This window comes from Eleutherodactylus coqui, chromosome 3 (assembly GCF_035609145.1).
Source record: "Eleutherodactylus coqui strain aEleCoq1 chromosome 3, aEleCoq1.hap1, whole genome shotgun sequence".
Classification (NCBI taxonomy): Eukaryota; Metazoa; Chordata; class Amphibia; order Anura; family Eleutherodactylidae; genus Eleutherodactylus; species Eleutherodactylus coqui.
Window position 1 is genome coordinate 82,024,056 of NC_089839.1, and position 144,179 is coordinate 82,168,234.

The 144,179-nt window shown below is 50.5% G+C and overlaps 1 protein-coding gene, 2 long non-coding RNA genes and 1 pseudogene across 3 annotated transcripts; 2 read left to right on the forward strand and 2 right to left on the reverse strand.

Moving 5' to 3' along the window:
* The first annotated feature begins 12,885 nt into the window (after window positions 1-12,885).
* ENTPD6 (ectonucleoside triphosphate diphosphohydrolase 6) lies at window positions 12,886-44,477 on the forward strand. Its single transcript, XM_066595795.1, has 14 exons — window positions 12,886-12,965; window positions 16,263-16,510; window positions 17,654-17,730; window positions 18,484-18,627; window positions 22,979-23,054; window positions 23,180-23,215; window positions 24,443-24,531; window positions 24,837-24,916; window positions 29,602-29,666; window positions 31,278-31,379; window positions 34,342-34,482; window positions 34,589-34,645; window positions 39,278-39,390; window positions 41,037-44,477. Exons 1-14 carry the CDS (start codon window positions 12,958-12,960, stop codon window positions 41,121-41,123), a joined length of 1,323 nt encoding a protein of 440 aa, XP_066451892.1. The 5' UTR covers window positions 12,886-12,957; the 3' UTR covers window positions 41,124-44,477.
* Window positions 44,478-49,025: 4,548 nt separating this feature from the next.
* Window positions 49,026-74,736, reverse strand: LOC136620137 (regulator of microtubule dynamics protein 2-like; annotated as a pseudogene).
* Window positions 74,737-74,773: 37 nt separating this feature from the next.
* On the reverse strand, window positions 74,774-102,408 carry LOC136619776 (uncharacterized). The gene is made up of 4 exons (XR_010791025.1): window positions 102,299-102,408; window positions 101,957-102,155; window positions 98,322-98,424; window positions 74,774-74,980 (listed from the first exon to the last, which is right to left on the reverse strand). It is a non-coding gene; the product is annotated as an uncharacterized lncRNA (long non-coding RNA).
* A 2,537-nt stretch (window positions 102,409-104,945) lies between these two features.
* On the forward strand, window positions 104,946-105,562 carry LOC136619777 (uncharacterized). The gene is made up of 3 exons (XR_010791026.1): window positions 104,946-105,091; window positions 105,276-105,338; window positions 105,492-105,562. It is a non-coding gene; the product is annotated as an uncharacterized lncRNA (long non-coding RNA).
* The last annotated feature ends 38,617 nt before the right edge of the window (window positions 105,563-144,179 follow it).

A 144,179-nucleotide genomic window follows, 5' to 3' on the forward strand; every position in this document is an offset into this window, starting at 1 on the left:
ACATGGTCAAGCGTGCAAAAGAAGTACGCGTTTCAGCTTTACAAGGCTGTAAAGCTGAAACGCGTACTTCTTTTGCGCACCTGACCATGTAAAGCATGAATTTGTAATAAAGCAAGGAATATACTACAAAAATCCACGCTTCCCTGTATCTACTATTGTTTATCAAGCCCAAAATACCATGAAGACTTCCAGCAATGATTTGTCTCTACAGCTACCTATCCTGCCACTACCGCCAATGAACCTCTCAGTGCGTCACCATAACAATAATGCCTACCTTTGCACCCCACAGAGTAATAGTGCCTTCATATAGTAATAATTCCCCCTTCTTGCTGAGTACTTGCTGCATGCCGCCAATCGCCATGCATTTAACGGTGTATGCGTGCAGAATTTACGGCGAAATAGAACATGCTGTGATCTTTAATTCATGTGTATTTTGTTCAATATGTCTGACCAGAAATATGGAAGCCTATGGCAGATACAGTGCATCGTGCGTACAAAACATGCATGCATAATACGCTGTCACCACACATTCTGGTAAATGAGCCCTTAGTTGCTTGCACTCAGGGTTCTTTAACACGGCTGTATGCATTTTTACGTTTTCTCTTCGGCACCGTAAAATTGCATGAAAGGACTTTTTTCCCGCCAGGTTAATTAACGCTTTTTCATCCATTCACATGACCGTGAGCGTGATGTTTTGCTAAAAAAATACGTTGCACCGCAGAAAGCCCTTGTTTTGTTATATAGGCACCTGTAAGCTTTTCGCAGCGTTGGACATTGCTAAAATGCCTTCCCCTCCGTTTTGTTTCCCAGCTCCCATAGGAGACTATGGGAGCCGCCTCTGTATATCTGCCAAAAGATAGTTCCAGAACTAACTTTTTGGCTACCGTATATGCATCGGCCGCATATGTTCCATTTTTCATGGTGGGACATTTTTACGTGCCGTATATGCACTTGTGTGAATGAAGCTTCAGAGAGAGGTGAAAGTCGAGCTATGTGGTGTCATCAGGCAGGAGCATCAGTAAAAAGGATGCTTTTCTCAGCCCGGTATCTCGGAAACTGTGGCGTGAGGGCCTATGGGCCTAATAGCTGACTTTGCAAGGGAAAGCCATGACCAGGTAGACACTTCTGCTACAGCTGCTGTAAGGGAGTTTTAGTACATGGTGGTCATTCATAGGAATGACTATCCTTGTAGGACATCCTGAGTCCGTTAGAAGGGAAGCTGCTCATATAGCGCAGCTCTCAATTCTAGCTCATAGAGGAGGGTCTTATGCAGGGGAAAACCCTCTACCATATGCCGAGAGTTGAAAGAATCCCTTTAAAGGGATTGTACCCAATTTCAATTTTATCACGTATTCATAGGATCGATGAGGGTCTCACTATTGATCCCAAGAACAGGGGTCCTATTTCCCCATCCTCCTTTCTGCGGGCTTGCTGCATCCCCTGCAGTGAGGAGGACACTGCATGTGGGAGAAGCATCCCCGCAATAATGAGAAGAGGGGAGCATGGGTCCCCCATTCTCAGAATCGTTTGGGTCTCATGGGGAATAGGTGATGAAACTTCATTATGGTGCAACCTCTTTAACTACTATGTTAAATCACTGTGCACAGTGTCTTCTTTTCGATGACTTACAAGCAAAAATTACAAACTTTTAATCATTACTCTACTTTTCCATACTTTAACAAACCGCAAACAGCACTTACTAGAATGATTTGCTGTGAAACAATATTTATTTCATAGAAATGGTTGTTTTGTACAACATAAAATAAATGGTCAAACATCGCCCTCTGCTGGACAGAGAAGCTAATTGTTCACAGTTGAATTATTTCTGTGCTGTTCTTTCCAACTACCGGTAGTATTGTCACCAGAGCTGAATGTGACAGTCATCATTGGGTGCATTTAGGCCCCCTTCACGCGAGCGTATGTATATTTGCATGCGCCTAAATGTTGCTTATTTGTGAAAGGAAATATGCTTTTTTTGTGTGCACACCAACATATTTTACTGTGCTTTTTGCGTTCCCAAGGCATGTTCATTTGCACGCGGCAAACAAAGACACACCAATTGAAATGGCTAATTAGTCTGAGTTCCAGGTGTGTCTCTACATCTACCCATCCTGCCACTACCGCCAATGAACCTCCCAGTGCGTCACCATAACAATAATGCCCACCTTTGCACCCCACAAAGTAATAGTGCCTTCATACAGTAATAATTTCCCCATAGTGCCTAATACAGTGCTAGTGCCCCTTTTATGTTCCACATAGTAATAATTCCCACTCTAAAGGGTAATAATGCCAGCTTTGTGCTACTCTAAAGTAACAGTGCCCTAGAGCAGATGATCTGCTTGTGAACATGGAGGTACCAAGCTCTGACAAACATGCTCGTTGTCGGTCTGGAATCATTGCATGGGTAGATAAGGTTTGCTTTACACGAGCGTATGGGTATCTATACACGTGTGAGCGTAGTATTTTTGCGTAACCAACCATGCTTCTTTGTGTGTGTATCGGCGCATTTTACTGTAATTTTTGAGCCCGCAAGACATGTTCATTTGAGCAAAGCAAACAAAGATGCATCAATTGAAATAGCTAATAAGTCTTAATGAGTTCCAGATGTGTTCTGATTCCAGCAGAATTATGGAGTGTGTCATGCATCTCCTTGCACGCGCATTTCTTCCCCCCCACATTGACTTCTATGGGGACCTTTGGTGCGCAAAAGACAGAACATACTCAATTTGTTTACAGAGATGTGAACAAACCCATTGGAAGCAATGGGTTTTATTCTCTCCGCATTGCACATGCAAACACGCTTGCAAATACACCTGTTTGAAGCCAGTCTAAGTCTTATATTCTATACACACACATGGTATCTCTGTCAACCTCCAGATTCTTCCCTAGACACCGTACTTCAGGGGGTAATATTCTGTGATACAGAATGGCGTGGAGCAAGGAGGTATAGTTCTAGCCCATAGCCCTAATAAAATAAATAACATATGCATTAATTTTTACTAAATTTCAATCTATTTGTAGGTCATTCATGTTTTTCAAAATCAAGATCAACATGGGATCTATAATAATTTATACAGTGCTCACTAGCAATTACAATCTTTTTTGCTTTTTCCCCCCAAGACATTTAGTTGACTTTTAATATTTTTTCCATTAAAAATAAAATCCATATATATGCTGTGGGAAGTTATTCTAAGGGGACAATTAAGTAGCTTAGCCTCTAGAACCAAAAAAAGTATAACAATAACATTGCTTCACTGAAATCCTACCTGGAGATGGCAGAGGACTGGAAAAAATGTCCTACAACTGCCCTCAAATTTAAAGTAGATGCACTGAAAGTTGAGCTCAACCTCTTACTTCATGCCGACACCGAAAAATGCCTTAATTGGACTAAACAAAGCTTCTACTCTAAGGCTGGATTCACACGAACGTATATCGGCTCGGTTTTCACGCCGAGCCGATATACGTCGTCCTCATCTGCAGGGGGGGGATGATGGAAGAGCCAGGAGCAGGGACTGAGCTCCCGCACCCTCTCCGCCCCCCTGCACTATTTGCAATGAAAGGAGGCGGCACGGGGGCAGGGCTAAATTCCGAGAATTAGCCCTGCCCTCGTCCCGCCTCTCCCCATTGCAAATAGTGCAGAGGGACGGAGAGGAGGCAGAGAGGAGCTCAGTTCCTGCTCCTGGCTTTTCCATCCTCCCCCCCTGCAGATGAGGAAAACGTATATCGGCTCGGCGTGAAAACCGAGCCGATATACGTTTGTGTGAATCCAGCCTAACAGCAACAAACCAGGCCTCCTGTTAGCCAAACAAATCAAACTTGGCCTCAAGCTTTTTTCTCCCTCCATCAAACTCTGGCAACCTAGTGGCTCTCTTACAGCCAATCCTTCTAAGGCTCCTTTCACATCTGCACTTAGCCTCCATTACTTTCCATTGCACTTTCCATTACTTTCTGTTTTTAGTACAGAGGAAATTATGTAAAACTGAATTTAAATTGATGTTTTTTACTATTGAAATCAATAAGTCAATTTATAGCTCAATGGGGTCTGTTCAGTGCTGTTTGGTTCCGTCATAAGACAGATCCGTTTGACCAGGGGATTCCACTTTCCTGCTCCCCAGAGCAGAAAAATGGAACCCCTGCGGCAGATGTGAAAGCAGCCTCACTTTGCTTCTATTTCCAGCCTCAGTATGAATCCAGACAAGTTGATCACTATGAATATATTTCCACCTCATCAAGAAGTTGCTCTCTTGAAATCTAACTTTACCTTTCATTGGGCAGATTCGACTTTATCCTATCTTGGTATTAATCTAACCTCTCGCTGCTCAGATCTATCAACTACCCCACTTCTATGGGGACCTTTGGTGTGCAAAAGATAGAACATGCTTTTTGGAGGGCTTTTAGGGCTTTTTTGGCTCTGATAGACAGCTGGAGATTCCTCCTCATATATTGAATTGGACACATCTACGCAATTAAGCTGACTTGGCTTCCTAAACTACGATACCATTTTCAGGTTCTCCCGGTGTATGTCCTGCCTTTATTCTTTGGACCCTTCAAAGGAAATTACTTTCCTTCATTTGAGGATCCTCTAGACAAAGAATTTCTAATTTCATGATGCATGCTCATAAACTAAAGCAGGGGTGCACAACTCCAGTCCTCAAGAGAGCCCAACGAGTTATGTTTTCTGGATTTTCTCAGTATTGCACAGGTGATGCAATTACGAGGGCGTGCTGATAAGTATTGAGCCTTAACCAGAAAAATTGAGCTAAGAAGCTGTAAATTGCAAAGTGTAGTTGTCTATATTCAATGATGCAAAAACCAACTACCTATGATTTTAACTTATATTTTTTTTCTGGCCCAAATTGAACATGGCAGCATCTCCAAAGATGTTCAGTGCGGAAGAGCATAGGACCATAATCAAGTTCCTGTTTCTCCAAGGGAAGGGGGCAAAGCAAATCCATGACGAAATGTTACAACTTTGGATGACAGCGGCCCTTTATATGCAACAGTTAAACATTGGGTTGTGAATTTTAAAATGGACCATTTTGGTGTTATAAGTGAGAAACCCAGTGCAAAGCCTGTCTCTGTCTGCAAATGTGAAAGCCATCGATGACATGATCATGGAGGACCGCCAAATATCAGTCAAAAGTATTGCTACATATCTGGGGATATCATGTGAGAGAGTTGGTGCTATTATCCATAACGACTTAGGAATGAGAAAGCTTACAGCCAAGTGGATCCCGAAACTTTTGACAACTAAACAGAAGAGGAGACGTGTGGAGACATCAGTGGCTGTTTTGGAGCATTCGGCAAAAAATGAGTCATATTTGCTGGACAAACTGGTGACTGGTGATGAGAAATGGATCCACTATTATGATCCAAAGACAAAGGAATAGTCTACGTTTGAGGCACAGTGGTTCCCCCAAGCCAAAGAAGTTCTGTGTGCAAAGGTCAGCACACAAGAAAATGACAACCGTTTTTGGGATAAGAAGGGAGTTCTGCTTGTGGACTACCTCCCAAAGGGTTCAACCATCAATGCAACATATTACTGTTCATTATTGACATGGCTCCATCTGACTACCATCCGTTCCCCAATCTCAAAAAACACCTAAAAGGGACAATTGTTTGGGAGAGTTTTGGAGCCAACTAATGCTGCAAATGAGTGGTTCGACCGGCAGTTGGAAGAATTCTATTTGCAGGGACTTAAAAAGCTGCAGGAGAGACATCACAAGGGCATGGACATCCTAGGGGAATATGTAGAATAGTGGGGCAATTTCAGCTTCCTAGTTAAATTTTTTCTAAGGCTCAAAATTTATCAGAAACCCCACGTATTGTCAATGCCCCAGACGTTGCCACTGGTGATCTTACTATGGGATATCCTGAAAATATCTGTTGGGGCCCTTGAAGACTGAAGTTGTGCACCCATGAACTAGAAAGAGGTTTGAGAGTACCTGTACTTTCGAAGTACTACCAAGCAGCAGTAATTGCCAAGTACTATGACCCGGAGTACTTCTGCTGCCCTCTGGGTTTAACTGAAGCCCCTGAATGTTGATCCAATCCCTATTAGTTTACTTCTCTAGATACCACCACCATCCAGACCTCCCCTCCTTAGCCCTCGTATGTGTCATTCCCTCTCTGTCCTTCTCACTCAAATCTGGAATAACCTCAGTTTCTACCCGGAGGTGCACTGCCCATCCTAATTCAGCAGGTGGTGTGCCAATGGCTTTTCAAAATTACACCATCTATTAACAAGTAAGATGGATCATGTCCTTTTAATCTTTTCAGTCCTCTCATGATATTCCCTGCTCAGAAATTTCCCACTACCTACAGCTTAAACATTTGGTGTCCACCTTTGCGTAAGGTGGGGAAGACTTTCAGAAATGTACCTTTTATGCGCATATTTGCATTCACTGTCCACATTCTTCGGGCCTGATCTCAAATCTATAATATTCCCTGGATAAGTCTACACGTCACTCTCAACATACCGATGTCCAGAAATGTGAGCAAGACCTGGCTCAAAATAAAGAGTCAGCTGCCTGGAATAAAATATGGCTCATGGTTTCTAAATGCCCTATTAATATCACTTCCTTAGATTCCACATATAAAGTGCTCATGAGGCTCATGTTTCAGAGGTTGTGCTGACCCAGGCACAATGTTCCATATTTGGTGGCCATGCCCTCAGGTGATTTGCTTCTGGTCTAAAACTTCTGCTCTAACTAATACCCTCTTTAATGCTATTCTTCATAGTGATGGCCCTGCTACATCATAATACACAGGCTCTATCTTGTTCCTAGTTCCATCATTTTGCTTTCCTCCTTTTGGCAGCAAAGCAATCTATAGTTCATTCTTGGGAAAAAGAAAATAAGTATCCTCCTGCAAGAGGTTAAATCTAGGATGAATTAAGAGTTCTTCCTAAGCAAGAAACCATCTAATATTCTTTTAGATTAATATAGCCAATTAATTAAGATCTGGCAACCTTGGATTGATTGTGCCCATCCGTACCTCTCCTGCCTTACGGTCCTTTTAGATGAGCCGATTTATAGTTTGAACGAGTGATGTCACCGTTAGCTCGTTGGCTCTCGTGGAGCCTGTTCATACAGGCAGAGGCATTGTTGACTCGTTCAAAGGAGAACCGTTCAGTCTTTCACATTCGCTGTATAAGGGAATGAGAAGGACTGTACGATTGCTGTTTAAACTGAATGATAAGTGAATGAGCCAACAATGGTCTTTATGCCTGCAGAAAATGAACGATGAGTGAAAAGCTTTCTACGTTCGTTGTTTAGATTTATCAGTTATGCTGATGATCTTAAAGCAATTCCTCGTTACTCTCTATTAGGCAAGTTCTGTCGATCATTGGCATGGTCTCTCAAAATGTTTCCACTCATGCCTATTCCTGGAGTCTTGAGAAACGCTTTCTGTTCCTCCAGGCCTGTTTCCCTGATAAAGTTTCATTGAATCACACTTCTAGTTACCTTTTTAGATTGCTAACAAGGCAAGACAGGAGTATTATTATCAGCAACCAGATCTATGGCCCATGGAGGCCTGCTCAGGTTCCATTTAGATTGAAGCATCTTAAAATACCCTTTTAATGATGAACTAACCACTTAATTACCCAATATTCCCCCACAAGCCCATAGGAGAACAAGTAGAATTGTAACCTAACTCTATGAGTCTTAAAGAATAGGTAAAACCTCACAACCAATAGAGTAGCTAAAGCTCATTGGCCTTAGTGCAGAAGTTCAACTTGGGGGCCTTTGAGACAACTACTCTTCCTGACTGCCAGCTGTAGTCCCTGAGAAATTGCCCCGTTTGCCCCCCCTAACACTGGCCCTGCACTTTCTCCCTACATCCTCCTTCAAGCAGTGATAAAGAAAAATGTTTGTACTGTGTTGAGGCTAATGTGACTGCTTTTGAATCTGTGCTACAACTTACAGAATACATCCTTACCCACAACTAGTTCTCTTTTGGCAAAGAAATATATCTTCAACTCACTGGAACTTGCATGGGCAGTAAAATGGCACAATACACAAACCTTTTTATGGCAAAACTGGAACTTGACTTCCTGGCATCCAACTCCATCAAACATTGGCGTACTTCCTACAAGCGGTGATATACTAATCATCAAGAGGATGGGGCCTATTCTTCACTCATTTCCGGACGATGGAGTGACAGCACCAATCATATTCTAATAGATTAGATATTAGAAAATACTTTCTGACAGTGAGGGTGATCAATGAGTGGAACAGGTCACCATGGGATGTGGTGAATTCTCCTTCATTGGAAGTGTTCAAACAGAGGCTGGACAAATATCTGTCTGGGATGATTTAGTGATCCTGTACTGAGCAGGGGGTTGGACCAGATGACCATGGAGGTCCCTTCCAACTCTACCAGTCTATGATATTTTTCAACAGAAGGGAACAGTGTTGGAACAGCAATACAACTCGCAAGATTTACAGAGGGAGGTGAGTCGCCTGACTCCATTATACCTTAATGTAAAACCCACACACTCCATCTGCATCAGCCCCCCAATACACTGTGCTAACATCCAGGGCAGAATTTACAGCTCATGCTGACCCAGCCATTGCAGCTGAATATACATTCTCTAATTGTCCATTGACACAGCATAACTATATGCAGGTTACTTATATTTCAGCAGTATATGCGCCAATACCCCATGACTGGGCATTGCTTGACAATTATACCATTTTTTCAGATGAATTGAAAGAATCTCTTATTTCTGTCACTCCTTTTTTCGACAGAATAATTTTTTCATGTTTGATCGGGATTTTTACCTCCATTCATGCTTTTGTCGTATGGGCTCTTCTATCTCGCCCTCCCTGGCCACTCTGTATGTTGCGGTGTGAGAGGAGTTCTGTATATATTTGGATGCTGCTGTCCATGTGGGGGACGTTGTCTGGTACGGCAGATATATAGACGACCTCTTATTTATTTGTAGGGATCACCGGTCTACCATGTTGGACTTCGTCTCACACATACAGCAATCATCTCCATTTCACATATAATATGTCTGCAGAAGATATCCCTTTTCTTGATATGTTGCTTACGGGAAAGTTCAATCAGTTACAATTTTAAACAAGTTAGGCCGCCTGCAGACGGCCGAGTCGGATCCCGCTGAGAGAATTCTCGCAGCGGGACCCGACCCGAGCCCCTGCAGGGACCAGTGCGGCACTCACCTGCTCCCACGGCTCCGGATCTGTGATGTGCCGGCTGCTGCCCAGCCGGTGCATGCGCAGAGCAGAGCCAGTTACTGGGGAGTGAAATTTTAGTGCGGGGCTCTGTGTGCCCCACATGAAATAGAGCATGCCGCGATTTGCTTTCCGCGTGAGATATCACGCGGACAGATCGCAGTCGTCTGCATAGGATTGCATTTTCTAACGCAATCCTATGACAGCTTCCACGGGCAGAAATTCTGCGGGAAATCCCGCCGCAGAATTTCCGCCTGTGTGCAGGGGGCCTTATACAGAAAACCAGTAACCAGCAATTCTTTGTTACATATGGAAAGTAGTCATCATTGTCATATTGTAAAGAACCTGACACGTGCCAGGTGTTTGTGTAGCGATGACAAGGACTATATACAGGAAAGTCATTGCATTGCTAGGCGATTGCAGAAGAGAGGATATTCGGATCTTTTATTCAACAGCATATTGCAGTAAGGGTCAATTATAGTCATCTGGAGGGAAGAACAGGTTACATGGGTGAGGTATCTCCACGTTTACAACACAATACTCCACAGATTACAACAGAGTAGTCTCTATAATTAAGGAATATTTACCTATGAGAAGCTCAGGAGGAATGTGTAGAAGTGGCTTGTTTGTAACCAGAGGCATGAGGTTGGGAATGACATTATGAGGAACAGTCCGGTTTGTAAGGCTTGAAATATGTAAAAATTGTTCCTTTTTTCTGTCTGCTTCTATTGTGAGCTTTTTAAGGATGCTATAATAAAAGTTTTGTTTTTAATCTCATATGAGTGCTGGAAGAAATCTTATGTTGTAGAACAAGCCACATGCAGCAACATGCACTGGCACTGTATCATTACGGCATTTCAAATATGTCAATGAAGGTATCTACATACTAGAGGTGTAATATGCACATTAATGCTTTCAAACCTTAGTATTAAGTGCCTAGATGCATAATATGGGAATTAATGTGTCACCCTGGCCAATCAAATGTGAAGAGTCAGCCAAACTGATGGAAAAAATAAAAACCCACATGCCATGGAATGCAGTGACACGAACAAATCATCAAAAAAGCGTACTTATGCAAAGGTTAGCAAAAGCTAAAAAAGGTAAAACTGTCATAATGGTAAGTAATAAAGTTAATATATTATTGTGGTGAATCAGCAGCAATCACACAGTCTTCATGCTGTTATAAGGCTTCACAGTGTACATGCCATTAACACAAAACCTAGTCGGCTAGCTACTAACTAAACATAAGTCTTGAACCTAACACACAGGACTAATGCCTTGGCATAACACAAATTCCATCAACTCATACCCATCCAGGGTGTCAGTCTAAGGGCCGTCCAGCCCTGTCAGACTCGTGACTCTCCAAGTAGCAGCAGGTGCTCCATGGTAGACCATCACTGGTCTCTAATGGACCCCTCAGGGACACAGCACTCAGGCCTCTTTCACGCGGCCATAGGCGTGAACAGGCACACAAATCTAACGTGTGTGCGCCCGTTCAGACGGCACAGGCCATTGCCTCCCCTTCCCGCCCCCTCACCTCCTTTCACCTTCCCTCCGGCTGTTTGCAATGGGAGTGGGCAGGATGGGGGCGGAGCTAAGCACCCCCTACCTGCAGTCACACTGCTAAACTCCCTCCCACCTCCGGCCGCTGTCATTGGTTCCCATAGGAGCCCATGCAGCATCCGACGTATTCCGTCTGGAAAGATAGTTCCAGGACTATCTTTTCTGCCCAGTATGAGAGTGCCCAGCCAGGCGCTTTTACGCCATGGAAATACGGCCATGTGATCTGATACACTGGATTCCAGTGCATCAGATCGTAACGTATATCGTCCGGCCGTGAAAACAGCGGCCGATATACGCTTTTGTGAAAGAGCCCTCAGCGACAGAGGAGAATTTCTCTTCCATAGACATGTCAGCCCATGTTTGCTGATTACCAGAAGAAATCCCTTCTCTTACGGACATTTCCTCACTTAACCTGCATAAAGACCCGTTACCGCCCATGTTGGGTACTGCCTTGCTCCAGTATGTATCAGCCCGGACCAGACAGCCCTTTGGTTTGATTTAAGTCTGAATTAGGCCGCCTGCAGATGGCCGGGTCGGATCCGGCTCCGAGAATTCTCTCAGCGGGACCCGACCTGAGCGCCTGCAGAGCAGCGCAGAACTCGCCCGCTCCCGCAGCTCAGGCTCTTTCATGTGCCAGCTGCCGGGCAGGCGGTGCATGCACAGAGCGGAGCCGGCGGCCAGTGAGTGACGTTTCTGTGCGGGGCCTCGCACAGAATTAGAGCATGCCGCCATTTGTTTTCTGCGCTGGATTTCGCGCAAACTGCGGCCGTCTGCATAGGATTGCGTGTTGTAATGCAATCCTATGCAGGCAGGTAGGGGTGGAAATTCTGCAGGGAATCCCGCTGCGGAATTTCCGCCTGTCTGCAGGCGGCCTAAAGGCGACTTTTAGTTGACTTTAGCTTATGCTATTTCTTGCGTTATAAGCACACAGCTCCAGCCGGAGGATCCATCGCAGATCCCACTCAAAATATCGCAAGAAAATGTGCGGCATGCCGCGCTTTTTCTTCCGTCTAAAAGCAGATCAGCTGAGCAGAAACTGAGTCGTTCAGTCGCTCCTCAATCAGAGCAGAAAACCAAAATCCCCAACCCACATGTCTGAGGGCTTGTTTTTTGTGGGACAAGTTGTTTTTTTTCCATGGAACCATATAACGTACTGAAAAACAAAAAAAAAAAATCTTAGTGGAGTGAAACTGAAAAAAAAATGAAGAAATTCCACCATCTTTGGGAGCGTCGTGTTTCTACGGCCTACACACTGCAACAAAAATGACCTGTAACTTTATTCTATGGGGCAGTACAATTACTGTGATACCAAATTTATATATATATTTATTTTATTTTTTTTGCTGTACTTTAATTTTTTTCATAAATATTTAATGTAAAAGTTATTTTCTGCCTCCATTTTCTGACAGCCATAACTTTTTTTATTTTTTGGCGCCATAGCTGTGCGAGGGCTCACTATGTGCGGGTCGTCCTGCAGTTTCTGTTGGTACCATTCTGGAGTAGATACGACTTTTTGATTGCTTTTTATTACATTTTTTCTTCGAGAGGGGTGACCAAAAACCACAATTCTGGGGTTCTTTACTTTTTCTCGATGTTCACCATGCGAGGTAAATAATGCGTTACCCTGATAGAGCGCACTTTTACGGATGCGGTGATACCAAGTACAGTAAAATACACCACAAAACCACTGTTTCGTGCACGCGCAAATATGCCTGTGCTCGTGTGAACATGGCCTTAGCTATTATTGCTCATAGGGGGTGACAAGTTCCCTTTTAAAAAAAAACAAAAAAAAAAACTCTTGATTGTGAGCTCCTCAGCCTACTAACAATCCCGTTAACCCTTCCCTATCCAGAGAATAACTTAGAGGGAGCCGTGCACGTGGCTTCTTTCTTACAAAGTAACCCCCATACCGAGGACCCCCTAACAAGACCTCCCTTCCCTGCATCACCCCCCGTGCACCAAGCCACGTAAGGCTGGCAGTACACGGCACGACACTACCGCCGAAGAGCAGGCCGCTTACACTTCCTGACTGATCATGTGACCTCCCCTCCAGCAGTCCTTTCTACCTTCTAACCTATCAGAGCAGACGCTTTGGTCACGTTACCTCATCCGGACGTGATGACGTAGACGTAAGGAGCCGGGCAGTGATGTGGAGCTGACTAGCAGTGACAGGAGCCGGCAGTGGCTGGTGACTATGTACAGGTGAGTGCGGGCAGCCGGTGCTCTCTAGTCAGCTCGTCCTGAGCGTAGAGCTGCCGAGGAGAGACAGACGTTATGTTCCGTGACACTTCCGTCAGTTGTCGGGGTATACCATGTACACATCATGGGGGGGATTTACTAGTACTGCTCCACACGCCCCCTACTGGTTGTGCCTGGAATTGTTCCCTTTACTTTTCTGAACGATGCGAAAAAAGTTTTTCTTCTGTTGTCATGTATTTTTGTGTGAAAGTTAACCCCTTAGTGACATGGCCTATTTTGGGCTTAAGGACGCAAGGATTTTTGGCGGTTTTTAATCTCCATTTTTCAAAAGCCATAACTTTTTTATTTTTCAGTCGACACGGCCGTGTAAGGGCTTGTTTTTTTGCGTGGCGAACTGTAGTTTTATCGGTGCCACTTTTGGGTACATAGGCTATATTGTAAAACTTTTATAATTGTTGTTATTTTTTTTATGATCCCAGGGAGAGAACGCATCAATTCTGCCATAGATTTTTTTTTTTTTTAAGCGTTAATCGTGCAGCATAAATGACACGATACATTTTTTTTCTGCGGGTCGGTACGATTACAACGATACCAAAGTTCTTATTTAATTATTTTTTTTAGGTTTTTCCACTTTTCTGCAATAAAAGCCCTTTTTGGAATTTTTTTTTTCTAAATCACTGCATTCAGAGTCCTATAACTTTTTTATTTTTTCATGGACGGAGCTCTGTGGGGGCTTATTTTTGCCAGACGAGCTGTAGCTTTTATTGCTACCATTTTGGGGTACATATGGCTTTTTTGATCACTTTTATTGCATTTTTTGGGAGGCAAAATGCTAAAAATTAGCATTTTTGCCTCAGTTTTTTAGCATTCTTTTTTACGCTTTTTGCCGTGCTGGATGAAAAGAGTGTTCAACTTATTGTACATGTCGTTCCGGACACGACAATACCAAATATGTGTTTGTGGGTTTTTGTTTTTTTTCTAATATGAGAAACTGCCCCAAAAAAGGGTGTTTTTTGTTTTTTACTTTACATTTTTATTTTTTGTCCATTTTTTATTTTCATTTTTTTACACCATTTGTGTTCCTCTGGGGGACTTACACCAAACTGCTGATGATCGCTATGATAAGGCATTGCAGGACTTTTCTCCTGTAATGCCTTACCGCCTATTATAGCGATCACGGGCAATGGTAATACAGGACGCCTGTAGGTGGCATCCTGTTACCATGGCAACCTGCCGGACTCTATGCGTTATCGCGAGAGCCCGATAACATCACAAAGGGAACGCGCTCTCTCTGGGAATCCTTCCCATGCCGTGATCCACATAGATCGCGGCAGGGAATGGGTTAACAGCGAGAGGCACTTCTCTGATACACCCCCGCTGTTGCAGCAGGAGACCGCTGCCAAATAGCGTGAGATCTTTTCTGATCTCGCACTATCCCTATGGCGCAAGGGTACGTCCAGTTGCGGGAAATACCCCGCCTTCAGGACGTACCCTTACGTCATATGGAGGGAAGGGGTTAAAGGGATTTTATGTCACACTTATTGCTTCAGGCTTTCAGTTTCTCGCCTGTTTTAAGATCTCTGCTTGCTTGCAATGAATGGAAAGATTAGTGGCCAAAAAGAAAAAAAAAACGCAATACAAAAACTTGTCTTCAGTACAAGAATGTTATAGGTCGTAGAATACGGCAATGGAAAAATGTTTTTTTGTTTTTTTTGGGGGGTGGAAAAGTGCTAAAACCTAAAGTAAACTATATACATTTTGTATCCTCATAATCCTATTGATCTGCAGGGTAAAGCGGGTGTTTTATTCATACTATATGATTTGTCCCCCTCTTTTTTTTTTTTTTAAAAGATGGATTTTTTTCCCCCCATCCTTCCCCTCTAAAAATTAATAAAAGTTAACTAGCGCGCTGTACAAATCCCCAAATCGGTTTATTGTGCGGCTTCTTTCAGTTCCATCATTTGCATGTTGGTCTCGTCTTTGATAGCACGTTCTTTGGCGGCCGGGTCTTCTTTTGCCGTTGACCACTCCAGCACTATCGATGCTTCTAGTGAATTAGCTCGCATTATGTGGCTGAAGTATGAGGGTCTCTGTTTCGTAGTTTTGCCCTCCAATGGTTTGATCTGGTCTCGGGCTGTTTTTTCGTGATCTTTGTGGTCCAAGGACTTCATAGGAGTTTCCTCCAGCACCAAACTTCGAAGACATCAATCTTCCTCCGTCCGTTATCTTCAGTGTCCAGCTTTCGCAGCCTTACATGGTGATTGGGAAGATAACTGCTTTGACTATCCGGCATTTCGGATCTTCATACTTAAAGGGGTTTTTCATGGAAATACTATTGATGACCCATCATTAGGATAGGTCATCAATAGTTGATTGGTCGGGGTCTGTTGATGCGGCGCTGACAGCATGCGCCTGCACAGATGACCCCAGCCGATCGACTATTGATGACCTATCCTGATGATGGGTCATCAATAGTATTTCCATGAAAAACCCCTTTAACATCGCGCTGCGACCTAGCACGATTTGTCATCTTATTTCGCTTCCTGATTTTCCATTGCCTTTGACTTTCGATCCAACGAAGATTTCTTCATCGTTGCTTTTCATTTTTTTCCTCTACTGTTACCGGCTGTTGTCATGATCTTGGTTTCTTTTCTTCATTCTTTAACTTTAAGTATCAGTTGTTCAAGATCTTTCTGCCAGTGAGGTTGTATCTTCTACATATCTGAGATTTGCTGAATTGGTACCATTTAAGAAAAAAAGACTCGTCGCACAAAAAGCAAGACCTTATATGGCCATGGTGACGACATAACAACAGCCGTTGGGTTCTTGGAGTGTGACAATGTAGAAATGGAAGAAAAATAAATTGCCTGTCCGTTAAGGGGCAAAAAAAAGGCTGGTCACTAAAGGGTTAAGCTGGAAAGTCATGGGCTGCGTGTCGAGACCCCCACCCATCCTCCGGATAGGTGATTGAAGAGGTTGTACCAAAAAAAATGGCTGACTTGTGATAAAATCGGGAAACGGCTGCATCGGGTCAATTGTCCTATTACTTGTGAAAATGGCGCGACGATGTGAAGGCTGCTGGGAAACCCCATAAATTACAGCAGAAAGTTTCACTGCAACCACATATTGGTGGCTTTGTTTCTTGTGGTGTTCTACAGACTCGACCTTATGAAAATGGTGTCACTATCGAAGTATTTACGCGCCCAAGGGTGTAATTATCAGTCGGACCCGTTATTGTGCCGTTAGATCAGTAGACAGTCATTTTATTGATTATTACTAAACTTTTCCCTCTTTTTCTAGTTTTGAAATGCCAACCATGAAAATCCCGAAGCTTCCGTCCCTCCTGTTTGTTGCGTTCTGTATCACGCTCTACGTCAGCTACCTCAGATGGAGTCCGAGCACACAGATCGAGAAATCCGCGACCGACCTGAAGAACGCAGGAAGCGGGATGATAAGTGTCCCAGATGATGTCTTCTACGGGATAATGTTTGACGCCGGCAGCACGGGCACGCGGGTGCACGTTTACAAGTTCAGTCAAACCTCCTCTGGTAAGTGATCCTGCGAATAAGCTGGAAAGCCAACGAGAAGCCAACGGTGATTTTGATGTCAGGTGAAAGTGAACAGCGAAAGAGAAGCGCGCGATTCTCGTTCGTCGTTGGCAACATTTAAACTGAATGATTATCATTGACTTTTGTTCCTTTGAACAATTTTTGGAACAGTATTGTTTTGTCTAAGCGCACCCTAAGGGAGCCTAACTGGGTTTCGGAGTATCTGCATGATGAACATGAAATGTACCCATAGGCCCCTGTTCATCTGACGGAGGCCAGAAGAGTGAGGATTCAATATGGAAGCTGCTAGTGACTGCGCAGGAATACGCTCTTCTTGATACAAGTTATAGCAGATGGTACAAGGTTGTCATGTACAATATTTAGGGCGATTTCAAAATCTGTGCGTGCAATGCACAGCGAATACAACCCATTGGCTTCAATGGGTTCATTCTCATTTTCACACGCAAAAAAGCCCCCTAAAAAACACGTCCTGCTCTATCTTAGTGAGCATTTGTGCACCAAAGGCCCCATAGGAGTCTACGGGGATTGTGCAAATGCACACCCGAGACCCGGAAATTTAGCGGGAAATCAAACACATCAGGTACTAATTAGGGTGCAGAGCCCTTTAAATCGCGTGGCAGGACACCTTCACACCAATGTGAATAGTCCCCGACATTGCAAAAGTATAGTGAAGTGCGCAGATATGCACAGGATATCGTGACGTTCATAGCGCAGTTTTTATGGGACTTTTATGGGAGACTGTTCTAGGCATACTATTTAACATGTACAGAGTTCCTTGTGCAGGGAGGGGAGGAGGTGAGCTGTGATCATCACCTATTGTCAATGATGGATCCTATGTGATCTATGTATAGGTGTCACCTTTCAGTGTAATCCTGCCTGTGATGGTAATGAAATGACTGAAGAGTTTTTCTCTACAGAACAGGACGTGTCAGTCGTTAGGCCTGGTGGATGGTGTGAAAATTGCAGGATTTTAGGACTTTTTGTTTATTTTTTTTTTATTAAAGGGTGACATCAAAATTCTTAAATGTGTTTTACATAAAAACTTGGCTTGTACAATATGATATTTTCTGGTAATACATTCCCTTTAAATTGTTTGTGATATTTGTCTTCATGTGATGATAGGGACGCCTCATCTGGAGCATGAACTCTTTAAGGCCATCAAGCCAGGACTGTCTACATATGCTGATGAGCCGGACAAGGCAAGTATTCTGCTTCTTGTTCTTCACCAAAGGCTCAAAGATACCTTCATCTTATAGTGATTCTTCATACAAATGTTAGTTAATTCGTAGCCACTCGTTTGAAAGTTTTCAAGTAGAATAGAAGTGGAATTCTGTGCAGAATACAGGTGGAGCGCTGTCTTCTGAATACTCCTGCTGTGTTCATGGAGCGCACAGCTGGTATACAGCTGAGCACTCTGAGCGGGGTATGCAGAATACTGGTGGATCACTGTCTTCATACTACAGCTGTGTTCTCTGAGCAGGATACCAGCTAAAACAATAGTATCAGTGGTATCCCGCTGAGAACTCAGTGCACGGTCCAGATAAGGCTGATCGTTCACTTTCAGTTTGCTGAAAGAGAACGTGAAGTTTTCGTTAACGAGCTGTTAATCGATGTCCGTGCAGTTAAACCCAACGATTGTCGCTCAAAAGACGGCTTTGAGCGATTTTTGAACCAGAATCATTGTGTCTAAATGGGCCTTTAGAGTGTGAAGGAGCCAGCAATGTATCTGCCTGTATAAACAGGCTGCACGACTGAACTCTGACTTCATCTGCTTGTGAGAGCGATAAATCGTTAGGTGTAAATGTACCTTAAGACTCTCCAGGCTAAGGACCTGTATTGACTTTGGTCAGCACAAGGGTGAAGGTGATACATGACAGCCGTGGAGCCAACTAACAGTGTACTAGGGGCCACACAATATTTTTGACATCTGTTACTTTATCCTCTGCCCTCAGTGTGCTGCCGGAATAAAAGAGCTGCTAAGTATCGCTATTCAAGAAATACCGGAACGCCTCAGGAGCTCCACTCCACTTGTCCTCAAAGCTACAGCGGGATTACGCCTCCTACCAGAAGAGAAAGCACAGAAACTGCTGGACACGGTAATATCTTCACAATAAGCATTTAAATGTTTCTATAAATGACCATTAAAAGGGGTCGTCTGGTTTAGAAAATGCGTTTTTCATTTACCCTCCAAGCGCTCTGAGAGACGAGTTCTTCATTCCCCACCTCCATAGCTGGAGCTGAGAGCAGCTACAACAGTGTCCCTCTGTGTCCCTTCTATAGAATGAATTGTCCCAGCACAAGCCACACTGGTGAACAAATAACAATGACGTGACAAATCACTTATTGTAGTCGCTGACTATGACAATGGGCTACAACAGTATTAAGAGAATGTAATTCAGACATTGCATCAGTCAGTTTTAACATGTAAATATCAATTTATGTCCTGAAAGGGTTTTTCTGGTCCTTACAAAAAGAAAAAAATATATATATCTCACTCTATCAAATAAAAGCAAGCCCCTAAAAGAAGTCCTCGTTTGCTGCGAAACTCGGCATGCAGTTCCATCTCAGGCAGATATGCAAATGATTAGGGTTGTGGTGTGATTAGATGAACAGTCTTGCCACCTGAGGCCCTAAAAGTGGTTCCCCCTTGGCCTATAAAAGGCTCTCAGAGGCTCCTTGTGTGTAGTGACTTCTTTCTCCACTTGTGTAGAGCTTGTTGACCACAAGACGCCTCTACAACGCAGAGAGGATATTTCACCCCCTTACCAGAGTCTGAGAGGGGCGCATTATTGGGGTGTGAGAAGCTAGATGGTCGTATAAATGAATTGCCGCCACCGGGCCGTTCTGACCAGACTGTTAGGAGATGTTAGGCCCAGTGGATGTGGGCACACAAGATGACGGGGCTCAGGATGCCCTTAACAGACCACCAGTAGACAACTGTTTTGTTTGCCTTCCAAAAACAGGTGCCTTCATCGTTACACCCCTGTGCCTATCGGAACCATTTCCAGACACTTGGCTAAAGGACATTTGGACCATTATGTGTATGGTCTTTGACACCTACGGTCTTCTCCGTTTGCAGTGGTGTCCTGAATGACGAAACTGGACTACTACGGAGTGGAACTGGGTTGTCGTCTGTGACAAATCCAGGTTTTAGTTTGGGCTCCAATGACCGCCACGTTCGTCTCTGGAGACCTAGGGTGACTGCCTCAATCCTGCCATTGCTGTGGAGTGACACACTGCCCCCTGCTGGTGTGGAAGGGCATCACCCCTTGTAGTGGTAAAAGAGACAATGACAGCTCAACGATATGTTCAGGACATCCTGCAGCCACACGTGTTCCTCTCATGGCATGAGGCTTCCAAGAGGCAGCAGGCTAATACTCAGCCATACACACAAGGGGGTCACGGGAATGTCTACACAACATTGTCACGCTTCTGTAGCTGCCCGGTCACCAAATTTGTCACCAATTGAACATGTATTGGACTATTTCAGACGCCAACTTTGACAGCCTACTAGTTTGCTCTATCTAGAGGCACAGTTACAGCAAGTGTGGACAGATATGCTGCAGGATACCATATGGAACCTTTACGCTTCCATGCCCACCCATATCACATCTTTTATCCAAGCTAGAGGCGGTACAACAGAGTACTAGACCCTCCATACCTGTCTGTATTGCATCTTGTATCCAAGCTAGAGGTGGTAGAACAGGGTACTAGAGCCTCCATGCCCACCTGCATCACATCTAGCATCTGAGCTAGCGGCGGTATAAGAGGGTACTAGAGCCTCCATACCCGCCCATATCACATCTTGTATGCAAGCTAGAGGCGGTACAACAGGCTACTAGAGCCTCCATGCCCGCCTGTATCAGATCTTGTATGCAAGCTAGAGGTGGTACAACAGGGTACTAGAGCCTCCCTTCAAGTGGTCAATTTTCCCCAATAAATTAGCCTTCTGCTTTGATATTGTAGATTTTGACAATTCTTTTCAGGTGCTTGATTTATTTTTTTTCTTGGACAATGAGTGTGTATGTATATCATTATGCCAGTTTGAAAACAACGATTATCGCTCAAAAAATCTTTTGAGCGATAATCGCTGTGGTTTTTTTTTTTTTGGTTTTTTTTCAGCGCAAGGTAATCGCTCAAATGTTGAGTGATCACCTTGCACTCCGAGCGGGGGATGCAGAAGACAAGTGGGGCTGCTTGTCTTCTGCATCCACCTGTTTCCTGCTCGGAGCGCCCGCCTGTTATACTTCCGAGCAGGGGATGCAGAAGACAAGTGGGGCTGCTTGTCTTCTGCATCCAGCGGTTCTTTGCTCGGAGTACCCGGCTGTTGTACAGCTGAGCGCTCCGAACGGGGGATGAAGAACGCAACTGCACCGCTCTGTTCTTCATACCCCGCCTGTCTTCAGTGAGCGGGATACAGCTGAAACAATAGTATCAGCATATCTTCGTGTCATCTTGCAAACAGCTGCATAAAATCAAGCACACTGACGTGTAATCTCCATAGACTAACATTGGCGGTAGTATGAGTCATACTGAATAGCTCAATGACGTTAAACGTGGCATTGCTGTAGAACGCCACAAGTAAGCTCGTGAAATTTCTAATCTGATCTTGCTAACTATGCTACTACTGTGAAGTGGAAGTTCTAGAAGTCAGGGTCCTCGCACAGGAGCGATGATCTCTCAGTGAATGGAGGCCTAGCAAGCCGGAGATCGCCTCCATTCACAGTAATTGGGCAGTCGTTCGTGGATGAACGACTGCCTGTTTGCTTATAGTTTATTGTTCAGTTTAGATTGTCATTCAGTTTTTATGCCTATCGACCTGCTTAAATGAATTCTCTTTCATCATTCAGTTGCCAGCAGCATTTACACTGGACAATTATCATTCACCTTCCCATCATCCAGAAGCTGAATGATTATCGGTCCATGTAAAAGAGCCCTAAGGATTTAACCATAAAGCCGTATACCAGACGGACTCGGAGCAGGGCCACCAAGTGCTGACATGTGGCAAGGAAAAAAGGCTTAACTAATTTGCATGACTTGCTACAAAGTTTCAAACGGCTTCTTGAAGTGACCTCAGCAGGTGAACTTGGTTTATGAAATTGGTTTCCGCTGTTGCATACAAGCATAAGGTCACCATACATAATCCGAATTGGCTAGAATGGTGTTAAAGCCCTCTGGCACTGGACCCTGGAGCTATGGAAGCATGCTGAGTGGTGGGATGAATCTGGCAGCTTCATGGAGAAATCTCTGGTAGTTTGCAGAGAGCCAGATGCAATATGAGCGGGCTAAATGTTCAGTGCAGACTAACATGCAGCCACCCAGCTCAACCTAGCAAGTTGCTATAGATGCTGGGCGAGCCCAGGATGTCATGCCAACATGGCACGCTGTGATGATGCAGGGCAATCCACTGCTTTTCCAATAGGTATTGCATTCCTGTCTGGTGTGGCGCACCTGTCTATGGCAGTCATCCTTCCCCCTCCCCCAGTCTGGGCTGGGTGGCTGTATATTAGTCTGCACTAAACATTTAGCTTGCCCATATTGCAATCTGGCTCTCTGCATGCTACTAGGGTCCAATGGTGGTTGACCTGCCCTGCAGTTTATCAGATGGTGCATTTTTGGCTTCCTTTTTTGTGAGCTATGTCATTGTACATTTTTTTTCTCTCGTCTCTGTGATTTGAATTTGGTTAATAGTGAGATAGTGTAGCGGCCCATCAGCATTTACATGTTTTGGCCAAAATGCAGATTAACACCCGAATTTACCACTGTTTTTTTTTTTGCATGCAGTGTGCTATAGATGTTGGGGGAGCCCAGGATGTCATGCCAGTGTGGCACACTGTGGCGATACAGGGCAATCCACTGCTTTGCCAATAGGGGTTGCATTCCTGTATGGTGTGGTGCATTTATCGATAGCTGACATCCTTGGTATCAGTTCATATGTGCTGACTATGTTTGTTAGCAGTCACTCCTTCCCCAATCTTGGGTTGAGCTGGGTGGCTGCATATTAACATGAACATTTAGCTTGCTCATATTGCAGTCTGGCTCTCTGCATTCTACCAGGGTCTATGGTGATTGAGCCTGCCTGCAGTTTATCAGATGGTGCATTTTTGGCTCCCTTTTCTGTGAGTTATGTCTTTGTACATTGTTTTTCTCTCACCTCTTTGATTTTAATGGAGAAATCTTGGTTTGTAAAATCTTGTGAAAAGTCTCCCTAGAAGAATGAAGGCAGCAAAAGGGGCGCCAACTCCATATTAATAATATTGGAATGGGATATCTCACCCGCTGTTAAAGGTGTGATGGTCAGGTGTCCACATGCGTCTGGCCATATATGCTATGTCCAGTCTAGCGTTCAGTTCCTATTAACCGACTATAAACTTTTTAGTGTATCTAGTTATGTCCTATAAATTGTGTGAATTAAAATCTTGCTTGACTTCTTTCCACGTATCTTAGGTGAAGAATATTTTTCAGTCTTCTCCGTTTCTTGTTGGAAAGGAAAGTGTCTCCATTATGGACGGTACAGATGAAGGTGAGCAGGTCACATATTCAAGTTATTGCAAACATTGACTTCTAAAAATCAGGTTGTATACTTGAACTGATCTCCCCATAATCTACAATATCCTGTTAATTAACTGATACGTTCTTATTTTCCAGGAATATTTGCTTGGATAACTGTTAACTTCCTAACAGGTAATTAGTGCAAGAATTATTTATTTATTTTATATGCATGTGCCCATATAGACCTCCGTATTAAAAGGGGTATTCTGAGGAACTTGAATCAGCAAAAGATTGCACTTTTTCTAATGTCCGTCTTGTCCCAAGTCTTTATCTCTACATGTACTTTAGCACTTACTATTATCACAGTATATGCTTACCGGTATGTCCTGAACATCATGTGAAGAGTCCACTTTTGTCTGTGGGATCACCTGTTCTGTAACTTGGATACATCTTCACATGAGACAGTTTTCTGAATTAGATGTTCAGAATTTGTTCTTTAAGTGTACAACCTATTAAAGGGGATCCACACTTTGAAGTTCTCTACTCGTTAGAAGGGTCCCTCAGCAATAAGCCGATCTGTAATTGTCCTCCTGCTGGAACCCAGTGATCATCTGTAGTCTGTGGGGAAACGTGGCAGTAAGTGTTCATTTTCCCTACAGTGCCACCACAGGGGAAATTTAAGCATTACACCGTTCTCATTTAAATCAATGTGATGTCTGTGTAAGGCAGGATAAGAGATGTAGATCCTCAACAGAGGACCCTCTTTATGAACTCAAAATAGTGTAATGGGGTGTATGAAAATCTGTTTTCTAAACTAGACATCCCCTTTAATGTTTTCCTACTTATGCACCATGCTACTTATGCTTCAATATTTTTTCTAATACTTTTACACTACAATATCGAGCTAGAAGTTTATGTCCTGGCTGGGAAGGTGTTCCCACAGGTGGACACAAACTTACTTCCCATGGATGGCTCAGAAGCTGAGCCTGTGCCATCCACAGCAGGAACCGGCTGTAACAGACAGCCGGCATACAACTACAAAAGTGGGGATCGGTGAGAACACCAATCCCGCTGTTTACCCCCTTACATGCCATGATCAATGTTGTGTCGCGGCATGTAAAAGGTTCACAGAGGGAGGGCGCTCCCTCTGATGTCCTTGGCCCGCCACAATGTAATCAGATAATGGTGTCTGGGTGTGCCTTGGCCTATGATCGCTAATAATGGTGATAATACATTGCAGTACAGACATACTTCAGTGTATTATCATAGCAATCATAGCTTCACAGGTTCAAGTCCCCTACAGGGAGGCAATGTAAAAAATAAAAATGAAGTTCTACTGTAACTTATGTTAGTGTGTTATTTGATGATTAGTATATGACTTTCTGCCTCTTACATGTCCTGTTTCTCTTATGCTAACAGGGAGTTTAACAGATCCTTCTGCAAAGTCTGCTGGAATGCTGGATCTTGGTGGTGGATCAACACAAATTACCTTCTATCCCTATGAAGAGGTATACTTGGACATGATCACATCTTGCAGAAATTGTATCTCCTAGAAAACACCGTAGTGTTCATCTGCCATAGTATCAGAAGTCAAAATGCATCATATGATTTCACAACTTTGCACAGTAACAAAGAATTTGACCACTAGGTGGCGGTCATAAAACGTTGCATTATTTTGTCTCTCCCTGTTATTGAATTCTGCCATGTACTTTCAGCACTAGACCATCTTTGCCAGGTTTGGGGCTCTAGAAAGCCTTGTGCATTTCTGTAATAGAAATACTTGCAGTAAAGTTGTATTGTTTTTTTTATATAGGCCACATTTACTGGTGTACCTCCTGGATATATTACCAACTTCCAGCTGTTTAACCGCACATTCCACCTCTATTCACACAGGTGAGTTCTAATCTGATATGTTGTAGTCTTTTCTACAGGCGGCTTTACAGGTAGAGATTTATTGTGTAGTTCAGCCATTCCCAGTCGCCTCTTCCAAAAGTTCTAATGTGCAAATGTGTGTCCTCCATTGTCCTTGCTTCTTAAACTGATTTTGTCATTCAGTTGTCTTAAGGTGGGCTTGAATGGAAATATATAGAGGGTAGACAAAAGTATGGAAACCCTGTACGAAATGCATCCCTTTAACCCCTTCCCGCTCCAAGACGTACATTCACAACCTGGAGCGTCGGGGTATGTATGAAGAGAGGTCGCAGGGCAATTCTGACAGCGGCATTTAAATCCTCCGAACGATGTTCGTGTGTCCCGTACCCCCCCCCTCCCCGCGGTGAGATCGGGGGAGCTGTGCAGGTGTCAATGCTACTGGGGGCCTTCTGAATGGCCCCAGGGCTGCCTTGAGAGACTGTCTATCAAACCATCCCCGTGGGGTGGCTTGATAGGCTGCCTGTCAGAATGCAGTATGACGTAATGCTGTAGCATTACGTCATACTGCAGGAGCGATCAAAGTATCGCATGTTGTAGCCCCCCAGGGGGATATAATAAAACTTTATTGATGATTTTTTTAACTTTTATTTTAATTGTAAAAAAAAAAAGTAATACAAGTTTAAATCCTCCCCCTTTTGCCATATCTGTAATATCAAAATCATAAAAGAAAAATACATATTTGGTATTGCCGCGTCTGTAAAAGTCCGATCTATCAGAGTAGCACATTATTTACCTCGCACGGTGAACGTCATCCGAAAAAAAAAATTAGAAACGCCAGAACAGCTACTCTGTCTCCCAGAAAAAAATGCAATAAAAAGCGATCAGAAAGTCATATGTATTCTGAATTGGTACTAACGGAAGCTACAGAACATCCCACAAAAATGAGCCCTCGCTCAACCACGTCGACGTAAAAATAAAAAAGTTATTGCACGCAGAAGATGGTGGCAGAAAATAATTGAAAAAAATTAAATCTCTTTGAAAAAAAAAAAAAACAGCAGTTCAGTAAAAAAGAAAAATTAACAAGTTTGGTATCATAGCAATTGTACTGACCCATAGAATAAAGTTATCATGGTGTTTTTGTTAGTCTGTGCGCTGTAGAGACAAGACGCACTGAAAGATAGCGAAATATAGTTGTTTTTTTTGTTTGTTTTTTTTTCATTTTACTCCACTTAGAATTTTTAAAAAGTTTTTTAGTAAATTATATGGTACATTAAATAGCACCATTAAAAAATATAACTCGTCCCGCAAAAAACAAGCCCTCATACAGGGATGTCGATGAATAAATAAAGGAGTTGCATTTTTTTTTGTTTTTGTTTTTTTTAAACAAAAATGGGGGGAAAAAGGGGGCCACGTCATTAAGGGGTTAAAATCTGTCTCTACTTGTCTTATTGAAATATGATTTATAATTCCATGTAACTTAAAGGGGTTGTCCCGCGCCGAAACGGGTTTTTTTTTTTTTTTTCAACCCCCCCCCCCCGTTCGGCGTGAGACAACCCCGATGCAGGGACTTAAAAAAAAAACCGCACAGCGCTTACCTGAATCCCCGCGCTCCGGTGACTTCTTACTTACCGGTTGAAGATGGCCGCCGGGATCTTCTCCCTCGGTGGACCGCAGGGCTTCTGTGCGGTCCATTGCCGATTCCAGCCTCCTGATTGGCTGGAATCGGCACGTGACGGGTCGGAACTACACGGAGCCAGCATCCTGCACGAGCGGCCCCATTGAGAAAAGAAGAAGACCCGGACTGCGCAAGCGCGGCTAATTTGGCCATTAGACGCCGAAAATTAGTCGGCTCCATGGAAACGAGGACGCTAGCAACGGAGCAGGTAAGTGAAAAACTTCTTATAACTTCTGTATGGCTCATAATTAATGCACAATGTACATTACAAAGTGCATTAATATGGCCATACAGAAGTGTATAGACCCACTTGCTGCCGCGGGACAACCCCTTTAACTGGAGGTAATATGACACAGATGCTGCTGGGCAGAAATGAACATCTGCCTGAGCAACAAGGTTCCATTGGTCAGGGGTTTGGAGCCACTCAGCTGCTGTTACCAGCTGGCTCCCAAAACCACCCAGAGCAGGGAAAGAGGTGAAGTAAACACACATTTGGTGGGAAAGATGTTAGTCAAGCAGGGGTCAAAAGGGCAGCTCAGAGTTAATGATTAAAATCGCATGCATTTCGTATGGTGTTCCCATATATTTTGTCCATCCCTTGTAATTGGCAACTACAATTAGGGATGCATGTAGACTACTGTATTAGAGCTGAATGTGGGAGTCATATGTTTAGTCCTGTCAAGACTAAGCACAGAAACCTCTTCTCTGACCGAATCTGATCTTGCCCTTAGCACTAAAGATATGGCTTGTTTATAAGACTTCTCAGTGCAGCCTTAGTGGCCTTTTACACGGGCCGATAATTGTTCAGATTCCTGCGATCTAGCAAGAATCTCAACTATTTTTTCACAGTGTAAATGCATGCCCCGACTAAGGGTGGATTCACATGAGCATGTTTATGTGCATACAAAAACATGCTCCTATTAGCAACATTGGTTCCCTATGGTGTGTTCACATGTGTGTCCATGCCTATTGCCTCCAATGGGGCCGCGGCTGCTGCCTACGGCCCCATTGAAAGCAATGGGCTGCCGGCAACCCCTGCAGTGATTTTCGGGGATGAGCTTTAAATATAAGTCCTTCCCTGAAACTTATCCCTAGAATATGTTAAAAATAAAAAATATATATATATATATACTCCCCTTTCCTCAGCTGCCTGGGGCTCAGGCGCTTCAATGAATAGCCAGGTGCTGCCTGTGATTGGTCACAGAACATAATAGAGCAATCACTCCATCCGTTAGAGATTCCCTTTATATTGACATCTGTTATACATATGAGGTTATACTGACTATCTCTATTGCAGAAGTGTAAGGGTTTTTCAGTTTCAGGTGAAAAAAAAAATTTAAAGGGGATTTCCAGTCTTTAAAAAAAAAAAATGATGGTCTGTCCTCAGGATAGGTCATCGATATCGGCTTGAGGGTCTACCACTTGGGATCTCTGCCTATCAGTTGATTGCTTGTTCAAGCACCGCAGCCTCTTCAATTTATATATCTGGATACTGGTCAGTGATCAGAACATTTGTCTCTAGTGGCAGCTTTGAGTACTACAGGCTTGTCTTATTAACTTAAAGGGGTTGTCCCGCGCCGAAACGGTTTTTTTTTTTTTTCAACCCCCCCCCCCCGTTCGGCGCGAGACAACCCCGATGCAGGGACGTACAGAAAGCTTACCGGAGCGCTTACCTTAATCCCTGCACTCCGGTGACTTCTATACTTACCTGTGAAGATGGCCGCCGGAATCCTCTTCCTCCGTGGACCGCAGCTCTTCTGTGCGGTCCATTGCCGATTCCAGCCTCCTGATTGGCTGGAATCGGCACGTGACGGGGCGGAGCTACACGGAGCCTGCATTCTGCACGAGCGGCTCCATTGAAGAGAGCAGAAGACCCGGACTGCGCAAGCGCGGCTAATTTGGCCATCGGAGGGCGAAAATTAGTCGGCACCATGGAGACGAGGACGCTAGCAACGGAGCAGGTAAGTAAAAAACTTTTTATAACTTCTGTATGGCTCATAATTAATGCACAATGTACATTACAAAGTGCATTAATATGGCCATACAGAAGTGTATACCCCCACTTGCTGCCGCGGGACAACCCCTTTAAATGAGACAAGCATTCAGAATGGCAGCTTTAGAAGAGAAAAAAATAATACGAAGTTATGAGCATTGACAGGATTGTACTCGGATGTAAACATTGCAGAGGCTGCATTGTGTGCTCCTGCCCCTTCAGAGCTAATCAGGTAGGGTCCCAAGCTGCAGACTCCCACCGATCAGATCCTGAGGATAGGCCATCAGCTTTTAGTCTGGTTAAAGGGATTTTGATTTCCTGCTCTGTTCTGGGAGCAGGAAAGAGGAATCCCTGTGCCAAACGGACCCCATTAACCATAATGAGGTCTGTCCGCTTTTGGCTCAGCTGCCCAGCCTTTAGGGGGGTTCACACAGGGCGGATTTGCCGTGGAAATTCCGGACGTGGCCGCTAATCTCGGGATTAGCCAGCCATGTGGACGAGATTTCTCAGAAATCTCGTCCACACGGGACGGCCAATCCGCTGCGGTTAATCCGGCCGAAGCCGCGGCGCGGCTTTGCCGACCGCAGCATTTCCATTCTTTTTTCTTTTCGCTGCGGCTGCACTCTCCTCTATGGGAGCGCCGGCCGCAGCGGAAGAGCGAGCGGCCGGGCTGCTTCAAAGCCGCCGCGGGTTTTTCCGCTGCACTTCTCCCGGCGGAAATCTTGCGGTTTTTGCTGAGGCCAAACCGCGAGATTTCCGGCGGGAATCCGCCCAGTGTGACCCCAGCCTTAGACTTAACATGAAGCACTGTATCAGCGGTTTTCCTTTCGGTAATTTGAGCCAGATCTGTGACTGAATCTCCAACCGGACGTTCTGACAGAGATGTGAAACCGGCCTTACCCCTCTAATTTATTATCTTTGTAGATATGTGTCTGTTAATATATTTTGTGTTGTGCATTATTCTTGATTTTTCACTTACTTCAGCAAGTTTTAACTATTTTTTTGTTGTTTTTTTTTTCTTCAACTTTTTGTCTGCAGTTACCTTGGCCTTGGATTAATGTCAGCAAGACTCCAAATTATGGGAGGTACTGAAGGAGAACCATGTAAGTTTTTTTTCTTTTTCCCCTTCACAAGAAGGGAGACGTTGCGGGTGGGATATGCGTATGATGAAGTATGAGCTCTAATATATTGATAAGTACAAGAATGATAGGCTTACATTTGAAGAAGTTACACTATTAGCGCAATTGCATAAAAATTAATTCTCTACAATACCGATAATCTGGTGTTTCGTGAACTGCTAAAGTGCCAGATTATGGCACAAATTCCAGAACATTAAAATTTATACTATTTTGCTGTTCAACCATTTTTATCTACTTTTGGGCTTATTAACATGGACATATATCGGTTAGGTTTTCACACCCGGCCGATATACGCTCCCCCTCTCTGCAAGGGAGGAGGGGAGATGGGGTGAGAGCTAGTGTGCTGAGCTTATGCCCCCTGCCACTGTTTGCAATGGGGGTGGCGGGGGGCTCAGCACACTAGCTCCCGCCTCCTCCCCTTACAGAGAGAGGAAGCGTATATCAGCTGGGCGTGAAAACCCAGCCAATATACTTCCATGTGACTAAGCCCTTAGGGTGGTTTCACATCTGCACTCAGGTTTCCACTTTCAAGGTTCGGGCAGCAGGAAAGGGGAAGCTTCTGTGGCTAAACGGCCCCATCTCTGGATGGAATTGAACATTCCCCGAAAGGACCCCATTGACTAAATTGGGGTCCACCCGCTTTCCATCCAGCTGCCCAGCTTTTGGATAGACAAAAGTTCAGCGTGCAATGGATTTTCTTCTGGGAATTTGAGCCGGATGTATGACTGAACATCCAGTGAAGGTTCCGACACACATGTGAAATCGGCCTACATCAGTGTAGGGGTACCATCAGGCTATTTTCACGCAAACGTATGTTTCATAAGTACTTTCTGTAATAAGGAGACCATGTTAGGTCGGTCTTGCACGACCGGATGCCTATTGCGCAATCCGTGATCGTCACCCACGTGGATGATCCGCGGTGTTCCGCACACATTAAAAGAGTAGAACGTTCTCATATCCTCTCAGGTGAGTGTCTAGAGATTGCGACTTCTGTGAGCGGATTTTAAATCACAGCATGTTCTATTTTTCTGCGGGATTTGCACAGGCGGCTTCTATTGAAGTCAATGGAAGCTGTCCGACCGTGGGCCATCCACAATTGACATCCATTTTACGGATGAAAAACCTCTTCAGACTATGCAGGCTCTGTGTATGTCTGACAGCTGGATGTAGGGTCTCCATCTCTCTCCTGGCATCTCCTGCCGGTACTGGTGCCCCAAATGTCTTGGTCTTGATGGTCCGTGTGCTTTCTCATTACGCACAGCTACTATTGATAGTAAAAATGACAATTACTGGCACTAGTCTCCCAGTATAAACTCCAGCTGGGCTGGTGGTTTACCGGACTGGTGACATCCCACCGGAGCTGCAGAGAGAAGTGAGTTGACACTCCGAATTTCATTGCCAACAGACAATAATGTGCCGCCAATGTTGGCAGGCCACACGACTACTAATGACTGAAGATACAGCTTTTTAATTACACTGGATCTTACCTGCGAGGCCAAAAGTTCTCTATTACATGGGCTTTTGCTGAAAAAGTACATTTTAGCTGGAAATCTCTACTATATTTCTTTTCTTTAGTGCAGCCGGATGAAAAGTTAGTAACCCCTTGTATAACACCGGGACTTGTCACAGAGTTCAACCATGCAGGAATAACTTACAAGGTTGAGGGACAGGACAATGGTACGTATGTTCCTTTTGTGACGTTATTTTATTTTCATTTTAGAAGTGTGATTTACGTTTTCATTGTTTTTTGTTAGTTTTTTTTATGGGATTGTATTCTGTATTTCACTTGTTTCATTAATTAACTGGCTGTCTGTAGATTATATATTTTTTTATTTTTAAAATCTCCCTGGATGCTGCCAACATTTCACATACTTCCTTCCTTTGTTGCCTGACGACAATGCAGAAGGAAGTGTGCTTTATGGCTGCTGCAATGAATAGAAATCAATATCAAATGTCAGTAGAGTAAGGGTGCTTTTATAAAGGATGCCCGGCAGGTCGTCCCAGTAATGGTTGCTCCTGTCCTTTTACACAGCCTTATATGTGTGTCGTGTGTACTGTCACTATTCTGCTATAAGCAGGCCTACAGCAATAATAGAGGGGTCATTACAGAACTTGTCCCATCATAAAATAACATGTTCTCTAGGAGATAATGATAAACGTAACCTTATTCCAATTTCAGTAATTTAAAAAGATGTTCCTTTTGTGTAGCTATTACGCCCCCCCCCCCCCCCCTTTGGTGTTCTTTTGAGTCCACTCATAAAAGATCCACCTAATGCACCCAGTGTTGGTGGACACACATGCTCAGTAGCGCGGTCCCACCACCACCTCTTGTACACAAACATTGGATAGAGGAGTATGTAACAGACACAGGGACGTTTATTTTAGAATGATTCTAATCGCAAATCAGCAATCACACCCATTCAATGATGTCATTGAATACTGTGATTGGCTGAAGCCACGTGTGTTTTAGCCAATCACAGCCATTCAATGATGTCATTGAATGGCTGTAACTGGCTGACGGCGTGTGTGTTAGCTTTCTGGAGGCGGAGATTTCAAGCCCCGCATTCAGAAAGCAATGCTGCGCCGGGGACGAGGAGCGAGCGACATCCTGCCGGAGCGCGACAGAACGCCGGGGGAGGTGAGTACTGATTTTTTTTTTTTTCTCCACTGTATTACCAGCGTATAAGGTGAAAGTTGGGGGGTCGCCTTATACGCCCCGTCGCCTTATATGCCGGTATATACGGTATATAAACTTTTTGTATTGCCACAACCATGCTAACCCATAGCCTAACATAAACATGTCATTCTAACACACCATGGATGCCTTAAAAACAAAACCTCTCCAGAAATGGCTATTGCGTTTTTTGTTCTTTTTTCAGAATGTTTCAATATATTCTACACTAAATGGTGCCATTATAAAATACAACTTGTCTCACAAAAAATGAGCCCTCATGTAGGGCTGGCGACTAATCAAATTCATTAGATTAATTTGCGTACTAAGTGGCCCTCGATTCGACATTTTTCATTAACTGTGTGAAATTGGATTTTATGTATTAAAATTCAGGGCGCAGTTCCACACTCCTTGAAATTGAATGGAGAGCGCACAACTCTCCACAATGTTGACTCCGCCCCCAGCAGCGTCAGGATGATGGGTCTGCAGTGCCATCAGTTGGGCGCTTCTTCTTACTTCCTGCCCCCCCCCCCCTTCCCCGATCTCAGAGAAGGCAGTGTGTTCACATTGACCCAGGCCTTACCAGAAAGGTTCAGGAGTGTGGAGCTGGTACACTGCAATATAGAACTGGTGAATAATTCTAAGCAGGTTAAGAAGTCCTGGAAAGGCCCATAACCTGCGTATGAGTTCACTCCTTCTGCAGTGCAGACCGGAATCAGCCTGTCTTCTAGAGCTAGGTAATTGTGCCAGGCAGGTGTCACATCAGTTGATATCTTACATTAACTGAGCGCCTTTGTCAGTGTAAGAAATCAACTGATGCGATAGCCAACTGCCTCATTTACTAATCACCGATATGTCATTAGTTTAGGCAATGGAATAAAAAAAAATCAACGCATTTTCCCCTATAAAACACCATTAGTATGTAAATAAAATAAAAACCTTTAGGTACTGCCATGCTCGTAATGACCCAAACTGTAAACCTATTGGGGAAATTTATCAAGACCGGCATTTCCGATGCCAGGCATAGGATAAGTATCTCCAGTGCACGATGCACTTAATATGTAAAGGGGGGCACACTTCTTCCTTTATTAGGCCCATCCCCAGCAGCTCCCTGCGCCTTGACTGAAATATACGTCTGGTCCCAACCAAGCATACATTCTGGTGTAAATTTATTCATAGCCCCTTATGGCAAGCCCCACCCACTTCCCCCAAAAGTGGAGAAGTCAGAACAGAAAGCTGAAAAGTCACACAATTTTTTGCCCTTGCATCAAACTGTGTGACTTTTCTGCGCCCAAAAACTTGAGCTAACACTTTTTAAATGTCTCCTATTGGGTCTGTTATGCACTGTGCTAAATGGCTTAAATCAAATAATGCCACATTTGTATCTTTCATTCATTCACCTCCCAAATAAAAGGCAATAAAAGCAATCAAAAAGTCTCATGTACCCCTAAAAGGTACCAATGGAAACTCCAGCTCATCGTGTAATAAAGACCTCATACGCTCACTTGGTGAGAAAATAACAACGAGTCATGGAATGCAGTGATTCTAATTTTTTTAAATCTGTTATTTTTGAATGGCTGTTGTAGTGCAAAAGGAGTAGAATATAAAAGTAAAAATAAGGTTTTGTTTTTTTTGTTATCAAAAGCGTATTGATCCAAAGAATAATAACATTTATACGGTGCTTAATGCACAGTAACAATAAAATCAAGAAAAATCCATAAGTTAAAATTAAATTTATTTATTTTTTTGTCAAATTGTCCCCATCCCTAACCCTCATGTGGCTGTGTCAATGGGGGGAAAAGTTATGGCTCGAGGAAGGAGAGTATGAAAAGCCAAGATATCTCTAGTCTTGTAAGCCAAAGTATGTAAGAATCTGCCATTTAAAGTAACTTTAGTGAATACGGTTTGTGTGTGGGATCCTTCTCTTGCTTTTAGTTCAGTTTTTGTTTTTTCTCCATTTTTGCACAGTAAAATCATTATATGAATCATGTTCTAAAAGGGTAGAAAAGATGCTGAGTGGCAAAGTAAACCGTGCTGCCGAAGTGACGACTCTGTTCTTCTATGCCTTTTCTTATTACTTTGACCGAGCTGAAGACACACATTTGATCGGTATGTAACTGTGCAGACTTTATCTTATGAATATATACATATGTGTGTGGAAATATATAATCCAGTGATTTATTTTTTTTTTTTTTTCCTGGTTTTCTTTTTTTAGATCCAAGTGTTGGTGGCTTTTTAAAAGTTAGTGACTTTGAGACAGCGGCCATAAAAGGTGAGTCACTTTAACACTAGGCTGGTTTGCTTTTCCTAAGAGGGTTGTGTGATGTTATATGGACATCATTGTAGAAGGGTGGTGGTTAAAGGGCTTATTCCCTTGTGAACTACTGATGGCCTATCCACAAGATAGGACATCAATAGTTTATCGGTGAGGGTCTGTCACCAGGAAACCCCTCTGATCACCCGTTTTCTGGGCTAATGTGCTAATGCACTGTTCAGATTTTTGTAAGAAACAGGTAGTTCTTTTAAAGTTCCCTAGTGCAAGCATCAAGTCGTGACCGACTCCTAGGGTGATGTCACATCGTGACTAGAGATGAGCGAGTATACTCGCTAAGGCACATTACTCGAGTGAGTAGTGTCTTATCCGAGTATCTCCCCGCTCATCTCTAAAGATTCGGGGGCCGGCGCGGGTGACGGTGAGTTGTATCGGGAAGAGGGGGGGAGAGATCTCCCCGCCGGCCCCGAATCTTTAGAGACGAGCAGGGAGATACTCGGATAAGGCACTACTCGCTCGAGTAATGTGCCTGAGCGAGTATACTCGCTCATCTCTAATCGTGACGTTTTCTTGGCAGACTGTTTTTGCGGGATGGTTTGTCACTGCCTTCCCCAGCAATGGTTGCCATAGGCTGGGATTAAATCCCAGGACTGTGCTTGGTCCTTAAGAGGTTAATAAACACTTCAACTAAACAGACCTAACCATATTGTAGGATTGGGACGAAGAAGCAACCAATTAGATGCTAGTTTACAATGGCCAATCGGAGCACAAGCTGTGAATATTTCTTTGGCGGGAACTTAGTGCAGTATACTGTGAGGGAACGCTCTTAGGGGCAGACTTATAAAACCTAAAAGAAAAACTGCCTTGCTGTAGTTGCCCATTGCAACCAATCACCGCTCAGCTTTTATTTCCCCACAGTTGAATGCTAAAAGACAATTTCATAAGGCTTCTGCTTAGTTGGAATCTGCCATAAATACTGACCAGCTTGCAGTTCACTTTGTACAAGATACTTTTGACCACAATGAAATTTAAGTTTCTTTCGGAAGAGCAAAGTATTGTTGCTCTCGTCCTTGAAGGATTATTGCTTAGATATTGAACAGGGCAGTGTGCAACGAATTTACGGTTCGTAGAACTACCCAGAAACCCAAAACTACAGGAAGCTTTGCTGTCTGGTTGTCAGAGGTGTTCATCAGCAAGGGATGACAAGGTTTCGAAAAGGCCCTCTCAAAATCTGGAGACTGAGATCCGAACTGCTCTGTTAGAGTCAATCTTGCGGATTGATGTGCTCCACAGTTACAGCACTCTGTAGATTGCTTGAAGGTGGACTGCACGGTGGGTGTGAAGCCCCAAAAAATGTTGCTGTTGAAAGGACATAAATGCTGGTCAGGGTGAAGGAACACCACTACTGGCCTTCCAAACAAGGCAGGAAAAGTACTTTTTAGCGTCAGGTTCACCTTCACAATTTGGGGCAAATTTCGGATCTGTCTACTTCAGGAGATACCAGGGAAGAAGAGCTCCAGCTCCTACAAATAGGCACACTATGTCGGTATTGGTTTGGTCATGCACGACTTCACCTTTTAGGACAATTATGCTTCCTGTCATTGGTCAAAACCTCTGAAGCGGTGGTGTCAGAGGACTAGTACTCAGCAAATGGATTAGCCAGCCCAGTCACTGGATTCAAATCTGATTGAGAACTTATGGCAAAAAGTATCCACTGCTGAAATATCCCCCCAAAACCCATCCCTTTAACAAAGGGAACTGATTAAAAGCATCAATGCCTGATATCATGTGCCTGAAAAATCAAGAACAAAAGGTTGACCAATTTGATATTAATGATAATGAATGAATGTTTTCGTATGTACTTTTTAGTTTCCATTACTGTATATGGGTCAGGCAAGAGAGTAAATACAGCTCTAGAGAAGAAAAATAGGTTGCTGATGCAGTCTGTATTCACATACTCACTGCTGCACAGAAGTGGAGGGAGAAGTGTCATTAGGAATTTCATTAATCTATTTAGATGACCTAAATACCTCTATATAGTAACGAGGGATTCAAATAATGGAGGAAGCAGAGTGCAAGAAACTTCACTGATTGCATTCCTATCCATAGTACTGTCAAAAGAGGATGGCACAATTTACATACTTGACTTCATATATTGCAGCGGCTTTTCCGCCCTCCCCATCTACAGAATACAAGTGGCACCTGTACTCTGTTTCATAGCAAGGACTTGAATATTTGAATTGCTCTTGCTGGGGGGATAATAAACATTTCGGAGTGAAGGCTTACCTTGCAAGAAGAAATACTCAGTGATACCAGTGTCGGCCAGGATTTATTTGTACTGTTTTCCTTGAATATTTAGCTCATTTAACCCCTTAGGAACGCAGCTTTTTTTTTGTTTTCCTCTCTCCACCTATAAAGTATAACTCCATTTATTTAGCCATCAACGGGTTGTATTTTTAATGGTACTATGTAATTTACCATATAATGTACTGAAAAAATTCTAAGCATCGTGAAATGGGGGGGGGAGCGCAATTCGGCGATCTTTAGGTGGGAGAAGTCTTGTTTCTGTGGTGTACACACTGCAGCAAAAATGACATGACTTTATTCTATGGGTCAGTACGATTACTGCAATATCGAATGTGCATAGTATGTTTTGTGGGTTTTTTCTTTTGCTGTTCTACTCTTAAAAAAAAAACAAAATCTTTGGAAAAAATGTAATTATTTTTTGTCGCCATTTTCTGACAGCCATAACTTTCAATGGATCACAAACCGCGAACCTCTATGACGAACCTGTGAGTCATAGACGGATTAACTTATACATCATACACTGTAAATGGTTATATATATATATATATATATATATATACACACACTACCGTTCAAAAGTTTGGGGTCACCCAAACAATTTTGTGTTTTCCATGAAAAGTCACACTTATTCACCACCATGCGTTGTGAAATGAATAGAAAATAGAGTCAAGACATTGACAAGGTTAGAAATAATGATTTGTATTTGAAATAACATTGTTTTTACATCAAACTTTGCTTTCGTCAAAGAATCCTCCTTTTACAGCAATTACAGCATTGCACACCTTTGATATTCTAGCTGTTAATTTGTTGAGGTAAGCTTGAGAAATTGCACCCCACGCTTCTAGAAGCATCTCCCACAAGTTGGATTGGTTGGATGGGCACTTCTGGCGTACCATACGGTCAAGCTGCTCCCACAACAGCTCAATGGGGTTCAGATCTGGTGACTGCGCTGGCCACTCCATTACCGATAGAATACCAGCTGCCTGCTTCTGCTGTAAATAGTTCTTGCACAATTTGGAGGTGTGTTTAGGGTCATTGTCCTGTTGTAGGATGAAATTGGTTCCAATCAAGCGCTGTCCACTGGGTATGGCATGGCGTTGCAAAATGGAGTGATAGCCTTCCTTATTCAGAATCCCTTTTACCCTGTACAAATCTCCCACCTTACCAGCACCAAAGCAACCCCAGACCATCACATTACCTCCACCATGCTTAACAGATGGCGTCAGGCATTCTTCCAGCATCTTTTCATTTGTTCTGCGTCTCACAAACGTTCTTCTTTGTGATCCAAACACCTCAAACTTGGATTCATCCGTCCACAACACTTTTTTCCAGTCTTCTTCTGTCCAATGTCTGTGTTCTTTTGCCCATCTTAATCTTTTTCTTTTATTGGCCAGTCTCAGATATGGCTTTTTCTTTGCCACTCTGCCGTGAAGCCCAAAATCCCGCAGCCGCCTCTTCACTGTAGATGTTGACACTGGTGTTTTGCGGGTACTATTTAATGAAGATGCCAGTTGGGTACCTGTGAGGCGTCTGTTTCTCAAACTAGAGACTCTATTGTGCTTATCTTCTTGCTTAGTTGTGCAACGCGGCCTCCCACTTCTTTTTCTACTCTGGTTAGAGCCTGTTTGTGCTGTCCTCTGAAGGGAGTAGTACACACCGTTGTAGAAAATCTTCAATTTCTTAGCAATTTCTCGCATGGAATAGCCTTCATTTCTAAGAACAAGAACAGACTGTCGAGTTTCAGATGAAAGTTCTCTTTTTCTGGCCATTTTGAGCGTTTAATTGACCCCACAAATGTGATGCTCCAGAAACTTAATCTGCTCACAGGAAGGTCAGTTTTGTAGCTTCTGTAACGAGCTAGACTGTTTTCAGATGTGTGAACATGATTGCACAAGGGTTTTCTAATCATCAATTAGCCTTCTGAGCCAATGAGCAAACACATTGTACCATTAGAACACTGGAGTGATAGTTGCTGGAAATGGGCCTCTATACACCTTTGTAGATATTGCACAAAAAAACAGACATTTGCAGCTAGAATAGTCATTTACCACATTAGCAATGTATAGAGTGCATTTGTTTAAATTTAGGACTAGTTTAAAGTTATCTTCATTGAAAAGTGCAGTGCTTTTCCTTCAAAAATAAGGACATTTCAATGTGACCCCAAACTTTTGAACGGTAGTGTGTGTATATATATATATATATATTACTCAGCTAATTGGAACAGGTTTGTGTTATAGTGTCTATATTTTTGTCTTATGTGGAAATGTCTATACAGTATACTTTCATTGTAACTTAGAACTTTGTTTTCCCCCCACGGTTACATAGAATGTACAAGTATAGAAAAAACATCAGGCAGCAGTCCTTACCTCTGTATGGATCTAACGTATATTACGCACCTTCTTCAGGATCTAGGTTTTCCGAAAGACAAACGCTTAAAGGTAACTTGGCTGTTCTTGCTGGCAGAATTTAAGTGTCTTATATTATTTTAAAAAGGTTGTCTCATGAAGACTGTCACTGTTCATGTGCCGTATTTGTACATAAACATCAGATGGATCCTATAAAAGAGGCCCCTGTTCTGGTGAACTCCAGCTCTGGCGGTTTTAAACAGGCAATGCATTTAACTGAATAGCTGCCATGTATTACCGCTGCAAGGGCAATGACTGGCTACCCTCGGGCCTCCCCTGCAAAATATGTTGTTTGACACTTGGACTCGGGGCAATTAGAGCCACATCTTGAAAGGGATGGTCTATGATGAGACAACCCCTGTGAGGACATGTGCTCAAGCTTATGACCTATGTGATGTCCAATTTAACTGACATTAAATATGTCTCCGTTAGAATATTGCATCAACCTTCATTGTGCTTCTGCTGTTTTTTATTCCCTTTTTCCTCCCTCTTTTCTGTTTGGTTGGTTTTTGTTTTCACACCTTAGACTGGATTACATTTTTGGTATATGACCTCCATATCACTTAAAGGAACACTCTGGCAAAAAATGATAGGCTAGTACCGTGAGAGGGCAGAACATGACATTGGGTGCTCCAAAGAGAACCCAGGTGGCATCGCTTTGCCCTTTCTGGGCCTGTACTAGGTATAATAGTGTACACTTTCTACTCTGTCCTAGTGAACACTGCACTTCTAAAGGCTTATCTATAAAACTAACCTAGTATGTCAGGCCCAGCCAGCCAGGGATAGGAAAGCATGGAGAATGATGATCCATAAGGTGACCGAAAGTCGGCCTCAACTGAATGGATAATCACTCATGTTAGGCCCACACCCCATGTTGATCCAGAGGAAGGCAAAAAAAAAACCTTAATGAGGTAGAAATAAAATTTTCCTCATTTAAGGGAAAAAATAATGTTCTGCTTGGTACTTTCATTATAGTTTCTGTGTATTATACATACCTACTTAAAAAATAGGGGCACAGAGTAGTTAGGTCATTAAAACAAAACCCTGTCCCCCAGCTAGGTCCTGCCTAAAATAACAAATGACGGTATACTCTCCTCTCTTGAGGTCCCTGAACTTAGCTGGCACCCGGTGTTGGCATCAGTTGTAACGTCCGGGTGGTAGAGGGTCTGAACGAAAGCAAGTGACTGCTGTGACCAATCAGAGGCCGCAGTGTCCTTTTCATTGCGGCGACCAGGAAATGAGCGCTGATGCCCAGAGTGCTGATGGTGGTGGAGCGCTCACTTGCTTCTGCCCAGCCAGCATTTACCGCCAATGCCAGTGCCAGCTGTCAATTGTGTCCAAGGGTTTCAGGAGAGGTATATTTACCAGTTTATCCTTGTTTGGTTATTGTAGGCTGGGGACAGGATTTTGTTTTAAAGACTAACCCCCCCCCCCCCCCCTTAAGAAAACATAAAATCTACAACAACAGTGTTTTACCCACCTGAATGTGGGGACCCAGAAGCTTCCTGTATAGTGTAGTACATTGTCCGGTCTTACTAAAGAATAATGTTTCCTTAAACCAAAATATCCATCTAATACCTTTCGGCTGTTGCCCACATTTCAGAACAACCTACCAGGAAATAAATGTAGCAAGGTCATTAGTCTGGCTCTCTATGTGTTTTGTTTTTTTTTCTCTACAGCTTGTTAAGAAGATCAATGACGTAGAAACCAGCTGGGCCCTCGGTGCAACGTTTTACTACATGGATGTGATGAAGAGCAATGTCTAGAACAACTTGATTTAATATGGTGAACTATGGGACAAAGGGCAAAATACTTGAACAGTCTCTGATGTTTTCAGACACTTTGCCATAATGCGTGCCATATAACCCAGTGCTAGGGTTTATTTTAATCTGTGGCTTCACTAATGTTGACTGAAAAGGGTTTGGCTGCTTTTTGGATAGTTTTTACAAATGGTTCTGTGAAATAGGCAACTTACTAATACATTGGTCTTTTTTTTTGCAACTACACTTATGTAGTTGCACGTTGGACCTCATTTGTCCTTCAGAAGTGCAACATTTTGCTGTGGCATAGATTTCACCAGATATTGAATTGTTCTGCAGGAATGTTGGCCCATGGGGACAGAATAGCTACTTGCAGTTGCCAGAAATTAGATAGTGGTATTGACATACTCTTAACAGCCTGTTCTAGGAGATGCTTTATAGGGTTGAGATCTGGGAACTGTAAAGGCCAGAGAAGCAAGGAGAAGTCACAATCGTGCTCCTGGAACCAATCCATGACTGTACAACCCTTGGGGCATGGTGTATTGTCCTACTGATGGTGTCCTCCTTCTGCTGTGAGGTACACAGCTGCCACATTGCATAGGTAAGCCCTAATATCCAAGCGTCCATCAACAGGCATTGGAGGACCCAGTGTGTGCTGAGAAAGCCTTCCCCACACCAGTACCCTAACTTCACCAGCATAAACTGTTGACACTTAAAAGGAAGGATTCATTGACTTGGGGAAATTTTAACCCTCCCATCAGCATGATACAAAAGAAGTCTAGATTCATATGATAGCGGTTATCCTACTGCTCAGTGTCCCATTTTTTTGCGATGTTTTGCCCAGTGGGGTTTTGTTTTTCTATTCCTCTTATGGCTGGTTGTACCAACCATGTTGTTGATCCAGGATTAGTCAAACTGCGATCAGCTGTGGAACTTGTTTAATGAAGAAGTCTTGCACCACACTTCTTAATCTAAGATTAGCAAAACTAGGTTCACTTGATCTGAGATCAAAGCTTCTACCTGGCTGAAATGTATCGCACATGTTGACTGGTTACTGTAGTCAAGTGATCTTCCCAGCATTCATGGCAAAAGTAAAAACATGTCCACTACCAGAAGCAAACATGGGGTGTAATTTCACCACCAAGGAAAAGCATATCAGGCTATCAGTCTAGTTCGCATCTTGGATTTCACCAGTTGAACTTGGATCAACCAGTTTAATCTGCCAAAATCGGGAAATCAAATTGAACCTAGATTTGCACCACAGTCACAGGCAATGTCGTGCAACGGTTTTCTACTTGATTTTAGATCTACTCTTGTTGATCTCAGATCAAAACTTTGGTTCAACTGGTCCTTTAGATTATAACAGCAGATCAATTCGAGTGCCGTTGCGGTCTATCAGTGCTAAGGAACAGCAAGTGGCGCCTTCAGAGGAATGCTTTTCTATCTGGGCAACAGGCTTGGCTTAAAGGGGTATTCTCATCACAGACTTTTATGACCTTTCCACGGGATAGGCCATAAAAGTCAGGTGGGAGTTCAACCTCTGGGTCGTGTACCTATTTCCTCTTCTGGCCCCCATTGACTACGGCCCAGCTGTAAGAGGTGGTTGGAATTAGTTGAGCACCGAGAGAGAATTCAATGACCGTTACATACATGAAGTCAGCTACAGAAACGGTGTAGCTCTCTGTCCTATACTGTTTGCATATCTCCCATTGAGTTCTCTACAAGTTACAGAAATAGTATAACCTAGCCATGCTTCACTGTTATCATAATCCCTGCTTTCTCATACAGAGCGATGCCACCATCTTGGCCATGTTTGGAACACCCTTTTAAGATTGCAGCACAGAACCTCTAATAAGGATATATTAAAGGGGTTTTCCCATTAACATAAATTCCCTTATTAAAACTCCCATGTACAAACCGAACAACTTTCTAATGTACAGTTTTATGTACATGCGCATGCTTGGCCACATTCACTTTTATAAGCTCTATTGATTTAGTGGAGCCCACAGATAAAAGTAGGCTGAGCATGCGCAGTAAAACGGATCTTCTGCCCTTATACTGCACGGATTTGGCCGCGTTTAGTAAAAATATGCCCTTGATTGTGGTAAACCAACAGCAATACTAACACAATTGTCACACTGTTACTCGTCACAGTGTACACTAATCTAACACACAGACGTAATGTCTTAGCATGGGGCCTCCTTCACACGGGCGACCAGATATCACAGCGAGTAAATTGCAGCGATACCGCAATTTTGTAGCGCTACAAAGTCGTGTGACTTTCTTGCAACCCATGTGAGGATTTTCAAAGGAGGGCTTGAACTATAAGCCCCACCCCAAAAATAAACCCTAGCTGCATAAAAAAAAACCTCACATGCATCAACCTCTCCGATGCTGTCAGGCCCCACTGCATTTTTTTTCCTGGTCCCCGCAGCTAGGGCTTAGTTTAGGGCTTTGACAGTAGGGTTTCCTACTGTCAAAGTTGCATCGCACCGCACAAAAATAGCGTTTTTGTGTTATGCAATGCAACAGAGAGGAAGGCTCATAGGGAAACGTAAGCTTCAAAACCTGTTCTCAAGCCCTCTAGAGGACACTTCTGGTACTGTACTTCTACAATATATTTGTCTGTAGCATATTTTGCGCTGCAAGTTCTCTTCGTAGATTTCACCCTCTCACTTGAAGGGTTGAAGTCGGTATCAGATCCATGTCAAAATCCACTACTGGTACAGACTTCTACACAAAATTTGATGCGAATCATCCACAGTAGAAAGTTTGTACAAACTGCTTTCCAACGTAGCAGTATATACAGTATGTGTGTACAGAGAAATCGGGAGGCGCAGGGGCACTGTGAAAAGACAGATTGTGTACAGAGGTTGTCATGGTGGCTACAAAGCCTATCCCCTTTACATGAAAGAACCAGAACATAACCCGAAACTATGACGATACAGATATTGGGTAAAAATAAGGATATTTCCAAGACTACAGACTACTTGGTGTTACTATGTGTAGTGGATTTGGTTCCAGTACTAATTTAGTCCTTTTTGTTAGTGGGAAAACCCCTTTGAGTTACCCGTGTTACACCCATTCATAAAAACTATCCGTAAAGCTGCCAACTCTGAGACCTCTAGATTGTACTGAGATTAATGTGGTAAACCCTGTTCTAACCAATCTTTTTGATGTACGTCAGAAACTAGGACATCTTTCAGGATGTGTTGATCAGTCGTACTGCCAGGCCATGGCTTCGTCAAGGATGTAATGATCTTAATGTGAGCGCGATCCATCCTGTTACTTTTCCTACAGTAGACCAAAAACTAGAAGCTCGGTCAACAGATACATTTTAAGTAGAGATGAGCGAACGTACTCGGTAAAGCACTACTCGTCCAAGTAATGTGCTTTATCCGAGTATCTCCCCGCTCGTCCTGAAAGATTCAGGGAGCACCTGTTAGCAGCGGCGCTCCCCGAATCTTTCAGGACGAGCGGGGAGGTACTCGGATAAAGCACATTACTCGGACGAGTAGTGCTTTACCGAGTACGTTCGCTCATCTCTAATTTTAAGCACATCCTAATAATGCGTGGCCACCAGGATGCGAGATATTGAATGCAGAAACCCAGACGCTCAGGATCAGTTGTGTTGAGCATTTGTCCGTTTTTAGAAGTCCTTGATAAATGCAGCAGGTATTTGAGGAATCTTCCAGATGACACTGGTAAACTGGAGAAGTCATTTCAATTGTAAAGTATTGCTTTTACCAAAGATTCGGAGGCTCTAATGAAAGTTTGACCATGCTTAGACTTTAGATGATGTACTATGTGGTCAGCTGGGGCAGACATGGCACTTATGTGAATTGGCAAGCAGAACTTTTGAAATGGAAGTATGGCATAATATGCCGCTGCCATTACAAGTTACTTCACGTTATTACATGATTTGGAGTATTCTCTCATTTAGGCCTCTGACACCTCAGCAGTTTTTTTTTTGTTTTTTTTGTGGGGGGGCAGACCAGTAAAAAAAAAAAAAAAAAAAAAAGACTACATACGACCGATGCGGAACCATATTATTCTAAAGTGCAACACGTACTACCAAGTTTTTTTTGTTTTTTTTACGCAGACATGGCTTGTGTGAAAAAACATCGCATGCACTATTCTGAGACCTCCCAAGTCAGTGGGGATAGGAAGAAAACAGACAGCAGTCAAATGCCATCTGAGTGCAGTCCATGTTTTTTTTTTGGTTTTGTTCTTTAAATGCAGGTGTGCGCCTAGCACTGATTCCTCCCCCCCCCCCCCCCACCACATACACTTGTAAAAAAAAAGAATTATATACATTGTATATAACTTTATATAATGTTCTACCTGCTTCCACCAAAAGGGGGACAGTCTTTATGTGGTCTTATTCAGGTCGGTAGGCACCATATATAGCTAAACAGATTGGCCCTTTTGTGGTGGTATAAGATAGCAGTATGATGTAGAACTCGGCAACAAGGTTCTTAAAGGGGTTTTCCAAGGAAATACTATTGATGACTTATTCCTCAGGATAGGTCATCTATAGCTGAGCGTCTGGGGTTCGTCACTTGGGACCTCGTCCGATCAGCTGAGCAGGCGCATGCTGTCAGCGCCGCAAATACACAGGTCGAAGTGGAAGGCTTCCGCTCCGACCTTTGTGTATTTGGAGCAGAAGTCTCCGTGCCAATTTCCGTGTAGTGTCCGGCGCTTGTAACTGCAGGCATGGCAGCCATTTATTTCAATGAGAGCTGTGCCTGCAGTTACAAGCGCCATCCACTACACCGAGGTTGTCGCAAAGGCTTCTGCTTCGACCTATGTGTTTGCGATGCTGACAGCATGCGCCTGCTTAGCTGATCAGTCGGGGTCCCAAGCGATGAACCCCAGACGATCAACTATAGATGGCCTTTTTCCCCAGGAAACCCTTTAAGCAAAGAACCACAATCTCAGGCCTGCTTTAGACGAGCATACTATAGGCGCATTCAGACACCTAGAATACGGATGAGTGTCCCAGCCTGACAGCGGGTCTGCTTGTAGGAATCTAGGATGCTGTGAATTCGGGTCAGTAGGCCTGTGGTCAGACCAAATGCTTGTTGGAAACTGCCCTTTAATGAAACAAATACACGACACAACCACGATGTATGACCGTGACATAACAGGAAACTTTTCCATGCTAAGTTTAAGTAGTTCCTGTGCACTTTGTGCCATTCTATAACGTTTTTGGTTAAAAGGGGTTAAAGCCAAGCAGTGGTGATTGTCACTGACCGCCGCCTCCTACCTCACAGAGTATCTACTACGGCTCTGGATTAATTGCTGACGGAGGTACAGTTTGCTCTCTCGTGGACAGATTTATCATGAATAACTTCAAGACGCTGTCCTTTTTCAGGGGGTAAAATGTCCTCCTGCACACTCCTGAAGGAGATGGTAAGAGTCTCTGTTTTAACTTATTAACCTATTATGAACATTTTTGTAGATATGTAAATGTTCTATTTAATAAAGATGTAATTTTATAATTTTAAGAGAACTGTGTTTTTTTTATTTTTACTTTTTATACCTTTTTTAGAAATAGGATTTAGGGTTGAGGGGGGAGGGACTATAAAATCGGGCTAATGGATCTAGTCGTTGGCTGATCCAAGCATGTTGGTGGCAGAGATGACTGCAGTCTGTGTATAAATAAAGCTGAGCTCATAATAGGTTTCAGCTTTTCTGTTCCAAGATCCTGTTTGGATCCAGATGGAACCTTTGGTCTCTGTTTGAGCAGGTTTGTTCCTTTCTGGTATTTGCACCAGAAACCATAGCATAAAGAGTAGAGATGAGCGAGCACGCTCAGATAAGGTAGTTACTTAAGCGAGCATTGCTCTTCTCGAGTAACTGCATTCTCGTCCGAGCAGGCTCTGGGGGGGGGGGGGGGGGGGAGGGTGAGAGAGCGCTCTCTCTCTTCCCCTTACCGCCCCCCGCTCACCCCTGTCGCCCCCCCCCCCCCCTCCCCCGAGCCTGCTCAGGCGAGAGTGCAGTTACTCGAGAAGAGCAATGCTCGCTCGAGTAACTGCCTTATCCTAGTGTGCTTGCTCATCTCTAATAAAGAGAAATGCTAAACAGAAACCAGCTCCTCTGCAGTCGCTCCCATGCAAGGACTGGCTGGAAACCACAACTGATGTACAGGAAAACGGAGAAAGTCCAGCGTTGGGTTAAAAGCTTTCAGTCTTTATTAAACCATCCAGACAGACATGGAGGAACAGAGAGCATGTGCCGTCTCATATGTTTCAGGCAAGCATGTTGCCCTTAATCATAGACATCAAGGCTCATGTGAGTAACGCATCACAATAGACAGCCAATTGGATGCTTGGAACAAGAACACATGACATCAGATGCAAAATACAATTACAAGGAAATTTAAAATAACAGTGCAATAAAAAGTCCAGTTGACAGTTCACACCATGCGGTTCATAAGTTAGCAAAATATGCATCCAAAATTCCTTTCTATCAAGAAGTTTGCGGTGATGAGCTCCACCCCATAATGGGCGATTAACTCTTTCAATACTGCAGATTGGTAGAGCGGAAAAATCGCCTTTATGAACCAAAAAGAAATGGTATGAAAGAGCCGATACATTTTTTCCTTCCAGCACGTTCAATATCAGATCTATGTCTTCTCATCCTAATTTATAACCTGCAGACACCCAAGATAGTGCACTTGGCAGGATAGTGGCTTGAAAAAGACCTAATAAGGTCGAAACGTTGCCTATTTTAAAACTGTGAAACAATAAAGATGTTCCTTTGAATTAAGAATTGGGTGTTGCACCTTTCATGCTCCCGCTTCTTCTATGTCTCCAATGAATTGCAAGATGGGTACATGTCCATGACCCTGAAGTTGGCTTTGCATACTCTAAATGAATGAGAGCTTTTGAAAATTGATCGCCTTCCCTGAATAAAAGTAACAGGGGATTAAGTGAGTGCTGTGGTGAAACTTTATTTTTCTGAGATTTCTTTCTAATCTAATACCAATAAGTTACATTTTACTTTCTCCTTTCTGTGATGTAGTCTCTGCTAGAACCTATTTAGCCCTCCGTGGTTTCTAATATACTGTATACTATAAGCATTACGGGGGGACATTCATAAAACTTTTTTATGCCAGTTTCTGACATAAGAAAGATGGGGGTATTAAGCTTTTGGGAACACCAAGTTGCCGCAATGTGGTGTTTAGAGTGTGGGCATGGAAAATGGGGCACAACCCAACTGTGTTGTCCTGAGTGGCTAGACGTTTTGTGAGTGAAGTGTTTGTTTTCCACTGATGCAAGATATGTTGCAGTGAAGCATCAGTCTGGCTGAAGTCTGACTGCTACTAGATGTACAAAGTCTGCTGTTGGTGTTGCAGAAATTTTAAAGGGCCAGTGCACCCAAAATCCCAAAGTCGAGTTACTGTGGGCAGCAAGTGTTTACAGCAGATAACGGCAGCCAACAAACAAAAGAACTGTCCTTGCTAGAGGTGCCACAATATGGATATGCGCACCTGAGTGCCATCTGGCCAGGAGGCCAGTAAAGTTGGAAAAAAGGACATGGAAGTTGTTGGTGGCTGGAACCCAACAATCGGTGGAGTTGGACCCCAGCGAGGAGGTATCACAAGTGCCTCCATATAGATTACTGTTCATGGAGAAGGGGCCAGAAACTGGTAAAACTGTTCTAGTTATGGTTGTGACTGACTATGCGACTATACAGCATGAACTTGCCAAATGTACAGCATTCATTAGTCCAAACACCCAAGCCTGAAACAAGCCTCTAAGCAGTTGGTGGCTGGAGCTTCACTGACTGACGGTGCGAACTGGAGAAGCTGCAGTACTGCACATCAAGTCTGAGGAATGGTGAGATCATTCCAGGGGCCGGTGAAAGGGTACAGCGTTGACTTGAAAATTCTGAGGTGCACCTTGTTTCAAACGTTTTGCAGGAGGTGGCTGTTGCAAAAGGAAAATGTGATATCAATGCAAAGTTATGTGCAATGCGGAATATGTTTGCTTTGCAGGATGGTGCAATGGAATCTGCACAATGTGCATTAATGTTTAAGAAAACCGTATCTGAAGAGTGTATTGATAATATGTTGCATGAAATATTGTCTGGAACGGACACATAATCCTTATTTGGGAAGGTTAATGGAATGTCCTGTTCTGTGTATGAAATGTCGATTAATCTGTGGGAGTATTCCACAGTCTGCTTGGGTGAATGCAGAGTGTGAACAGGCTGGTACAGAAAGCTTAGCCCAATTCCAATGTGGAATTGGCTAAACTATGCCCCTAGTGGTAGAGTGTAAAAATAATGAAAGGATTGCATGTAGTCCTGAGGGTGAAGGCAAACTAGAGTTCTTGCCAGTATAGTTTCCTATGACACTAAGGTGGTTGCTAGTGGCAACCAAATGTCCGCGGAGACTACAGATCATAAAAAATGCAAAGAGTTTCATATGATCCGTGAGACAATGGATATGGAAGACCTTACAGCATCTATCAAAGACTCGTCAGATAAGTTATCCAAAACATGACACTACTGGCTTGAGTTCCCCAACTGTCAGGAATATAGAGATCTCGATCGTCAATGTCTTCCCTGAGCCACTTCTCAGGGTCCTATGCCCTTCACCACCCAAAAAAATTGGAGGTGTTGCATTTGAGGTGACTCCTCTCCTTTTTTTTTTCTTCTTCTCTCCTGTACACTCTTCACGTCTTCCTTTTATGGTTCATTTTCCTCCCCCTTCACTATCTCTAGCTATCCCAATTTACCATAGTCCCGGTGAGCCAGCAGACAATTCCTAGTAGAAATCAATTCCCAAACTTATCAATACTGATGGTGCACTGGGTCCAAACTAGTTTACCTCTATAACGACAGGTTTTCTTTCCAGGCTACAGCTGTTTCCGGAGCAAAAGATAAGCTTTTGGAAACACTAGTAAATATTAGGAAATTATAGCACCAATGTTTATGGTGGCACACCTCTAGGTGTTTGATAGATAATAGAGAGCTCTGCTACCTGCACGTCACGCACATAGCTCAAACACACACACACACACACACACACACACACACACACACACACACACTTTTCAGACTCAGCTCTAGTACACGTGCTTGTCGCACACAGATCTGCTACACGTGCATGTCACAATGTCACACACACACAGTTCTGCAACATGCACTTATCACACTTACACAGGTACGTTACAGGCATGACAAACACTGTTACACTTCAAACACACAGTTCTCCTACATGCATGTGTTACACACACAGATGTCTGCTGCATGCCCATGTCACACTCACAGGTCTGGTACAGGCATGTGAAACACACACCGCTCTGCTACATGCACGTCACACACACAGCTCCGCTACATGCACGTCACACACACAGCTCCGCTACATGCACATGTGTCACACACACAACTCTGCAACATACACATGTTACACAAAGCTCTGCTTCATGTGTGTGTCACAGACACAGGTCTAATACAGGCACGTTGAAGAAACACGCAGCTCTACTACACGAACGTTAAACACACAAACGCAGCTCTGCTACACGCACGTCAAACACACAGTTTTGCTACATGCACGTTACACACGCACACATCTTTGCCACATGCACATCATACACAGCTCTGCTACATGTACATCCCACACACACAGGTCTGCTACAAGCAATTCACATACACACGGTTCTACTACATGCATCTCACACACACAGCTCTGCTACAAGTCAGACACAACTTAGCAGCATGCACATCACACACATACATATATGCTACATGCACGTTACACACTCAGCTCTGCTACACGTGCGTGTCGCAAACAGCGCTGCTATATGCATGTCACACGTACACTGCTCTACTACATGCACACAGCTCTGCTACATGCACAACACGGTTCTACTACATGCATATCACACACACAGTTCTACTACATGTCAGCCACATCTCTGCCGCATGCTTGTCACACACACCTCTGCTACACGCACGTTACATTCTCAGCTCTGCTACACGTGCGTGTCACACACATCTCTCCTACACGCGCATGTCACACACACACAGCTCTTCAACATGCACGTGTCACACACAGCACTGCAACAGGTGTGTGTCACACACACTCAGGTGCGCTACAGCCATGTCAAACACTCACAGCTCAACTGCATGCACTTCAAATGCACACACAGCTCTGCTACATGCGTGTGTAACACCTACACAGCTCTGAAACACGCCTGTTTCAAACACACAGCTCTGCTAAATGCACATCACACACAGCTCTGCTACATGCACTTCACACACACAGCTGTGCTGCAAGTGCATGTCACACACAGCTCTGCTACTGCACATATCACACACTGTTCTGATACACACACGTCACACACAGCTCTGTTACACATGCATGTTACACACACACAGCTTTGCTACTCGCGCATCACACACAAATATCTGCTACATGTGTGTGTCACACACACAGCTCTACTGCACGCACATCAAACACACAGTTCTACATACACATCACACATACACCTCTGTTACACATGCGTGTCACACACATCTCTGCTACACGGGCATGTCACACACACAGCTCTTCAACATGCATGCGTCACACACACAGGTAGGCTACAGGCATGTCAAACACAGCTCTACCACACGCACTTTGAACACACATAAAGCTTTGCTACATGCGCATGTCACACATACACAGCTCTGAAACACACGTGTCAAACACACAATGCTCTGCCACGTGCACATTACACACAGCTCTGCTACGCACACACCACATATACAGCTTTGCTACATGCATGTCACAAACAACTCTGCTACACATGCTTGTCACAGCTGTGCTACACGCACATGTCACACACAGCTCTGCTACACACACGTCACACAAAGGTCTAGTACAGGCACATCAAACACACACAGCTCTGCTATACGCACCTCAAACATGCACAGCTCTGCTACATGCACTTCAAACATGCACAGCTCTGCTACACTTGTGTTTAACACAGAGCTCTGCTACACGCGCACATCACACAAGCTCTGCTAGATGTGTCACAGATATAGGTCTGCTACAGGCACGTTAAACACACACAGCTCTGCTACACACACTTGAAACACACAGCTCTGCTACACGTACGTCACACACAGCTCTGCTACACACACATCACACACGCACACATCTTTGCTGCATGCACATCACACACACAGCAGCTACAAGTATGTCACACACAAACAGCTCTGCAATATGCACATCACTTGCACACAGCTCTGCTACAGGCACGTCAAACACACAGTTCTGCTACATGCACGTCACACATGCACACATCTTTGGTACATGCACATCACACACAGCTTTGCTACAAGCGCATGTCACACACAGCTCTGCTACACGCATGTGTCATACACAGCTTTACTATGCATGTGTCACACACAGCTCTACTACATCTGTGTATCACACACACACACACATCTTGGCTACACAGCTTTCTTACATGCACATCACACACCCCTCTGCTACATGCACGTCACACACACACACACAGCTCTGCTAAAGGTATGTCACACACAGCTCTGCTACACTCACATCACACACAGCTCTGCTACACGTGCATGTCGCACACAACTCTTCTGCACGTGCGTGTCACACACAGCTCTGCTACATGTGCGTGTCACACACACAGCTCAGCTACATGTGTGGCTCACACACACAGCTCTGCTACATGCATGTGTCACAAATACAGCTCTGCTGCATGTGTGCATCACCGAAACAGGTCTGCTACAGGCACATCAAACACACACAGCTCTGCTACATGCATTTCAAGCACACACACAGCTCTGCAACACACACGTCACACACAGCTCTGCTATACAGACGTCGCACACACAGTTCTGCTACATGCATATCACTCACATACACAAGAACAAGAGGGTTGGAGGGTGACTGAAAAGGAAGTGCTATTTTAGTTCAGTGTGCTGTATTTTTCTTTTAATTCTTCAGCATTTCTTTATTTAATCTACATGTACCATGTGTAAGTCTGATTTCAATGCACATTTCACCCAAATTTAAGGAGGTGACATCCGCACTGAAAATTCACAGCAAAAATTGCAATGCTGAGGATTTAAAAACTACCCCGCACGTCTGTTTTAGGGCTCTGTTTGAGCGCTCAGATAGCCGTACTAACACAGTGCGGCTATCTGAGCATTAAATCACATGAATAACAGCCGCGAGAAGTCGTGGCTGTCATTAGTGAGATTGCCACCCCCCCCCCCCCTCCTGCGCCTCCGCCCTTTGCCAGACAGCTCCAATAGGAGTCTATGGGAGCCGTCGGCACTGCGCTGTCAAAAGATAGGACATATCCTATCTTTTAAGGGTGACTACCAACTATAGTTTTTTTTCCACTGTGAAATTCGCAGCGTTTTTTCCTGCAGGGGTCTATGGGACTTGTAATGTTAAAATTACGATTTCGCGGTAAATTACGAGTTTGCGTGATCACGATTTTAACATTACAAGTTCCATAGACCCCTGCAGAAAAAAAAAAACCACTGCGAATTTCGCAGTGAAAAAAAAACTGTAGTGGGTAGTCACCCTTAGGCAAGAAATTTCCGTGTCAACAAAACGAGCCTATTTTGACACATGATTTTCTTGGAGCATCAAAAAATCTCCCAGCACATCAAGGCTGCTATTATAGGATGTCAGAAGGTGTAAAAGGAGAGAACTACAACTTTCAGCAATTCCCTTGCTATAAGATCTTACCCAAGAATCCACCATCACAGGAACTTTAGTGTCCACTGCATCTTCATAGGTCCTTCAGCCCCACTGCCCAACACACATCCTAAGGGCATCACACCTGCATCGGAGGTTCCGTTTAGGATCTCCATAGCTGATTTCAGCTAAAAAAAAACAAAAAAAAAACAGGGTGAAATAGAGCCGTAAGCTGCGCTATTTTTGTCCTGTAAGTTCTGGCAAAATGCCAAACTGCTGGTCAGAAATCGAATGGACCCAATTATTGTCAACTGGGGTCAGTTCAGTCATAACCCAGAACTATTCGACCACGCAATGCCGTTTTCCTGTTACTTTCGGGGAGGACTCCCTGAGAACTCCCAGACGCTAATGTAACTTCTAATCTACACTGCTGAGCTCCACCCCCTCATAATATCATCACAGGTCCTTATCCAATTACCAGCTACACATCATTGCAGGTCCTCCCCACTACTCCTGTCTGCCGCCCCCCAGCCCCGCTAGGTGGTGCTGCTTGAGGCAGGAGGCTCATCTTGCTAATGCGCGTGTAATTGCACTTACGCTCATGTAAAGCCTGCATAACGGCCCATTTACATGCAAGTATAATCTTTCAAAGGATTGAAAGATTGAAAGCAAGCCTTTGTGACGCTCGCACAGAAATAGAACATGCCACAATTTTGTTACCGCACAGATTTTTCACGATCAAATTTGCAGCTGTCTGCATAGAATTGCGTGCATGCGGAATCTCGCTGCGGAATTTCCATCCATACGCATTGACCATTATTGTGGAAAACTGACCCTTTGATGGGAGGCTCTAGTACCCTGTTGTACCGCTTTCTAGCGGTACACAGGATGTAATACAGGCGGACATGTTGCCTCTAGTATACTTTCGCTCCGCCTCTAGCTTGGATAGCAGATGTGATACGGGCGGGCATGGATGCTTTAGTACCCTGATGTATGGCCTCTAGCTTGGATACAAGATGTGATACAGGGCGGGCCTGGAGACTCTAGTACCCTGCTGTACGGCCTCTAGCTTGGATACAAGATGTGAAATAGCTTAGTATGGAGTCTCTACTACCATCCAGTACCGCTTCTAGCTTGGATACAAGATGTGAAAAAGGCGGACATGGAGGCTCTGGTACCGTGTTGTACCGCCTCTAGCTTGGCTACAAGATGTGAAACAGGTAAGTATGGAGTCTTTAGTACCATGTTGTACCACTTCTAGCTTGGATACAAGATGTGATACGTGTGCGGGAATGGAGACTATAGTACCCTGTTGTTCCGCCTCTACTTGGACACAAGATGGGAAACTGGCTGACATGGAGGCTTTGGTATTCTGTTGTACAACTTCTAGCTTGGATATAAAATGTGATACCGGCAAGCATGTGGACTCCAGTACGCTGTCATACCACCTCTAGCTTGGATATAAAGCTGATACCGGCAGGCATGTGGACTCTAGTACGCTGTCATACCACCTCTAGCTTGGATAAAAGATGTGATGTCGGCGGGCATGGGGGCTTTAGTAACCGGTTGTACCACGTCTAGTTTAAATACTAGATATGATAAAGGCAAGCATGAAGGCTCTGGTACCTCGTTGTGCCACTTCTTGCTTGGATACAAGGTGTGATACAAGACGGGCATGGAGGCTCTGGTACCCTGTTGTACCGCTTCTAGCTTGGATCAAAGATGTGATACAGGTTAGTATGGAGTCTCTAGTACCATCTTGTACTGCTTTTAGCTTGGATACAAGATGTGATACAGGCGGGCATGGAGGCTCTAGTACCCTGTTGTACCAGTTCCAGCTTGGATACAATATGTGATACAGGCGGGCATGTGGACTCTAGTACGCTGGTGTACCACTTCTAGCTTGGATAGCAGGTGTGATACCGGCGGGTATGGACACTTTAGTAACCGGTTGTACCACTTCTAGCTTGAATACTAGATGTGATAAAGGCAAGCATGGAGGCTCTGGTACCTCGTTGTACCACTTATAGCTTGGATACAAGATGTGATACAGAGGAGGCATAGATGCTCCAGTACCCTATTGTACCGCTTTTAGCTTGGATATTAGATGTGACACAGGGTGGGCTTGGAAGCTCTGGTACCCTGTTGTACCACTCTTAGCTTAATACAAAGTGTTAAACAAGCAGCTATAAAGCCTCTAATATCATGTACTGCTTCTAGCTTGAATACAAGATATGATAGAGCCAGGCAAGCAGAGTCTAGACCTCTTTTGTACCACCTTATGCTTGGATACAAGATGCAATACAGGCAGCATAGAGGCTCTGCTTAGCTGTTGTGCCACCTCTAGCTTAGATAGCAGATCTGATAGGGGCGGGCATAGAGGCTTTAATTCCTTATTGTACCGCTTCTAGTGTGAATACTAGATGTGATACGAGCAGGCATGGAGGCTCTACTACGCTGTTGTGCCACCTCTAGCTTGCATAGCAGATCTGATAAGGGGGGGGGGGGGCATAGAGGCTTTAGTTCCTTATTGTACTGCTTGTAGCTTGAATACTAGATGTGATACAGGCTGGCATGGAGGCTCTAGTACCCTGCTGTACCGATTCTATCTTGGATACAAGATGTGATACAGGCTGGCATGGGGGCTCTAGTACCCTGCTGTACTATAACAAGGGTACTGCAAGATCAATATTGATAAATGTAAGGTTATACACATGGATAGGAGAAACAGAGGTCACCAGTCTACTCTAAATGGGGTACTGCTAGGGAAAAGTGATATGGAAAAAGACCCGGAGGTACAAGTGAACTGTAGATTTTACTGGAGCAATCAATGCCAGTCAGCTGCTGCAAAAGCGGATGTGGTGATCACAAAAACCATAGAGGAGTTCAAGAGGGGACTAGATGTCTTGCTAGAATGCTATTATATTACAGGATATAGACGTTAGTTGACCAGCGGGTTCGTTGACCTCAAATGTTGATCCAGGGATTACTCTGGCTGCCATTATGGAGTCAGGAAGGAATTGCCTTCCTCTGGACCAACAAGGAAGGGGTTGAAACATGCTGAACTAGATGGACATTGTCCTTATTCAGCCTAACATACTATGTTACCTTTGTGTGGACTGCACATGTGATACGGGTGGGTATGGAGGCTCTTGTACCTTGTTGTACAGCTTCAAGCTTGATAACAAGATGTTATATGAGCGGGTATGGAGGCTCTAGTACCCAGTTCTACTGCCTCTAGCTGAAGTAAAAGATGTGAAACTAGCGAGTATCGAGGCTCTAGAACCCTGTTGTACTGCAACTAGCTTGGATACAAGATGTGTTATAGGTGGGCTTGGAGGCTCTAGTACCCTGTTCTACTACTTCTAGCTTGGATAGAAGAAGCGATACAGGTGGGCATGAAAGCTCTAGTATCCTGTTGTACCGCTTCTACCTTGGAGACAAGATGTGTTAACCCTTTGCAATCCAATTTTGGATTCAGGATTTCCTAGGGGGCATTCTCTTTTTGCCATTTAACGATAGTGCCACCTGCTGGCTAGAGCCAGTACTGCGGTATGGGACATGCTGGAGAGGCCCCCGACAACAGAGCGGCCAGTAATTTACAGTAAGATTACCCTGCCGGACGTCTTCCGCTATCGGAGCTGTACAGACTTCAATCAGAATGTCTTCAGACGTCAGACAGTGGATTGGAAAGGGTTAAAGGTCGGGCATGAAGGCTTTTGTACCTTGTTGTATCGTTTCTAGCTTAGATACAAGATGTGATACGGAAAGGCATGGGGGCTCTAGTACCCTGTTGTACCACTTATAGCTTGGATACAAGATGTGATACACATGGGCATGGAGGCTCTAGTACCATGTTTTACCACCTCTAGCTTGGATAAAAGATGTAATACAGGTGGATACAGAGGTTCTAGTACATTGTTTTAACCCCTTAGCTTGGATACACAATGTGATATGGATGGCCATGAGGGCGTTGGTACCCTGTTGCATCACTTCTAGCTTTAATACAGGATGTGATACAGGTGGCCAAGTACGATCTAGTACCCTGTTGTACCGGCTCTAGCTTGGATACAACATGTGATACAGGCGGGCATGGATGTTCTAGTACCCTGTAGTACTGCCTCTAGTTTGGATACAAGATGTAAAACGTAAGGGACTGGATGCTTTTGTACCCTGCTGTACCATTTCTAGCTTGAATACAAGACGTAAAACAGGTGGCTAGGGAGGCTCTAATATCCTGTTGTATCGCTTTTAGCTTTATCCAAGATGTGATACAGACGGACATTGAGGCTCTAGTACTACTTTTACATCGCTTATGGCTTGGATACCAGATGTGATACAGGCAGGCATGGTGACTCTAGTATGTTGTTGTACTACCTTTAGCTTGGATACAAGATGTGATACAGGCAGGCATGGAGGCTCTAGTATCCTGTTGTACCGCCCTTAGCTTGAATACAAGATGTGATATAGGGCAGGCATGGAGGCTCTAGTACCCTGTTGCACCGCCTCTACCTTGGATACAAGATGTCATACAGGGGGTATGGAGGCTCTCCTACGCTGTTGTACCACCTCTAGCTGGATAGCAGATGTGACACGGACGGGCATGGAGGCTCTAGTACCCTGTTGTACTGCCTCTAGCTTAGATACTAGATGTGATACAGGCAGACATGGAGGCTGTAGTTCCCTGTTGTACTACCTTTATGGTACCTCCACACGGACGCTAAAATTGCATGTTTTTTCCTTCATGTGAGAGTGAGTAAAAAAGCTGATTTATGAAAGCAATGTCTTTCGATGGTTTCATTTACCACTGTGATTTGTTCTCTGTTGCGATAGCCAAAAATCTTGGCATGTTCTATTTTTCGGCCTTTTTTGCATCTATGTTTCCATATGAAGCCATCTTTTGATTGATTTGAGTGAAAAAAAGCATGAGGACTTTACAAAGCAGATACACACTTGCCCTTTTGCTGCATTTTGGCATCGCCCAAAAACGCAACGCCTATGCAAACTTAGCTTTGATAGCAGATGTGATAAGGTTGGGCATGGAGGCTCTACCCTGTTCTAGGACTTCTACCTTAGATACAAGATGTGAAACAGGCGGGTATGGAGGCTCTAGTACGCTGTTGTACTGCTTCTAGCTTGGATACAATATGTGATAGAGGCAGGCATATAGCCTCTAGAACTCTGTTGTACCACCTCTAGCTTGGATACAAGATGTGATACAAGCAGGCATGGAGGCTCTAGTACCCTGTTGTACCCCTTCTAGCTTGAATACAAGATGTGATACAGGCGGGCATGGAGGCTCTAATACCATGTTGTACCGCATCCAGCTTAGATACAAGATGTGATACAGGCAGGCACGGAGGCTCTAGTACCCGCTTTTACTGCCTTAAGCTTGGATACAAGATGTGATACAGGGTGGGCATATGGACTCTGGTACGCTGTCGTACCATCTCTAGCTTGGATAGCAAATGTGATACCGGCGGGCATGGGGGCTTTAGTAAACAGTTGTATCACTTCTAGCTTGAATATGAGATGTGATACAGGCAAGAATGAAGGCTCTGGTACCTCGTTGTACCACTTATAGCTTGGATGGGGAGCATGTACATGCCATCACCACTCTGGAGGCAATGGTGAACCGGGCAGCAGTACCCGTTCAGGAGATGGGTGTGGGTCTCAGAGATCTCACCCCCACCAATCGGACATTTCACGCTTGCAAAATGACTAATGTGTTATAAATATCCATCTTGGGAAAAATCCTTTACACGAGCAAACATAGAAGATTTTCATAAATCCCGTCTTACCGTCGGCTGCATAGCGCTTCTTCTCTTCTACATCGTTTGTGAGATAAAACATGTCGCTGTACGCCCGCGCCAGCCTCCAGAGGAAGTCAACCTTATTTCCGTACTGAAAAAAAAGCTTTCAGAATGTGATCTAATTCATCAGAAGCTGACATAATCCGAGCAGAAAAATGCTGAAGTGGGGCCATGATACCAGAAAACACTTCATACAGGAAACCCAGTCAGTAGGTATATTATCTTGTACGTTAAGAAGTGTAGCATCATTTATGCTGGAGGACTTCCAGATAAGGGACTATTTTTTTTCTGGATAAAAACATTAAACTATAGTAAAGCAGTGCTCCGAATGTCACTATCAATTCCATCCCTATAAAGGGGTTCTTATGGAGAAGACTTCTGTTCATGGGGCTTATGGTCTCCATAGAGTGTCCCCCGCTAGGAGAGCCAGACCGGCAGATCCAGCCCATCCAGGCTTTACAGTCAGCATCCAGCGCTAAACTGCATATAAAAGCCGTTCCATCACAGCTTTTATTATTGTTTATGGTAGGCGCCAATCATCACAACTGATAATGTGTTATAATGTGTTTGTGGACGGGAGGCGACAGAATACAGCAGGGAGAAGAAAGCTGTGAGAGCATCTGCATGCTTGCCGAGCGGACAGCCACAAGTACAAGGCTGCTCGCATTGAGGTCTATGGATAACCCTACAGCCGCTATTACATCTCCCTACAACCTTTACGTATTTGTAGTCCACTTAAAGGGGTATTCTGGTTTTAGAAAAGTATTCTGTTACACTTGTATCAAATCCTCGAGGTTCTCAAATCTTACAGCCATTTTCCTTCTTTACCTTCAGTGGATAAAAACCCGTCTTGGTCTGAAAGACCATTTTCATCCAACGATTTGCGCCTTTTTGGAATATTAATGACGATGACAGATGCCGGGTAACGGCAGATATCTGTCGAAAAGTTAATCTGCTGTGTTGGATTTCTGGCAGTTGTCGGGTCATTAAGAAGTTGTTCCTGTTTAATGACAGATTTGCATCTCATTAACAGAAGCCCGGGCTTGGTCTCCGATCATGGAACAGATCCTTCAGTCGCTTGGTTCAAATTGTCATTTAAAATCATGTATCATCATCATCACAGACCACAGCCTTCACAGGCCAACCGTGAATGACAGGTCGTTCAATAAAGGCCATCTGAAACCCTTAAGCCCCATTTACCCACAAAAAGGATCGATTAAAATTCAATCAAAAGATAGGATGATTGACAGTCTGAGCGATCATTTTGCATAAGCTGCTAATGGGCACTAATAGCCATTAGTGGATTATTAGATTCATTTGCAGTAAAATGAGCATCCCTTTGCTGTATGCAGATAACAGCAGGTGGTCTGTTCTCTGAACACAGCCTCTTTGTTCTGTCGCGGGACTGCAGCTGAAAACAATGTTATCAGCGCTCCTGTTGAGAACTCGGCATGCGGCCCCTGCCATCACGAACCATGGACTTCAGGCTCAAATTATATTTCATATGTGTAGCATTTATACGCAAAGTTGCTAGTCGACTCAGTTATTCTGTCCGGCACAAATGTGGGAAACCAACAGAAACCTGCTGAAATGAAAACGTGCAGCTTTGGTCTCAGCTTTAGTAATGGCAGCCTAGGGTTTTGTTCAAGGTCACCAATGAAACCCATTTGAGGATTCAGACAGAACCAAGAGACATAAAGAGATTTAGCTAAGTCTTAAATATACAATGTGAGTCCACAGGATGTGCCTTATCGGTGTGAAAAGAACTGTTCCAGCGAGTTGCTTTATGGATGGACTACAATAAAATGAGGATTGCAAAGTTTTAAAACTTTGTGGGCAGCATAGGTGTAAGGTGGGGAAATGACTTCGTACTGTCATGTAACATGTGATTTGGGCTGAGGGGGCATTCACACACAGCGTATTTTAGTGTGGATCAGCACCAAAATCAGTAGAGCATTTGGTGCACATTTTGGTGCCATTTCTGCCTTCGGACCTGCAGACGATTTCATCCTCTCAATTGAAGATGTGAAGTCTGCTGCGGCTCTATGGTAAACTCAGCATCTAAATCCACACCAATAATCCACATTTGGAAGCAGCTTTTGGTGTCTATTTTTCATTGCAGAAAATCCACCCCAATTCTGCTAGGTGCGCCCGTACCCTTAGAGAAAGCCTGTTCCCGCACCCCGAGCGACTGACAGCCCCCCATACAGTATATGTATTAGGCCCACAGGAAGGCAGTTCTTTCAGTACATTTTCCTGCTTGTTCAGTAACACTCTGAAGCCGTCATGTTTATCGGACTCGGAGCCTTTGTGGCTGCTATCTGCTTGCTGCAGCAGAGGATGAAGTTCAGCTTCTTCTTTGAGGATTTTAGCCCTTTCTGCTTTGACAATTCCCACTCCAGGCTCATCCTCTGATTCTGCTTCTGGGTCAGTCTGAGCAGTGATGAATCTGCAAGAACAAAACAGGAAATTACAATGTATCGTTCTCTACAATGTTTATTATAATGGTTACTATGAAGATGAGTGACGGCTACATGACTGCGACAACCATCACTAGTACTGAGGGATGTAATACAGGGAAACAGGAAATAACCTATAATAAGGATGGAAGATGGATCCCCAAGGCTGTAAACACTGAAACCATTCACTTATGTTTGACCTCCTGTGGCATCACATCATACTGCAGGAGCGATCAAAGCATTGTAGGTTCTTGTTCCCTATGGAGGCTAAAAGAAAAAATGAAAAATAAGATCAATTAAGTTTACTAAATTATGAAAAAAAAAGTAATACAAGTTTTTAAAAAACACCTTCAACCATATTTATAATAAAAAAATATAAATAATAAAAGCAAAAATACATATTTGGTATCGCCATGTCTGTAAAAGTTCAACCTACCAAAGTATCACATTATTAACACCGCACGGTGAACGTCGGCAGAAAAAAAATAAAGAACACCAGAAATTCACATTTTTGCTCACACTGCAATAAAAAGCGATCAAAAAGTCTTATGTATTACAAAATAGCAGCAACGTAAACTACAGGACGTCCCGCAAGAAATGAGGCCTCGTACAACTGTGTCAACAGAAAAATTAAAAAAGCTATTGCGCACAGAAGATGGCGGCAGAAAATAATTTATAAAAATTAAATGTCTTTGAAAAAAATACAAGTAGTTCAGCAAAAAAAACTCTATAAAGTTTGGTATGGTAGTAGTCGTACCGACCTACAGAATAACGTTATGTCATTATTGTAGCAGTTTGTAACAAGACGCACTGAAAGATGGCGGAATTTCACTTTTTCAGTGCATTATATGGTAATTTAAATACTACGATTGAAGAATACAACTTGTCTCGCCCTCACAAGCCCTCATATAGCGACAGCGATGGATATATAAAGGGGTTATAATTAGAGATGAGCGAGCGTACTCGGAAAAGCACTACTTGCTCGAGTAATTTGCTTTATCCGAGTATCGCTGTGCTCGTCCCTGAAGATTCGGGTGCCGCTGCGGCTGACAGGTGAGTCGCAGCGGGGAGCAGGGGAGAGCAGGCGGGAGAGAGGGAGAGAAAGATCTCCCCTCCGTTCCTCCCCGCTCTCCCCTGCAGCTCCCCACTCCGTGCCGGCACCCGAATCTTTAGGGACGAGCACAGCGATACTCGGATAAAGCAAATTACTCGAGCGAGTAGTGCTTTTCCGAGTACGCTCGCTCATCTCTAGTTATAATGCTTTAAAAGAAAGGAGGAAAAAACAAAAAAAATGTAAAAACGAAAAAAAAAAAAAAAAGCTTGGTCTCTAAGGGGATAACCTCCATAAAAGCATCTCCGCCCGCTACACCCAGATCTGCACTGGCGAGGGCACTGCCCATTGTAACCTATGGAAATACCCGTCATGTATCTGGATGATGGACACTTATTGACTGCAGCAGAAAATGACCCTCACAAGGCTTTATTATTCCTCTCATTGGTACAATTTATGGTTTATCCCTCCAGCGGGTCTGTTTCAATGTCCACACAACTGTAAGTTTTCTAAGACTCCAGAAATTTCTGATAAACTATGGGCACCACTGCCAACCCAGACATGAAGTGCCATCCTTGCCCCATCTACTAATAATGTGGCCCTAGAAGAACCAGTCATGAATTTCTCCATTTCTTTGGGCACTAGACCATCACTCAAGGTGCCCACATCACTGTGTATATGGCAGAGAAGAGTACTGGCAAGCAAAGTACTGGCAGCTTCCCTGACCTTTGACCTCCACTCGGCCAACTGCCATTTCCTTTCAACTGACGACGGCAGCGGTTGGAGCGAAGACTATTGGATTGAGAAAAATGTCGTCCAATGGACATAGAAATGCCGAAAAGCGTAAGAGAGAAGAGGAGTGCGTGAGCGGACTCACGGAGATAAAGAGGAGGAGGAGCAGAGAGGATGAGGAGCCAAGACCGGGCACCAGCCAGGACCCTCTACCATCAGACCGCGGATTTAACATCAATCGCTTCACCGCCCTTCAGATCTTGGGCAGAGGAAGCTTCAGCGAGGTAAGTTATATGACTGGTATTTTCACTACTTCCATTAACTGTGCAGACTATTGTTCCCTGTTATCAGCCATGTAACCCACAGGAGAGGCTTAGGATACTTCTATATGGGACAACTAGCAGGCGGGGATGGCGTTACCACAATCATAAGGGGCATTTTCTGCACATTTCCATATTTCTGGGACTGGTGATGATTGAGCCGTTATAATCACAAGGCTTATTTCTAGATCGCATTCTTATTATAATTCTTGGTGGTTTGTTGCTAGGCAACCGTGGCACTAAACTTTCCCTGCACTCCGGGACCTCACTGCTGGACAGCGGGACGTTTCGGTGTCCTTCGGGGGACGGCTCTCTGCACGCCCCTTCATGCCCTGGCATGAGTGCGGGTGTTTATAATGGGATGACGCTGGCGGTAATAAGAGTCAGTAACCCCTGATGGAAAGGATCTACTGTTTTATCAGCAAATAAAAGATGTATTTCTGTTTATGCTTCATTGTATTATTTATATTATGTGCTTGGAAATAGCGATTATTTATTGTTTGTATATATATGAATTTATAAGCTCTTTATACCCAATGGACAGCGAACTTTTATAAATGTGGGGATTTTTTTTGGGGGGGGGGCAGATTTATTCATCTATTGATTGATTGACTTATACACATGCATTGTAAAAAAAAAAAACAACGGGCGATGCGTCCGAGGAACGTGCAGAGAGAACATGCTGCAAGTTTTTTTTTTCCAGCATCAAGATGCTGAAAAAAAAAAAGAGAAACACAGTCATGATATATGATTCCATTCAAAGGAATGGGGTTCTTATTTGTGCGTCTCGCAGAGTACAAATCTTGCGCGCTCTTCTTGGCCGTGTGAAGGCGGCCTAGTGATAAATCCCCCATATAATAAATGTATATGACTTTCCCCTCTGGCCGCTGTCAGTGATAATTTCCTATTTGTTCTCTTGAGGTGGTCCTGGCATCTTTCCCCGGAAGGAACACCTTCATGGCCATCAAGGTGGTCGACAGAGAAAAGAGCAAGGCGGACGTCATAAGGAGAGAGCGGCGGATACTCCTGAAGGCCCAAGACTGCCCCTTCATCTGCCATCTGTACGCCGCACAGCAGTCTGCAGACCGGGCCTACTTCATCACGGAGTATCTGTCCGGAGGAAGCCTGGCAGCGATGATCAGGATGTGCGGCAGCTTGGACATCAACCATGTGAGGTGAGTAAATGACTAGTCAGGAGCCGGGTGGGGGGGGGGGATACTGAGGGCTACATGACAGGTATAGAAGAGTGGAGGACATACAGGCTGCCATAAACAGCACCTCTTCTGGTGGGGACACTATGATGGTGACATGATGTCAGGGGACTGATGTCATGTCATTGATACTACACTCTTCTCTCAGATTCTACACAGCGGAGATTGCTTGCGGCCTCCAGTTCCTGCACCGACGATACATCATCCATCGGTAAGCACAACTGTCCCACATCTCCCCGTTTCATTGGTGGAGATAATGTACCCAGCTTTCCCAGAATCCTGAATTAGGACTGGTTTGGCTGCGGTACATTCCCAAGTCCTCTGTATCACTGAACAGACTAACATTTCTCTTTTTTCTTTGCAGTGACATAAAGCCGGCGAACATCATGCTGGACGGAGATGGACACATCCGCCTGATTGACCTGGGGCTGGCCCAAGACGGCGTTGTCCCGTCTAAGAAGATCAGCGGGGTGACGGGTACATATCGATTCATGGCCCCAGAGGTGCTTCGCAAAAAGGACTACGACGCAGCAGTCGACTGGTGGAGCCTGGGGATTGTCGTATCCTGGATGGCGACAGGACAGTCCCCTTTCTACCACGGCTCCTCCAAGAGAAAGATCATCAAGTCCATCAAAAGAAAGAAGCCAAAATTCCCATCTTGGCTTGATGCGGACGTAAAGCATCTTGTGAAGAGACTGCTGCGAAAGAAGCCTAAGAAGAGGCTGGGTGTCCACAAGAACATCAGAGGTCACCGCTTCTTCAACACCATAAATTGGGAGGAGCTGGAACTGAGAAGGGCAGAGCCGCCATTCAAGCCCTTCAGCAGAGTTCCGAGAAACAGAGACCTGCCGTGGCCGGAGGATGGGACACCCCTTCACCCCGTGGACGGATTCTCGTACACTTCACCAAGCTGGACCCGGTAAGATCTTCATCCTCTAGGGATGATGTTCTTCAGGCAGACCTCTGTGTTCACCATCATTGTTCCTCTAGTGTCAGACAGCACAGGAGGTCATATAGTAACCCTGCTTCATGTCACCATGTCTGGTCCGCAGACTTCTCCCTCCTCAGCTACATTATTATTGCTCCTGTAATTACTATGTCTCTGGCTTCTTCTTAGGATGACGAGAAGAATCCAATTGTGAAGGAAGCCACGACCATCTGGTAAGTATCTTCTAAATACACCTACACATACCTATCTGTACACCTATATACACCTACACACATATCTGTACACCTATATACACCTACACATTCATATCTGTACACCTATATACACCTATACACACAGGACATCTACTATTATATCCATACACTGTAGCAGAACCTCACATACTATAGAAAGATTAATATATAAAGTATCTTTTCTTTAGATCAGATACAAATCAGATCCTGATACAAGCCATCATGTTACAGTAGTTCACTGGTTTATATCCACTGCTGGTAAAATTGACAATTCTGTCTTATGTCTTGTAGGCTCGTCCCGTGCCAACTGTCTGCTGAACCCACGACTCTGCTGCTGTAGAAGACCCCGGCTTACCAACAACATCCTCTCTCCACCAACTGCATCCTGCATTACCATCATGCTACCCCGAACCCCAACATCCACCAGCTGACATTGGACATCATCCTCTCCTGAAGACCCTCTACGCCCCCAGGAGCGGCCTGTGCTTGATTGGTAACTGGCGAGTTCAGGAACAATAGCCCGAGTGACTATTATCCCTGAACTCCTGGTTACTAGTAAGACCTCGGCACAGGCCGGGTAAGTAGCACGCACCACATACATGAAGGTTAGACACTAGTGTAGACACTAACACATACATAGACACAAGTATACACACAGATAGGTGTAGATGTCGGCTTTGATCCAGGGACTTGCTCTGATCGCCATATTTGGGGTCAGGAAGGAATTTTTCCAACTTGAGGACAATTGGCTCATACCTCAAGGAGGTTTTTGCCTTCCTCTGGATCAACTCACAGCCTTAAATAGGGTTAGGTCTTATTTATAAGGAATCAGCCACATAAATAACATAATATAAACATAAAGAAACACAATCTTTAGCTGACATCACATACACTAGGGAGGTGAGCGGCTGGCGTTGATCCTGAGATTTATTCTGGTCGCCATATTTGGGGTCAGGAAGGAATTTTCCCCCCTTAAAACAGGATAATTGGCTCTTTCCTCAAGGGGGTTTTCGCCTTCCTCAGGATCAACACAGTCCATAAACAGGTTTAGTCCAATACACTTTATATCTCACACAAACAATAAATGGTAACAGATTTATATACATTTATGGAAACAATAATACATTTTATAAAGTCAGGTCAGATTTCGGCTTTGATCTTGGGACTTGCTCTGATCGCCATATTTGGGGTCAGGAAGGAATTTTCCCCTTTATACAAGGATAATTGGCTTTTTCCTATCAAAGGGTTTTCGCCTTCCTCTGGATCAATTCCGCCTCAACATTCCCCATAATAAAATCTACCATTTCCTACAACTAGAAATAAAATGTTCCTTCTCCATAAATCTTTGTGTCGGTGTCTTTATTTCCATTGGATGTCTTATTTCGGCCTAACGCCCACGGACAGATTATCGCTGCGGAATTCATGGTCAGACACCCACCGTGAATTCCGCAGCAATGTCCGTCCATAGACATGAAGTGTTAAATGATTCTCCCCTGCCCACGAGAGGAAATCAACTGCGATTTTCCGCTCGCAGAGGAGAAGTGCAGCATGTTTTATTCTATGCGAAAAATCTCACGGACGGCTTCCATTGCAGTCAATGAAAGCCGTCTGTCCTGCAATACTTCCACAGTGACTCAGAATTAAAAGACGCGACATGTCGATTCTTTCACTGTTTCCGCTGCAGCCTCTCTACTCTCTACGGGGAGAGATAGCGGCAGCGGAATGCAGGCAGCGAAAACACTCCAAAAGTGTGAAGATTCATTTTTCCTGCAGAAATCTGGCGATATTTCCGTGTGGTCGCTCCATGAGATTTCAGTCCTTTGTGAGCCCAGCCTAAGGGGGGCAATAGTGGGTGCAGGAACGGCTTCTAGGATGGCACAACTGCATCAGTAACAGCATCTGATCTTCCAGCTGTGCGTCTACTCATTACTTATAAACTTCTCATTGTAGAGATGGCAGTATGCATATCTGAAATGACCCTTTAACGAAAGCATTTACACAATGCCATATGCAAATAGGAAGATGGAAGGCTTGTCTAAAAAGTCTGACATTGACTTGCAGGAAAACTGCCCTCCAATAGGTGGCGCTGCAGGGGTATTGTTCCATCTTCCCTACTTGCATATTTCCCAGAGGAGCATGGATGGCCTTATAAGTCTCCTTCCTCACCTTCTAGGTGCTCTCCTTATGGAGAAATGATACTCATCCTGACCCAAAATGTCAAGAAATATCCCAGAGACTTTTTTAAACGCAGTATCACGGATTCATGAGGGTCCCGTGGCGGAATCTGATGCGGAATCTTCCACTTCTAAAAACCGCAGGAGAAATCTGTGGCTGAGCTGCATGTTTCTGCCGCAGGTTTACAAGCAGATTTAGCCGTGTCAATGGACATAATCCACGTATCTGTGTGAAGTAGCGTCAGGTCATTTTATGCATGTTAGCAAGGAAAATTCCGCCGATTTTGCTCTTTGATGCGGCTAAATCCGTGTGCGGATCCACGGCAGAGAAACTGTGGATTTCTGCCATGGTTTTAGGGGAGCTGTCTGTGCAGTAAATAAGCGGCAGAAACATGTGACTTGGCCGCAGGTTACTCCTGCAGTTTTTAAAAATGGAAACGTCCGCATCGGATTCCACCATGTGACCCGAAGATAATAGTAGGTGGTTCTGCTCAGGACCCTCAGACCCTCCTCTATTATCCGGACTGGAGAAACTCTACAAATCATGTCTTTCCTCCTGATAATCTGGCACATCTTGTAATTATATCTATTATGCAGCGGGCAGTGAGGGTCCGGTGCGGCCCACCCCCGTGACTCGGACTCAGTGCCACGTCAAACTTTATAGTTAGAGATGAGCGAGTATACTCAGTAAAGGCAATTGCTCGAGCGAGCATTGCCTTTGCAGAGTACCTGCCCGCTCGAGATGAAACGTTCGGGTGCTGGCGCGGGGGAGCGGTGAGTAGCGGCTGTCATCAGGAGGGAGCGAGGGGGAGAGAGGGAGAGAGAGATCTCCCCTCCATTTCGCCCCGTTCTCCCCCACAGCTCCCTGCCCGCCGGCGGGACTCGAACGTTTCATCTCGAGCGGGCAGGTACTCGGTAAAGGCAATGCTCGCTCAAGCAATTGCCTTTACCGAGTATACTCGCTCATCTCTATTTATAGTATATTTATTCTGAAAAGATACAGTGTTTCAGTATAAATCACCGAAATAGAGTGACAGTATACTTCTTTTATCTCATTAAGCCCAATTCACCTAAAAATAATCTTAAAACTAACTTTTATTAAATATTTGTTTAACAGAATGAATGGACAGACTCATAGATGTAGACATAAGGGGAGACCCTGGTCTATGGCTGGCCACCAAAGGGTTACACACCTTACAACCTATTCCCTTATAGCTGTATAGGGCCGGAGAACCTACAAATCCATGGATGATGCATCGGTATAACATTGTAGCTCCGCGGCGCTGTACCAGTGATGCCAGGGAATAGGAAGGCACTTGGTGTATAAATCTAAGAGCCTTTTGTTTTGTTGGTCCTCCGAGGGGATTGTCTGTATACTCTGCCTGGATTATTGTAGTATACAGCGCACTATTTGCTGCGGACGCCAACAATAAATGCAGCGCTGACTTATGGATCCATTCTATCCTGTAATAAGCCACGTTCTCAGCTATTTTCTTTGGTGTTTAACCCCATTTCCTTATACCCGCTCCTCTCTTTTATCCTGCGTTATTCCCAGCAGGAGGAATAAAAGAAGGTAAACCCTTGTATGCCAGGGGGAGATTTACACCAATGATGGACATATAGTGGCAGCATAATGACAGGTGCGCTATTTGGCGTTTATACCGCGCACAATGTCATTTCACTAAGACAAATCACCTCCTCAGTTTCTAATAAATTAATAGAGAGGAAGGGGTTAACATGGAAACAGCAGAACGACAGGCACGCCATTTTAGCGTTTATTCCGCGTGCACTGTCGTTTTTTCTGAAATAATTTGTCTCCTCAGCCTCTGATAAATGAGTAGAGAGGAAGGGGTTAACCACTGGTGTCTGTGCTCAATATCCCAGTAATAGGTTTCCAAAGTTTGGGGTACACAGAGACACCAGAACGACAGGCGCGCCATTTAGTATTTACCAAATACTAGCATTCTCCCCAGCTTCCGATAGAGGAGTGGGGAGGAAAGGGTTAATACCGGATGTAAATGGTCCATATCTATGGGAGAGACCCTAACCATCTCCCCCAATGTTGAGGAGCAGCGCCGTCGTAGAGCTTAGTGGGCACCGGTGTAGCCACCTGATGGATGGTATCAGGCCGCCGGCTACACTGGGCTAGCTGCAGATAACGTGCCGACTACCTCATCTAGATTTCTGGTCACCGCATCGGCGCGGCTATGCCTTGATTTGAAATAAGCGTTTGGGTAATGAATAAGCCACCTATTCAAGCTGGGGTTTGAATGCAGAAGTAATATGACGCGAATGTTAGCCAGACCAGATGTCTTTAGGTACTATATGTACACCGTCTTCTTTGGGCCACTATATACTAACAATGACCGTCCCTTTAAGGGGATTTCCTCTCACAAGATCCCTGTACAATTATGTAGATCCCCACAGACATGGATTGCACTTATATAGGCAGTCATGAATCTCCCTTAATTGAGGCAAATATAGCCAGCACTTTATGGGGACTGAGATGGGGTTAATACCTAGTAGAAGCCAGCTTACTAGTTGTGGCTTCAGAGACTGAAGAGTTAAGGGGCACGGAGACCCCAGTAAGAGCGGAGGCACAATATATAGAACGGCCGAGGGGAGCTGTCCTGTGCTGATCCCCATGTGGAGTAACGGGGCGGACAGCCGCCCTCCACAATCAGGGATCTCACACTATATGGAGAGAAGGGAAGGGGGATGTCCAGTGCTGATCCCCATGTGGAGTAAGAGAGCGGACAGATATCCCACACAATCAGGGATCTCACGCTATCGGGGGAGAAGAGAAGGGGGATGTCCAGTGCTGATCCCCATGTGGAGTAACGGGGCAGACAGCCGCCGTCCACAATCAGGGATTTTACGATATATGGGGAGACGAAAAGGGGGATGTCCAATGCTGATCCCCATGTGGAGTAACGGGGCAGACAGCCGCCGTCCACAATCAGGGATCTTACGATATATGGGGAGACGAAAAGGGGGATGTCCAATGCTGATCCCCATGTGGAGTAACGGGGCAGACAGCCACCGTCCACAATCAGGGATCTCACGATATATGGGGAGAGGGGAAGGGGGATGTCCAGTGCTGATCCCCATGTGGAGTAACGGGGCGAACAAACGCCCTCCACAATCAGGGATCTCACACTATATGGGGAGAAGGGAAGGGGGATGTCCAGTGCTGATCCCCATGTGGAGTAACGGGGCGAACAAACGCCCTCCACAATCAGGGATCTCACACTATATGGGGAGAAGGGAAGGGGGATGTCCAGTGCTGATCCCCATGTGCGACTCTATTTATTTATTAGAAACTGAGCAGACGATTTGTCTTAGTGAAATGACATTGTGCGCGGTATAAACGCCAAATAGCGCACCTGTCATTATGCTGCCACTATATGTCCATCCTTGGTGTAAATCTCCCCCTGGCATACAAGGGTTTACCTTATTTTATTTCTCCTGCTGGAAATAATGCGGGATAAAAGACAGGAATGGCTATAAGGAAATGGGGTTAAAACACCAAAGAAAGTAACTGAGAACGTGGTTTATTACAGGATAGAATGGATCCATAAGTCAGCGCTGCATTTATTGTTGGCGTCCGCAGCAAATAGTGCGCTGTATACTACAATAATCCAGGCAGAGGATACAGACATTCCCATCGGAGGACCAACAAAACAAAAGGCTCTTAGATTTATACACCAAGTGCCTTCCTATTCCCTGGCATCCCTGGTACAGCGCCGCGGAGCTACAATGTTATACCGATACATCATCCATGGATTTGTAGGTTCTCCGGCCCTATACAGCTATAGGTGAATAGGTTGTAAGGTGTGTAACCCTTTGGTGGCCAGTCATATACCAGGGTCTCCCCTTATGTCTACATCTTTGAGTCTGTCCATTCATTCTGTTAAACAAATATTTAATAAGTTAGTTTTTAGATTATTTTTCGGTGATTTGGGCTTAATAAGATAAAAGAAGTATACTGTCGCTGTGAGTTTTAGCGTTTCAGTATAAAACACTCACGGCTGCAGCAGGCTTCCCGGGGTTCACGCTACCTGCGGTTCGGCAAGCATGAACCTGATGACAGGATCCCTTTAGGTCACTTGGATATGTAGTATATAGTATTACAGAGTTCTTCTGACATATCTTTCATGGGCAGACAGAAAGAAGGCAAAAAAGAAAACTGTATGGTATATAGTAAATGAAATCTATAAAGTAGGATTTTAAGAAAAGCCTTAAAACATTCATTGGTATAAGCTATATCTACAGATAGGGCTGGGCGATTAATCACATTTGAATTTAATTAAATGGGTTGTCCAGGTAAAAACTATTGATGACCTATCCTCACTATAATTAAATGCTGTGAACCTGCTGCTCAAGATCCCTGGCGATCAGCTGATCATCCGGTCCCCTATAAGTATGGCAGTCCGGACATAGCCATCGGCACAGGAAGTGTTATAGTGGGCTTCACTCCCATCATTCTGAATCCAATGTAGGAGGCAGAAGTTCTGGAAGTGTCACAGGAGGCAGCACTCCCAGTGATTTCAATAGGAGAGAAGACGACTTTGGTACTTCCTATCGTGACCCTGATGAAAAAGTCAGTGCAACGGTCCTGGCGATCAGTGATCCTAAGTGGCAGGGCTGAAGCGGATTAACTATTGATCTGTCCTAAGAAAAGGTCACCAATAGTTTTCGCCTGGAAAGCCCCTTTAATTCACCATTTTGGTGAAGCACAATTCTGATTCTAATTGGAATCGTGAAGTCAGGCAGGACAGGCTACAAGCGGTGGAACCACTAGGGGTGGAATGGTGTGCTTTACGCTGTTGTGGCGCTAAGCAATGCAGAGATGAAACATAGCGTTGGTTCGCTGAGACTCAGCCAATCAGTGTTGGCCTGTTATTCTGCATTGCCCCCTGCCTGCATCTGTATTTACAGTTTTGTGGATTACGTAGTAACTGGCAAGCGCTGCCATAATCTGTATATGCAGTTTTGAGGATTATGTAGTAACTGGCCAGCACTGCCATAATCTGTATGTGCAGTTTTGTGGATTACGTAGCAACTGGCCAGCACTGCCATAATCTGTATATGCAGTTTTGTGGATTACGTAGTAACTGGCCAGCACTGCCATAATCTGTATATGCAGTTTTGAGGATTACGTAGTAACTGGCCAGCACTGCCATAATCTGTATATGCAGTTTTGAGTATTACGTAGTAACTGGCCAGCACTGCCATAATCTGTATATGCAGTTTTGAGGATTACGTAGTAACTGGCCAGCACTGCCATAATCTGTATGTGCAGTTTTGTGGATTACGTAGTAACTGGCCAGCACTGCCATAATCTGTATATGCAGTTTTGAGGATTATGTAGTAACTGGCCAGCACTGCCATAATCTGTATATGCAGTTTTGTGGATTACGTAGTAACTGGTCAGCACTGCCATAATCTGTATATGCAGTTTTGAGGATTACGTAGTAACTGGCCAGCACTGCCATAATCTGTATGTGCAGATTGTATGGATTATATGCAGTAGGAAGCGGACAGCACATCTATAATCTGAGAACACAAGATAGCATGAACGCAAGAAAATTACATATTACGGCATTTACTGTATTTCACACTTACCCCCTTCGCTTTGTGCATCCTCAGAACTAGGATAATCACCCGATGCCTTTGTGGTCTCACTTTTCTTTCTTTAAAGACTTCGGTGCTGCGGACTAACCTTCTTCCCATCATTCTTGCCTCTGAGCTCATCCTTAATCTGTTCTTCTCGTTTCGGAAGGACCATAACAGCACCTTGGTTGTCCTGAACTTGGTTAGCTGTACCAAATGACCAAGTCTCGGGCCAGCGGAGAATGTAGCCATGTTTGCCATATCTTCTCCAGCACAAGGCAATGCTAACTCCTGCAGCTCCTGTAAGGAATCCCAAAAGCAAATGTCTGTTCTTGGATGGGACAATATTACTGATGTCAGCAGAACAAGTGCTGAACCAACACTGCTGAGACTTTCTGTGATGACTGATCAGCAAGCAGGGAATTACAGAAGTTCAATACGGAAAAGGCTACATTCTTCCTCGGCTAGATTTATGGTACAGATGTCTCTGACAGCATTCTGCTAGTGAAGGCGGCCATCAAGAAAGTGATGGTTGCAGAATGACCACGAGTCCAGCTTCTAGGAAACATCTCACTTTTTAGAAGCTCCAAAGTCCCCTCTGAAGGTCCCTGATATCTGTCCGCCTGCCAAATGGAAAGAGTTGTTCAGTAACCAAGCAGACAGAAGCCTACGACATGTACATAAAATACGTATATTGTAAAGCGATTACATGTGGAACAAAGCGGAAGAATATTAGGTGGTGAATGACTGAAGGCCAAATACAGAGGCTTCATTGTAATTAGCCTTTAAAGTTACGCGGGAAAGCAGGAGATTCAAAAACAAAAGAGAAAGAACTGCGCATGTGCCGGGCGTGTCGCCCAACGCCCCCGGACGCATCCGCCGTGCTGAAGAATGAAGATCTGGCCGGCTCAGTGGAGACCTGCGCTGGACCTGGAGAGGTAATAAACTGTCTTTCCCTTTCCATGTACGCGGGCACGCACGGATACCCCTGCGGGATTCAGCATTGGTATCCGTGCAAGTGGACACAAGGCCTAAGAAAGTATATGACAACTTTCTTCCTCCTTGCTGCCCTCCTTATAATATAAACTTACTGTACTATGACCCCATAACATTGTAACAGTCTATTATGAAACTCAAAGTGTCTCCCAGCCGTCTGCACACGGTCGGGTCGGACCCAGCATGCGGGATTCCCACAGCGGAGTTCGACCCGGTGCCCTGTCGGTGACCCAGCGTACCTCTCCGCCGATTTTCTGCTCTGCTGCGAATGTGCCGGTTGGAGCACCAGCGCTGTACAGAGGATGATGATTACAGAATGGATGTTCGGTTTCATCATAAGCCGTACCCGTTCAGCCACGGGAATCCTTTCCTGCTCCTGGAATGGAGTAGGAAAACGGAACCACAACGCAGATGTGACAGCAGCCTAAATGATGCAGGCACAGAGCACGGCCTCCTTGTTTGCGTGATAGGTATTGCGTATATAAGCGTGTGTGTTTCAGGGACCCTTTATACGAGCGCATGCCCAAAAACGCTTGACTAAGTACAACACATTTGTACTGTGAGTGATGTGCTTTTACGGGCATATTGGTGCATATTAATGTAATTTTTGCGATCGCAGCGTACAGTCACATGATTTCCCCCCGCCCCCCGCTGTGATATGCTGCGCAGATACATTCATATGAATCTGGCCAAAGGACCCACGGTTGTAGGCATAAAACGCTGCGGGTCTCCGTGGTGAGAACACAGTTATGGACATGAGCTCTAAGGCTGGAACTCCATGGAGTATTTCGCCATGACATGGGTCATGTGACCAAAGATCGCTGTGCAGCCCTGTGAAGTTGCATTTTCAATTAAATCAATGGGGTCGCACTAGTTGCCACAACCTACAGATTTCAAAAACCCCACCGAGGTTGGATTTCTTGCAATATACGGGTCGCAGCTACTTGTGAGTTATACCGCAACTCCATTGTCTTCAGTATGGCCGGCTGCACATGACCACTTCAGGTCCCACATCCCGATACCGCAGCGGAATCTGGCCGGCGACCCTGTGTTCCTGTAAAATCTGTAATGCAGGTGACCGCGGAGGCTCGCAGGCCGTCATGCGCAGTACAGATTTTTGTTTTTTAAAATACTTGTATTTCCCGCACCGTCAGACATTGCGGATGGGCTGCAGGTCAGATGACCTCTATTGACTTCAATGGAGGAAGTCCCCAGCAAATAGAACATTCTGCGACTTTTTCAATTCGTATCCGCGAGTGTGAAAGAAAAAATAAAATGAACGTATGTATCTTTCAATGCGTGCTATTTGCTGTGCATCCTCCGCGTGGACGCCGACTACGGATTCCACAATAGGAAAAAGGTCATGTGAAACCGGCCTGAGAGTGTGAGGTCGCAGGGCTATATAGCAAACGTTGGCTGCGCAGCACTAGTCTCATTGCCAACAATGCGTCCACAGGTACTACTGACCATCCGGCACAAGTCCACCAGGCAAATGGCGCAGCATGCCACTGAGTAACTGAGTCACAACTCAATTTGACTCAGCACTACACTATCTGTGCAGCACGGCCGCACTAAGTAAATAGCGTAGCTATGTGGAGAAAAAACTACAGTTTAAATTGACCTGCGGGGCGGATTTTAAATCTATAAGACATCAACTTATAAATGTAGCAACTAATGCATTCCACGTCAGCGTGCCACTGAGTAATTGAGTCAAAACTTAGGAAGGCCGCGCTAGGCAAATAGCGTAGCGCATCTTACAGGCGCCGACCAGTCCGCGCAGCTGATGTAGCCTGCCATCCTTCAAGGATTCTGTTGGTCAATAGTAAAAAAAAACTGGGTATAGGTGCGACTGTCTTAGCGAAGCACAATGGATCGGGGATTAGCTCAACTTCTCTGCTTTATTGAAACCGGCTTAAGGCTGCCTGTCCACCAGCGTTGCTGAGGTCTGCCAAGGGAGTCGCCGTCGGGGAGCAGGAGCCAGCTGTTGGATCTGCGCAGTGAGCCTACCTGACAGATAGGCTCACCGCGGAGAATCGCAGCAATGTGCAGCATACTGCATTTGCTGCCTGCGAGCGGAGAATCGCTGTGATTTTCCACTGGTGGACAGGGCTGCGCTTTCCCGGGGCCGGATTATCGCCACGGAGAACGCAATGCAAAAATGCCCGTGGACAGGCAGCCTGAGGAGACGCGCTTCAGTGTTTTGGCACCCCTTCCTCAGCATTTGCTTTGCCAGAAGCGTAGGCAGCGTTTAGACATAGGTCGGGTTAACAGAGAAGTGTGTTGCCAGCAAAAATATAAGCCATAGCTAGAATACATGAAAAAAAGCAATACTTAGCTAGCAGGCGCCATCCGGGTCCCTCCCGCTGGTCTCCGTAGTCCCAGGCAGGCTTGCTAGCAGTTCTCAGCGCCGACAAAACATCGCTTGCTGTAGATGAGGTTTACAGACCCCGTTACCAGCAAGCGATGTTCTGTTGGCGGTGAGAACTACTCGGAAGCCTGCTGGAACGGTGGAGACCAGCGGGGGGACTCGGGCCGCGCCTGCTAGGTAAGTATAATAAAGCATTCCCCGAAAATAAGACCCTGTGCCTCTTTTGGGGCAAAATTAATACAAGACAGGGTCTTATTTTCAGGGAAACATGGTAGTACATCCCTAATCATTGCCTAAGGCCTCATTCACACAACCGTATGCAGAAACTGCTAGGTGAATCCTGCGTTTTCCCGCCATGGATGCCAGCAGAGAGTCGCTGTATACGGATCTCACGCACACACGCTCTGTAGCAGCATTGCATATCCAACGCCGCATATACACAATGTATCAAGTATGAACATGGTTGAATACACAAGCCAAAGAAAAAAAGTTCTGTACACGCGTGATACGCAGTGAAATAGAACATGCTGTATTTCATGCAATATATATATGCAATGTGAATGCTTCAATGACAATCAATGAACTTTCACGGACTTCATTCCCTGCGTGATACGTCACGCTCGTGGGGATGAGCCCTACATTTACAATATGTGTCCAGTAATGTTGGCATTTGTTTCCGTTGTCTTGTGATTACAGAATATATCCTAATGGAGAAGACAGAATTCTCAGTAACATGAAGGACCGGCAGCATAAGGCCAGGGTCACACGGGGCAGAAACCAGCGATCTTAAATCTGAGCCGATCCAGCAGAGAGGACGAGATTTGCAAAAATTTCGTCCACATACTGCAGAGAAGCCGTGTTGGACAAGCCGCTCTGGAACATGTGATTGTGATGTGCTTATTTTCACGCTCCCAAAGAAAATAATGGGCGATTCTTGCAGAAGAATAAGCCATGCAGCGTGGGGGGCGTGGCCTGCGACCAGCATGAACAGTCGCAACTGAGAGGAGCTCCCCAGGGGGAACAGCAAGATCCATCTAAAATCCTGGCCTGACCAGAACCAGACCAACCCAAACGAGACCAATGGGCGCCTAAACCCTTAGAGAAAAACTAGACCGCAACTAAAGGAAATCGCAACTCTCTAACTCCTTCAACAGAGCTGCGAGCGAGAAAAGGCGCCAACACCCGCCATTCTTCCCGCGCTTTGGGCACGGACCACCTCTCCAACTCACCTCGTCGCCTAGCTGCCTTGGAACCTCGGCGGACCATGCTCTCCCACCCACCACCCAGCAGGAGACCCCTCGGACACCCGGGGCTGAACACGCCGTCCCAGCCGGACCGGAACCCCTCTGCGCTGTCTCCGGGCCACGGAGACCGGCGCCTGCCACGAGACGGGAGGGGGTACCCCCCCGCCGAAACTGTCAGTCCCGCTCCGGGAGCGCGAAAAACTTCACCCCTCACACACATGAGCCGCCGCGGAAGCCGTAATCCACCAACCGGCTCTGACCGTCCAGACACCGCCTACCTGCGGCCGGCCCCGAGAACCGAGGCACTCCGTCCGCTCCCCGTCGGTGGATACCCGCCTCCAGCTGCGCCCGAAACGGGGCTGTGCGCTCCTCCTGCGTCGCTCCGGAGCGCCGCTGCTGGGCGCCTTTCCCCTGAAGAGGCCGCGTGGAGCATCCCCAGACCGGCGCTGCCGCCGCGAGACCCGTGAGGGATAGCGCCCCGCCGAACCCACCGCACAGCAACCTCTTTACTGCTGCATAGCGGTGACATCTAATGCCCCGGGGCGCACCAAACGCGAGCCCGCACGCCGACCCGATCCCGGCCCCGCAGGCTGAAAACCCCTCTACTCACCTCCGGCTCCGGCAGACCAGGCCGTCCCCGACGATCCCTCCTCGACAGCTCGTCCCATCTCCGGGCTGCCCTGTCGCCACCAGATCGCACCACCCGGGACACCCCTCCCGCAGGGCCCCCCCCCCCCCCCCGGACCCGGCAACAGAACTCCGACTGCGGGAGCTGAAGCCTGTCGCCCGCTCCCCGCTGGTAAGCACTTGCCACCGAACGACCCAGGAGCGGGGCTGGGCCGACGCCGGACGTCCGCCTCCTTGGAGAACGGCGGAGGACATCTCCTGCGCTCGTACCGCGGGGCCCGTCGGAAGCCGCACCTCGCTGAAACCACCACACAGCAGCCCCTCCGTCGCAACACTCCGCTGACACACGGCGCTTCACACGTGCCGGGCGTGGGGCCGCGCGCCGACCAGATCCCGGCACCGCACGCTGCAAGCCTCTCTCCCCATCCTCAGCGCCGGTCGCAGCGGGTCCGACCACCCCAGATCGATCAGCTTCTGCGGCTCAACACATCTCCGGTCTGCTCTGCCGCCAGTGAACCACACCATCTGAGGCTCGACTCCTGGGGGAAACCCCCCTCCGAGATCGGTCCTGCGGAGCCGGCGACGAAAAAACTGTGAGTTACGTACAAGGGGCTGGGGGACAATATACAGGACGGTATAGACTCCTCACAAACGTAGACACGGCCCAGGCGGCCTACTACATAACACAACTGAACTACCTTATTTCCTAAAACCACCGAGAGATTGGCTGCTCTCCTATTTCTATTCTCCTGCGAACAGACTAAACGGGGCCGGGTCAACAAACAAAAGACCCAGCAACAGGCACCGACCCATCCCTGACCATAAACCACACCATTAGGAGCAGATTATAACATCCCGCGACCGGTCGACCACCATTCCTGACTGGCGTCATCTCCTACCCTCTTCTACCGTGGCCAGACTTAGGCCAGGGACAATCGGGCACTATCAAGATCTAGACAAACAGACACTCTCTGTTTAGCAACCCACGACAACGCAAAGAAATAGACCTCTGATCCCTGCGAGCAAATACCGACACAGTCTACACTATAACAACAATTCCCACAACCTGCCATACCAACCCAACGAATTCTAACATGAGTACACGCGCGAAAGGCGGCACTGCCGCCGAAAAACTAAAGGAATTCTCTCGCTCCGAAACCCCTGATCACACCTCACGTGCAACGCGACCCACACAGGCAAAAGAGCCTGAAACTGGAACAGGGCAAAGCCCAGAACCCACCATGCGTCAGCTCCTAGACGCAATCAATACCTGCAAATCTTCTCTTACTAATAAAATAGAAGAGATTAAATCTGACGTCTCCCTACTAAGACAGGACTTACACAATATGCGCGACAGAATGCGGGAAATGGAAGAACGCGTTTCCAACGCAGAAGGCTCACTGCGTCCATTAACTACGGCGGTCAAAAAGGCAACAAGAGCTATAGAATTCTGCCAATCCAAAACAGATGACTTGGAGAATCGCTCTCGTCGTAACAACTTACGCATAATAGGCTTACCTGAAAAATCAGAGGGTTCCCATATGGAAACATTCGCCGAAACCTGGCTAAAAACACTACTAGGAGACGACACCTTCTCTACCAACTTTGCAGTAGAAAGAGCCCATCGAGTCCCTGCAAAACCGCCACAGCCGGGAGTCCCCCCGCGCCCCTTTCTAGTAAGGATTCTAAACTGCAGGAACCGAGACGCTGCACTACGTCAAGCCAGAATAAAAGGCCCGCTAAAGTACAACAACACAACGATTTCCATATTTCCTGACTTCTCTGCTGAGCTACAAAAACAAAGAGCCACCTTTACAGAGGCGAAACGAAAATTCAAAGAGAGACAGATTCCCTACTCAATGGCATACCCTGCCCGCCTACGAATTGTAGCCCAGGGAAGGGCGATCTTTCTTCAATCTCCCACAGAGGCCTTGGAATGGCTAGATATGCACCCTGAAACACCAAAAGGATGAACGCCCCCACAACACTAATTAATGGGACTCTAAATCTTGCTGCGACCCAAACGCCCAACACTCCCTTGACGAACAGACTGTACGCAACATGACCGGGACACCGTTAAAGTTACTGTTGGAGCCCAGCGGTCAGCCTCAAGCATTTCAAGGCCAACAGAAGTCTCCCCCCAAAAGACAGAACATCTGCTACTTCTAATTAGATTGTAGCTAAATTGTTTTCTTCTTTGACTTTTCTTTTTCTTACTCTCCCCCCTCTTTCTCCCCTCCCCCCCTTCTCTACCCTCCCTCCAACTTCTCTGTTTTGCTGTTTTCTTTGATATCCGCGGTATAATTTTAGCGAGATGTCAATGCTCAATGTTTTGAATTGTTACGTTTATGCTCTTCATCAATGTCTTCCACTAGCAGGCGCTAGCACAATTCCCCCCCTTACACCCATCAATACCAACCCCCTCCCATCTCAAAAGCACAGACAAAAGGCTAAATCTTATATCCACGTAAATAAGGACGTCCCTAAAATGCCTTAGCTGGAACGTCCGAGGGCTTGGCACGGCACTCAAACGAAGGACTGTATTCGCATACATCAAACAACTAAATCCGCACATCATTAGCTTACAAGAGACCCACCTTGTCAAAGACAAGGCAGACACCATTTCAAAACCATGGATCCAATGGACTTCCCATTCCTTTCACACCTCCTCCTCTAGGGGCGTCTCGGTGCTAGTTCACAAATCAGTACGCTGGAACCCAATCACCACCCGCAGGGATGCCGAAGGAAGGTACATATTTATATACGGAGAAATAGACTCCAAACCATATGTCATCTTATCCATATACAATCCGCCCCACAATTATCTCCATCTTTTGCACACCACTATCCATTAGCGGAGGTGATATGCCTAGGTGATTTCAATATAATAATGGACCCTATCAAAGACAAATTCTACACACCCTCTAATCCCACCCCCACCTCAAATTCCCCTCTGAGACAATTAATCGAAAGCGTTGGATGGGTAGACCTTTGGCGACTACGCCACCCCTGAAACACGGGAATACACTTGCCACTCACCGGGATACAACGCACTCACAAGAATAGACTATATATTTAGCTCCACAGAATAGCAATATATCTCACAAACATAACACACTGCCCGAGAGGCATCTCAGACCACAGCCCCATACTGCTAACCCTAAAATTCCCACAAATTAAAATAAGGCCCACATGGAAGCTGCACCCATTCTGGCTCAAACTTATTGGATCAGACGACCAGATGCCTTTTCACATCTCCTTATTCCTAGATGCCCACAAGGACAACACCCACGCCGCCTTGAAATGGGACACGCTTAAGGCCTATATCAGAGGATTCCTCAAATCAGCTATCTCACACATAAAAAAAACGACATCCCAGGCCGACAAGGAGATAGAAAACCAAACCCTAGAGGCCGAGAAAACATATATATCAGCCCCCACAGACGCCAACAAAATAGCCTGGCTCAGTTTATCCCAACTTTATAAACACCAAATACACGCCAAAGCCAAACGTCAACTATTTTTCTCCAAACAACGCTATTTTGAGCTAGGGAACCAATCTAGCCACCTACTCGCCAGCCTCATCAAATGGGAAAATCAAACAAACACGATCCTTAAGATCAAAAACCAGCAAGGAATAGAGTACACTGACGCCCCATCCATCACCAACTGCTTTAAAGAATTCTATGCCAACTTATACACCTCCACCTCTCGCAATACGGTGACAGATGTCTTAGACTATCTGAACGATTTAGACTTCCCTACCCTCTCCGAAGAGCAGGTCAGCCTCCTGGAAGCCCCCTTCACTCTGGAAGAGATCCAGCAAATAATCCAAGATATGGCCCTTAACAAATCACCAGGACCCGATGGTCTTCCCATAGAGACATACCGCAAATACCATGAGCAACTAGGCCCGCAACTTCTTGAGGTGCTAAATCAAGCGCAACTAGACAAAACACTCCCAGCTTCATTCTATAAAGCATCCATAGTAGTCATCCTGAAACCTGGGAAAGACCCCACAGAATGTGGATCTTATCGACCCATATCACTGGTGAACGCAGACTACAAGATCCTAACTAAAATTCTGGCCACTAGACTGAACCAGGTGATCCTCTCCATCATACACCCCGATCAAACGGGCTTCATGCCAGGGAAGTCTACAACCATAAACATCCGTAGAGTCCAAACAGCTATCCAGTTAGGTAAACAATACAACATGCCCTGGGCTCTGGTCTAACTCGATATGGCAAAAGCCTTTGACTCTGTGGAATGGGCTTTTCTCGAAGGCCTGTCTGATCCGTTTCGGATTCGGACCTAAATTTCAACAATGGATTAAAACTATATACAAATCCCCGACTGCAAATGTGGTCGTTAATGGTATCCCTTCGGCGGAATTCCAACTAGCAAGAGGTACCCGACAAGGATACCCTCTATTCCCGGCCTTGTTCGCCATAGCCATAGAAGCACTGGCGATCCGACTAAGAAGCGCCCCTAGTGTAACCAGCATTAAATGGTCAGACCTCGAAAGCAAACTAGGACTATACGCAGATGATACAATCCTATTCCTATCGAACCCATCAAACTCCTTCGCCCAAGCCATGACACACATAGACAGATTCTCCCACCTCTCCGGATTACACGTAAACTGGTCCAAATCAACAATCCTTTATACAGAGGCCAACCCAAAAAACGACCCTTGCGTCGCAAGATACGGACTAAAACCAGTTTCAACATTCAGATATTTGGGAATGATCATGTCGCACGACCATAATAAGGCAATAGCAGATAACATAAACCCACTCTTAGAGAACATAAAACACAAACTGAAACGATGGGCTAAACTACCACTATCCGTAGCCGGACGTATAAATCTCATCAAAATGGTCATCCAACCCAAATGCCTATACATACTACAACATATGCCAGTGATTGTCCCCAAGCGCCTCTTTAAGTCCCTAAATTCCCTAATTACAACATTTATCTGGAATTCCTCCCGCTCTAAGCTGAGTCTATCAACCCTACAAAGACCCAAAGAGCAAGCCGGAATGGCCCTACCGGACCTCAGGCTCTACTACCTGGCAGGGCAACTGCGAAACATCAGAGCTTGGGTCTCGGGAAGAGAACTACCCATAGCAGACAAACAACTCGCTAAACAAGTAACAGGACAAAATCTCCTGAACTTCCTAGAATTACCAGAATATACCAAAACCACCGAACTAACTCCACTCCACAAACTGGCACTTAGCGTTTGGAAAGAAACAAAGACTCTGCAGAACTACCAGGGTGTAATACCAGAACTCCCCCTCTGGAACAATCCTGGTCTTACCGCACTACAGACCGTCCCAGACCCACAATACTGGATCACCCTAGGGGTACAAACAATAAAAGACATATATATAGACGGAACACTCCCCACTTTTACACAACTGCGAGATAAGCTACAGGCCCCACACCTCCAACTGTTCAGATTCTTTCAGTTAAGACATGCACTAAACTCCCAATTCCCCCCCCCCCCCCCCTCGGCTCACGTATCCAAGTTCCCCACAATAGGCATTCTCAAATCTCAAGGACCCAAAGGCCTAATATCAGTTTTATACACACACCTCCTCTCAGCCAAAATAGACCCTAACCCCCCCCCCCCCCAGCATATGATTAATGGAAACTTGCCATTGCTTCTCTTACACCTGAGGAATGGCAGGATATTTCTGAATCCCATCTGTCAGTGTCACCAGCTGTAAATAACAAGTTAATCCAGCTATACATTATACACCAAGCCTATCTCACTCCCAATCGACTACACAAAATGCGCAATACGACCTCGGATTCATGCCAGAGATGCCGCCAACCAAGGGCGGACTTCTGGCACTTGATCTGGGAATGCCAGTACATTAGGGAGTTCTGGTTAGAAGTAATAAATCTAGTAAACTCGCTGCTACGACCCCCACTATCCATTGAACTAGACCCTAAGGTGGCACTATTTGGCCTACTGGAGGAGGAGGTGTGGCCATTCCACATTCGGGTCTTCCTAGAGAAGACACTATTCCTGGCCCGCAAAGAAATAGCCATGAAATGGATGGCAACAGAGCCCCCCTCGACCCTACACTGGATTCAACACGTGAACATTGTAACCTCGTATGAAAAAATCATATACCAAAACAGAGGATGCCCGGCTAAATTCCAAAAAGTATGGGGAGCCTGGCTAGACTCTTACTCTACTTTGACCACCAACTGAAATTTAAACCCAATTCACGCTAACCCCCCTCCCTCCCCTTCCCCACCCCCTAACATCCCCCCCCCCCCCCCCATTGACAAGCGCCTGGAAGACCTGCAACCCCCAAGACCCAAAACAAAGAAGAGTAAAACTCAAATTATGGTTTATATAAGTTTAAAAAATGTTTATTGTTAATAAAGATACAGACGAATAGTTTGAAAGACACAGTAGCAAGTTCGATGTTAACTTAAAGCACGAATATGTTTCTATCTGCACTAATATGTACTGTACAAACCTTCTTTATTACGTGTCTCACAGACTGCTCATTGTTAATAAATAAAACGAATTTAAAAAAAAAGAATAAGCCATGCAGAGAACTCGGACTATCGGTCTACGGGGCTCATGTCCACGACTGTCCACGCTGCGCGATACGTAGTGAATGGAGTCAATGGACTTTCACTGATCCTTACACATGTGGGTGTAGACACTGGGTATCGATACGCACAAGAAATAGATGGCAGCACGCTCTATTTCCCTATGTACTACCGGTATGCAGCGTTACCCCTATACATTTGTATGAAATGCTGTCCATACACAATACATTGCGTTTGGGTGGCGTCTTCATATGCATCCCACTCTGAAACACAGCGGGGAATTTGGAACAAAAAAAAGAGTCCCCCTGTGCGTGTCTGTGCGCTTGTGATACGCAGGCGGGCACAGTACACTCACCACCATACGAACGATGAACGTGATGTCATCACTTCCTGGCTCAGCGGGTAGCGGGTCGGCAGTGCTGACGCGGAGGCAAGGTGAGAGGTGAGCAATATTTGTTTTTGCACCATTACTTACTCTGGGGGCATTTTGTGTGCTGGAGACTCCTTTTAACTCCTGCTGATTGCGGCTGCTAACCCTTTATATGCTGCTACCGAATCGGAGGTACCAATCGGCACCAGTGAAATGAGATCTTGGGTGCGGTTTGGTTGCCATGGCAGCCAGAAGACTTCTGAAAACCCCAGAGCTGCCATTGCAGATTGCCTATTAAGTCAGGATCGTGGTATAATGTATCACTATGGTATTACATAATACTGGAGAAGCTATGAAAAAAAGTTTTAAAAAGTCGCATTAAATAAAGTTAAAAAAAAAGCCATATTTCTAGTTTAAAAAAAAATTGCTAAAACCAACAAGCACATATTTGGAATCGCTGTATCCATAAAACTGAGATCTATGAATGTAACGCATTATTCTCCCCTCATGGTGAACGTCAGCAGAAAAAAAAAAAAAAAAAAAAACTCGTCACAATGGAGCTTTTTGGTCACAAAGTCTCAAAAAAAGATGTAATGAAAAGCGATGAAAAAGTGGTATGTACTCCAAAATGGTACAAATGGAAAGTACAGGACGTCCCGCAAAAACACGAGCCGTCGTACAACGATGTCAACGGAAATAAAACAAGTTCTGGCTGTTGGAAATAGGCGGCGGGAAATTATATTTTCTTCCAAAAATTATTTTTCTAAAAGTAGCACATTAAAACAATCTCTATAAACTCGGTCTGGTAGTAATCGTACCGACCCGCAGAATGAAGCCAGTGTGAATGCCATAAAAGACCGACCCCTTGAACATGTCAATATTGCACTTTTTCCCCCATTTGACTCCATTAGTTGTTTTTTTTAAGTATTTTAATACATTACATAGGATCATTGAAAAACACCTGCAAACCACCAGTCCTCCGACAGCGACGGGACGGATAAAAAAAAGGGGGATTATTTTTAAAAGTGGAGAAAAAATACTAAAGAGAAAAAAAGAGAGCTCACCTTTAAGGGCTCCTGTCCACGGGCGATTGTGCACTGCGTTCCCCGCGGCGATAATCCGGCCACGAGGAACCTAGTGAGCGCACGTGTAGCTATGGAAGGCGCAACCTCCAATGTCCCCGAGCGGAGAATCATAGCAACTCTCTGCTCGCGGATGGTAAATTGCGGCATGCCGCGATTCTACACGGTGAGCTTATCTATCAAATAGGCTCACCATGGAGAGTTGACAGTTCTCTCCCCTGCTAGCGATATTCCGCAACGCCTGTGGACAGGCGGCCATAGGGGTCAATGGTTGTCGTCCTGTATGACACAGGTTCTCTCTCTCCCCATCTACTCCCAACAGTGAGGACAAGTCCCCCCATCAGGACACATGAAGCTCCCTGCTGGGTGGTGTAGTACACAGACATATCCTCATTACTGCGGAGGAGCAGTGACTGAATATCACACATGTACTACATAAGTATAACTGTACAACAGGCGCCATACGATGTGACGACATATCCCGGAATGGCGGAGTCGCCGTCCCGCGTGCTCACCACTACCACTACATTTTCCAGACAGTAACCCTTTCATGCCTGCAAACTCCCATACACACCACCCTGACGCATTCCACATTTATGACAAACATAAAACATGTATTCTGAGGTGCTGGAGGGGACCCCAAAACTCTGGGGCACTACAGGTGTGTCCGCGTTCATGGGAATAAGCCCTCACCAATGTAGTTAACCCCTAAAGCCGGCTTCAAGCGGCCGAGAAAATCACACAAGATTTGTGTGTTACAAGACACACAAATATGAACCCCATTCTTCTGAATGGGTCATACACATGAGCGAGGTTTTCCTGCATGGTACCGCGATGTGATGCAATGTAAGAAGTAAATTGCAGCATGCTCTATCTACCTGCATGCTCTCATATCGTAGTCGCATTGTTCTCAATGGGGGCGGCTGCAGCATCGCTGTCTGCATTGTAAGCAATGGGAGAACCTCTGCGATCCTCTGTGACAGCCGCACAGGAGGATCCCTGCATCCCTGAAGAGATGGAGGCTGTTTACCCATAAGAACTCTCACATCCCTGGGGAAATCACATGGTAAGGAGCGTAATATGGAGGCGGAATCACAGCCACACATCACGCTCGCTGTGTGAAGTCAGCCTCAGGGCTCATGTCCACGACCGTGTTTTCACCGCGTATCAAGCGTGTGTTGCATGATATGAGGTGAATGGGGGCAATGAAAGTCAGCGGACATGCTCTATTTCTCTGTGCATGATATGCAGCCCTCTTTATGGGTTGTGTATGATACGCTGTCCATACGCACACATACGCATCGCGAGAGGCCAGTGTGTCAATACGCATTCCTACTCTGAACAGAGCGGGAATAAAAAAAAAAACACACACACTGCGCATGTCCGTGATGTGAGATTCGCATACGCCACCCCTGCCGTCCCTCTGCAGCATATTGGCTGTAATTTGTAAGACGCTGTGGTAGGCCCGCTGTGTTTTACGTATACGCCCGTGGACATGAGCCCTAAGGCTGCTTTCACACAGGCGTCTGTTAAAACGCTGCATTTTAAAGTGTTTAAGTACAACATTTTCAAACATGTTCCACAGCGTTGTGTAACGCGCTCCATCCTCACAATGGGTGATGAGGTGCATTAAAAAAGGCTGAAACAAACTAAAATAGAGCAGATAGCGTGAGAAGATCGCGGCGTTCGAACGCTCCTCTGAGAAGCTCCATTGTGATCAATGGAGGTGTTTTATGACGGCTATTCAAACGCCGCGCTAAACGCTGTAAAAACTGTCTGTGTGAGAGCGGCCTTAATGACAAAGTCTGTTTGCGCCTTAACCCCTTAGTGACTTCCTGCCTAAGTGGACTTTAACCTCCAGAGCCATAAAAAGACACTTGCTCTGGGGATTAAAGCCCTGGGGGCTGTGGACATGACAGCTCCCTGCTGTCGGAGCGACCCCCAGTCATGCTTAAAAGTAAACAGAAGGTTAAAAAAAAGGTAAAATTTCATCCAGCTTCATATCCATGAGGGGAGATGCAATTACATACCTAAAGCCCCCGGTTTTACCCGCAGACATTCCCCGGGTTCTGCGCACGCACCCGTCGCCAAAGCTGGCCAATGCAAGAGCCGCAGATTGCCTGAGTATTTTAAAATCTCCCTGCTCCTGGCTACCAAACATAGCCAAGAGCCTTGAGATTTCACGATGGGCCGCGATACGTGGTCCCCAGTCACGTGATTGCCATTATCCAATGGATAACGGCGATCATGTAAAAGTAAAAGAGTTACAGCTTCACCTCCTGTCACAGACCAATCCGTGAGGAAGGGGGTGAAAATATTTCCCTAAGGCCTCCGGCGATGTCCCCCAAAGGGATCCTTATCCTCGGTTGGATAAGGGCGATCATGTAAAGTTGAAGTTTAATCTCCCTTCTTCGATGCGATCGGTGAGAGGAGATGAAACTTCTTACCGGAGGCCTCCGCATTTGAACCTTGATATGATCCTCCTTGCTCCCGGCTACCAAAGGTCACTGAGAGCCTGGAGCAGTGATCGGTGGTCTCGTTAAGCGGTCCCCGGTCACATGATAAAAAGGTAGCGATCACCTAAGGCCGCCCCCACACGACTGGAGAGAAATTGCAGATTCTGCGCGCGTTTGATCCGTGGTAATACATGGATGAATCAAATACATTGGATTACACAATTCTGCTCACATCAGCGGGTCGGAATTAGGTAATCCATTTACGAAGCGATTACCGGAGGCGGGGTATTCAAAGCCTTGTTACAAGAAGAGGATTCTGTCAGCGCTGAGGACTGCAGCAGCGTGGAGACCAGTGCGAGGGACACAGATGCCGACGGCTAGGTGAGTATAAGACACTCCCCAAAAATAAGACACTGTGCTTCTTTTGAGGCAAAAGATTTTATAAGACACTGTCTTATTTTCAGGGAAACATGGTAGCAGTGTATTAGAATGGCTATGAAGATCAGCCAGAGCCTGAGCCTCATGGGTCACCGTAGCTGGCAGACCCGTTATAATAAAGCCTCTGAGTGCCGCGGCAACCCATCGGTACTCCACGATCATATCTGTCAGCCTTCTACATGCTGCGGTCGTACTGAAGCAAAACTTTCTGTACTTCTCGCTATTATAGCAAGTGCCCGGCTGTCATCCGACAGGCGAGCACCTACTCTCCCCAGCATGGGAGTTGTGCGCCAGGCTACTAATGCAAATGCACAGCAAAATAGCACATGGTGCGTTTTTTGGGGGGGTTTTTTGCGCGCAAGGCCATTGTACACTTATGCGCTTGTAAACGATCCCATTGGGTTCTAATTTCTGCACGCTGTACACATAGTTCTCTTGCAGAAGTTCATTCGTGTGATACCGGCCTAAAGGGCTCTCCTGTTTTGCTGATCACCTCTCTACTACCTGAATCACTTCTGCCAGTAGTAGAACTCATACAGATATAGAAGGGGATTGCTGACATAAGATTCCACAATATAAGGTGTAAAGTTGCATGAAGGCGCTTTAGCAGCAGCTGGTTATGTTAATCATTAAATGGGGATTCTTACGTTCAGATGAAATGTGCGGACAGATATGTAATGTCTAGGACTATTATATGATGTAGTCATCTATTTCAGAGCTGCACACAAGAAGCATGTTCTCCCATTGTTACCACTTATCCTCGACCGGCCCATGCGGCCCATTTACCTTTTGGACCACCACACATTATAACAGCCGGGAAGGTTGCCATTCCTGCAGGAGATCTGCAGCTTTTGACGGGTTGGATTCAGATTGCAGGAGCCCGCAGCAGAATGTGTCTCTGTCCCTGGCTGAGGACCCTGCATACCTGGTCTGTTTTGTATTGTGGATGACTGTGGAGGCTCGCCGTCGGTCCCGTACAGTGCAGTTTTATTGTTTTTCTTTTTTTAATCTTGGCTTTTCCAGCGCCGTTGCTAGGCGATCAAGCGGGTACCCGTGACCTATCTGTAATCACATCGGTGAATATGCTGCGGATCGGACGGCTTCCATTGACTACAACAGAAGGCGTCCGTGCGGAGTCCGCACAAAAATAGAAGATACTGCGAATTTATTTCCACTTGTGGAAATCGCAATCATTGTTCGCTCATGTGAGCTTCTTTTTAACTTTAGCGCTGCGGAATAAGTTGGCGCTATAGAAATAAAGATTATTATTATTATATTATTATAACTCTACACATGAGGCCAGCTGCACACGGACGGGTTGGATTCCGCTTGCAGGAGCCCGCAGCTGAACCCGTCTCTGTCCCTGGCTGAGGACCCTGCATACCTGGTCTGTGTTGTATTGTGGATGACCATGGCAGCTCGCCGTTGGTCTTGCTCTTTGTTTTTTAAACCTTTGCTTTTCCAGCGCTAGGCGATGACGCGAATGACCGCGACCTAACCGTAATGACAATGGAAGCCGTCCATCCGGAGTCCGCACAAAAATAGAACATGCTGCTCATGTGAGCAGACATGGAAATGTTCTATTCTTTCAGTGGATGCGGAATATCACGGATCGTCCGCACGGGTGACGATCGTGGATTGTGCAGTTCAAATCCGGTCGTCTGCCACTGGCCTAAACAAGATTTGCGTTAATCCCATTCACTTTATTAATTGACGTTTCTGCTGTTTTTACCGCATAATTTCTGTTAGAGAAAAAAAACACAGGATTTCCGCCACACGTGAACGCACCCTTAGGCCGGCCTCACATGGACCAGTCGGATTCCCCATGTGCGAGCTCGTACCGGAATCTGTCCCTGTCCCCGGCCGGCGCCCACACGTACCTGAATTTTATCTGTACTGCGGATGGTCCGGACGGCTCCCTGTTGGACAGGCGCAGTACACATTTTTTTCAAATCTTTTTTTCCATGCCATCGCAAATATTCTATTTGTTTCAATGTGTGCGAAATGCCGCGGAGCTTCCATGCGGGTGACGATCACGGATTCCACAATTCAAACTCGGTCGTGTGAGAATGGCCTTAATGTTAAGCCGCTGTCTCTGCTTGTGCGACTCGGAGTTCTTCTTCTCCATCATATATGTCAGACTGCACCAGGATTTCAGAGGACTTAAGTTTGGAATTTCTTGATTCAATATTTGGCATTTCTTGAAATTGTCGCCATGGAAACTCAGCAGATGATTGCTGAAACAAGAGTACATTCACCCGATGTAGGCTTGTGTGTTTGACTTAGGCCGATCTCACACGGGCGTATTGTCATTGCGCACGCAATTTTCCTGTGTGCAACACATAATGCCAATAGCCCATAGATATCTACTGGGCCACTCACAGATATACGCCATGTTTGTGTGAGCCTAGCCATAGAGGGGCAGATTTGCGCTGCTTGTGTAGATTTAGATGATGTGAGGCATGAAGTTTGCTGTAGATGCTATGGTGATGATGAGCGAATGTGAGACACAGCATGTAGTTACATAAAGCAGACACATGAGGGCAGAGTAGTTTTGATGACAACCATATAACATCACGCAGAAGTGGTCTGAATGAAATAGAACTTCCTATATGTCCTTGTAATGTTGATAAAAGTAATTAAAATATCAGAGCAAAAGTATCATTAAGGCCGAATGCACACGGCGGGTCGGATTCACACTGCGAGATTCTCACAGCGGAATGAGACCCGTGTCCCTGCAGTGACCTCTCGCTTACCCGTCCGGCGCCTTCTCTCTCTGCTCTGCGTCGGATGGCACAGACACCCATGCATAGAGCAGAGCGTGTCAGCGGTGATGTTTCTATGCAAGCCTTTGTGACGCTCGCACAGAAATAGGACATGACGCAAATTTGTTACTGCACAGATTTTTCACGATCAAACTTGCAGCTGTCTGCATAGAATTGCGTGCACGCGGAATCTCACTGCGGAATTTCCATCCGTACACATTGACCATTATTGTGGAAAATTGACCCCTTGATGGGAGGCTCTAGAACCCTGTTGTACCGCTTCTAGCGTGAACACAGGATGTAATACAGGCAGACATGTGGCCTCTAGTATACTGTCGTAGTGTCTATAGCTTGGATAGCAGACGTGATACAGGCGGGCATGGATGTTTTAGTAACCGGTTGTACCACATCTAGCTTGGATACAAGATGTGAAATAGCTTAGTATGGAGTCTCTACTACCATCCTGTACCGCTTCTAGCTTGGATACAAGATGTGAAAAAGGTGGGCACGGAGGCTCTGGTACCCTGTTGTACCGCCTCTTGCTTGGTTTCAAGGTGTAAAACAGGTTAGTATGGAGTCTCTAGTTCCATTTGTACCGCTTCTAGCTTGGATACAAGATGTGATACACGCGGAAATAGAGACTATAGTACCCTGTTGTACCGCCTCTACTTGGATACAAGATGGGAAACTGGCTGACATGGAGGCTTTGGTATCCTGTTGTACTACTTCTAGCTTGGATATAAAGCTGATACCGGCAGGCATGTGGACTCTAGTACGCTGTCATACCACCTCTAGCTTGGATAGCAGATGTGATGCCGGCGGGCATGTACGCTGTAGTAAACGGTTGTACCACTTCTAGCTTGAAAACTAGATGTGATAAAGGCAAGCATGAAGGCAATGGTACCTCGTTGTGCCACTTCTAGCTTGGATACAAGTTGTGATACAGGACAGGCAAGGAGGCTCTAGTACCCTGTTGTGCTGCCTCTAGCTTGGATACAAGATGTGATACTGGCAGGCATAGAGGCTCTAGTACCCTGTTGTGCTGCCTCTAGCTTGGATACAAGATGTGATACAGGACAGACATGGAAGCTCTAGTACCCTGTTGTGCTGCCTCTAGCTTGGATACAAGATGTGATAAAGGTGGGCATGGAGGCTCTAGGACCCTGTTGCACTGCCTCTAGCTAGGATACAAGATTTGATACTGGCAGGCATAGAGGCTCTGGTACCCTGTTGTACCGATTATAGCTTGGATGCAAGATATCAGACTCTGGAACTCTGTTGTACCACTTCATACTTGGAAAAAGGTGCAATACAGGCAGCATGGAGGCTCTACTACACTGTTGTGCCACCTCTAGCTTGGATAGCAGATCTGATAAGGGGGGGCATAGAGGCTTTAGTTCTCTATTGTACCGCTTCTAGCTTGAATACTAGATGTGATACAGGCTGGCATGGAGGCTCTAGTACCCTGTTGTATTGATTCTAGCTTGGATACAATATGTGATACAGGCGGCCTTGGAGGCTCTAGTACCCTGTTGCTCTATAACAAGGGTACTACAAGTACAATATTAATAAATGTAAGGTTATACACATGGACAGGAGAAACAGGTCACCAGTATACTCTAAATGGGGTACTGCTAGGGAAAAGTGATATGGAAAAAGACCCGGGGGTACAAGTGGATTGTAGATTTTACTGGAGCAATCAATGCCAGTCAGCTGCTGCCAAAGCAAAAAAAGTATTGGGGTGCATTAAAAGAGTTATAGGGGCGAGGGCCGAGAACATTATCCTCCCACTATATAAGGCACTTGTCAGGCCTCACATGGAATACTGTGTAGAGTTCTGGACAACGCTGCTCAGGAAGGATGTTGCAGTGCTTGAGGGGGTTCAAAGAAGGGCAACTAAATTAATAAACACAATGGGAGGACTGGAGAACCCAGAGAGGGTGTCAAAATTGGGATTTTTTTATCCTGGAAAAAAGACGGTTAAGGGGCGATCAAATAACTATGTATAAATACATTAGTGGACAATACAAGTAACCTCTCCCATGATCTGTTTATACCCAGGACTATGATGGTAACAGGAGGGCATCCGCTAAATTTAGAAGAAAGCAGATTTCATCATCAACATAGAAGGGTTTTTTTTACTATAAGAGCAGTGAGGGCTCCCACCCACTAGCGTTTTTTCTCCACTGCGCTGCGAGATATCGCTGCGACAGTCTTATCAATGGGGCCAGCGGCAGCAGCGCTAGCCCCATTAAAAAGATATGGAGAATGACGCGGACTTCTGCCACAGCTGTGACAGCTGTGGCAGGAGTTCCCTTCTTCCCCGCGGGGACCGCAGGGATGAAGGAACTCTCTGTCACAGCTGTGACAGCTGTCACAGCTGTGGCAGAAGTCAGCGGCATGCTATCCCATTGCTTTCAATGGGATCGACACTGCTGCCGATCCCATTGAAAGCAGTGGTTTCTGATAAGCCCTGCAGAATGATTATCGGAGAAGGGCTTGAAATATAAGCCCTTCCTCGATAATCATAAAAAAGTGGTTAATAAAAATAATTTAAAAAGTTACTCACTTCTCCTGCTGTCAGCTGCGTCCTCCGGCAGAAGTCAGCGGCATTCTCCATATCTTTTCAATGGGGCTAGCGCTGCTGCCGCTGGCCCCATTGAAGAGACTGGCGATGTCGCAGCGATATCCCAGCGATTTTGGGATATCTGCCTGCGTTTTTCTCGCACTGCGATGCGAGACTTTAACTTTAGAATCGCATCGCAGTGGAGAAAAAAAATGCCAGTGGATGGGAGCCCTGAGAGTGTGGAACTCACTGCCTGAGGACATGGTTATGGCAAAATCCATAGAGCAGTTTAAGAGGGGACTAGATGTCTTTCTAGAACGCTATGATATTACCCTGTTGTACCACTTCTAGCTTGGAAACAAGATGTGATACAGATCGGGCATGGAAGCTTTTGTACCTTGTTGTACCACTTCTAGCTTGAATATAAGATGTGACAGGGGCAGACATGTAGACTCTAGTACTCTGTTGTACCATCTCTCGCTTGGATACAAGATGGTTTACAGGGGGCATGGAAGCCCTAATACACTGTTGTGCCATCTGTAGCTTGGATAGTAGATGTGATACAGGTGGGCATGGAGGCCCTAATACCCACCCTGTTGTACCGCTTCTAGCTTGGATACAAGATGCGATATAGGGCGGGCATGAAGGCTTTAGTACCCTGTTGTACCACTTTTAGCTTGGATACAAGATGTGAAACAGGTGACTATGTTGGCTCTAGTACCCTGCTGCACGGCTTCTAGTTAGGATGCAAGATGAGACACAGGCAGGCATGGAGGCTCTAGTACCCTGTTATACCACCTCTACCTTGGATACTAGATGTGATACGGGTGGGCATGGAGGCTATGGTACCCTTTTATACCACTTCGAGCTTAAAAACAAGAAGTGAAACAGGTGTCTTTGGAGGCTCTAGTATCCTGTTGCACCACTTTAGCTTGGATACAAGATGTGATATAGGCAGGCATGGCGCCTCTAGTACCCTGTTTTAACACTTTTAGCTTGAATACAAGATGTTAGACAGTTGGTTATGGAGGCTCTAGTATCCCATTGTCCAGCTTCTGGCTTACAATATGTGAAAGAGGCGGGCATTTAGAATCTAGTTCCCTGTTTTACCACCTCTCACTTGGATAAACGATTTGATACAGGTGGGCACGGTGACTCTAGTATCCTGTTGTAACAATTCTAGCTTGGATAAACGATTTGATACAGGTAGGCATGGAGGCTCTAGTACCCTGTTGTGCCATTCTACCTTGGATACAAGATGTCATGCAGGGGGTATGGAAGCTATACTACGTTGTTGTACCACCTCTAGCTGGATAGCAGATGTGACACGGACGGGCATGGAGGCTTTAGTACCCTGTTGTACTGCCTCTAGCTTAGATACTAGATGTGATACAGGCGGACATGGAGGCTTTAGTACCCTGTTGTACTGCCTCTAGCTTAGATACTAGATGTGATACAGGCGGGCATGGAGGCTTTAGTACCCTGTTGTACTGCCTCTAGCTTAGATACTAGATGTGATACAGGCGGACATGGAGGCTTTAGTACCCTGTTGTACCGCCTCTAGCTTAGATACTAGATGTGATACAGGCGGGCATGGAGGCTTTAGTACCCTCTTGTACTGCCTCTAGCTTAGATACTAGATGTGATATAGGCGGACATGGAGGCTGTAGTTCCCTGTTGTACTACCTTTATGGTACCTCCACACGGACACTAAAATTGCATGTTTTTTGCTCTATGCGAGAGTGGGTAAAAAAGCTGATTTATGAAAGCAATGTCTTTCGATGGTTTCATTTACATCTGTGATTTGTTCTCTGTTGCGATAGCCAAAAATCTTGGCATGTTCTATTTTTCGGCTTTTTTTGCATCTATGATATGAAGCCATCTTTTCATCGATTTGGGTGTAAAAAGGCATGACCACTTTACAAAGCAGATACACATTTGTCCTTTCACTGCATTTTGGCACCGACCAAAAACGTAACGCCCATGTGAAGGCACACTTAGCTTTGATAGCAGATGTGATACGGTTGAGCACGGAGGCTATAGCACCTTTTTGTAGTGCTTCTAGCGTAGATATGGACTCTATGGGCATATGGACTCTAGTACGCTGTCGTACCATCTCTAGCTTGGATAGCAAATGTGATACCGGCGGGCATGGGGGCTTTAGTAAACAGTTGTATCACTTCTAGCTTGAATACGAGATGTGATACAGGCAAGAATGAAGGCTTTGGTACCTCGTTGTACCACTTATAGTTTGGATGGGGAGCATGTACATGCCATCACCACTCTGGAGGCAATGGTGAACGGGGCAGCAGTACCCATCCAGGAGATGGGCGTGGGTCTCGGTGATCTCACCCCCACCAATCAGATATTTTGCGCTTACAAAATAACTAATGTGTTATAAATATCTATCTTGGGAAAAATCCTTTACACGAGCAAACATAGAAGATTTTCATAAATCCCGTCTTACCGTCGGCTGCATAGCGCTTCTTCTCTTCTACATCGTTTGTGAGATAAAACATGTCGCTGTACGCCGGCGCCAGCCTCCAGAGGAAGTCAACCTTATTTCCGTACTGAAAAAAGACCAAAAAAACTTTCATAACGTGATCTAATTCATCACAAGCTGAAAAAAATCCGAGCAGAGAAATGATTAAGTGGGGCCATGATACCAGAAAACACTTCGTACAGGAAACCCAGTCAGTAGGTATATTATCTTGTACATGAAGAAGTGTTGCATCATTTATGCTGGAGGTTTTCCAGAAAACAAACTATTATTTTCTGGAAAAAAACATTAAAATATACTGAAGTAATGTTCAGAATGTCACTACCAATTCCATCCCTATAAAGGGGCTCTTATGAAGAGAACTTCTGTTCACAGGGCTTATGTAATCCATAGAGTGGCCCCGCTAGGAGAGCCAGACCAGCAGATCCAGCCTTTACACATCAGCATCTGCGCTAAGTTGCATATAAAAGCCGTTCCAGTATGAGGGAGCGTCGCATTGTGCAGCGGAGGTCACCTTGCAGCTGGCACTGCTGTCAATTATCTGGGCCCATTCGCTGTCATCAAAAAGGAGCTTCTACGGCATTTCCTTATAGCGGCCCGAGCGGTAATCCCACGCCACTGGCGCAGCAACTCAGCTCCTTCAATCCTGGAATTTGTTCAGGAACTGAACCAGTTAATGTATATGGAAGAGCTAGGCGACAAAGGAGTGGAGGGACCCAGGCTAAGTAATCAAGCTTGGGAGTTGTGGAACACATACCGTGACTCACCGCAGTTCCAGCTGGCGGTGGGATGGTGAGCGATGGGTCTCGGGGGGTGCGGGGAGCCGATGCCGCGACGTAGATATAACCAGAGGACTTTTAACAGCCAGACCCACGTGGGGCTCCCCCCCTTTTGCCCTCGTGCTGCTTTCTCTCCTCCTGAGATTCTCTTTTTCTCCCTTATCTCTAATCTTCCCCTAAGTACCTTATGTGTTTGTTGGTCCTTTTCAACGTTGGTTAGCAATTTTGATGTTTGAGAGTACATCTAGTTAAGAGTTGAACGGGTTCAGCAAGTGTAAGAAGGTGCTGGTTACGAGGGCCTAGTGACACACCTTAATTACTTTAGAAGGCGGCCCGCAAGATTTCACCAGAAGGACCTTGTAAATGATGATACAGTTTATTCAGTTGTTGTGACATTTGTCATCAAACCCCCAATCACAAGCTGCGGTCCGCGCAACCCGCCATAAAACCAATGTTATCTATTTCTCTCTATCTGTTGTTCTGTTTTATATGTGATTAATATGTGAAAATTCCAATAAAAACATATTAAACATAAAAGCCGTTCCATCACAGCTTTTATTATTGTTTATGGTAGGCGCCAATCATCACAACTGATCTTGTGTTATAATGTGTTTGTGCACGGGAGGCGACAGAATACAGCGGGGAGCAGAAAGCTGTAAGAGCATCTGCATGCTTGCCGAGCGGACAGCCACAAGTACAAGGCTGCTCGCATTGAGGTCTATGGACAGCCCTACAGCCGCTATTACATCTCCCTACACCCCTTACGTATTTGTAGTCCACTTAAAGGGGTATTCTGGTTTTAGAAAAGTATTCTGTTACATTTGTTGTATCAAATCCTCGAGGTTCTCAAATCTTACGGCCATTTTCCTTCTTTTCCTTCAGTGGATAAAAACCCGTCTTGGTCTGGAAGACCATTTTCATCTGATTTGCTCCTTTTTGGAACATTAATGATGATGACAGATGCCGGGTAACGGCAGATACCTGTCGAAAAGTTAATCTGCGGTGTTGGATTTCTGGCAGTTGTCGGGTCATTAAGAAGTTGTTCCTGTTTAATGACAGATTTGCATCTCATTAACAGAAGCCCGGGCTCGGTCTCCGATCATGGAACAGATCCTTCAGTCGCTTGGTTCAAATTGCCATTTAAAATCATCATCATCACAGACCGCAGCCTTCACAGGCCAACCGTGAATGACAGGTCGTTCAATAAAGGCCATCTGAAACCCTTAAGCCCCATTTACACACAAAAAGGATCGATCAAAATTCAATCAAAAAATAGGATGATTGACAGTCCGAGCGATCATTTTGGATAAGCTGCTAATGGGCACTAATAGCCATTAGTGGATTATTAGCTTTATTTGCATTAACATGAGCATCCCTTTGACGTATACAGATAACAGCAGGTGGTCTGTTCTCTGAACACAGCCTCTTTGTTCTGTCACAGGACTGCAGCTGAAAACAATGTTATCAGCGCTCCTGTGGAGAACTCAGCATGCGGCCCCTGCATGCGGCCACCATGGACTTCAGGCTCAAATTACATTGCGTATGAGTAGCGTTTATATGCAAAGTTACTAAGCGACACAGCGGTAAGTAAAAAATGAACAAGGAAACTGCGTGCGTGAGATACGCTGTCATGCAGAGTCAAAAATCGCTGCCGTACCCCGGGTTACACAGCGGTAAAGCTCTGCATTATATATGCAGTATTTCACCACACGCTCTTCTGCGCCCGGCCTTTAAGTGCTTGCAACACGTCAAGCACATGCATGATCTGCACAGGACCATGGGAGATTTTATACTCTGGGAGTAAACAGTGAAAACTTCTTTTAAATGACTGCAAGCAGAGGTCTTGTAAACGGAGGAATTCATATAGAAATTATATCAGAAGATTGTAACTCTTTATTATACAAGGGATTACTTTTATTTGCTGAGATTGAAATATCCTTCTAAGCCTTCAGTCACGGATCTTGTATGTCCAGGTCATTCAGACGGAGCTCCCGGACACAACAATAGGCTTTCATTAGTCAAATGGAGACAAAAGGTCTCCATTTAACTAGGTTTCCGTTAGTTTCTGGCCAGATAGAGCCGTGTAGTCGACTAAGTTATTCTGTCCGGCACAAATGTGGGAAACCAACAGAAACCTGCTGAAATGAAAACGTGCAGCTTTGGTCTCAGCTTTAGTAATGGCAGCCTATGGTTTTGTTCAAGGTCGCCAATGAAACCCATTTGAGGATTCAGACAGAACCAAGAGACATAAAGAGATTTAGCTAAGTCTTAAATATACAATGTGAGTCCACAGGATGTGCCTTATCGGTGTGAAAAGAACTGTTCCAGCGAGTTCCTTTATGGATGGACTACAATAAGATGAGAATTGCAAAGTTTTAAAACTTTGTGGACAGCATAGGATACGTGGAAGGTGGGGAAATACTTTTCTAGAATGTGACTTAGTACTGTCATGTGACATGTGATTTGGGCTGAGGGGGCATTCACACACAGCATATTTTAGTGTGGATCAGCACCAAAATCAGTAGAGCATTTGGTGCACATTTTGGTGCCATTTTTGCCTTCGGACCTGCAGACGATTTCACCCTCTCAATTGAAGACGTGAAGTCTGCTGCGGCTCTATGGTAAACTCAGCATCTAAATCCACACCAATAATCCACATTTGGAAGCAGCTTTTGGTGTATATTTTTCAGTACAGAATATCCACCCCAATTCTGCTAGGTGCGCCCGTACCCTTAGAGAAAGCCTGTTCACGCACCCCGAGCAACTGACAGCCCCCCGTACAGTATATGTATTAGGCCCACAGGAAGGCAGTTCTTTCAGTACCTTTTCCTGCTTGTTCAGTAACACTCTGAAGCCGTCATGTTTATCGGACTCGGAGCCTTTGTGGCTGCTATCCGCTTGCTGCAGCAGAGGATGAAGTTCAGCTTCTTCTTTGAGGATTTTAGCCCTTTCTGCTTTGACAATTCCCACTCCAGGCTCGTCCTCTGATTCTGCTTCTGGGTCAGTCTGAGCAGTGATGAATCTGCAAGAACAAAACAGGAAATTACAATGTATCATTCTCTACAATGTTTATTATAATGGTTACTATGAAGATGAGTGACGGCTACATGACTGCGACAACCATCACTAGTACTGAGGATGTAATACAGGGAAACAGGAAATAACCTATAATAAGGATGGAAGATGGATCCCCAAGGCTGTAAACACTGAAACCATTCACTTATGTTTGACCTCCTGTGGCATCACATCATACTGCAGGAGCGATCAAAGCATCGTAGGTTCATGTTCCCTATGGAGGCTAAAAGAAAAAATGAAAAATAAGATCAATTAAGTTTACTAAATTATGAAAAAAAAAGTAATGAAAGTTTAAAAAAAAAAAAAACAACCTTCAACCATATTTATAATAAAAAAATATATAAATAATAAAAGCAAAAATACATATTTGGTATCGCCATGTCTGTAAAAGTTCAACCTACCAAAGTATCACATTATTTACGCCGCACGGTGAACGTCAGCAGAAAAAAAATAAAGAACACCAGAAATTCGCATTTTTGGACACACTGCAATAAAAAGCGATCAAAAAGTCTTATGTATTACAAAATATCAGCAACGTAAACTACAGGACGTCCCGCAAGAAATGAGCCCTCGCGCAACTGTGTCACCAGAAAAATAAACAAGCTATTGCGCACAGAAGATGGCGGCAGAAAATAATTTATAAAAATTAAATGTCTTTGAAAAAAATACAAGTAGTTCAGCAAAAAAAACTCTATAAAGTTTGTTATGGTAGTAGTCGTACCGACCTACAGAATAACGGTATGTCATTATTGTTGCTGAAAGATGGCGGAATTTCACTTTTTCAGTGCATTATATGGTAATTTAAATATTACCATTGAAGAATAAAACTTGTCTCGCCCTCACAAGCCCTCATATAGCGACGGCGAGGGATATATAAAGGGGTTACAATGCTTTAAAATGGAGGAGGAAAAAACAAAAAAATGGAAAAACGAAAAAAAAAAAAGCTTCGTCCTTAAGGGGATAACCTCCATAGAAGCATCTCAGCCCGCTACACCCAGATCTGCACTGGCGAGGGCGCTGCCCATTGTAACCTATGGAGATACCCGTCATGTATCTGGATGATGGACACTTATTGAATGCAGCAGAAAATGACCCTCACAAGGCTTTATTATTCCTCTCATTAGTACAATTTATGGTTTATCCCTCCAGCGGGTTTGTTTCAATGTCCACACAACTGTAAGTTTTCTAAGACTCCAGAAATTTCTGATAAACTATGGGCACCACTGCCAACTCAGACATGAAGTGCCATCCTTGCCCCATCTACTAATAAGCCATGAATTTGTCCATTTCTTTGGGCACTAGACCATCACTCAAGGTGCCCACATCACAGTGTATATGGCAGAGAAGAGTACTGGCAAGCAAAGTACTGGCAGCTTAACTGACCTTTGACCTCCACTCGGCCAACTGCCATTTCCTTTCAACTGACGACGGCAGCGGTTGGATCGAAGACTATTGGATTGAGAAAAATGTCGTCCAATGGACATAGAAATGCCGAAAAGCGTAAGAGAGAAGAGGAGTGCGTGAGCGGACTCACGGAGATAAAGAGGAGGAGGAGCAGAGAGGATGAGGAGCCAAGACCGGGCACCAGCCAGGACCCTCTACCATCAGACCGCGGATTTAACATCAATCGCTTCACCGCCCTTCAGATCTTGGGCAGAGGAAGCTTCAGCGAGGTAAGTTATATGACTGCTATTTTCACTACTTCCATTTACTGTGCAGACTATTGTTCCCTGTTATCAGTCATGTAACCCGCAGGAGAGGCTTAGGATACTTCTATATGGGACAACTGGCAGGTAGGGACGGCGTTACCACAATCATGGGGCATTCTCTGCACATTTCCATATTTCTGGGACTGGTGATGATTGAGCCGTTATAATCACAAGGCTTATTTCTAGATCGCATTCTTATTATAATTCTTGGTGGTTTGTTGCTAGGCAACCGTGGCGCTAAACTTTCCCTGCACTCCGTGACCTCGCTGCTGGACAGTGGGACGTTTCGGTGTCCTTCGGGGGACGGCTCTCTGCACGCCCCTTCATGCCCTGGCATGAGTGCGGGTGTTTATAATGGGATGACGCTGGCGGTAATAAGAGTCAGTAACCCCTGATGGAAAGGATCTACTGTTTTATCAGCAAATAAAAGATGTATTTCTGTTTATGCTTCATTGTATTATTTATATTATGTGCTTGGAAATAGCGATTATTTATTGTTTGTATATATATGAATTTATAAGCTCTTTATACCCAATGGACAGCGAACTTTTATAAATGTGGGGATTTTTTTTGGGGGGGGGGGGCAGATTTATTCATCTATTGATTGATTGACTTATACACATGCATTGTAAAAAAAAACAACAACGGGCGATGCGTCCGAGGAACGTGCAGAGAGAACATGCTGCAAGTTTTTTTTTCCAGCATCAAGATGCTGAAAAAAAAAAAGAGAAAAACAGTCATGATATATGATTCCATTCAAAGGAATGGGGTTCTTATTTGTGCGTTTCGCAGAGTACAAATCTTGCGCGCTCTTCTTGGCCGTGTGAAGGCGGCCTAGTGATAAATCCCCTATTTAATAAATGTATATGACTTTCCCCTCTGGCCGCTGTCAGTGATAATTTCCTATTTGTTCTCTTGAGGTGGTCCTGGCATCTTTCCCCGGAAGGAACACCTTCATGGCCATCAAGGTGGTCGACAGAGAAAAGAGCAAGGCGGACGTCATAAGGAGAGAGCGGCGGATACTCCTGAAGGCCCAAGACTGCCCCTTCATCTGCCATCTGTACGCCACACAGCAGTCTGCAGACCGGGCCTACTTCATCACGGAGTATCTGTCCGGAGGAAGCCTGGCAGCAATGATCAGGATGTGCGGCAGCTTGGACATCAACCATGTGAGGTGAGTAAATGACTAATCGGGAGCCGGGTGGGTGGGGGGGATACTGAGGGCGACATGACAGGTATAGAAGAGTGGAGGACATACAGGCTGCCATAAACAGCACCTCTTCTGGTGGGGACACTATGATGTGACATGATGTCAGGGGGAATGATGTCATGTCATTGATACTACACTCTTCTCTCAGATTCTACACAGCGGAGATTGCTTGCGGCCTCCAGTTCCTGCACCGACGCTACATCATCCATCGGTAAGCACAACTTTCCCACATCTGCCCGTTTCATTGGTGGAGATAATGTACCCAGCTTTCCCAGAGTTCTGAATTAGGACTGGTTTGGCTGCGGTACATTCCCAAGTCTTCTGTATCACTGAACAGACTAACATTTCTCTTTTTTCTTTGCAGTGACATAAAGCCGGCGAACATCATGCTGGACGGAGATGGACACATCCGCCTGATTGACCTGGGGCTGGCCCAAGACGGCGTTGTCCCATCTAAGAAGATCAGCGGGGTGACGGGCACATATCGATTCATGGCCCCAGAGGTGCTTCGCAAAAAGGACTACGACGCAGCAGTCGACTGGTGGAGCCTGGGGATTGTCGTATCCTGGATGGCGACAGGACAGTCCCCTTTCTACCACGGCTCCTCCAAGAGAAAGATCATCAAGTCCATCAAAAGAAAGAAGCCAAAATTCCCATCTTGGCTTGATGCGGACGTAAAGCATCTTGTGAAGAGACTGCTGCGAAAGAAGCCTAAGAAGAGGCTGGGTGTCCACAAGAACATCAGAGGTCACCGATTCTTCAGCACCGTAAATTGGGAGGAGCTGGAACTGAGAAGGGCAGAGCCGCCATTCAAGCCCTTCAGCAGAGTTCCGAGAAACAGAGACCTGCCATGGCCGGAGGATGGGACACCCCTTCACCCCATAGACGGATTCTCGTACACTTCACCAAGCTGGACCCGGTAAGATCTTCCTCCTCTAGGGATGATGTTCTTCAGGCAGACCTCTGTGTTCACTGTCATTGTTCCTCTAGTGTCAGGCAGCACAGGAGGTCATATAGTAACCCTGCTTCATGTCACCATGTCTGGTCTGCAGACTTCTCCCTCCTCGGCTACATTATTATTGCTCCTGTAATTACTATGTCTCTGCTTCTTCTTAGGATGACGAGAAGAATCCGATTGTGAAGGAAGCCGTGACCATCTGGTAAGTATCTTCTATATACACCTACACATACCTATCTGTACACCTATATACACCTACACATTCATATCTGTACACCTATATACACCTATACACACAGGACATCTACCATTATATCCATACACTGTAGCAGAACCTCACATACTATAGAAAGATTAATATATAAAGTATCTTTTCTTTAGATCAGATACAAATCAGATCCTGATACAAGCCATCATGTTACATTAGTTCACTGGTTTATATCCACTGCTGGTAAAATTGACAATTCTGTCTTATGTCTTGTAGGCTCAACCCGTGCCAACTGTCTGCTGAACCCACGACTCTGCTGCTGTAGAAGACCCCGGCTTACCAACAACATCCTCTCTCCACCAACTGCATCCTGCCTTACCATCATGTAACCCTGAACCCTGACATCCTGCAGCTGACATCGGACATCATCCTCTCCTGTAGACCCTCTACACCCCCAGGAGCGGCCTGTGCTTGATTGGTAACTGGCGAGTTCAGGAACAATAGCCCGAGTGACTATTATCCCTGAACTCCTGGTTACTAGTAAGACCTCGGCACAGGCCGGGTAAGTAGCACGCACCACATACATGAAGGTTAGACACTAGTGTAGCCACTAACACATACATAGACACAAGTATACACACAGATAGGTGTAGTTGTCGGCTTTGATCCTGGGACTTGCTCTGATCGCCATATTTGGGGTCAGGAAGGAATTTTTCCAACTTGAGGACAATTGGCTCATACCTCAAGGAGGTTTTTGCCTTCTTCTGGATCAACTCACAGCCTTAAATAGGTTTATGTCTTATTTATAAGGAATCAGCCACATAAATAACATAATATAAACATAAAGAAACACAATCCTTAGCTGACATCACATACACTAGGGAGGTGAGCGGCTGGCGTTTGAGCCTGGGATTTATTCTGGTCGCCATATTTGGGGTCAGGAAGGAATTTTCCCCCCTTAAAACAGGATAATTGGCTCTTTCCTGAAGGGGGTTTTCGCCTTCCTCAGGATCAACACAGTCTATAAACAGGTTTAGTCCAATACACTTTACATCTCACACAAACAATAAATGGTAACAGATTTATATACATTTATGGAAACAATAATACATTTTATAAAGTCAGGTCAGATTTCGGCTTTGATCTTGGGACTTGCTCTGATCGCCATATTTGGGGTCAGGAAGGAATTTTCCCCTTTATACAAGGATAATTGGCTTTTTCCTATCAAAGGGTTTTCGCCTTCCTCTGGATCAATTCCGCCTTAACATTCCCCATAATAAAATCTACCATTTCCTACAACTAGAAATAAAATGTTCCTTCTCCATAAATCTTTGTGTCGGTGTCTTTATTTCCATTGGATGTCTTATTTAGGTCGAATGCCCAGGGACGGATTATCGCTGCGGAATTCACGGTCAGACACCCACCGCGAATTCCGCAGCAATGTCCGTCCATAGACATGAAGTGTTAAATGATTCTCCCCTGCCCATGGGAGGAAATCAACTGTGAAGGAGGAAATCAAAAGTGCAGCATGTTTTATTCTATGCGAAAAATCTCACGGACGGCTTCCATTGCAGTCAATGAAAGCCGTCTGTCCTGCAATACTTCTGCAGTGACTCAGAATTAAAAGATGCGACATGTCGATTCTTTCACTGTTTCCGCTGCAGCCTCTCTACTCTCTATGGGGAGAGATGGCTGCAGCAGAATGCAGGCGGCGAAGACACTGCAAAAGTGTGAAGCTTCATTTTTCCTGCAGAAATCTGGCGATATTTCCGTGTGGTCACTCCATGAGATTTCAGTCCTTTGTGAGCCCAGCCTAAGGGGGGCAATAGTGGGTGCAGGAACGGCTTCTAGGATGGCACAACTGCATCAGTAACAGCATCTGATCTTCCAGCTGTGCGTCTACTCATTACTTATAAACTTCTCATTGTAGAGATGGCAGTATGCATATCTGAAATGACCCTTTAACGAAAGCATTTACACAATGCCATATGCAAATAGGAAGATGGAAGGCTTGTCTAAAAAGTCTGACATTGACTTGCAGGAAAACTGCCCTCCAATAGGTGGCGCTGCAGGGGTATTGTTCCATCTTCCCTACTTGCATATTTCCCAGAGGAGCATGGATGGCCTTATAAGTCTCCTTCCTTACCTTCTAGGTGCTCTCCTTATGGAGAAACGATGCCCTTCCTGACCCAAAATGCCAAGAAATATCCCAGAGACTTTTTTAAAAGCAGTATCACGGATTCGTGAGGGTCCCGTGGCGGAATCTGATGCGGAATCTTCCACTTCTAAAAACCGCAGGAGAAATCTGTGGCTGAGCTGCATGTTTCTGCCGCAGGTTTACAAGCAGATTTAGCCGTGTCAATGGACATAATCCACGTATCTGTGTGAAGTAGCGTCACGTCATTTCATGCATGTTAGCAAGGAAAATTCCGCCGATTTTGCTCTTTGATGCGGCTAAATCCGTGTGCGGATCCACGGCAGAGAAACTGTGGATTTCTGCCATGGTTTTAGGGGAGCTGTCTGTGCAGTAAATAAGCGGCAGAAACATGTGACTTGGCCGCAGGTTACTCCTGCAGTTTTTAGAAATGGAAACGTCCGCATCGGATTCCACCATGTGACCCGAAGATAATAGTAGGTGGTTCTGCTCAGGACCCTCAGACCCTCCTCTATTATCCAGACTGGAGAAACTAATGTCTTTCCTCCTGATAATCTGGCACATCTTGTAATTATATTTATTATGCAGCGAGCAGTGAGGGTCCGGTGCGGCCCACCCCCGTGACTCGGACTCAGCGCCACGTCAAACTTTATAGTTAGAGATGAGCGAGTATACTCAGTAAAGGCAATTGCTCGAGCGAGCATTGCCTTTGCAGAGTACCTGCCCGCTCGAGGTGAAACGTTCGGGTGCCGGCGCGGGGGAGCGGTGAGTAGCGGCTGTCATCAGGAGGGAGCGAGGGGGAGAGAGGGAGAGAGAGATCTCCCCTCCATTTCGCCCCGCTCTCCCCCGCAGCTCCCTGCCCGCCGGCAGCACTCGAACGTTTCATCTCGAGCGGGCAGGTACTCGGTAAAGGCAATGCTCGCTCGAGCAATTGCCTTTACCGAGTATACTCGCTCATCTCTATTTATAGTATATTTATTCTGAAAAGATACAGTGTTTCAGTATAAATCACCGAAATAAAGTGACAGTATACTTCTTTTATCTCATTAAGCCCAAATCACCGAAAAATAATCTTAAAACTAAATTTTATTAAATTTTTGTTTAACAGAATGAATGGACAGACTCATAGATGTAGACATAAGGGTAGACCCGGGTCTATGGCTGGCCACCAAAGGGTTACACACCTTACAACCTATTCCCTTATAGCTGTATAGGGCCGGAGAACCCACAAATCCATGGATGATGCATCGGTATAACATTGTAGCTCCGCGGTGCTGTACCAGGGATGCCAGGGAATAGGAAGGCACTTGCTGTATAAATCTAAGAGCCTTTTGTTTTGTTGGTCCTCCGAGGGGATTGTCTGTATACTCTGCCTGGATTATTGTAGTATACAGCGCACTATTTGCTGCGGACGCCAACAATAAATGCAGCGCTGACTTATGGATCCATTCTATCCTGTAATAAACCACGTTCTCAGTTATTTGGTGTTTAACCCCATTTCCTTATACCCGCTCCTCTCTTTTATCCTGCATTATTCCCAGCAAGAGGAATAAAAGATGGTAAACCCTTGTATGCCAGGGGGAGATTTACACCAATGAAGGACATATAGTTGCAGCATAAAGACAGGTGCGCTATTTGGCGTTTATACCGCGCACAATGTCATTTCACTAAGACAAATCACCTCCTCAGTTTCTAATAAATTAATAGAGAGGAAGGGGTTAACATGGAGACAGCAGAACGACAGGCACGCCATTTTAGCGTTTATTCCGCGTGCACTGTCGTTTTTTCTGAAATAATTTGTCTCCTCAGCCTCTGATAAATGAGTAGAGAGGAAGGGGTTAACCACTGGTGTCTGTGCTCAATATCCCAGTAATAGGTTTCCAAAGTTTGGGGTACACAGAGACACCAGAACGACAGGCGCGCCATTTAGTATTTACCAAATACTAGCATTCTCCCCAGCTTCCGATAGAGGAGTGGGGAGGAAAGGGTTAATACCGGATGTAAATGGTCCGTATCTATGGAAGAAACCCTAGCTATCTCCCCCAATGCTGAGGAGCAGCGCCGTCGTAGAGCTTAGTGGGCACCGGTGTAGCCACCTGATGGATGGTATCAGGCCGCCGGCTACACTGGGCTAGCTGCAGATAACGTGCCGACTACCTCATCTAGATTTCTGGTCACCGCATCGGCGCAGCTATGCCTTGATTTGAAATAAGCGTTTGGGTAATGAATAAGCCACCTATTCAAGCTGGGGTTTGAATGCAGAAGTCATATGACGCGAATGTTAGCCAGACCGGATGTCTTTAGGTACTATATGTACACCGTCTTCTTTGGGCCACTATATACTAACAATGACCGTCCCTTTAAGGGGATTTCCTCTCACAAGATCCCTGTACAATTATGTAGATCTCCACAGACATGGACTGCACTTATATAGGCAGTCATGAATCTCCCTTAATTGAGGCAAATATAGCCAGCACTTTATGGGGACTGAGAAGGGGTTAATCCCTAGTAGAAGCCAGTTTATTAAATGTGGCTTCAGAGACTGAAGAGTTAAGGGGCACGGAGACCCCAGTAAGAGCGGAGGCACAATATATAGAACGGCCGAGGGGAGCTGTCCAGTGCTGATCCCCATGTGGAGTAACGGGGCGGACAGCCGCCCTCCACAATCAGGGATCTCACACTATATGGAGAGAAGGGAAGGGGGATGTCCAGTGCTGATCCCCATGTGGAGTAAGAGGGCGGACAGATACCCCACACAATCAGGGATCTCACGCTATCGGGGGAGAAGAGAAGGGGGATGTCCAGTGCTGATCCCCATGTGGAGTAAGAGGGCGGACAGATACCCCACACAATCAGGGATCTCACGCTATCGGGGAAGAAGAGAAGGGGGATGTCCAGTGCTGATCCCCATGTGGAGTAACGGGGCGAACAGATGGCCTCCACAATCAGGGATCTCACGCTATCGGGGAAGAAGGGGATGTCCAGTGCTGATCCTCATGTGGAGTAACGGGGCAGACAGCCGCCGTCCACAATCAGGGATCTTACGATATATGGGGAGACGAAAAGGGGGATGTCCAGTGCTGATCCCCATGTGGAGTAAGAGGGCGGACAGATACCCCACACAAGTTTATTGAAACTTGCTTAAGGCTGCCTGTCCACGAGCGTTGCGGAGATCTGCTGGAGCAGTCGCCGTCGGGGAGCAGGAGCCAGCTGTCGGATCTCCGCAGTGAGCCTATCTGACAGATAGGCTCACCGCGGAGAATCGCGGCAATGCGCAGCATGCTTCATTTGCTGCCCGTGAGCAGAGAATCGCTATGATTCTCTACTCGTGGACAGGGATGCGCTTTGCCGGGGCCGGATTATCGCCACGGGGAACGCAATGCAAAAATGCCCGTGGACAGGCAGCCGGAGGAAACGCGCTTCAATGTTTTGGCACCCCTTCCTCAGTATTTGCTTTGCCAGAAGTGTGGGCAGCGATTAGACATGTGTCGTGTTAACAGAGAAGTGTGTTGCCAGCAAAAATATAAGCCCTAGCTACACTACATGAAAAAAAGCCTTACCTAGTAGGCGCTGTCCGGGGCCCTCCCGCTGGTGTCCGCAGTCCCAGGCAGGCTTGCTGGCAGTTCTCAGCGCTAACAGAACATTGCTTGCTGTTGATGAGGTTTACAGACCCCATTACCAGCAAGCGATGTTCTCTTGGTGCTGAGAACTGCTCAGAAGCCTGCTGGAACTGCGGAGACCAGCGAGAGGGACCCGGGCGGTGCTTGCTAGGTGACTATAATAAGACATTGCCTGAGAATAGGACCATGTGCCTCTTTTGGGGCAAAATTTATACAAGACAGGGTCTTATTTTCAGGGAAACACGGTAGTACATCCCTTATCGTTGCCTAAAGCCTCATTCACACAACCGTATGCAGAAACTGCTAGGTGGATCATGTGTTTTACCACCATGGATGCCAGCAGGGAGTTGCTGTATACGGATCTCACGCACACACACTCTGTAGCAGCATTGCATATATCCAATGCCGCACATATGCAATGTATCAAGTATAGGCAGCGTTGAATACACAAGCCAAAGAAAAAAAGTTCTGTATAAAATAATAATAAAAGAAAAATAGTACAGCTAAAAAAAGAAAAAGTATATAAATTTGGTAGTGTCCTTATCGTAGTGGCCCACAGAATAGAGTTAGTTGTCACAGAGACCGTAACTTTCATTTAATTTGTAAACCTAGTCACCGAAAAAGAAATAGTATTAAAAAAAACTATCATATATATGTTAAAAAGATTTATGGACAGACTTAAAACATATACATGTGAGGTGGGCTACTGGTTTATGGATAGACACCGGATACCTAAACACCTCATAGCTAGTGATGAGCGAACCTACTCGTTTCGAGTAATTACTCGATCGAGCACCGCGATTTTCGAGTACTTCCGTACTCAGGTGAAAAGATTCGGGGGGCATCGGGGAGGCGTGTCGGAGCGGGTGGTAGCAGTGGGGAACAGGGGGGAGCCCTCTCTTTCTCCCTCTCCCCCACACTCCCCGCTGCAACCCCCCACTCACCCACGGCGCCCCCCGAATCTTTTCGCCCGAGTGCGGAAGTACTCGAAAATCGCGGCGCTCGGGCGAAAAAGGGGCGTGGCCGAGTACGCTTGCTTATCTCTACTCATAGCCTATTCCTTCCAATTGTGCAGAAACACTACATATCCACGTAATTTACGTAGACACAGGTACGAACACCGCTGCAACGTGAAGAGGCTGATGACTAGGAAGGCACTTTTATCTGAGAGCCTTAATATTTTGGCTTATATACCACAGACTTCAAACAAAAATTATTGTCTGAATATTCAATTTGTATGGCTCAGAGTTAGCAAACCATAATCTGAAACGATGGTGGCAAGAAATACTAATGCTGCTTTAAATTTTCCTCTTTCAGATACTGCAAATCCCTTCTTATATGCGTGTTAACTTCCTTTGTTTAATGTGTGTCCTTCCCTCAAGATATGCGTAATAGATAGCAAAATATCTGAATGTTGGGACCGGACCCTCAAATCATTTAGATTATTCTGATGATGTGCAGAAGCAGAGCAAACTAAAAGAGGTTTAGATTGCCAAGTGTGCAATATTGTGTATCATGCTGTACCTAATTGTCCCTCCCCTTAAATATTGAAACCCCACTTAAAGGTAGATAAGTGGAGAAGAAGTGGTTTACTCTGGGACAGAGAGAGAGATATAAATTTTTTTTTTAATCAAATATGTCAATATATATTGTCCTCCCTGCTATAATTGTCTATTCCCCAAAGGATGGAGTGTCAATCCAGTGAGGAAGGGGTTAACACTGATGATCATACTAGTATGCGCAGATAGCAAAAATAGCCGGCGCGCTAGTGCTGATTTGTCTCAAGTATGGAATGTCAATCCAGTGAGGAAGAAGTTAACACCGACAATTTTACTAGTATGCGCAGGTGGCAATGATGACACTAGTGCTGATTTGTCCCCACTCAAAGTGCCTTCTTTGGCAAGATATATACTCCTTTTAAACACTTATGAGCCATATTTAGTAGCGGGAAGGGTTAATAGAATACGATAGCCTAAGGAATACCCTATATACCTCCTCCAGCACTAAAATGCCGTGATATTCTAGACTGAACGGGCACCGATGTAGCCGCCCGACAGGTGGTATCGGGCGTCCGGCTAACACTAGGTTAACTAGCTTGAAATTATATGCTGACTATCTAATCTATATTGACACGTTTTTACTGCCTTCCATTTGACTGTGTCATCAGGATCATAGAGAGCAAGCGGGAAGCAGTCGTGATGTCTAACCCCATTCCCAATAATGAGTGCCGCATGCCAGGTCCCGACAGCGCTTATATGTCAAAAGCCCCTCCTTCCCTATTCCTTGGGCGTTCCCCTATCCACCAATCCCAATCCACAGACATCCAAGACAGCTTTCCTCTCCACTTATCAGGATACATGTGAGTCCTAGGTGAGAGTGTGAGGTTGCCTGCCCTGTCACTATAACAGGGATCAGCACTCCTCTATTGTTCCCATATATGGCAGGGGAGACTGCCTGCTCTACTATAGAGATCAGCACTGGACAGCTCCTCTGCTGTTACCATATATGGCAGGGGAGACTGCCTGCTCTACTATAGAGATCAGCACTGGACAGCTCCTCTGCTGTTCCGATATATGGCAGGGGAGACTGCCTGCTCTAGTATAGAGATCAGCACTGGACAGCTCCTCTGCTGTTCCCATATATGGCAGGGGAGACTGCCTGCTCTACTATAGAGATCAGCACTGGACAGCTCCTCTGCTGTTCCCATATATAGCAGGGGAGACTGCCTGCTGGCTATTACTGCTATCTGCACCTTCCAGTATAATCATCGGTTTTAACCCCTTCCTCACTGGAATGACACTTCATACTTTGGGGAATAAGCAATTACAGCAGGGAGGACAATATATATTGAACATATATTTGATTAAAAATATATATATACCTCTCTGTCTGTAAAAATTTAGAAGAAAAAAATTAGTTATTTTTCGGTGAAGAGAATAGAGTTAAGTCATTTTTACCGCAGTATGTGCGGCATAAAAACAACCCCCTTCCAAATATGGCAAAATTATGTTTTTTTCCATTTCACTTCAATGTTTAACCCCCTAATGAAGCGGCCCTTTTTTTTCAATTTTAGTTTTTTCCTCCCCATTTTTAAAAAATTTGAACTCCTTTACTTATCCATCAACGTCGCTGTATGAGGGCTTGTTTTTTTTGTGAGTAGAGGTGTATATTTCAATTGTACTATTAAATGTACCATATAATGTACTAAAAAAACTTTTTTAAAATTCTAAGTGCAGTAAAATTAAAAAAAAAACTAAAAAAAACTTCTGCCATCTACGGCGCACAAACTAAAACAAAAGTGGCTAGATAATTTTATTCTATGGGTCAGTAGAATTACTACCATACCAAACTTTTATACTTTTATACTTTTTTTTTTTTGCTGTACTACTTGTATTTTTTTTTTATTATTTTCTGCCGCCATCTTCTGCGCAATAAGTTTTTTAATTTTTCCGTCAACATAGTTGTGCGCCCTATAGTTTGCATTGGTACCATTTTTGAATTCAGACGACCTTTTGATCGCTTTTTATTCTTGAGAGACAGGGTGGCCAAAAAAAGTGCATGTCTGGCTTTTTTTTTTTTTTTTTAAACATTCATTATGCAGGGTAAATAATGCATTTGTTTGATAAATTGGACTTTTACGGATTCAGCAATACCAAATATGTATTTTTGTTTTGTTATTTAGATTATTTTATTCCAAATATTCCCAACAATTAGTAAATCTTTATAATTCTTATTTTTCTTTTTTCCTTTTTTTTAAGTCACACTAGGTATCGACAACTAGGGATGCTTTGATCGCTCCTGCTGCATGATGTAATGCTATAGCATTAAATCATACTGCCTTCTGACAGGAAGTCTATCAAGCGACCCCACAGGGAAGGCCCCCAGCTGCCATGACACCCACACAGCTCCCTGCGATATCATCGCAGAGGGGCTGCACAGGACCCATGAACGATGTTCAGGGTATTTAAATGCTGTTGTCAGAATTGAGAGAGGCATTTTAAGGGTTAACAGCCCCGATCAGCTGCGTGGCTGATCGGAGCGGTTGTCGCCGGGTGTCAGGTGTAATAAACGATCTGCACCCGCGATGTATGATGAGAGATAGCCGCGTGATCTCTCTTCATACATACCCCCGAACCTGCAGGACATAACTGTACGTCCTATAGCGGGAAGGGGTTAAAAGTTTTGCAGTATATTACAGGGTACATTACATAAAAAATACAACTTTCTGGAAAAAAACAAGCCCACAGAAAGAAACCAGTTATGATTTTTGAAAGTGGGAGGAAAAAACAATATTGGAAAAATAAAAAAGCCTTAAGGGGTGAAGATTGATGCCCTATCCTCTGGACAGACCATCAGTATTAAATCAGCAACTAGGCAACTACTATGGCTGCTTCATCATTTACATTGCTCACTACTGCACAACTCCAGCCTTGTCCCTTTCAGTGCTGAGAGTTGGAACAACACCGAATTTTAAGAAGCTGGAACCCCTGTAGGGTAAAGGCAGAGAAGACTTTACACACAAGGGTTTCCACTTCTGGAGGGTGAGCAGGTACATGCCATCACCACTCTGGAGGCAATGGTGAAGCGGGCAGCAGTACCCATTCAGGAGATGGGTGGGGGTCTGGGTGATCTCACCCCCACCAATCAGATATTTGGCACTTACAAAATGACTAATGTGTTATAAATATCTATCTTGGGAAAAATCATTTACACGAGCAAACATAGAAGATTCTGACGTCTGAGACGTTTCATAAATCTCTTCTTACCGTCGGCTGCATCGCTTCTTCTCTTCTACATCGTTTGTGACATAAAACATGTCGCTGTACGCCCGCGCCAGCCTCCAGAGGAAGTCAAAATTTTTTCTGTACTGGAAAAAAAAAACAAAAACTTTCGAAGTGTGAACTAATTCGTCAGAAGCTGAAATAATCTGAGCAGAAAAATGCTTAAGTGGGGTCATGATACCGGAAAACACTTCATACAGGAAACCCAGTCAGTAGGTATATTATCTTGTACATTAAGAAATGTTGTATCATTTATGCTGGAGGTTTTCCAAAAAAGGAACTGTGAAGAGGACTTCTGTTCACGGGGCTTATGGACTTCGTAGAGTGTCCCCCGCTAGGAGAGCCAGACCGGCAGATCCAGCCCACCCAGGCTTTACAGTCAGCATCCAGCGCTAAGTTGCATATAAAAGCCGTTCCATCACAGCTTTTATTATTGTTTATGGTAGGCGCCAATCATCACAACTGATCTTGTGTTATAATGTGTTTGTGCACGGGAGGCGACAGAATACAGCGGGGAGCAGAAACCTGTAAGAGCATCTACATGCTTGCCGAGCGGAAAGCCACAAGTACAAGGCTGCTCGCATTGAGGTCTATGGACAGCCCTACAGCCACTATTACATCTCCCTACAACCTTTACGTATTTGTAGTCCACTTAAAGGGGTATTCTGGTTTTAGAAAAGTATTCTGTTACACTTGTATCAAATCCTCGAGGTTCTCAAATCTTAAAGCCATTTTCCTTCTTCACCTTCAGTGGATAAAAACCCGTCTTGGTCTGGAAGATCATTGTCATCCAACAATTTGCGCCTTTTTGGAATATTAATGACGATGACAGATGCCGGGGAACGGCAGATACCTGTCGAAAAGTTAATCTGCTGTGTTGGATTTCTGGCAGTTGTCGGGTCATTAAGGAGTCGTTCCTGTTGAATGACAGATTTATCTGTCATTCCCAGCAATAATAGTGACCCCCACAGTATCCCCAACAATAATAGTGACCCCCACAGTATCCCCTGCAATAATAGTGACCCCACAGTATCCCCAGCAATAATAGTGACCCCCACAGTATCCTCAGCAATAATAGTGACCCCCACAGTATCCCCAGCAATAATAGTGACCCCCACAGTATCCTTAGCAATAATAGTGACCCCCACAGTATCCCCAGATATAATAGTGACCCCCACAGTATCCTCAGCAATAATAGTGACCCCCACAGTATCCCCAGCAATAATAGTGACCCCCACGGTATCCTTACCAATAATAGTGACCCCCACAGTATCCCCAGCAATAATAGTGACCCCACAGTATCCCCAGATATAATAGTGACCCCCACAGTATCCCCAGCAATAAAAGTGACCCCCACAGTATCCCCAGCAATAAAAGTGACCCCCACAGTATCCCCAGCAATAAAAGTGACCCCCACAGTATCCCCAGCAATAAAAGTGACCCCCACAGTATCCCCAGCAATAATAGTGACCCCCACAGTATCCCCTGCAATAATAGTGACCCCCACAGTATCCCCAGCAATAATAGTGACCCCCACAGTATCCTCAGCAATAATAGTGACCCCCCACAGTATCCCCAGCAATAAAAGTGACCCCACAGTATCCCCAGCAATAATAGTGACCCCCACAGTATCCCCTGCAATAATAGTGACCCCCACAGTATCCCCAGCAATAATAGTGACCCCCACAGTATCCTCAGCAATAATAGTGACCCCCAACAGTATCCCCAGCAATAATAGTGACCCCCACAGTATCCCCAGCAATAATAGTGACCCCCACAGCATCCCCAGCAATAATAGTGACCCCCACAGCATCCCCAGCAATAATAGTGACCCCCACAGTATCCCCAGCAAAAATAGTGACCCCCACAGTATCCCCAGATATAATAGTGACCCCCACAGTATCCACAGCAATAATAGTGACCCCCACAGTATCCCCTGCAATAATAGTGACCCCCACAGTATCCACAGCAATAATAGTGACCCCCACTGTATCCCCAGCAATAATAGTGACCCCCACTGTATCCTCAGCAATAATAGTGACCCCATAGTATCCTCAGCAATAATAGTGACCCCATAGTGACCCCCACAGTATCCCCAGCAATAAAAGTGACCCCCACAGTATCCCCAGCAATAAAAGTGACCCCCCCCCCACAGTATCCCCTGCAATAATAGTGACCCCCACAGTATCCAGAGCAATAATAGTGACCCCCACAGTATCCAGAGCAATAATAGTGCCCTTACAGTATCCAGAGCAATAATAGTGACCCCCACAGTATCCCCAGCAATAATAGTGACCCCCACAGTATCCTCAGCAATAATAGTTTACCCACAGTATCCCCAACAATAATAGTGACCCCCACAGTATCCCCAGCAATAATATTGACCCCCAAAGTATCCCCAGAAAACAGCGATCCCCACAATATCCCCAGCAAGTGACCCACACAGTATCCCCCAAAATAGTGACCCCCACCAAAGTATTCTCAACAATAGTGAACCCCCAAAGTATCCCCAACAACAGTGACCCCCCAAAGTATCCCTAGCAATAAGTGGCCCCCCAAAGTATACCTCAGCAACAGCAATCCCCAAAGTATTCCCAGCAGTAATAGTGACCCCACAGTATCCGTAGTTAAGTGACCCCGCTTAAAGTATCACAGGTAATAATAAGTGATTCCCACATTATCCCCAGATATAATAATAAGCATTTACCTTACTGTGTTGAGTCTCGTGCAGGCTGTCGCGCGGTCTCGTTCTGTTCCTCGTGCAGGCTCTCCTGCGGTCCCGTGCGCATATTTGGAATTTCAGCCGCACTTCAGTAGCGGTGAGCGATTCCAGCTACCTGATTGGTTGTTGGGGACACACACCCCTTTGGAGATGTGCACGAGTGCTACTTCACGAGACCAGCGGGGGGTTAGGTTTATGCGGTGGTGTGTCTCGCGCGGTCCCGTGCTGTGCCTCGCGCCCGGTCCCTGCAGGCACAGCCCGAGAGCCTGCACGGGACCCGTCGCGAGGCACAGCCCGAGAGCCTGCACGGGACCCGGCGCGGGACCCGGCGCGAGGCACAGCCCGAGAGCCTGCACGGGACCCGGCGCGAGGCACAGCCCGAGAGCCTGCACGGGACCCGGCGCGAGGCACAGCCCGAGAGCCTGCACGGGACCCGGCGCGAGGCACAGCCCGAGAGCCTGCACGGGACCCGGCGCGAGGCACAACCCGAGAGCCTGCACGGGACCCGGCGCGAGGCACAGCCCGAGAGCCTGCACGGGACACAGCACGAGAGCCAGCACGGGACCGCACGAGACACAGCACGAGAGCCAGCCCGAGAGCCTGCACGGGACCGGGCGCGAGGCACAGCCCGAGAGCCTGCACGGGAACGGGCGCGAGGCATAGCACGAGAGCCTGCACGGGACCCGGCGCGAGGCACAGCACGAGAGCCTGCACGGGACCCGGCGCGAGGCACAGCCCGAGAGCCTGCACGGGACCCGGCGCGAGGCACAGCCCGAGAGCCTGCACGGGACCGGGCGCGAGGCACAGCACGAGAGCCTGCACGGGATCGGGCGCGAGGCACAGCCCGAGAGCCTGCACGGGACCCGGCGCGAGGCACAGCCCGAGAGCCTGCACGGGACCCGGCGCGAGGCACAGCCCGAGAGCCTGCACGGGACCCGGCGCGAGGCACAGCCCGAGAGCCCGCACGGGATCCGGCGCGAGGCACAGCACGAGAGCCTGCAGGGACCGGGCGCGAGGCACAGCCCGAGAGCCTGCACGGGAACGGGCGCGAGGCATAGCACGAGAGCCTGCACGGGACCGGGCGCGAGGCACAGCCCGAGAGCCTGCACGGGACCCGGCGCGAGACACAGCCCGAGAGCCTGCACGGGACCGGGCGCGAGGCACAGCACGAGAGCCTGCACGGGATCGGGCGCGAGGCACAGCACGAGAGCCTGCACGGGACCCGGCGCGAGGCACAGCCCGAGAGCCAGCACGGGACCGGGCGCGAGGCACAGCACGAGAGCCAGCCCGGGACCGGGCGCGAGGCACAGCACGAGAGCCAGCCCGGGACCGGGCGCGAGGCACAGCACGAGAGCCAGCCCGGGACCGGGCGCGAGGCACAGCACGAGAGCCAGCCCGGGACCGGGCGCGAGGCACAGCACGAGAGCCAGCCCGGGACCGGGCGCGAGGCACAGCACGAGAGCCAGCCCGGGACCGGGCGCGAGGCACAGCACGAGAGCCAGCCCGAGACCGGGCGCGAGGCACAGCACGAGAGCCAGCCCGGGACCGGGCGCGAGGCACAGCACGAGAGCCAGCCCGGGACCGGGCGCGAGGCACAGCACGAGAGCCAGCCCGGGACCGGGCGCGAGGCACAGCACGAAAGCCAGCACTGGACCGGGCGCGAGGCAGAGCCCGAGAGCCTGCACGGGACCCGGCGCGAGGCACAGCCCGAGAGCCTGCACGGGACCGGGCGCGAGGCACAGCCCGAGAGCCTGCACGGGACCCGGCGCGAGGCACAGCCCGAGAGCCTGCACGGGACCCGGCACGAGGCACAGCCCGAGAGCCTGCACCACAGCCCGAGAGCCTGCACGGGACCCGGCGCGAGGTACAGCCCGAGAGCCTGCACGGGACCCGGCGCGAGGCACAGCCCGGGAGCCTGCACGGGACCCGGCGCGAGGCACAGCCCGAGAGCCCGCACGGGATCCGGCGCGAGGCACAGCACGAGAGCCTGCAGGGACCGGGCGCGAGGCACAGCACGGGACCGGGTGCGAGGCACAGCACGAGAGCCAGCACGGGACCGGGTGCGAGGCACAGCACGAGAGCCAGCACGGGACCGGGCGCGAGGCACAGCACGAGAGCCAGCACGGGATCGGGCGCGAGGCACAGCACGAGAGCCTGCACGGGACCGCACGAGACACAGCACGAGAGCCAGCCCTGGAGCCTGCACGGGGCCGGGCGCGAGGCACAGCACGAGAGCCTGCACGGGACCGGGCGCGAGGCACAGCACGAGAGCCTGCACGGGACCCGGCGCGAGGTACAGCACGAGAGCCAGCACGGGAACGGGCGCGAGGCACAGCACGAGAGCCAGCCCGGGACCGGGCGCGAGGCACAGCACGAGAGCCAGCCCGGGACCGGGCGCGAGGCACAGCACGAGAGCCAGCCCGGGACCGGGCGCGAGGCACAGCACGAGAGCCAGCCCGGGACCGGGCGCGAGGCACAGCACGAGAGCCAGCACGGACCCGGGCGCGAGGCACAGCACGAGAGCCAGCCCGGGACCGGGCTCGAGACACAGCACGAGAGCCAGCACGGGACCGGGCGCGAGGCAGAGCCCGAGAGCCTGCACGGGACCCGGCGGGAGGCAGAGCCCGAGAGCCTGCACGGGACCCGGCGCGAGGCACAGCCCGAGAGCCTGCACGGGACCCGGCGCGAGGCACAGCCCGAGAGCCTGCACGGGACCCGGCGCGAGGCACAGCCCGAGAGCCAGCACGGGACCGGGCGCGAGGCAGAGCCCGAGAGCCTGCACGGGACCCGGCGCGAGGCACAGCCCGAGAGCCAGCACGGGACCGGGCGCGAGGCACAGCCCGACAGCCTGCACGGGACCCGGCGCGAGGCACAGCCCGAGAGCCTGCACGGGACCCGGCGCGAGGCACAGCCCGAGAGCCTGCACGGGACCCGGCGCGAGGCACAGCCCGAGAGCCTGCACGGGACCCGGCGCGAGGCACAGCCCGAGAGCCTGCACGGGACCGGGCGCGAGGCACAGCCCGAGAGCCTGCACGGGACCCGGCGCGAGGCACAGCCCGAGAGCCTGCACGGGACCCGGCGCGAGGCACAGCCCGAGAGCCTGCACGGGACCCGGCGCGAGGCACAGCCCGAGAGCCTGCACGGGACCCGGCGCGAGGCACAGCCCGAGAGCCTGCACGGGACCCGGCGCGAGGCACAGCCCGAGAGCCTGCACGGGACCCGGCGCGAGGCACAGCCCGAGAGCCTGCACCACAGCCCGAGAGCCTGCACGGGACCCGGCGCAAGGCAGCCCGAGAGCCTGCACGGGACCCGGCGCGAGGCACAGCCCGAGAGCCTGCACGGGACCCGGCGCGAGGCACAGCCCGAGAGCCTGCACGGGACCCGGCGCGAGGCAGAGCCCGAGAGCCTGCACGGGACCCGGCGCGAGGCACAGCCCGAGAGCCTGCACGGGACCCGGCGCGAGGCACAGCCCGAGAGCCTGCACGGGACCCGGCGCGAGGCACAGCCCGAGAGCCTGCACGGGACCCGGCGCGAGGCACAGCCCGAGAGCCTGCACGGGACGGGGCGCGAGGCACAGCCCGAGAGCCAGCACGGGACCGGGCGCGAGGCAGAGCCTGAGAGCCTGCACGGGACCCGGCGCGAGGCACAGCCCGAGAGCCAGCACGGGACCGGGCGCGAGGCAGAGCCCGAGAGCCTGCACGGGACCCGGCGCGAGGCACAGCCCGAGAGCCTGCACGGGACCGGGCGTGAGGCACAGCCCGAGAGCCTGCACGGGACCCGGCGCGAGGCACAGCCCGAGAGCCTGCACGGGACCCGGCGCGAGGCACAGCCCGAGAGCCTGCACGGGACCCGGCGCGAGGCACAGCCCGAGAGCCTGCACGGGACCCTGCGCGAGGCACAGCCCGAGAGCCAGCACGGGACCGGGCGCGAGGCAGAGCCCGAGAGCCTGCACGGGACCCGGCGCGAGGCACAGCCCGAGAGCCTGTACGGGACCGGGCGCGAGGCACAGCCCGAGAGCCTGCACGGGACCCGGCGCGAGGCACAGCCCGAGAGCCAGCACAGGAGCGGGCGCGAGGCAGAGCCCGAGAGCCTGCACGGGACCCGGCGCGAGGCACAGCCCGAGAGCCTGCACGGGACCGGGCGTGAGGCACAGCCCGAGAGCCTGCACGGGACCCGGCGCGAGGCACAGCCCGAGAGCCTGCACGGGACCCGGCGCGAGGCACAGCCCGAGAGCCTGCACGGGACCCGGCGCGAGGCACAGCCCGAGAGCCTGCACGGGACCCTGCGCGAGGCACAGCCCGAGAGCCAGCACGGGACCGGGCGCGAGGCAGAGCCCGAGAGCCTGCACGGGACCCGGCGCGAGGCACAGCCCGAGAGCCTGTACGGGACCGGGCGCGAGGCACAGCCCGAGAGCCTGCACGGGACCCGGCGCGAGGCACAGCCCGAGAGCCTGCACGGGACCCGGCGCGAGGCACAGCACGAGAGCCAGCCCGGGACCGGGCGCGAGGCACAGCACCAGAGCCAGCCCGAGACCGGGCGCGAGGCACAGCACGAGAGCCAGCCCGGGACCGGGCGCGAGGCACAGCACGAGAGCCAGCCCGGGACCGGGCGCGAGGCACAGCACGAAAGCCAGCACTGGACCGGGCGCGAGGCAGAGCCCGAGAGCCTGCACGGGACCCGGCGCGAGGCACAGCCCGAGAGCCTGCACGGGACCCGGCGCGAGGCACAGCCCGAGAGCCCGCACGGGATCCGGCGCGAGGCACAGCACGAGAGCCTGCAGGGACCGGGCGCGAGGCACAGCACGGGACCGGGTGCGAGGCACAGCACGAGAGCCAGCACGGGACCGGGTGCGAGGCACAGCACGAGAGCCAGCACGGGACCGGGCGCGAGGCACAGCACGAGAGCCAGCACGGGATCGGGCGCGAGGCACAGCACGAGAGCCTGCACGGGACCGCACGAGACACAGCACGAGAGCCAGCCCTGGAGCCTGCACGGGGCCGGGCGCGAGGCACAGCACGAGAGCCTGCACAGGACCGGGCGCGAGGCACAGCACGAGAGCCTGCACGGGATCGGGCGCGAGGCACAGCACGAGAGCCTGCACGGGACCCGGCGCGAGGCACAGCCCGAGAGCCTGCACGGGACCGGGCGCGAGGCACAGCACGAGAGCCTGCACGGGACCCGGCGCGAGGTACAGCACGAGAGCCAGCACGGGAACGGGCGCGAGGCACAGCACGAGAGCCAGCCCGGGACCGGGCGCGAGGCACAGCACGAGAGCCAGCCCGGGACCGGGCGCGAGGCACAGCACGAGAGCCAGCCCGGGACCGGGCGCGAGGCACAGCACGAGAGCCAGCCCGGGACCGGGCGCGAGGCACAGCACGAGAGCCAGCACGGACCCGGGCGCGAGGCACAGCACGAGAGCCAGCCCGGGACCGGGCTCGAGACACAGCACGAGAGCCAGCACGGGACCGGGCGCGAGGCAGAGCCCGAGAGCCTGCACGGGACCCGGCGCGAGGCAGAGCCCGAGAGCCTGCACGGGACCCGGCGCGAGGCACAGCCCGAGAGCCTGCACGGGACCCGGCGCGAGGCACAGCCCGAGAGCCTGCACGGGACCCGGCGCGAGGCACAGCCCGAGAGCCAGCACGGGACCGGGCGCGAGGCAGAGCCCGAGAGCCTGCACAGGACCCGGCGCGAGGCACAGCCCGAGAGCCAGCACGGGACCGGGCGCGAGGCAGAGCCCGAGAGCCTGCACGGGACCCGGCGCGAGGCACAGCCCGAGAGCCTGCACGGGACCGGGCGCGAGGCACAGCCCGACAGCCTGCACGGGACCCGGCGCGAGGCACAGCCCGAGAGCCTGCACGGTACCCGGCGCGAGGCACAGCCCGAGAGCCTGCACGGGACCCGGCGCGAGGCACAGCCCGAGAGCCTGCACGGGACCCGGCGCGAGGCACAGCCCGAGAGCCTGCACGGGACCGGGCGCGAGGCACAGCCCGAGAGCCTGCACGGGACCCGGCGCGAGGCACAGCCCGAGAGCCTGCACGGGACCCGGCGCGAGGCACAGCCCGAGAGCCTGCACGGGACCCGGCGCGAGGCACAGCCCGAGAGCCTGCACGGGACCCGGCGCGAGGCACAGCCCGAGAGCCTGCACGGGACCCGGCGCGAGGCACAGCCCGAGAGCCTGCACGGGACCCGGCGCGAGGCACAGCCCGAGAGCCTGCACCACAGCCCGAGAGCCTGCACGGGACCCGGCGCAAGGCAGCCCGAGAGCCTGCACGGGACCCGGCGCGAGGCACAGCCCGAGAGCCTGCACGGGACCCGGCGCGAGGCACAGCCCGAGAGCCTGCACGGGACCCGGCGCGAGGCAGAGCCCGAGAGCCTGCACGGGACCCGGCGCGAGGCACAGCCCGAGAGCCTGCACGGGACCCGGCGCGAGGCACAGCCCGAGAGCCTGCACGGGACGGGGCGCGAGGCACAGCCCGAGAGCCAGCACGGGACCGGGCGCGAGGCACAGCCCGAGAGCCTGCACGGGACGGGGCGCGAGGCACAGCCCGAGAGCCAGCACGGGACCGGGCGCGAGGCAGAGCCCGAGAGCCTGCACGGGACCCGGCGCGAGGCACAGCCCGAGAGCCAGCACGGGACCGGGCGCGAGGCAGAGCCCGAGAGCCTGCACGGGACCCGGCGCGAGGCACAGCCCGAGAGCCTGCACGGGACCCGGCGCGAGGCACAGCCCGAGAGCCTGCACGGGACCCGGCGCGAGGCACAGCCCGAGAGCCTGCACGGGACCCTGCGCGAGGCACAGCCCGAGAGCCAGCACGGGACCGGGCGCGAGGCAGAGCCCGAGAGCCTGCACGGGACCCGGCGCGAGGCACAGCCCGAGAGCCAGCACGGGACCGGGCGCGAGGCAGAGCCCGAGAGCCTGCACGGGACCCGGCGCGAGGCACAGCCCGAGAGCCAGCACAGGAGCGGGCGCGAGGCAGAGCCCGAGAGCCTGCACGGGACCCGGCGCGAGGCACAGCCCGAGAGCCTGCACGGGACCGGGCGTGAGGCACAGCCCGAGAGCCTGCACGGGACCCGGCGCGAGGCACAGCCCGAGAGCCAGCACAGGAGCGGGCGCGAGGCAGAGCCCGAGAGCCTGCACGGGACCCGGCGCGAGGCACAGCCCGAGAGCCTGCACGGGACCGGGCGTGAGGCACAGCCCGAGAGCCTGCACGGGACCCGGCGCGAGGCACAGCCCGAGAGCCTGCACGGGACCCGGCGCGAGGCACAGCCCGAGAGCCTGCACGGGACCCGGCGCGAGGCACAGCCCGAGAGCCTGCACGGGACCCTGCGCGAGGCACAGCCCGAGAGCCAGCACGGGACCGGGCGCGAGGCAGAGCCCGAGAGCCTGCACGGGACCCGGCGCGAGGCACAGCCCGAGAGCCTGTACGGGACCGGGCGCGAGGCACAGCCCGAGAGCCTGCACGGGACCCGGCGCGAGGCACAGCCCGAGAGCCTGCACGGGACCCGGCGCGAGGCACAGCACGAGAGCCAGCCCGGGACCGGGCGCGAGGCACAGCACCAGAGCCAGCCCGAGACCGGGCGCGAGGCACAGCACGAGAGCCAGCCCGGGACCGGGCGCGAGGCACAGCACGAGAGCCAGCCCGGGACCGGGCGCGAGGCACAGCACGAAAGCCAGCACTGGACCGGGCGCGAGGCAGAGCCCGAGAGCCTGCACGGGACCCGGCGCGAGGCACAGCCCGAGAGCCTGCACGGGACCCGGCGCGAGGCACAGCCCGAGAGCCCGCACGGGATCCGGCGCGAGGCACAGCACGAGAGCCTGCAGGGACCGGGCGCGAGGCACAGCACGGGACCGGGTGCGAGGCACAGCACGAGAGCCAGCACAGGACCGGGTGCGAGGCACAGCACGAGAGCCAGCACGGGACCGGGCGCGAGGCACAGCACGAGAGCCAGCACGGGATCGGGCGCGAGGCACAGCACGAGAGCCTGCACGGGACCGCACGAGACACAGCACGAGAGCCAGCCCTGGAGCCTGCACGGGGCCGGGCGCGAGGCACAGCACGAGAGCCTGCACAGGACCGGGCGCGAGGCACAGCACGAGAGCCTGCACGGGATCGGGCGCGAGGCACAGCACGAGAGCCTGCACGGGACCCGGCGCGAGGCACAGCCCGAGAGCCTGCACGGGACCGGGCGCGAGGCACAGCACGAGAGCCTGCACGGGACCCGGCGCGAGGTACAGCACGAGAGCCAGCACGGGAACGGGCGCGAGGCACAGCACGAGAGCCAGCCCGGGACCGGGCGCGAGGCACAGCACGAGAGCCAGCCCGGGACCGGGCGCGAGGCACAGCACGAGAGCCAGCCCGGGACCGGGCGCGAGGCACAGCACGAGAGCCAGCCCGGGACCGGGCGCGAGGCACAGCACGAGAGCCAGCACGGACCCGGGCGCGAGGCACAGCACGAGAGCCAGCCCGGGACCGGGCTCGAGACACAGCACGAGAGCCAGCACGGGACCGGGCGCGAGGCAGAGCCCGAGAGCCTGCACGGGACCCGGCGCGAGGCAGAGCCCGAGAGCCTGCACGGGACCCGGCGCGAGGCACAGCCCGAGAGCCTGCACGGGACCCGGCGCGAGGCACAGCCCGAGAGCCTGCACGGGACCCGGCGCGAGGCACAGCCCGAGAGCCAGCACGGGACCGGGCGCGAGGCAGAGCCCGAGAGCCTGCACAGGACCCGGCGCGAGGCACAGCCCGAGAGCCAGCACGGGACCGGGCGCGAGGCAGAGCCCGAGAGCCTGCACGGGACCCGGCGCGAGGCACAGCCCGAGAGCCTGCACGGGACCGGGCGCGAGGCACAGCCCGACAGCCTGCACGGGACCCGGCGCGAGGCACAGCCCGAGAGCCTGCACGGTACCCGGCGCGAGGCACAGCCCGAGAGCCTGCACGGGACCCGGCGCGAGGCACAGCCCGAGAGCCTGCACGGGACCCGGCGCGAGGCACAGCCCGAGAGCCTGCACGGGACCGGGCGCGAGGCACAGCCCGAGAGCCTGCACGGGACCCGGCGCGAGGCACAGCCCGAGAGCCTGCACGGGACCCGGCGCGAGGCACAGCCCGAGAGCCTGCACGGGACCCGGCGCGAGGCACAGCCCGAGAGCCTGCACGGGACCCGGCGCGAGGCACAGCCCGAGAGCCTGCACGGGACCCGGCGCGAGGCACAGCCCGAGAGCCTGCACGGGACCCGGCGCGAGGCACAGCCCGAGAGCCTGCACCACAGCCCGAGAGCCTGCACGGGACCCGGCGCAAGGCAGCCCGAGAGCCTGCACGGGACCCGGCGCGAGGCACAGCCCGAGAGCCTGCACGGGACCCGGCGCGAGGCACAGCCCGAGAGCCTGCACGGGACCCGGCGCGAGGCAGAGCCCGAGAGCCTGCACGGGACCCGGCGCGAGGCACAGCCCGAGAGCCTGCACGGGACCCGGCGCGAGGCACAGCCCGAGAGCCTGCACGGGACGGGGCGCGAGGCACAGCCCGAGAGCCAGCACGGGACCGGGCGCGAGGCACAGCCCGAGAGCCTGCACGGGACGGGGCGCGAGGCACAGCCCGAGAGCCAGCACGGGACCGGGCGCGAGGCAGAGCCCGAGAGCCTGCACGGGACCCGGCGCGAGGCACAGCCCGAGAGCCAGCACGGGACCGGGCGCGAGGCAGAGCCCGAGAGCCTGCACGGGACCCGGCGCGAGGCACAGCCCGAGAGCCTGCACGGGACCCGGCGCGAGGCACAGCCCGAGAGCCTGCACGGGACCCGGCGCGAGGCACAGCCCGAGAGCCTGCACGGGACCCTGCGCGAGGCACAGCCCGAGAGCCAGCACGGGACCGGGCGCGAGGCAGAGCCCGAGAGCCTGCACGGGACCCGGCGCGAGGCACAGCCCGAGAGCCAGCACGGGACCGGGCGCGAGGCAGAGCCCGAGAGCCTGCACGGGACCCGGCGCGAGGCACAGCCCGAGAGCCAGCACAGGAGCGGGCGCGAGGCAGAGCCCGAGAGCCTGCACGGGACCCGGCGCGAGGCACAGCCCGAGAGCCTGCACGGGACCGGGCGTGAGGCACAGCCCGAGAGCCTGCACGGGACCCGGCGCGAGGCACAGCCCGAGAGCCTGCACGGGACCGGGCGTGAGGCACAGCCCGAGAGCCTGCACGGGACCCGGCGCGAGGCACAGCCCGAGAGCCTGCACGGGACCCTGCGCGAGGCACAGCCCGAGAGCCAGCACGGGACCGGGCGCGAGGCAGAGCCCGAGAGCCTGCACGGGACCCGGCGCGAGGCACAGCCCGAGAGCCTGTACGGGACCGGGCGCGAGGCACAGCCCGAGAGCCTGCACGGGACCCGGCGCGAGGCACAGCCCGAGAGCCTGCACGGGACCCGGCGCGAGGCACAGCCCGAGAGCCAGCACGGGACCGGGCGCGAGGCAGAGCCCGAGAGCCAGCCCGGGACCCGGCGCGAGGCACAGCACGAGAGCCAGCCCGGGACCGGGCGCGAGGCACAGCACGAGAGCCAGCCCGGGACCGGGCGCGAGGCACAGCACGAGAGCCAGCACGGACCCGGGCGCGAGGCACAGCACGAGAGCCAGCCCGGGACCGGGCTCGAGACACAGCACGAGAGCCAGCACGGGACCGGGCGCGAGGCAGAGCCCGAGAGCCTGCACGGGACCCGGCGCGAGGCAGAGCCCGAGAGCCTGCACGGGACCCGGCGCGAGGCACAGCCCGAGAGCCTGCACGGGACCCGGCGCGAGGCACAGCCCGAGAGCCTGCACGGGACCCGGCGCGAGGCACAGCCCGAGAGCCAGCACGGGACCGGGCGCGAGGCACAGCACGAGAGCCAGCCCGGGACCGGGCGCGAGGCACAGCACGAGAGCCAGCCCGAGACCGGGCGCGAGGCACAGCACGAGAGCCAGCCCGGGACCGGGCGCGAGGCACAGCACGAGAGCCAGCCCGGGACCGGGCGCGAGGCACAGCACGAAAGCCAGCACTGGACCGGGCGCGAGGCAGAGCCCGAGAGCCTGCACGGGACCCGGCGCGAGGCACAGCCCGAGAGCCTGCACGGGACCCGGCGCGAGGCACAGCCCGAGAGCCCGCACGGGATCCGGCGCGAGGCACAGCACGAGAGCCTGCAGGGACCGGGCGCGAGGCACAGCACGGGACCGGGTGCGAGGCACAGCACGAGAGCCAGCACGGGACCGGGTGCGAGGCACAGCACGAGAGCCAGCACGGGACCGGGCGCGAGGCACAGCACGAGAGCCAGCACGGGATCGGGCGCGAGGCACAGCACGAGAGCCTGCACGGGACCGCACGAGACACAGCACGAGAGCCAGCCCTGGAGCCTGCACGGGGCCGGGCGCGAGGCACAGCACGAGAGCCTGCACAGGACCGGGCGCGAGGCACAGCACGAGAGCCTGCACGGGATCGGGCGCGAGGCACAGCACGAGAGCCTGCACGGGACCCGGCGCGAGGCACAGCCCGAGAGCCTGCACGGGACCGGGCGCGAGGCACAGCACGAGAGCCTGCACGGGACCCGGCGCGAGGTACAGCACGAGAGCCAGCACGGGAACGGGCGCGAGGCACAGCACGAGAGCCAGCCCGGGACCGGGCGCGAGGCACAGCACGAGAGCCAGCCCGGGACCGGGCGCGAGGCACAGCACGAGAGCCAGCCCGGGACCGGGCGCGAGGCACAGCACGAGAGCCAGCCCGGGACCGGGCGCGAGGCACAGCACGAGAGCCAGCACGGACCCGGGCGCGAGGCACAGCACGAGAGCCAGCCCGGGACCGGGCTCGAGACACAGCACGAGAGCCAGCACGGGACCGGGCGCGAGGCAGAGCCCGAGAGCCTGCACGGGACCCGGCGCGAGGCAGAGCCCGAGAGCCTGCACGGGACCCGGCGCGAGGCACAGCCCGAGAGCCTGCACGGGACCCGGCTCGGGACCCGGCGCGAGGCACAGCACGAGAGCCAGCCCGGGACCGGGCGCGAGGCACAGCACCAGAGCCAGCCCGAGACCGGGCGCGAGGCACAGCACGAGAGCCAGCCCGGGACCGGGCGCGAGGCACAGCCCGAGAGCCAGCCCGGGACCGGGCGCGAGGCACAGCACGAAAGCCAGCACTGGACCGGGCGCGAGGCAGAGCCCGAGAGCCTGCACGGGACCCGGCGCGAGGCACAGCCCGAGAGCCTGCACGGGACCCGGCGCGAGGCACAGCCCGAGAGCCTGCACGGGACCCGGCGCGAGGCACAGCCCGAGAGCCTGCACGGGACCCGGCGCGAGGCACAGCCCGAGAGCCTGCACGGGACCCGGCGCGAGGCACAGCCCGAGAGCCTGCACCACAGCCCGAGAGCCTGCACGGGACCCGGCGCAAGGCAGCCCGAGAGCCTGCACGGGACCCGGCGCGAGGCACAGCCCGAGAGCCTGCACGGGACCCGGCGCGAGGCACAGCCCGAGAGCCTGCACGGGACCCGGCGCGAGGCAGAGCCCGAGAGCCTGCACGGGACCCGGCGCGAGGCACAGCCCGAGAGCCTGCACGGGACCCGGCGCGAGGCACAGCCCGAGAGCCTGCACGGGACGGGGCGCGAGGCACAGCCCGAGAGCCAGCACGGGACCGGGCGCGAGGCACAGCCCGAGAGCCGGCACGGGACGGGGCGCGAGGCACAGCCCGAGAGCCAGCACGGGACCGGGCGCGAGGCAGAGCCCGAGAGCCTGCACGGGACCCGGCGCGAGGCACAGCCCGAGAACCAGCACGGGACCGGGCGCGAGGCAGAGCCCGAGAGCCTGCACGGGACCCGGCGCGAGGCACAGCCCGAGAGCCTGCACGGGACCCGGCGCGAGGCACAGCCCGAGAGCCTGCACGGGACCCGGCGCGAGGCACAGCCCGAGAGCCTGCACGGGACCCTGCGCGAGGCACAGCCCGAGAGCCAGCACGGGACCGGGCGCGAGGCAGAGCCCGAGAGCCTGCACGGGACCCGGCGCGAGGCACAGCCCGAGAGCCAGCACGGGACCGGGCGCGAGGCAGAGCCCGAGAGCCTGCACGGGACCCGGCGCGAGGCACAGCCCGAGAGCCAGCACAGGAGCGGGCGCGAGGCAGAGCCCGAGAGCCTGCACGGGACCCGGCGCGAGGCACAGCCCGAGAGCCTGCACGGGACCGGGCGTGAGGCACAGCCCGAGAGCCTGCACGGGACCCGGCGCGAGGCACAGCCCGAGAGCCTGCACGGGACCGGGCGTGAGGCACAGCCCGAGAGCCTGCACGGGACCCGGCGCGAGGCACAGCCCGAGAGCCTGCACGGGACCCTGCGCGAGGCACAGCCCGAGAGCCAGCACGGGACCGGGCGCGAGGCAGAGCCCGAGAGCCTGCACGGGACCCGGCGCGAGGCACAGCCCGAGAGCCTGTACGGGACCGGGCGCGAGGCACAGCCCGAGAGCCTGCACGGGACCCGGCGCGAGGCACAGCCCGAGAGCCTGCACGGGACCCGGCGCGAGGCACAGCCCGAGAGCCTGCACGGGACCCGGCGCGAGGCACAGCCCGAGAGCCTGCACGGGACCCGGCGCGAGGCACAGCCCGAGAGCCAGCACGGGACCGGGCGCGAGGCAGAGCCCGAGAGCCTGCACAGGACCCGGCGCGAGGCACAGCCCGAGAGCCAGCACGGGACCGGGCGCGAGGCAGAGCCCGAGAGCCTGCACGGGACCCGGCGCGAGGCACAGCCCGAGAGCCTGCACGGGACCGGGCGTGAGGCACAGCCCGAGAGCCTGCACGGGACCCGGCGCGAGGCACAGCCCGAGAGCCTGCACGGGACCCTGCGCGAGGCACAGCCCGAGAGCCTGCACGGGACCCGGCGCGAGGCACAGCCCGAGAGCCTGCACGGGACCCGGCGCGAGGCACAGCCCGAGAGCCTGTACGGGACCGGGCGCGAGGCACAGCCCGAGAGCCTGCACGGGACCCGGCGCGAGGCACAGCCCGAGAGCCTGCACGGGACCCGGCGCGAGGCACAGCACGAGAGCCAGCCCGGGACCGGGCGCGAGGCACAGCACGAGAGCCAGCCCGAGACCGGGCGCGAGGCACAGCACGAGAGCCAGCCCGGGACCGGGCGCGAGGCACAGCACGAGAGCCAGCCCGGGACCGGGCGCGAGGCACAGCACGAAAGCCAGCACTGGACCGGGCGCGAGGCAGAGCCCGAGAGCCTGCACGGGACCCGGCGCGAGGCACAGCCCGAGAGCCTGCACGGGACCCGGCGCGAGGCACAGCCCGAGAGCCCGCACGGGATCCGGCGCGAGGCACAGCACGAGAGCCTGCAGGGACCGGGCGCGAGGCACAGCACGGGACCGGGTGCGAGGCACAGCACGAGAGCCAGCACGGGACCGGGTGCGAGGCACAGCACGAGAGCCAGCACGGGACCGGGCGCGAGGCACAGCACGAGAGCCAGCACGGGATCGGGCGCGAGGCACAGCACGAGAGCCTGCACGGGACCGCACGAGACACAGCACGAGAGCCAGCCCTGGAGCCTGCACGGGGCCGGGCGCGAGGCACAGCACGAGAGCCTGCACAGGACCGGGCGCGAGGCACAGCACGAGAGCCTGCACGGGATCGGGCGCGAGGCACAGCACGAGAGCCTGCACGGGACCCGGCGCGAGGCACAGCCCGAGAGCCTGCACGGGACCGGGCGCGAGGCACAGCACGAGAGCCTGCACGGGACCCGGCGCGAGGTACAGCACGAGAGCCAGCACGGGAACGGGCGCGAGGCACAGCACGAGAGCCAGCCCGGGACCGGGCGCGAGGCACAGCACGAGAGCCAGCCCGGGACCGGGCGCGAGGCACAGCACGAGAGCCAGCCCGGGACCGGGCGCGAGGCACAGCACGAGAGCCAGCCCGGGACGGGGCGCGAGGCACAGCACGAGAGCCAGCACGGACCCGGGCGCGAGGCACAGCACGAGAGCCAGCCCGGGACCGGGCTCGAGACACAGCACGAGAGCCAGCACGGGACCGGGCGCGAGGCAGAGCCCGAGAGCCTGCACGGGACCCGGCGCGAGGCACAGCCCGAGAGCCTGCACGGGACCCGGCGCGAGGCACAGCCCGAGAGCCTGCACGGGACCCGGCGCGAGGCACAGCCCGAGAGCCTGCACGGGACCCGGCGCGAGGCACAGCCCGAGAGCCAGCACGGGACCGGGCGCGAGGCAGAGCCCGAGAGCCTGCACGGGACCCGGCGCGAGGCACAGCCCGAGAGCCTGCACGGGACCCGGCGCGAGGCACAGCCCGAGAGCCTGCACGGGACCCGGCGCGAGGCACAGCCCGAGAGCCTGCACGGGACCGGGCGCGAGGCACAGCCCGAGAGCCTGCACGGGACCCGGCGCGAGGCACAGCCCGAGAGCCTGCACGGGACCCGGCGCGAGGCACAGCCCGAGAGCCTGCACGGGACCCGGCGCGAGGCACAGCCCGAGAGCCTGCACGGGACCCGGCGCGAGGCACAGCCCGAGAGCCTGCACGGGACCCGGCGCGAGGCACAGCCCGAGAGCCTGCACGGGACCCGGCGCGAGGCACAGCCCGAGAGCCTGCACCACAGCCCGAGAGCCTGCACGGGACCCGGCGCAAGGCAGCCCGAGAGCCTGCACGGGACCCGGCGCGAGGCACAGCCCGAGAGCCTGCACGGGACCCGGCGCGAGGCACAGCCCGAGAGCCTGCACGGGACCCGGCGCGAGGCAGAGCCCGAGAGCCTGCACGGGACCCGGCGCGAGGCACAGCCCGAGAGCCTGCACGGGACCCGGCGCGAGGCACAGCCCGAGAGCCTGCACGGGACCCGGCGCGAGGCACAGCCCGAGAGCCTGCACGGGACCCGGCGCGAGGCACAGCCCGAGAGCCTGCACGGGACGGGGCGCGAGGCACAGCCCGAGAGCCAGCACGGGACCGGGCGCGAGGCAGAGCCTGAGAGCCTGCACGGGACCCGGCGCGAGGCACAGCCCGAGAGCCAGCACGGGACCGGGCGCGAGGCAGAGCCCGAGAGCCTGCACGGGACCCGGCGCGAGGCACAGCCCGAGAGCCTGCACGGGACCGGGCGTGAGGCACAGCCCGAGAGCCTGCACGGGACCCGGCGCGAGGCACAGCCCGAGAGCCTGCACGGGACCCGGCGCGAGGCACAGCCCGAGAGCCTGCACGGGACCCGGCGCGAGGCACAGCCCGAGAGCCTGCACGGGACCCTGCGCGAGGCACAGCCCGAGAGCCAGCACGGGACCGGGCGCGAGGCAGAGCCCGAGAGCCTGCACGGGACCCGGCGCGAGGCACAGCCCGAGAGCCTGTACGGGACCGGGCGCGAGGCACAGCCCGAGAGCCTGCACGGGACCCGGCGCGAGGCACAGCCCGAGAGCCAGCACAGGAGCGGGCGCGAGGCAGAGCCCGAGAGCCTGCACGGGACCCGGCGCGAGGCACAGCCCGAGAGCCTGCACGGGACCGGGCGTGAGGCACAGCCCGAGAGCCTGCACGGGACCCGGCGCGAGGCACAGCCCGAGAGCCTGCACGGGACCCGGCGCGAGGCACAGCCCGAGAGCCTGCACGGGACCCGGCGCGAGGCACAGCCCGAGAGCCTGCACGGGACCCTGCGCGAGGCACAGCCCGAGAGCCAGCACGGGACCGGGCGCGAGGCAGAGCCCGAGAGCCTGCACGGGACCCGGCGCGAGGCACAGCCCGAGAGCCTGTACGGGACCGGGCGCGAGGCACAGCCCGAGAGCCTGCACGGGACCCGGCGCGAGGCACAGCCCGAGAGCCTGCACGGGACCCGGCGCGAGGCACAGCACGAGAGCCAGCCCGGGACCGGGCGCGAGGCACAGCACGAGAGCCAGCCCGAGACCGGGCGCGAGGCACAGCACGAGAGCCAGCCCGGGACCGGGCGCGAGGCACAGCACGAGAGCCAGCCCGGGACCGGGCGCGAGGCACAGCACGAAAGCCAGCACTGGACCGGGCGCGAGGCAGAGCCCGAGAGCCTGCACGGGACCCGGCGCGAGGCACAGCCCGAGAGCCTGCACGGGACCCGGCGCGAGGCACAGCCCGAGAGCCAGCACGGGACCGGGCGCGAGGCAGAGCCCGAGAGCCTGCACGGGACCCGGCGCGAGGCAGAGCCCGAGAGCCTGCACGGTACCCGGCGCGAGGCACAGCCCGAGAGCCTGCACGGGACCGGGCGCGAGGCACAGCCCGAGAGCCTGCACGGGACCCGGCGCGAGGCACAGCCCGAGAGCCTCCACGGGACCCGGCGCGAGGCACAGCCCGAGAGCCTCCACGGGACCCGGCGCGAGGCACAGCCCGAGAGCCTGCACGGGACCCGGCGCGAGGCACAGCCCGAGAGCCTGCACGGGACCCGGCGCGAGGCACAGCCCGAGAGCCTGCACGGGACCCGGCGCGAGGCACAGCCCGAGAGCCTGCACGGGACCCGGCGCGAGGCACAGCCCGAGAGCCTGCACGGGACCCGGCGCGAGGCACAGCCCGAGAGCCTGCACCACAGCCCGAGAGCCTGCACGGGACCCGGCGCGAGGTACAGCCCGAGAGCCTGCACGGGACCCGGCGCGAGGCACAGCCCGGGAGCCTGCACGGGACCCGGCGCGAGGCACAGCCCGAGAGCCCGCACGGGATCCGGCGCGAGGCACAGCACGAGAGCCTGCAGGGACCGGGCGCGAGGCACAGCACGAGACCGGGCGCGAGGCACAGCACGAGAGCCAGCACGGGACCGGGTGCGAGGCACAGCACGAGAGCCAGCACGGGACCGGGCGCGAGGCACAGCACGAGAGCCAGCACGGGATCGGGCGCGAGGCACAGCACGAGAGCCTGCACGGGACCGCACGAGACACAGCACGAGAGCCAGCCCTGGAGCCTGCACGGGGCCGGGCGCGAGGCACAGCACGAGAGCCTGCACGGGATCGGGCGCGAGGCACAGCACGAGAGCCAGCACGGGACCCGGCGCGAGGCACAGCCCGAGAGCCTGCACGGGACCGGGCGCGAGGCACAGCACGAGAGCCTGCACAGGACCGGGCGCGAGGCACAGCACGAGAGCCTGCACGGGATCGGGCGCGAGGCACAGCACGAGAGCCTGCACGGGACCCGGCGCGAGGCACAGCCCGAGAGCCTGCACTGGACCGGGCGCGAGGCACAGCACGAGAGCCTGCACAGGACCGGGCGCGAGGCACAGCACGAGAGCCTGCACGGGATCGGGCGCGAGGCACAGCACGAGAGCCTGCACGGGACCCGGCGCGAGGCACAGCCCGAGAGCCTGCACGGGACCGGGCGCGAGGCACAGCACGAGAGCCTGCACGGGACCCGGCGCGAGGCACAGCACGAGAGCCAGCACGGACCCGGGCGCGAGGCACAGCACGAGAGCCAGCCCGGGACCGGGCTCGAGACACAGCACGAGAGCCTGCACGGGACCCGGCGCGAGGTACAGCACGAGAGCCAGCACGGGAACGGGCGCGAGGCACAGCACGAGAGCCAGCCCGGGACCGGGCGCGAGGCACAGCACGAGAGCCAGCCCGGGACCGGGCGCGAGGCACAGCACGAGAGCCAGCCCGGGACCGGGCGCGAGGCACAGCACGAGAGCCAGCCCGGGACCGGGCGCGAGGCACAGCACGAGAGCCAGCACGGACCCGGGCGCGAGGCACAGCACGAGAGCCTGCAGGGACCGGGCGCGAGGCACAGCACGGGACCGGGCGCGAGCCACAGCACGAGAGCCAGCACGGGACCGGGCGCGAGGCACAGCACGAGAGCCAGCACGGGACCGGGCGCGAGGCAGAGCCCGAGAGCCTGCACGGGACCCGGCGCGAGGCAGAGCCCGAGAGCCTGCACGGGACCCTGCGCGAGGCACAGCCCGAGAGCCTGCACGGGACCCGGCGCGAGGCACAGCCCGAGAGCCTGCACGGGACCCGGCGCGAGGCACAGCCCGAGAGCCTGCACGGGACCCGGCGCGAGGCACAGCCCGAGAGCCTGCACGGGACCCGGCGCGAGGCACAGCCCGAGAGCCTGCACGGGACCCGGCGCGAGGCACAGCCCGAGAGCCTGCACCACAGCCCGAGAGCCTGCACGGGACCCGGGGCGAGGTACAGCCCGAGAGCCTGCACGGGACCCGGCGCGAGGCACAGCCCGAGAGCCTGCACGGGACCCGGCGCGAGGCACAGCTCGAGAGCCCGCACGGGATCCGGCGCGAGGCACAGCACGAGAGCCTGCAGGGACCGGGCGCGAGGCACAGCACGGGACCGGGCGCGAGCCACAGCACGAGAGCCAGCACGGGACCGGGCGCGAGGCACAGCACGAGAGCCAGCACGGGACCGGGCGCGAGGCACAGCACGAGAGCCAGCACGGGACCGGGCGCGAGGCACAGCACGAGAGCCAGCACGGGAACGGGCGCGAGGCACAGCACGAGAGCCTGCACGGGACCGCATGAGACACAGCACGAGAGCCAGCCCGAGAGCCTGCACGGGACCGGGCGCGAGGCACAGCCCGAGAGCCAGCACGGGACCCGGCGCGAGGCACAGCCCGAGAGCCTGCACGGGACCCGGCGCGAGGCACAGCACGAGAGCCAGCACGGGACCGGGCGCGAGGCACAGCACGAGAGCCAGCCCGGGACCGGGCGTGAGGCACAGCACGAGAGCCAGCCCGGGACCGGGCGCGAGGCACAGCACGAGAGCCAGCCCGGGACCGGGCGCGAGGCACAGCACGAGAGCCAGCCCTGGACCGGGCGCGAGGCACAGCACGAGAGCCTGCACGGGACCCGGCGCGAGGCACAGCCCGAGAGCCTGCACGGGACCCGGCGCGAGGCACAGCCCGAGAGCCTGCACGGGACCCGGCGCGAGGCACAGCCCGAGAGCCTGCACCACAGCCCGAGAGCCTGCACGGGACCCGGCGCGAGGCACAGCCCGAGAGCCTGCACGGGACCCGGCGCGAGGCAGAGCCCGAGAGCCTGCACGGGACCCGGCGCGAGGCAGAGCCCGAGAGCCTGCACGGGACCCGGCTTGAGGCACAGCCCGAGAGCCTGCACGGGACCCGGCTTGAGGCACAGCACGAGAGCCAGCCCGAGACCGGGCGCGAGGCACAGCACGAGAGCCAGCCCGGGACCGGGCGCGAGGCACAGCACGAGAGCCAGCCCGGGACCGGGCGCGAGGCACAGCACGAAAGCCAGCACTGGACCGGGCGCGAGGCAGAGCCCGAGAGCCTGCACGGGACCCGGCGCGAGGCACAGCCCGAGAGCCTGCACGGGACCCGGCGCGAGGCACAGCCCGAGAGCCTGCACGGGACCCGGCGCGAGGTACAGCCCGAGAGCCTACACGGGACCCGGCGCGAGGCACAGCCCGAGAGCCTGCACGGGACCCGGCGCGAGGCACAGCCCGAGAGCCTGCACGGGACCCGGCGCGAGGCACAGCCCGAGAGCCTGCACGGGACCCGGCGCGAGGCACAGCCCGAGAGCCTGCACGGGACCCGGCGCGAGGCACAGCACGAAAGCCAGCACGGGACCCGGCGCGAGGCAGAGCCCGAGAGCCTGCACGGGACCCGGCTTGAGGCACAGCCCGAGAGCCTGCACGGGACCCGGCGCGAGGCACAGCCCGAGAGCCTGCACGGGACCCGGTGCGAGGCACAGCCCGAGAGCCTGCACGGGACCGGGCGTGAGGCACAGCCCGAGAGCCTGCACGGGACCCGGCGCGAGGCACAGCCCGAGAGCCTGCACGGGACCCGGCGCGAGGCACAGCCCGAGAGCCTGCACGGGACCCGGCGCGAGGCACAGCCCGAGAGCCTGCACGGGACCCTGCGCGAGGCACAGCCCGAGAGCCTGCACGGGACCCGGCGCGAGGCACAGCCCGAGAGCCTGCACGGGACCCGGCGCGAGGCACAGCCCGAAGGCCTGCACGGGACCCGGCGCGAGGCACAGCCCGAGAGCCTGCACGGGACCCGGCGCGAGGCACAGCCCGAGAGCCTGCACGGGACCCGGCGCGAGGCACAGCCCGAGAGCCTGCACGGGACCCGGCGCGAGGCACAGCCCGAGAGCCTGCACGGGACCCGGCGCGAGGCACAGCCCGAGAGCCTGCACCACAGCCCGAGAGCCTGCACGGGACCCGGCGCGAGGCACAGCCCGAGAGCCTGCACGGGACCCGACGCGAGGCACAGCCCGAGAGCTCGCACGGGATCCGGCGCGAGGCACAGCACGAGAGCCTGCAGGGACCGGGCGCGAGGCACAGCACGGGACCGGGCGCGAGGCACAGCACGAGAGCCAGCACGGGACCGGGCGCGAGGCACAGCACGAGAGCCAGCACGGGACCGGGCGCGAGGCACAGCACGAGAGCCAGCACGGGACCGGGCGCGAGGCACAGCACGAGAGCCAGCACGGGACCAGGCGCGAGGCACAGCACGAGAGCCAGCACGGGAACGGGCGCGAGGCACAGCACGAGAGCCTGCACGGGACCGCACGAGACACAGCACGAGAGCCAGCCCGAGAGCCTGCACGGGACCGGGCGCGAGGCACAGCACGAGAGCCTGCACGGGACCGGGCGCGAGGCACAGCACGAGAGCCAGCACGGGACCCGGCGCGAGACACAGCCCGAGAGCCTGCACGGGACCCGGCGCGAGGCACAGCCCGAGAGCCTGCACGGGACCCGGCGCGAGGCACAGCACGAGAGCCAGCACGGGACCCGGCGCGAGACACAGCCCGAGAGCCTGCACGGGACCGGGCGCGAGGCACAGCACGAGAGCCTGCACGGGACCCGGCGCGAGGCACAGCCCGAGAGCCTGCATGGGACCCGGCGCGAGGCACAGCCCGAGAGCCTGCACGGGACCCGGCGCGAGGCACAGCCCGAGAGCCTGCACGGGACCCGGCGCGAGGCACAGCCCGAGAGCCTGCACGGGACCCGGCGCGAGGCACAGCCCGAGAGCCTGCACGGGACCCGGCGCGAGGCACAGCACGAGAGCCTGCACGGGACCGGGCGCGAGGCACAGCACGAGAGCCAGCACGGGACCCGGCGCGAGACACAGCCCGAGAGCCTGCACGGGACCGGGCGCGAGGCACAGCACGAGAGCCAGCACGGGACCGGGCGCGAGGCACAGCACGAGAGGCAGCCCGGGACCGGGCGCGAGGCACAGCACGAGAGCCAGCCCGGGACCGGGCGCGAGGCACAGCACGAGAGCCAGCCCGGGACCGGGCGTGAGGCACAGCACGAGAGCCAGCCCGGGACCGGGCGCGAGGCACAGCACGAGAGCCAGCCCGGGACCGGGCGCGAGGCACAGCACGAGAGCCAGCCTGGGACCGGGCGCGAGGCACAGCACGAGAGCCAGCCCGGGACCGGGCGCGAGGCACAGCACGAAAGCCAGCACTGGACCGGGCGCGAGGCAGAGCCCGAGAGCCTGCACGGGACCCGGCGCGAGGCACAGCCCGAGAGCCTGCACGGGACCCGGCGCGAGGCACAGCCCGAGAGCCTGCACGGGACCCGGTGCGAGGCACAGCCCGAGAGCCTGCACGGGACCGGGCGTGAGGCACAGCCCGAGAGCCTGCACGGGACCCGGCGCGAGGCACAGCCTGAGAGCCTGCACGGGACCCGGCGCGAGGCACAGCCCGAGAGCCTGCACGGGACCCGGCGCGAGGCACAGCCCGAGAGCCTGCACGGGACCCGGCGCGAGGCACAGCCCGAGAGCCTGCACGGGACCCGGCGCGAGGCACAGCCCGAAGGCCTGCACGGGACCCGGCGCGAGGCACAGCCCGAGAGCCTGCACGGGACCCGGCGCGAGGCACAGCCCGAGAGCCTGCACGGGACCCGGCGCGAGGCACAGCCCGAGAGCCTGCACCACAGCCCGAGAGCCTGCACGGGACCCGGCGCGAGGTACAGCCCGAGAGCCTGCACGGGACCCGGCGCGAGGCACAGCCCGAGAGCCTGCACGGGACCTGGCGCGAGGCACAGCCCGAGAGCCCGCACGGGATCCGGCGCGAGGCGCAGCACGAGAGCCTGCAGGGACCGGGCGCGAGGCACAGCACGGGACCGGGCGCGAGGCACAGCACGAGAGCCAGCACGGGACCGGGCGCGAGGCACAGCACGAGAGCCAGCACGGGACCGGGCGCGAGGCACAGCACGAGAGCCAGCACGGGACCGGGCGCGAGGCCCAGCACGGGACCGGGCGCGAGGCACAGCACGGGAACGGGCGCGAGGCACAGCACGAGAGCCAGCCCGGGACCGGGCGCGAGGCACAGCACGAGAGCCAGCCCGGGAACGGGCGCGAGGCACAGCACGAAAGCCAGCACTGGACCGGGCGCGAGGCACAGCCCGAGAGCCTGCACGGGACCCGACGCGAGGCACAGCCCGAGAGCCTGCACGGGACCCGGCGCGAGGCACAGCCCGAGAGCCTGCACGGGACCCGGCGCGAGGCACAGCCCGAGAGCCAGCACGGGACCGGGCGCGAGGCTGAGCCCGAGAGCCTGCACAGGACCCGGCGCGAGGCACAGCCCGAGAGCCAGCACGGGACCGGGCGCGAGGCAGAGCCCGAGAGCCTGCACGGGACCCGGCGCGAGGCACAGCCCGAGAGCCTGCACGGGACCCGGCGCGAGGCACAGCCCGAGAGCCTGCACGGGACCCGGCGCGAGGCACAGCCCGAGAGCCTGCACGGGACCCGGCGCGAGGCACAGCCCGAGAGCCTGCACGGGACCCGGCGCGAGGCACAGCCCGAGAGCCTGCACGGGACCCGGCGCGAGGCACAGCCCGAGAGCCTGCACGGGACCCGGCGCGAGGCACAGCCCGAGAGCCTGCACCACAGCCCGAGAGCCTGCACGGGACCCGGCGCGAGGTACAGCCCGAGAGCCTGCACGGGACCCGGCGCGAGGCACAGCCCGAGAGCCTGCACGGGACCCGGCGCGAGGCACAGCCCGAGAGCCTGCATGGGACCCGGCGCGAGGCACAGCCCGAGAGCCTGCACGGGACCCGGCGCGAGGCACAGCCCGAGAGCCTGCACCACAGCCCGAGAGCCTGCACGGGACCCGGCGCGAGGTACAGCCCGAGAGCCTACACGGGACCCGGCGCGAGGCACAGCCCGAGAGCCTGCACGGGACCCGGCGCGAGGCACAGCCCGAGAGCCTGCACGGGACCCGGCGCGAGGCACAGCCCGAGAGCCTGCACGGGACCCGGCGCGAGGCACAGCCCGAGAGCCTGCACGGGACCCGGCGCGAGGCACAGCCCGAGAGCCTGCACGGGACCCGGCGCGAGGCACAGCCCGAGAGCCTGCACGGGACCCGGCGCGAGGCACAGCCCGAGAGCCTGCACGGGACCTGGCGCGAGGCACAGCCCGAGAGCCCGCACGGGATCCGGCGCGAGGCACAGCACGAGAGCCTGCAGGGACCGGGCGCGAGGCACAGCACGGGACCGGGCGCGAGGCACAGCACGAGAGCCAGCACGGGACCGGGCGCGAGGCACAGCACGAGAGCCAGCACGGGACCGGGCGCGAGGCCCAGCACGGGACCGGGCGCGAGGCACAGCACGAGAGCCAGCACGGGAACGGGCGCGAGGCACAGCACGAGAGCCAGCCCGGGACCGGGCGCGAGGCACAGCCCGAGAGCCTGCACGGGACCCGGCGCGAGGCACAGCCCGAGAGCCTGCACGGGACCCG

What these genes read in the sequence shown, in the direction of transcription:
- ENTPD6 (XM_066595795.1), top strand. An exon ending in GTTCAGTCAAACCTCCTCTG is followed by an intron (nt 16,511 to 17,653) that starts GTAAGTGATCCT and finishes ATGTGATGATAG; the next exon opens with GGACGCCTCATCTGGAGCAT. An exon ending in AACTGTTAACTTCCTAACAG is followed by an intron (nt 23,216 to 24,442) that starts GTAATTAGTGCA and finishes TTATGCTAACAG; the next exon opens with GGAGTTTAACAGATCCTTCT.